At 43.2% G+C, this 144,179-nt stretch overlaps 2 protein-coding genes across 14 annotated transcripts in view; one reads left to right on the forward strand and one right to left on the reverse strand.

The window, feature by feature from the left end:
• The window catches only part of LOC109895563 (src substrate cortactin-like), a 21,183-nt gene extending 4,146 nt beyond the window's left edge, over positions 1-17,037 (forward strand). For 3 of the 12 annotated variants that reach the window (XM_031830551.1, XM_031830550.1, XM_031830552.1), the window contains exons 7-16: positions 305-415; positions 8,696-8,806; positions 10,159-10,269; positions 12,984-13,039; positions 13,129-13,198; positions 13,325-13,602; positions 13,887-13,901; positions 14,006-14,156; positions 14,954-15,022; positions 15,223-17,037. In XM_031830551.1, coding sequence (XP_031686411.1) covers positions 305-415; positions 8,696-8,806; positions 10,159-10,269; positions 12,984-13,039; positions 13,129-13,198; positions 13,325-13,602; positions 13,887-13,901; positions 14,006-14,156; positions 14,954-15,022; positions 15,223-15,359 — 1,109 coding nt within the window. In that variant the 3' untranslated portion in view covers positions 15,360-17,037. Of the gene's footprint in view, positions 1-304; positions 416-8,695; positions 8,807-10,158; positions 10,270-12,983; positions 13,040-13,128; positions 13,199-13,324; positions 13,603-13,886; positions 13,902-14,005; positions 14,180-14,953; positions 15,023-15,222 lie in introns of all 12 variants that reach the window. The other 9 variants (XM_020489345.2, XM_020489344.2, XM_031830553.1 and 6 more) reach the window with 5 other exon arrangements.
• Positions 17,038-38,939: 21,902 nt separating this feature from the next.
• LOC109895300 (SH3 and multiple ankyrin repeat domains protein 2) lies at positions 38,940-102,208 on the reverse strand. Of its 2 annotated transcripts, XM_031830559.1 has the most exons (9): positions 102,011-102,208; positions 96,097-96,221; positions 69,138-69,273; positions 68,868-68,948; positions 63,620-63,643; positions 60,789-60,895; positions 60,563-60,686; positions 57,483-60,045; positions 38,940-43,544 (listed from the first exon to the last, which is right to left on the reverse strand). In XM_031830559.1, exons 1-9 carry the CDS (start codon positions 102,180-102,182, stop codon positions 43,001-43,003), a joined length of 3,876 nt encoding a protein of 1,291 aa, XP_031686419.1. In that variant the 5' UTR covers positions 102,183-102,208; the 3' UTR covers positions 38,940-43,000. The 2 variants fall into 2 exon arrangements, with proteins under 2 accessions (XP_031686419.1, XP_031686420.1); XM_031830560.1 differs by lacking the exon at positions 63,620-63,643.
• Between the last annotated feature and the right edge of the window lie 41,971 nt (positions 102,209-144,179).

The raw sequence follows: 144,179 nt of genomic DNA on the forward strand, positions 1-144,179 counted from the left end.
GCTCTGTGTGCCCAATCCCGACTGAACCCCTAGCTCCTAAGGCACTTAAACTAAAATGACTACATTAAGCAAGATGACCACAGCTCCACCTTGCCCTCTGACAAACTAGGTGGAAATGTACCCGTATTGCTCACACCTATACTATTAAACAGTCAATCAGAATTTTACCCCAGACCTACTGTACATGAAGTGCCTAGATGGTATGGGCTAGGGGTTTATTTATTTTTTGTTGATTTGAGTATTCATCACTGCAGCCACCATTCCCTGCTTCAGTCTTGACCCCACCCCCTGCTTTGATGTGCAGACTACTCCACAGGGTTTGGGGGGAAATACGGGGTGCAGGCAGACCGCGTGGACAAGACTGCAATGGGCTTTGAATACCAGGGCAAAACGGAGAAACATGACTCCCAGAAAGGTTTGTGTAGCGAGTAATACACACACATAATTTGTACATGGACACACCCACACATACATTCGTGCACACATACATTCGTAGGGAAAATATGACGAAAGGTTTGTGTAGCATAACATGAGTACACACAGTCGTGTATATAGTACCAAAAGTTTGGACACCTACTCATTCAAGGGTTTTTCTTTATTTTTTAAACAATTTTCTACATTGTAGAACAATACTGAAGACATCAAAACTATGAAATAACACATGGAATCATGTAGTAACCAAAAAAGTGTTAAACAAATCAAAATATGAGATTCTTCAAAGTAGCTACCCTTTTCATCCGAAACCACCACAATTGGGTTGAGGTTGGATGATGCAGCACTCCACTCGCCTTCTTGGTGAAATAGCCCTTTCACAGCTTGGAGATGTGTTGGGTCATTGTTCTGTTGAAAAACAAATTATAGTCTCTCTAAGATTTGTCATAGACGCTTGCTAAAAACTTTAATGAGCATGCCTTCCTTCATGACCTGGCCTCTGTAAATTGGTATAGAATTAGCTTGATCCCCTCTGTCGAAGTTTGGACCTTCTTTTTTGAGATCTTTAGTGATATTGTTAACAAACACGCCCCCATAAAGAAAATGAGAATTAAAAACAGGTTCAGCCACTGGTTCGACCGTGATCTTGCAGTTACACTACCTCAAGAATTGCTTTTGGCTAAAGACTCGGCACATGCATACTCAGGCTGATTGGCTCTCATTCAGGTAAATTAGAAATAAGTGCACTCAGGCTATCCGGAAGGCCAAGGTTAGTTACTTTAAGGAGCAGTTCTCTCTCTGTGGGTCTAATCCCAAGAAGTTCTGGAAAACAGTTAAAGACCTGGAGAATAAACTAACACAGCTGCCCATGCCCCTTAAAGTTGATGATGTAGTTGTTACTGACAATAAGCACATGGCTGAGCTCTTTAATCACCTCTTCATTTAGTCAGGATTCCTATTTGACTCAGCCATGCCTCCTTACCTGTCCAACATTTCCTCATCTCCCACCCCTTCTAATGCGATAAGCCCCGATGCACCTCCCTCTTTTTCCCCTGCCTCGCTACAAAGTTTCTGAAGGAGCTCCTTAAACTTGACCCCCCAAAAACATATGGGGCATATGGTTTAGACCCTTTAAGTTTTCTGCCCTTATTGCCAAGCCTATCTCTGACCTTTTTAAACCTGTCTATCCTCACTGGGGAGGTTTCCATTGCTTGGAAGGCTGCCACGGTTTGTCCTTTATTTAAAAGGGGAGATCAAGCTGATCCTAACTGTTAGGCCTATTTGTATTTTTCCCTGTATCAAAAGTGTTGTAAAAACTTGTCAATAATCAACTGACTGGCTTTCAACTGACTGGCATTCTCTGTAGTATTCTCTCTGGTATGCAATCTGTTTTCCGCTTCGGTTATGGATGTTTTTTTATTTATTTATTTATTTTACCTTTATTTTACCTTTATTTAACCAGGTAGGCAAGTTGAGAACAAGTTCTCCATTTACAATTGCGACCTGGCCAAGATAAAGCAAAGCAGTTCGACAGATAAAACGACAGAGTCACTGTGACCTGCTATTTTTATTGACTTGGTCAAAGCTTTTGATACGGTAGGCCATTCCATTCTTGTGGGCTGGCTGAGGAGTATTGGTGTCTCTGAGGGGCTTTGGCCTGGTTTGCTAACTACCTCAAAGAGTGGAGTGTATAAAGTCAGAACATCTGCTATCTCAGCCACTGCCTGTCACCAAGGGTGTACGTCAAGTCTCAATCCTAGGCCCCACACTCTTATCAATTTACATCAACAACATAGCTCAGACAGTAGGAAGCTCTCATCCATTTATATGCAGATGATACAGTCTTACACTTAGCTGGCCCCTCCCCGGCTTTTGTGTTAAACGCTATACAACAAAGCTTTCTTGGTGTCCAACAAGCTTTTTCTGCCCTTAAACTTGTTCCGAACACCTCCGGAAAAAAGGTCATGTGGTTTGGTAAGATGCCCCTCTCCTCACAGTTGTGATTTCTACCTCTGAGGGTTTAGAGCTTTAGGTAGTCACCTCATACAAATACTTGGGAGTATGGCTAGACAGTACACTGTCCTTCTCTCAGCACATATCAAACCTGCAGGCTAAAGTTAAATCTAGACTTGGTTTCCTCAATTGCAGTGGTTCCCAAACTTTTTATAGTCCCGTACCCCTTCAAACATTCAACCTCCAGCTGCGTACCCCTTCAAATCAGGGTCAGCGCACTCTCAAATGTTGTTTTTGCCATCATTGTAATCCTGCCACACACACTATACATTTATTAAACATAAGATTGAGTTTTTTACACCTCGGCTCGTGGGAAGTGACAAAGAGCTCTTATAGGACCAGGGCACAAATAATAATAATCTAGCTATTTATTTAGCCATCTTACATATAAAACCTTAATTGTTCATCAGAAATTGTGAATAACTCACCACATGTTAATGAGAAAGGTGCATCCTTTCAAGCACACATAATGCTGCAATGATGGGTTGTATTGGAGAGTCTCAGTCTTAAATAATTTTCCACCAACAGTCTGTGCCTGTATTTAGTTTTCATGCTAGTGAGGGCTGAGAATCCACTCTCACATAGGTACCTGGTTGAAAAGTGTCTTAACCTCTTGAAACTAGGGGGCACGTTCCCAAAGTAAACGGGCTATTTTTCAGGACCAGATAATAGAATATGCATATAATTGACAGCTTAGGATAGAAAACACTCTAAAGTTTCCAAAACTGTAAAAATATTGTCTGTGTATAACAGAACTGATATTGCAGGTGAAAGCCTGAGAAAAATCCAATCAGGAAGTGACTCTTATTTAGAAACCTCTGCGTCACTATTGAGCAGTGAAAGGGATATCAACCAGATTCCTTTTTCTATGGCTTCCCTAATGTGTCTAGTGTCACAAGACACAGTTTCAGGCTTTTATTTTGAAAAATGAGCGTGAACGACAACATTGCGTCAGTGGTCAGCTGGTGGCTCTCAGAGTGATTTGTGCGTATTAGACAAATGTGGCCATTGTTTCTCTCGCTCCTACTAAGAAGCCAACTGTCCCGGTTGATATATTATCGAATAGATATTTGAAAAACACCTTGAGGATTGATTATAAAAAACGTTTGCCATGTTTCTGTCGATATTATGGATCTAATTTGGAATATTTTTTGGCGTTGTCTTGACCGCAGTTTCCGATGGATTTCTCAACCAAACGTGAAGAACAAACGGGGGTATTTTGGCTATAAAAATAATCTTTATGGAACAAAATGAACATTTGCTGTCTAACTGGGAGTCTCGTGAGTGATGAACTTCGGATGTTTTCAAAGGTAAACAATTTAATTTGATTGCTTTTCTGATTTTCGTGACAAAGTTGCCTGCTGCTAGCTGGACATAATGCTATGCTAGGTTATCAATAAACTTACACAAATGCTTGTCTTGCTTTGGCTGTAAAACATAATTTCAAAATCTGAGATGACAGGGTGATTTAACAAAAGGCTAAGCTGTGTTTCACTATATTTCACTTGTGATTTCATGAATATTAATATTTTCTAATAATATTTTTTGTCCGTTACGTTATGCTAATTAGTGTCAGTTGTTTACAATTCTCCCGGATCCGGGATGGGTAGTTCCAAGATTAACAGCACAATTTGCCAAGGCAGGACACTCTGGGCACAGTCCAATTACATTTTCACAGAACCACTTGTTGCAATTTCGATGAGGCTCTCTGGTTCAGATATCATAAGTGGACTGGAGGCAGGGCATGAAAGGGATAACGAATCCAGTTGTTTGTGTCATCCGATACGGGTACCTGCGTAATTGCGCACCCAACTAACTCAGGCACTTCGCTACATTACATTTGAAATTGTCCCTAATCTTGAGTCAATTTGTACTCAAAAAATCATAAACTGATGGAAAGATCTTGTTGTCCTTAGCCACGATTTTGTCCAGCACATTGAATATAGTTGCAGCGAGTCCCTGTAATCCTAGATTCAGATCATTCAGGCAAAAAAAATTATCGCCCAGGTAGGGCAGTCGTGTGAGAAAGTCGTCATGCAAGCGGTCAGACAAGTGAAAATGATGGTCAGTAAAGAACTTTAAGCTCGTCTCTCAATGAAAAAATAAATAAAAACGTCTCTACTTTTTCCCCATTATAACCAGCGCACTTCTGTATGTTGTAAAAGCGTTACATGGTCGCTGCCCATATCATTGCATAATCCGGAAAATGGACGAGAGTTCATGGGCCTTGCTTTAACATATTTTCACTATAGTGTCCAAAATGTCTTGCACGCTGTCATGCATTCCATTTGCAGCATCCACTGAGAGGCTCTTGCTGCCGTGTAGCAATGGGAGCAACTGCTTGCATGCGCATTACTACTCCACTATGTCTCACTGTCATGGCTTTTGCGCCATCAGTACAGATACCAACACATCCTGACCACCAAAGTCCATTTGATGTCACAAAGCTCTCCTGGTTTGCAGAAGATGTCTTCCTTCATTGACCCCCCCCCCCCCCCCCCATAAACTTAATGGACATATGCCAGGCCCACCACGTCTATTGGCCCATCCAGCTGTAACGCATAGAATTCACTGGCTTGTATGCAAAGCAGTAATTGTTTCAAAGCATCTCCTGCTATGTCATTGATGGTTTTTGATGAAGACATTGTCTGTAGTTTTTTGGGGTCTTTTCCCCCAGCATTGTCCCAGCCATATCTGCGGCAACAGGAATAATTAAGACAGCCACAATAGTATGGGGCTTGCCTGTCCTTGCCACTCCGTAACTCACCATATAAGACACGCCTTTCCCTTCTTATTAATGGTTTCTGTTGCTTTTAGACATGTCTTACTACTCGAAAGTTGTCTTAATTCTTGCTCAAATATCTCCCGTGGCTTATTCTTCAAATTGGCATGTTTTGTTTCAAATGTCTGAGCAATAGTGAAGGTTTTATTGAGTTGTGAGAGAGTACTTTTGCACATTATTTATTTGACCTTTATTTAACTAGGCAAGTCAGTTAAGAACAAATTCTTATTTTCAATGACGGCCTAGGAACAGTGGGTTAACTGCCTTTTCAGGGGCAGAACGACAGATTTGTACCTTGTCAGCTCGGGGATTTGAACTTGCAACCTTCAGGTTACTAGTCCAACGCTCTAACCACTAGGCTACCCAGCCGCCCCAATATAATAAACTGTGGCTCAGGAAAGGCACTACTCCCAATAGAGGTGAACCCCAAATCAATGTAGTTCTCATCATATTTGCATCTCTTCGATGGTCCAACGTCTATTCGGTGCTTTCCTGAGTAAGGGGGCAGTAGCTCTTCGGCTGCATCAGATTCACAACTCAGTGTCCATGCTAGCTGGGCTAACAACAAATGTAAAATGACTGATGCTAGCATTGGAAGTGCTCGTGGGAGCAGAACAACTTGTGTCGTCGACAGGTGCAGATGTAGTACTGCTGGTAGTAGCAGTACTACCAGTAGAGCTGGGACGCGGGCTTTACTTTTGAAAATTTTTCCCATTACTCAATTTGAGTGCAAACGGAATGAGCAGCAGCTACATACGCACTGTTAGTGGAATTCCCGCAGGAGAGTAACGGTTAATTTGATTGGATGTTAATTATTTGACGAGGCTACCTGTATTTGACATTGTGTTAAACACTAGATGGTTTAGTTTGATATTTGGAAGTGAAAAAAGGCTACTCAGGCAAGGAGAAAAAACCCTCACCCAAACGTACAGCCCCGTTGGAAAATCTAAATGAGTTTAAAATACATTTATTTATTTGTCATACCAGTATGGGAATACCTGCTCTATCATCACTTCTCTTTCACCCCAGCTGCCAAACTAACCCTGTTTCAGATGACCATCTTACCCATGCTACTGTAGATTATGGAGATGTAATTTATAGATCGGCAGGTAAGGGTGCTCTCGAGCGGATAGAGTTTTTAAAAAACTATTCGCCCATCAGATTTGCCACCAGTAATCCTTATAGGACATGTCACTGCACTCTACAGTATACTCTTCTGTAAACTGCTTATCTTTGAATACCCGTCGCAAGACCCACTAGTTGTTGCTTATTAATAAAACCTTCTTAGGTTTTAACTGAGATATCTACTCCAACCCTCATCATCCACATACATCACCTGTTCTGCCAGTCACATTCTGTTAATGGTCCCCAAAGCACACACATCCTTGGGTCACTTGTCTTTTTAGTTCGCTGCAGTTAGCGACTGGAACGAGCTGCAACAAACACTTAAACTGGACAGTTTTATCTCAATCTCTTCACTCAGACTCAATCATGGACAATCTTACTGACAGTTGTGGCTACTTTGCATGGTGTACTGTTGTCTCTACCTTCTTGCCATTTGTGCTGTTGTCTGTGGCCATCGGTGTTTGTACCCTGTTTTGTGCTGCTGCCATGCTGTGTTGTCATCTTAGGTCTCTCCCATATTTTTACTTTAATACGTTTATTTGTAATCCCAGCCAACATCACCGCAGGAGGCCATTTGCCTTTAGGTCGGCCGTCATTGTAAATAAGAATTTGTTCTTAACTAACTTGCCTAGTTAAAATAAAGCGCAAACCAGATGGGATGGTGTATTGCTGCAGAATCCTGTGGTAGCCATGCTGGTTAAGTGTGCCTTGAATTCTAAATAAATCACTGACAGTGTAACCAGCAAAGCACCATCATACCTCCTCCATGCTTCACTGTGGGAACCATACATGCAGAGATCATCCGTTCACTTACTCTGCGTCTTCCAAAGACTTGGTGGTTGGAACCAAAATCTCAAATTTGGACTTATCAGACCAAAGGACAGATTTACACTGGTCTAATGTCCATTGCTTGTGTTTCTTGGCCCAAGCAAGTCTCTTCTTATTGGTGTCCTTTTAGTAGTGTTTTATTTTTGTTGCAGCAATTTCACCATGAAGTTCCGGATTTCACACAGTCTCAGAACAGTTGCTGTTGATGTCTGTTACTTGAACTCTGTGAAGCATTTATTTGGGTTGCAACTTCTGAAGTAACTTTAATGAACTTATCCTCTGCAGCAGTGGTAACCCTGGGTCTTCCTTTCCTCTGGCGGTCCTCATGATTGCCAGTTTCATCATAGAGATTGATGGGGTTTTGCAACTTCACTTGAAAAAACATTCAAAGTTCTTGACATTTTCCGCATTGACTGACCTTCATGTTTTAAAGTAATGACGGACTGTCGTTTCTCTTTGCTTATTTGAGCTGTTCTTGCCATAATATGGTATTTTACCAAATAGAGATATATTCTGTATACCACCCCTACCTTGTCACAACACAATTGATTGGCTCAAACACATTTAAAAAGCAAAGGAATTCCATAAATTCACTTTTAATAAGGCACACCTGTTAATTGAAATGCATTCCCGGTGACTAGCTCATGAAGCTGGTTGAGGGAATGCTAAGAGTGTGCAAAGCTGTCAAGGCAAAGGGTGGCTACCTTTGAAGAATCTCAAATATAAGTTATATTTTGATTTAACGCTTTTTTGGGGTTACTACATGATTCCATATGTGGTATTTCATAGTTTTGATGTCTTCACTAATATTCTACAATGTAGAAAATAGTAAAACATTACGAACCCCTTTAATGAGTAAGTGTCCAAACGTTTTAACTGGTATGGTGCATTAATCAGAAATGATTAATATAAGGACAATGACTAGGACTTTACAGTGATGGTGAAACTTGGGTAAAAAATGTATTAAGTGGGTTGAAATCTTCATAGAAGGGTCACAGGGTTGACGGAACATCAAAATACTGAATTTGGCTCTTTAGCAAGTCTTTATTCATATAAACAAATGTATTAATTTAATTGTCCATGTGGTCTATTTTGAAGGGCACTTCATTTAATATAACAGCCTTTTTATTTTTTTTCCATTTTGTGGAACAACCCTACAGGATGTGCAGGTTTTACATCCTGCCCAGTTCTGACACCTGATTCGGCTTAAGGTTTTTGATGTTGTTTTAGTGCAGGGCTGTAACATATCTGCACATCCTTTAGCTCCACCGGTTTTCAATGTTCTTGCCAAATTCAGTGCTTCGTTGTGCTTTAGCTTGATCAGCTGCTGTGCAGTTCCTGTTTAACTTGGTTTTGGGGCTGTGTGTCAGTGACTAACACCTTGCCTGTGTATATAGAATATGTATCCAGATGGTGCCTTGACTGAATTCTCTGCCCAACCTATTTTTTTTACTATTTTTTTCTATGATGAACTATATCTGCTATTTTCCCAACCACTTTCCCGGGTATCACCAGATTACACCAAAGGTTTTGGCGGGAAGTTCGGAGTGGAGACGGACAAGGTGGACAAGAGCGCCTTGGGCTTTGAGTACCAGGGCAAAACCGAGAAGCACGAGTCTCAGAAAGGTGTGTCCCTCTTTGTCATGCACACACTAGGCTTGGGCGGAATCCAGAGTGTCATACTGACCTTGTGTGGAATACTGGGATATTCAGTAATACCAGCACTGAACACAAGGGGCCCTGTTTTCAAAACCCACTGATACTCTTATCCAAAAAGTTAAATGCTAACAAGTAAATGTAAAATCTCATAGCGAATGCTAACAATCGCATTGCGGACACTGTGTACAGTCTCCAAACTAAACTATACAAGTACTAAAAAAATGCTAATATTAGACAGCAAGGCTCTTGATCCAGGAGGTGATTCTCTGGTGTTACCAAGCAACTGCTTGATTTTGGAGGAAGCTAAACAGTTAGCCAGATAGCTAACTAGCTACTAAATGAGCACATTAAATGCACAACTGCCGAACATTTAGCATATTTTAGACAGTTAACGTAATAGTTATAAGATATCTAGCTGGCAAACATTTTAGTTATTCATTCCATACTGTCAATTGATCACCTGGCGCTTTCTGCACAACAGTGAGTGACTCAAGGCTCTGGTCTCGTTCTGTGCTTGTAAACAAACACCATGTGACTGGGGACTATTGGTAAGCTTCATAATGAAAAATTATGTGACCGGTGAAATTAAGAACTCAATCTTCTAACATATTGCACAAGTTGACTGCAGGCATTTACTTCTAAAGTAGGTTAAAATATTCATATTTATTAAAACACAGAAATAGATTAAATGGTATTGATGTTATTGAAAATCATCATCGTGTCTTTTTCCAAATACCCCGGTATATGGTGTACCGCGCAAGCCTTATGCATACACACTTGTTTTTCTATTGTGCCTGTGTAACAAGAGGGATGAGGCGAGACAGTGTGGGGCCGTCTATCTACAGAGTATGTACTAAACCTCCCTCTGCTCTAATCAGACTAACTCATTTTCTCTCTCCTACAGTGCCCCAAATATCCTACTAGCTAAATAGTTGTGCTTGTAGAATCTTGTTTTCAAACTCTCCTGAAGGCCTGGAAACATGTTGCCTTATCATTAGCTTTCCCTCCCTGATTACGCAATCCCAGGCTGAAGGTATCAGAGAGAGGGAAAGGTGACCTTCCATTGTTACCCATACTGCACCATGGCAGTGTTTACAGCCCAGGTGTTGGTCACACAATGGTTGAGATGGTGGCTCTGACACGTGTCCCAGAGGGTCTACACGGTAGCCATTTTTGTAGTACAGAATGTTATCAAATATGTTATCTGGTAATGTACTGTATGCTAATCAGCCATTGGAATTTTCCAGACTGAGTTATCTAATTTGGGCCTACCTACATTGCACTTTAGTATCCATTCTAATATTCTCTGCCCTTCACAGATTACGTGAAGGGCTTTGGTGGCAAGTTTGGTGTGCAGACGGACAGACAGGACAAGTCGGCCCTGGGATGGGACCACCAGGAGAAACTGCAGCTCCACGAGTCGCAGAAAGGTACCGGTGGTTTGACCTGTGTTTACATGGGTTTTATTCCACCTAACACACATCCTTAGTAGCAGGAAAACGCACACAGGATATGTGTTCACACACACTTTTTACTGATGTGGTCATTTTATGGTTTTACTATTGAGTTAATGAGGTTAAAGTACTTCCTTTGTCTGGTGGTGTGCCATCTGCCACAGGCTCATAGAGGAAGTGACAACAGATGGAGCTAGACAGACTAAGGACTGATCAGTCTATTTACTGGATGTGTATAGCACCTTGGTTCTTTTGGTTTAAGTTGTTAACAAAGTTTTCATTTGTGTGCTTTTTATATACTGTAAGGCAGGATCGGCGTGTGTTTGGTCTGAGTGCAGCTGACCCGTGTACTTGTTTATATCTGTATGTAAATGTGCTTGTGCCTATATATACTGTTGGTGCATGTTTGTGTATTGTGGGTTTGGGGTAGAGGTGCTTGGTCAGCCTCTCCTTGTGCTCATAACCCAGGGCACACTGGTCTTGCTACTCCACGAGTCTCAGCAAGGCACAGCATACTGTCCTTCCTTTTCTTTCCAAAGTTTATTCCCCTCTCTTTTTCCCCAGCACAGTTTTCAATGTCTAAAGTGCCTTTGCCCTTTACCCGTCCTAGTTCCCCTTCAAAACGTCACCCCTACTGTACAAACCTACCTCGAGGGTCGGACGATATTGACAAAATAGAAATTCATCACCAATAGCAAGTGTGTGTGTGTCCTTGTCAAAAGTTTGGACACCTACTCATTTCAGGGTTTTCCCTTATTTTTTTTACTATTTTCTACATTGTAGAATAATATTAAAGACTAACATCAAAACTATGAAATACCACACGGAATCATGTAGTAACCAAAAAAAGTGTTAAACAAGTCAAAATATATTTTAGATTCTTCAAAGTAGCCACCCTTTGCCTTGATGACAGCTTTGCACACTTGGCATTTTCTCAACCAGCTTCACCTGGAATGCTTTTCCAACAGGGTCGAAGTAGTTCCCACATATGCTTAGCACTTGTTGGCTGCTTTTCCTTCACTCTGCGGTCCAACTTATCCCAACCATCTCGACTGGGTTGAGGTCAGGTGATTGTGGAGCCCAGGTCATCTGATGCCGCACTCCATCACTCTCCTTCTTGGTCAAATCGCCCTTTCACAGCCAAGAGGTGTGTTTTGGGTCATTGTCCTGTTGAAAAACAAATGATAGTCTCACTAAGTGCAAACCAGATGGGATGGGGTATCGCTGCAGAATGCTGTGGTATCTATGCTAGTTAAGTGTGCCTTGAATTCTATAAATTCTATAAATCAGTCTCACCAGCAAAGCACTCCCATGCCACGCTTCACGGTGGGGATCATCCGTTCACTTACTCTGCGTCTCACAAAGACACGGCGGTTGCAACCAAACATCTCCAAATTGGACTTATCAGACCAATGGACAGATTTCCACCAGTCTAATGTCCATGTCTCGTGTTTCTTGACCCAAGTAAGTCTCTCCTCTGCAGCAGAGGTAACTCTGGGTCTTTCATTCCTGTGGCGGTCCTCATGAGAGCCAGGTTCATCATAGTGCTTGATGGTTTTTGCGACTGCACTTGAAGAATCTTTCAAAGTTCTTGAAAATTTCCGTATTGACTGACTTTCATGTCTTAAAGTAATGATGGCCTGTCATTTCTCTTTGCTTATTTGAGCTATTCTTGCCATAATATGGACTAATATGGTATTTTCCCAAATAGGGCTGTCATCTGTGTACCACCCCTACCTTGTCACAACACAACTGATTGGCTCAAACGCATTAAGAATTAAATAAATTCCACAAATTAACTTTTAACAAGTCACACCTGTTAATTGAAATGCATTCCAGGTGACTACCTCATGAAGCTGGTTGAGAGAATGCCAAGTGTGCAAAACTGTCAAGGCAAATGTTAGTTATTTGAGGAATCTCAAATATAAGATATTTTGATTTGTTTAATGCTGTTTTGGTTACTGCATGATTTCATTAGTTTTGATGTCTTCACTATTATTCTACAATGTAGAAAATAGTTTAAAAAAAATAGTAATAAAGAACCCTTGAATGTGTAGTTGTTCTAAATATTTAGACTGGTAGTGTAGTTGCTATTACAAATGCATATAAATACATTCATTTTGGACATTCCTATTGTATGGTAATGCAACCCTTATTCAGAAATATTAACATAAACACAAGTAGGCTACAATGGCTACAGATTATGGCTGAAGACAAAGGTAGTGTGAATATCGTGGAAACTGACAACTGGCTAAATGCTTATCAGTGCACATTTGTTTCGCGATACCAACAAATACACAAAGTATTGCCCAGCCCTACCCTTTCTCCATTGTCAGGGCGGCAGGTATCCTAGTGGTTAGAGCGTTGGGCCAGTAACCGAAAGGTTTCTGGATCGAATCCTCAAGCTGACAAGGTAAAAATCTGTCGTTCTGCCCCTGAACAAGGCCGTTAACCCACTGTTCCCAGGTAGGCCGTCATTGTAAATAAGAATTTGTTCTTAACTGAGTTGCCTAGTTAAATATAGATTACATTTCTATTTCTTTATACCATGAGCTTCATTCCTTTTATAAAAACTTTAACCCTTTCTTAAATTTATGCGATGGTTCCCTAAAATCACTTTACGGGTGAACTATCACTCGAATCTGTGAATTAAAGTCATTCTAACTCTCTTTATTCTCCGCTGTTTACAGACTACTCTCATGGGTTCGGAGGGAAGTTTGGCATCCAGAAGGACCGAATGGACAAGGTACAATGTCTCTATACCTAATATCTAAAGACTGGGGAATTCTCATCTATTGTCTGTAATTACTCTCCTCCACCTCGTTTGAATGGCAGAGTGCAGGTAACTTTGAGGATGTGGAGAAACCAAGCCCTGCCTACCAGAGGACCAAGCCTGTGGAAACTGGTAAGTAACCACAAAACCAGTGTGTGTATGTAAATGTGCAATATGTTTGTCAAGATCATTGCAAAATCCGAACTTGAACCACTGGTTTGATTATTATCTGCCCTCCCCTGTGTCATCCCTCCCTAGCCGGCAGCAGCACGGGCAGCATCAAGGCCCGCTTTGAGAACATCGCCAAGCAGAACGAGGAGGAGGACAAGAAGCGGGCGGAGGAGGAGAGAGCTCGCCGCCAGGCCAAGGAGAAGCAGGAGCAAGAGGAGGCGTGGCGCAAGATGGAGGAGACAGCTAAGGCCCAGCCTGCCTCCCCGTCTCCCGAGCCCAGCCTTACCGTTAGTCCCACCCCTCCTGTCCAGAAAGCCGCACCTTTGCCTGTACCTGCTCTTGCAGCTGCCGACCCAGTTTACCAGGTGAATGACAACCGATTCCACCAATCACTGCACTCCCACAAATGCCTGTTTGCTTAACATGCCTACATGCTCATCATTTTTTTTTGCCAGTAGTTAGTTTGCTGTGTAAAATATGGATGAGTACATCCTTAAAATGGTTGCATCAGTCCTTCTTGCAGTTTAGTGACATTGGCGTGAACAAGGATGGTCTGATTTTTATTCCAATGCCGCAGTCCTCTTCTCGCTTTTCCTTTGACACTTGACTTTCCTTCATTCTTACTATGCTTTCTGTGATGTTTTCATAGAGGAAGAAAAAGAAGGTAAAGTCCCAAAGATTGAAAATATTCATAGTTAAGGAGGAATTTGAATTGACCCAGGGGTTAGGAGCTGTTTTCTGACTGTCTCCCTCGGCTGGCTGTGTCAGGACTCTGGTGTGTACGAGGATCCTGCAGCAGAAGAGAATGGGGAGGAGCTGTACGAGGCGGAGCCCACCTCCCGATCCTCTGCTGAGCAGATGTATGAGGAGCCTCCCGTCCAGGAGGAGGCGCTCTACCAGAGTCCTGACGAGACAGGAGGTGAGAGAATGAGAGTGAACGAGGTGAGAGGGGAGGAGCAGGACATGCCATTTGCTGAGTCACTGTGAACCCCATTTCTAGCTTGGCTCTTTCTCATTAAAAAAATTCTGTCCTATCTATTGCACTGGTCTGAAAGAACTGACCAGGTGAAAGCCAGTCTAATGATGAGCTTCTACCTAATTGTTTTCACCTGTCAAGTCTTTTCCAATCAGTGCAAATTTAAGGAGGGAACATGTGTGAAAGACATTTTTAAGCGATTGAGCCATTGGGAGAATCTCGATTGGATTTGCTCAATTCCTTGCGTCCTCTCCTCGATTATGTGAGGAGGGAGAACTTGGATACAAATGCATTAAATTACTCCCTTTCTCCAGTAGCTTGTCATCAGGCAAATTGCCTTTACAGGGGAGGAATCCCAAAATGTGTAAAGTAGTAAAAACAGGAGAGCTAGTGCCAGACATTTTATTGATAAAAAGATTGCTAGAGTATTGTTTTTAATCGTGTGCATTTCATCCTACATGAAAACTACAGCTGATTCAAAGGGGGTGTGGTGGATTACAACACTTTTCCCCATAGGATATACACTTAAGTACCTCGGCCGGAGAAGAGTATCAAGGAGAGGCGCATGCTCCTCCGTTCAGCTATTAATGAATTGACATTCATATATGGTGACAATTTAGAGGTTTTCAGGTCACGAGGAGGATGGAGGAGTCAAGGAGAGGACTGTCTATTGGGCAAAATTCAATCTCCCTTTGTGTTCCTGTGTCTTCTGTGAATGACCTGTGACCTTTTCCCTGCAGACGCCCAGACATATGAGTACGGTGAGGACTTGGGGGTAACGGCAGTAGCCCTGTATGACTACCAAGCAGGTGAGTGGAGCCAAGCCCTCTATAATCTATACTTTAATCACATCTATCAAAATGTTATTTTTTAAGATCAAGAGCTCCTCATAATTACCCCCAAAATACAAGAACTCTGACACATTCATGATATACACAAAATACACATTATTTATAATATGAGGGCAATGGAATGCAAAGTCAACTGCTATGGAATGTCTGCCTTCCAGCTGGTGATGACGAAATCTCCTTCGACCCTGATGACATCATCACTAACATTGAGACTATTGACGAGGGCTGGTGGAGGGGTGTGTGCCGGGGTGCCTACGGCCTCTTCCCAGCCAATTACGTTGAGCTTCGGCAATGAGCCCGCCCACTACACCAAACAGTCTCTCCCCATCCCTCCATCTCTTCTAAATCCACTCTTGCGCTCTGTCATATTGTTGATCACGGTGCATCTTTCAAGTGTGCTCGACATTCTCAGGTCTTTCAGCTGTCCCAGTCTTTCTTCCTTTCTCTCTCTCCTCTCCTTGGGAAGAGGCTTCAGGCTGATCAAGGACTCAGAATAAAAGGAGAATCACGGACAACACTCACCCTGGCTCGGCTACGCAGTAGAGCGAGAGTAAGCGGGCCAGCCCAACTTTGACAGAAAGGCCTTTTTATTGTAAAGCAAGTCATCAGAAAAACACTACTCCCATTATAATATCTAGTTATATTCTTGGTTCTATATCATGCCAGGCACTCTTGCTGCTTTGCCCCACTGGCACCTGTTAGTTAATTTACTTATAAATTGAAATGTTCCCTCGTTGACATGTATTCAAACTTCCAAGGTATCGATTGAGACCTGGCGGCTACATTATCACGCACAGTATAGGTATTACGATCACCAAAGATCGAGATCAGAGGTGATGTAGAAATGAACACCAGGCTTTATGTGCATATAGTGAATTTGGGGTCCTCTTTTTTTTATGACGATATGAAGTAGCTTTTAGAACAAGCTTGGAACTAGTATGATGTCAAACACAACTGGACATTTTTTTATTATGTGTTGATTAAATAATGCCACTTCCGGAAGTTGATTGGGGAATTAGCACTTTGGATCAGTTTTGTAATAGTACAGATCAGTGGTGAATTGATTTGGTGTGTAGCTGGTTCGGAGAGAGGTCTGACATAGTGCATTGTCTGAGCTGCGGCGATTTCTTTCTCTTTGGAACTCTATTGTTTGCGGAGGTTGAGGAGGTGTTGTTGAAAACGGGATGTTTGCCTGCATTTGCTTAATCATGGGGCCAATACGATCACCGTAGATGGTGTGAATCTCTGTTGCGTCTCGTCTCCACCTCTTCTCATTGTCATGAAAGACACCAGAAAGCATTAGAAGAAAATAAACGGTATAATTGTCCTGCTTTTTATTCACCTGCCCATAGTCCTGCGGTAGATCGTATCAGATAGCATGCTGAAAGTAAATGATGTACAGAAAGGTGTTTTTATGATGCGCTGAGAAATATATTGGGTAGAGAAAGTACCAGATTTTCGAGTCGCTGCGTGTTCGATGTGGACAAGACCTGTCTACATCGGAATAGATCGGAGTCTATCACGTGTTCTGTGTCATGTCTGTTGCTTGTTCATGTACTGTATGTGGGACTTGGTATATTATTATGTCTGGGGCCACATTGACATCCTTATCATGACCAACATGTGTACTATTTGACTGAGTGACTGCAGAGTGATATTTATTTATAGGGGGCTATAAGTACTAAATAAAGCTCTGAATATTCAATATATAAGGGAATTTTGACTGGTTGTTTCTAAAAGGCCGAGTGATTTATTTTAACCGATGACACTCACCCCAATGTCACGGTGATCTAATGCAGTAGTGTAACATCAGTAGGTGTGTGGGGATGGGATCTCATCAAATCAATTATTTGAGGTTTTATAATAAAAAATGACCTTTTTATATTTGTTTATTTCTACTTGCTCAAGTCGCCACATTATCTTGCTTGTTCTTTTTTTGTAAGTCAATTGTTTGAATAAACGTATGGATAGTATTTTGGTTACTTCGATTCATCTTTACAACTACTATGTACATCATGAGGATTTGTTATACAGAAGCTGTTCATTTCAGGAAGGGGAGTTATTGGCTTTATTGGCATGGTTCCCTTGCGCGCTGAATAAATGTAATTCAACCACGGAAACCCCTCCCACTTCCTGGCCAACAAATTTTCTTGTGGAGTTGTCATTCAATAGGGGTTTAAGTACATTTATATTGAGCCATCCCTTTAAATACAGTGTACTTTTTAAAATATTTTTTTTTAGAATTTTGTCCACAGACTCGATAGAATATATAGCGAGAACGGGGTCAGAATATTAGGGGTCAATGAAAGAGCCATTTGATTATATGCAGATTTGTCTCTCTCAGCACTAATTGGTAGATTTCAAAATACTCTGATCTTGTAGATTATTTAGTGTTAGAAAAGTATTTATGAATCATAAACCGGTTTGGAGAGCCTTTATGCATGAAAGAGAAGTGGTTTGATTCTTTCTGAAAATTACCACATTCTGTTCTTTCACCCATGGTAATGTTGGAGATTGGTGTACATATATTTATAATGGGGAGAATAGTGTAGAATGGCAGTATTGCGCCATGCTTCGCCTTTTAAACTGTTACTGTTTGGTTTGCTCTCCACTCCTTTACCATTTAATTAGCCTATATGTATTTTATTCTATATCAACTGTTACTAATGATCCTCAGCAACAAACACCTGGCTGTGACCGCGTTTACAGAGGAAGCAAATGAAGGTAAAATGAAAAAATGTAATTAAATAGAATGTTAATACAGTAAATTGTCAGTTGAATATGTGTTATTGTTAACTGAAATTACACGACTAGGTTTCAGTTTAACGGCGTTTACTTCACCGTATGACCACAGTACATAGTCGCCATCACACTCGGGCCAGGTCCATCTCCAGTGAGACTCCTGCGCAGGCGCACTAATAACAGAAATGTAGGGATACTTAACATGATCATAAGTTATTAGGTCTACTTAATATTTAATGTGATAGAAATAGGCAGTGGTGGAAAAAGTACCCAATAGCCATACTTGAGTAAAAGTAAAGATCCCTTTCTAATAGAAAATGACTCAAGTGAAAGTCACCCAGTATAATACTCTAGTATAATACTACTAGAGTGAGTCTAAAATTATTTGGTTTTAAATATACTGAAGTATCAAAAGTTAAAGTATGAATAATACAAATTCCTTATATTTAAACAAACCAGATGGCACAATATATTACATTTACGATTAGCCTGGGTCACACCCCAACACTCGCATAATTTACAAATTAAGAATTTGTGTTTAGTGAGTCGGCCAGATCATATGTGGTACGGATGACCAGCGACGTTCTCTTGATAAGTGTGTTAATTGGACCACTTTGTCCTGCTAAGCATTCAAAATGTAATGAGTATTTTTGGTTGCCAGGGGAAATGTATGGAGTGAATTGTACTTTACCTCACTACATTCCTAAAGAAAATAAGTTGTCAAAAATACAAATGGTAAAGTACATTTACCAACAAAAAATATATATACTTTTTTAAAAGTATGTTTACTTAAGTACTTTACACCACTGAAAATAGGAAACAGAAAAGGTTGGTAGCCTATAATTAAGACATTCGAGAGTGCCCATCCCTGCAAGTTAAAAGGCCCTAGAATGTAAATGTTGCATAATGGCACAGCATTTCATAAACTTTACTGTGGGAATGTTATATTCATATGCTTCGGTTTACTTACATATGACTGGTTTCCCATTTGTCTTCTGCGATTACAAGGTATACGTGTGCATTTTTAGCATCTGGCAAACAAAAAAAGCATGCCAGCCAACCCACAACACTAAACAATACATTAATTGATCTACTTATCTCAAGGCCATCAGACTGTAAAATGGCCATCATCAACAAGCCATCAACATGGAGAGCATCCTGACTGGATGCATCACTCGCTGGTACGGCAATTGCTCGGCCTCTGACCGCAAGGCACTACAGAGGGTTGTGCGTACGGCCCAGTACATCACTGGGGCTAATTAAGCTGCCTGCCATCCAGGACCTCTACACCAGGCGGTGTCAGAGGAAGGCCTTAAAAATTGTCAAAGATCCCAGCTATCGACTGTTCTCTCTACCCCGCATGGCAAGAGGTACCGGAGTGCCAAGTCTAGGACAAAAAGGCTTCTCGACAGTTTTTACCCCCAAGCCATAAGACTCCTGAACAGGTAATCAAATGGCTACCCGGACTATTTGCATTGTGCCCCCCCCACCACCCCTTTTCTCCTCTGCTGCTCTGTTTACCATATATGCATAATACCTTTAACCATATCTACATGTACATACTACCTCAATCAGCCTGACTAACCGGTGTCTGTATGTAGCCTCGCTACTCTATATAGCCTGTCTTTTTACTGTTTTATTTCTTTACTTACATATTGTTCACCTAATACCTTTTTTTGCACTATTGGTTAGAGCCTGTAAGTAAGCATTTCCCTGTAAGGTTGTATTTGGCGCACGTGACACACTTTGATTTGATTTGTAAGATACTACTGCACTGCTGGAACTAGGGACACAAGCATTTCACTACACCAGCAATAACATCTGCTAAAAATGTGTATTTGACTAATAACATTTGACTTAATTGCACTATAACAGTGACAAACGGTGCTCACAAACTGTTAGGGCCTACATAAAGCTGTCCCAACAGCAGATCTTTCTTTTAAGCACCATGGAGTGAATCCTTAGCCAGGTGTAGCAGTGACGTCAGCGAAACATTATGCGGCACCAAAACTGTTAATTCAGTTTCATTTACTGCCTTTAAAAAAAACTTAGCTGATATGACTGACTTGCTTAAACAAATGTGGTTTCTACTGACAATTGAGATGTACAAACTATGGCATAAGGGAACGGGGAGAGAGGCAATCCATTCATCGTCAATATAACTATTTGTTCAGCACTTTTGAAATGTACAGTGGTTCCTCATAAAAGTTGTGTGGTACAGCATGTTAGTGCATGACGTCATAGTATTTTACTGTCAGCCATCGTCAGCCTTAATGCTGTTAATGGTCGTTGAATCCACCAGAAGATGCCTTTGAGGGGGACTTTATGAAGCTTGTTGGCGCTTGCTTAATTTCCCAAATAATCCTACAGAGGTTCATGCAGGCCAGACGTTTTAGTTGCTATACCTGAAATAGCATAAGTTAATAAAAAAATAATTTTATTTCACCTTTTATTTAACCAGGTAGGCCAGTTGAGAACAAGTTCTCATGTACAACTGCGACCTGGCCAAGATAAAGAAAAGCAGCGCGACAAACCGTTTTATTTATATGAGGCAACCATAGCCTCAGCTACGATAGCACAGAGAAATGCATCTTAAAACATGCTATTCTATTATTTTGTCTTAGTATCATGTTTTTCTATGACCTTCCTAAACACAATATTAATGGATTGATTTGTGCATAAATGCATTTATTAGACTGGCAGATATTGGTAGGCTACTTGTTGAGTCCCAGCTATTCTACTGTTAATATGCATATCGCACATCAGACCCCCATGGGTTTTAAGGATGAAATGCTCAGTATGTTTTTGTCTTTTTTATGATATTTATATATTATACTTAATGTAAGCATACTGCTAGAGTCTAAAATACAAATATTTGGTAAATTCAGGGAAGTGGGTTCAAGGTTTTCATTGAAATGACATGTAAGGGCTGTAGGACGAAGAGTCCTGTTTACTGTAGCTGTCTTAACTTACATATTGGCCTAAAGGACGACTTCAATATATATCAATCTATCATTCCATCATTACAGCACACATACATCTGGCCGGGCCGATGTAGTATGGAGAGCGTTTGCACATTGGCAAGATGTCGCCGAGACGTTTGCATTAGATCGCATTTGCTCGTCAGCCACTGTTTGGAAGATGCATGTCAAAACTGCTAGATGATACTTTAATAAGCAGGCAGAGCTTACTCCTTCTTGCTCTCCTTAATGTCATTATCATTAATAGGCAAACATCCATGAATACATTTCAAGTCCCTAAAAATAGAAATCTACTTTGCCGGAGTCTGTTCTCCTGCTAGCCCATCATGGGTGGCTGGCTGCTTTTGTATTCCAATATTTTGAATGAATGTATGAATTACAGGTCATTTATCATTCTCGGAGTGGGAAACGTTGTTTGCAGACCTGCTACACTTGTGAAATACAAGTGTTTGAAAACATGTTTTCAAAATGCCTCCAGCTCACATTGTAAAGCGTTGGGTGACGCTTTGATAGCCTGTTGCCTGCACTTGAATGGTGAATGTGAGGCGCTCTTCAATTACCAGTTGAGAAATAAAATAATGCTAATTATTCTATAAACGGATAAGCAGGACTTCAAATGTACTTTCAGCCAGAAATGTTTTGATTTTTTTTGTAGGGTGAATTATGTGGATTATAATAAATTGACATATTTGTAGGGGTTGTTGCATTTGTCTGGGTGGCCAGATACAAATGAGTTTCAATCACCCATTTGCTATTATAAGGATTTCGGCTGGCTATCGTCCAATTTAATGGCTCATCAGTGCGTGATCTGTGACCAATGTCCATCACTACTGTCAGCCGAGAACTGTATTCTAAAAATAATAACAGCATCGATAGTGGTAGAAATATATTATTGAATTAGATATGCATTTTTTAAGTTTTTTTAAATAAAAATGTATGTTTATGGGCTACTGTGCAGTGTGGCTAAAACCAACAGGACAATGAAATGTTTACTGTAGCCTATATACTGTATGCTTAATTCCTTAGCCTGCTTTCCCTTATCAATGTGCCTAGTGGTGGCACTACAGAACCTGGTTCGATCCCGGGCTGTATCACAACCACCCATGATCGGTAGTCCCATAGGGCGTCGCACAATTGGACCAGCGTCATCTGGGTTAGGGGAGGGTTTGGTTGTTTGGCCATCATTTAAAATAATAATTTGTTTTTAACTGACTTACCTAGTTAAATAAAATAAATGTCCAGACTTTCTCGGTGACCTCAAGTACTTATTAACTCTGTCTCAAATTATTTTTTGGGTTGCATCACTCATGGACAGAAACTTTGGAAACACAGTATTCATGATGAATACTCTGAGGTTCACTGGTAAGCCAAATTTGCCTCGGGATCCATCCCAGTTGGTGTTCTGTGTCCACTCGTGGTATCACTCGTGGTGAGCAGTTCGTCAAGTTCTGGTGTCAGAAGAGGAATGGAAATGTCAGGGTGAACCGACGACCTGACAAACCCGCCACAATTGTTGCCTCTGCCTGTCGGAGGCGGAGTTCCAGAGCTCACAGGTGTGTCTGTCATCCCTCACCCTCTTCAACATGTACCGGTAGCGCCATAGTTTTCAGCAAGCCAGCTTCTTTCTATGTCCACGAGTGGACACAGTCTGTTCTCTTTGGTCTCAATGAAAACATTGAGATAAACAAGCATTTTTAATGGTAATTTTTTAAGGGCAGAGTTTAGGGTGGGGTGAGGAGTACTGGAAAGTTGTGACTCCAGGATACAATAGGCCATAAGTATACAGCAGACTTCCCACTGTCCTCACTTTGATTATGCTGTAGCACATACTGTAGCTAAACTCAGCAGAAAAGAAACGTCCCTTTTTCAGGACCCTGTCTTTCAAAGATAATTCGTAACAATCCAAATACCTTCACAGATCTTCACTGTAAAGGGATGTTTCCCATGCTTGTTCAATGAACCATAAACAATTAATGAACATGCGCCTGTGGAAAGGTTGTTAATAAGACACTAACCGCTTACAGACGGTAGGCAATTAAGGTCACAGTTAAGAAAACTTAGGACACTAAAGAGGCCTTTTACTGACTCTAAAAAACACCAAAAGAAATATTCCCACGGTCCCTGTTCATCTGCGTGAACGTGCCTTAGGCATGCTGCAAGGAGGCATGAGGACTGCAGATGTGGCCAGGGCAATAAATTGCAATGTCTGTACTGTGAGACGCCTAAGACAGCACTACAGGGAGACAGGACAGACAGCTGATCATCCTCGCAGTGGCAGACCACGTGTAACAACACCTGCACAGGATCGGTACATCCGAACATCACACCTGCGGGAAAGGTACAGGATGGCAACAACAACTGCCCGAGTTACACCAGGGATGCACAATCCCTATATCAGTGCTCAGACTGTCCGCAATAGGCTGAGAGAGGCTGGACTTGTTGGCCTGTTGTAAGGCAGGTCATCACCAGCAACAACGTCGCCTATGGGCACAAACCCACTGTCACTGGACCAGACAGGACTGGCAAAAAGTGCTCTTCACTGAAGAGTCACGGTTTTGCCTCACCGGGGGGTATCGTCGAAGGAATGAGCGTTACACCAAGGCGTGATTGGTTTGGAGGTGGAGGGTCCGTCATCGTCTGGGGCGGTGTGTCACATCATCGGACTGAGCTTGTTGTCATTGCAGGCAATCGCAACGCTGTCCGTTACAGGGAAGACATCCTCCTCCCTCATGTGGTACCCTTCCTGCAGGCTAATCCTGACATGACCCTCCAGCATGACAATGCCACCAGCCATACTGCTTGTTCTGTGCGTGATTTCCTGCAAGACAGGAATGTCAGTGTTCTGCCATGGCCAGCAAAGAGCCCGGATCTCAATCCCATTGAACACATCTGGGATCGGAGGGTGAGGGCTAGGGCCATTCCCTCCCAGAAATGTCCGGGAACTTGCAGGTGCCTTGGTGGAAGAGTGGGGTAACATCTCACATCAAGAACTGGCAAATCTGATGCAGTCCATGAGGAGGAGATGCACTGCAGTACTTAGTATCAGGTGTGGCCACCAGCTGAATAGACTGTTACTTTTGATTTTGACCCCCCCCCCCTTTGTTCAGGGACACATTATTCTGTGGAACTTGTTCAGTTTATTTCTGTTGTTGAATCTTATGTTAAGTTTGCTGAAAATGAATGCAGTTGACAGTGAGAGAACGTTTTTTGTTGTTGCTGAGTTTATGATGACAATGACCCAAAACAGACTGCTGACCAGGTTTGCATTGCAAATGAGGGCATAAACTCTGTCAAGACACCAGCAGAGTAAGTAGACCTACAGTACAACACCTTTTCAAAGCACATTACTCAACACTAGTGTCTCACCATCTGTATTTTGAATGAGTTTTAAAAAAATCATTTTATTAACGAAAACATAAAGATGTTGAGGAACAAATACTTTATATGTGTCTTTCTTTTGGAAAAATATAAATCATGACCTATTGTATGGTTGACTTGATTATCATGTGGATTAAAATAAATTGACATATTTGTAGGGGGTTGATCCATTTTTCAGTAGGACAAATCTGCTCTGTGACATTGATACATTTCTAACTTTAGTCTTGTATCAGGTGAACTGTTGTGTTCTCACATTTGATCTGATAATTTCCCCATAATCTCAAATGTTTTCTTTCAACGATACTTCAATATACACTACTGTTCAAAAGTTTGGTGCCACTTAGAAATGTCCTTGTTTTTGAAAGAAAAGCACTTTTTTTTTTGTCCATTAATTAAAATAACAAAATTGATCAGAGCTAGAGTGTCGACATTGTTAATGTTGTAAATGATTATTGTAGCTGGAAACAACAGATATTTTCATGGAATATCTACATAGGTATACAGAGGCCCATTATCAGCAACCATCACTCCTGTGTTCCAATGGGTCGTTGGCTTTGTGTGTTCGATTACAGGCTCAAAATGGCAGAAACAAAGCACTTTCTTCTGAAACTCATCAGTCTATTCTTGTTCTCAGAAAGGAAGGCTATTCCATGCGAGAAATTGCTAAGAAACTGAAGATCTCTTACAAGGCTGTGTACTAATCCCTTCACAGAACAGTGCATACAGGCTCTAATAGAAAGACGAGTGGGAGGCCCCAGTGCACAACTGAGCAAGAGAACAAGTACATTAGAGTGTCTAGTTTGAGAACAAGTCCTCAACTGGCAGCTTCATTAATAGTACCCGCAAAACACCAGTCTCAATGTCAGCAGTGAAGAGGTGACTCCAGGATGCTGGCCTTCTAGGCAGAGTTGCAAAGAAAAAGAAAAGATTAAGATGGGCCAAAGGACACAGACACTGGAGAGAGGAACTTTTTTTAACATTGTTTGCAAACTAATATGTGACACGTATTAATGCCAAAATAACATGCAAAACTGTGTGAGAAAGACGCAAAAAATGTGGAATTAGTCAAGGTGTATGAATACTTTCTGAAAGCACTATATATCTAAAACAAGCGTCATTTGTATTTACAATTCCCTTATCCAAACGGATTACTCATTTACCTAGCTCTTTCTCAAGTTGCAAATTAAAGTGCATGGAGAATGGTGTTATTTTGTATTATAAAATATGATCTAGATTTAAAAAAATATATTTAAACATTTTATTTTACCTTTTCTCCCCAATTTCGTGGTATCCAATTGGTAGTTAGTCTTGTCTCATCGCAGAAACTCCTGTACGGGCTCGGGAGAGGCGAAGGTCGGGAGCAGAAAAACGATATTTTCCTGCAAAAGAAAATACAGTGGTATAGAGCACAGGAATGCAGGTAGGCTGCAAAAGGACTAATAATTCTTAGCAGTTCTTCTGGAGAAAGATCAACATATTCCCTTCTCTGGCAGAATTTGGGACCTCTGGTGTCCCATTGCTGTGGCCTCATGCAGGGAGGCCTGAATGTCCTCATCCTGATAGCTCTCTGAGAGGTTCTCCTACCACTTCTCTTTGATGGTTGCCACAAACATATCGTCATGCTTCACAGTGAAGTGCTCTTCCAATTATTGGAGAATGGGTATGATCTGTCCACAGGTGGCATTCTTGTCACATGACACACACAGTGTGGATGTATAGAGGAGTCTCATGAGCTGGACAAACTCCTCAGCCTTATGGAAGTACTCGTCCTTCAGACGGTTCAGGTTGTCTTTGGTCATTGCTTTTCGCAGTCGTGGGTCCAAGGCTGCTGCTTGGGTGCTGGATACTGCTCCATGAATCTCTCTATCATTAGATAGAGCGACTTGCATCTGGTCTTGGCATCAAGGATGAGTGAGTGTTGCGGAAGGCCTGAAACAACAACAAAAAACAACATACATTTAATTACCGCACACTTGGATATTGAATTAAATTGTTAAATGTAGGATTTTCAAAATAATACTTCAAGATGATCCAAGATGGCGTAGCAGTAAGTCGCAGTAAGTCGTCCTGTCGTGTCGTGTCCCTGTATATTTTGTTTATATTTTGTTTATTTTTCGTTTTTTACATATTTTTCGTTTTTTACATAGCTATCCCTTTAAAAACATTTTGCTAAACCTAAGCTTCCAAATACGCTGGATCTTCACAACTAGCTATCTAGCTAAACCGCAACCCCGGATGATTACCCCTGGCTAGCGTCTCCACCCACTTAGCTTGAAGCTAGCCCGGCCTGCGCTACCACCGTAGCATACTCCTGAGCTACAATACCCGGGCCCACGACCGGTCTATCGATGTCACCGCATGAAGAGGAATAAACAGACTCACCCCATCGCGACGTCCCCCAAAGGCTAACTCTCTAGCCCTCGCTATCTCCCTGCTTGCTAATTCGGCCTGCTAACTGCTAGCTTGTCCAGCTCCGGTCCGCTAACTGCTACCTTGTCTAGCCCGGGCCTACAAACTGTTAGCTTGTTAGCACAGGCCTGCTAACCGCCTGAATCGCCGCGTCCCAAACGCCCACCGGACCCATATTTACTTTCTATCTCTTTTGACTTTTAATTTGTTTATACCTTCCGGAAACCTGCCTCACCCAATGTGATACGGAATCGCTATTATTTTTTATTTATTTTTAGAACACACTCAAGAACCTCCAGCAGCTAACTAGCTACAAGCTATTTAGTCATTGTTCGTTTTTTTTTTTTTTTTTTTTACCTGGATAACACTCCAACACAACAGTCCAGCTTCCCTTCCCCATCCACCGCTGCCCCCTGGACACTGATCTCTTGGCTACATAGCTGATGCACGCTGGACTGTCCATAAATCACGGTACTCCATTCTGCTTGTTTGTTTTATCTGTTGGCCCCGTTGCCTAGTCTACGCCATTTTACCTGCTGTTGTTGTGCTAGCTGATTAGCTGTTGTCTCACCTACTGTTTTAGCTAGCTTTCCCAATTCAACACCTGTGATTACTGTATGCCTCGCTGTATGTCTCTCTCAAATGTCAATATGCCTTGTATACTGTTGTTCAGGTTAGTTATCATTGTTTTAGTTCACAATGGAGCCCCTAGTTCCACTCTTCATACCCCTGATAACTCCTTTGTCCCACCTCCCACACATGCGGTGACCTCACCCATTACTACCAGCATGTCCAGAGATACAACCTCTCTCATCATCACCCAGTGCCTGGGCTTACCTCCGCTGTACCCGCACCCCACCATACCCCTGTCTGCGCATTATGCCCTGAATATATTCTACCATGCCCAGAAACCTGCTCCTCTTATTCTCTGTCCCCAACGCTCTAGGCGACCAGTTTTGATAGCCTTTAGCCGCACCCTCATACTACTCCTTCTCTGTTCCGTGGGTGATGTGGAGGTAAACCCAGGCCCTGCATGTCCCCAGGCACCCTCATTTGTTGACTTCTGTGTTCGAAAAAGCCTTGGTTTCATGCATGTCAACATCAGAAGCCTCCTCCCTAAGTTTGTCTTACTCACTGCTTTAGCACACTCTGCTAACCCTGATGTCCTTGCTGTGTCTGAATCCTGGCTCAGGAAGGCCACCAAAAATTCAGAGATTTCCATACCCAACTATAACATCTTCCGTCAAGATAGAACTGCCAAAGGGGGAGGAGTTAGCCTGCAAAGTAATGTCATACTTTCCAGGTCCATACCCAAACAGTTCGAACTACTAATTTTGAAAATTACTCTCTCCAGAAATAAGTCTCTCACGGTTGCCGCCTGCTACCGACCCCCCTCAGCTCCCAGCTGTGCCCTGGACACCATTTGTGAATTGATCGCCCCCCATCTAGCTTCAGAGTTTGTTCTGTTAGGTGACCTAAACTGGGATATGCTTAACACCCCGCCAGTCCTACAATCTAAGCTAGATGCCCTCAATCTCACACAAATCATCAAGGAACCCACCAGGTACAACCCTAACTCTGTAAACAAGGGCACCCTCATAGACGTCATCCTGACCAACTGGCCCTCCAAATACACCTCCGCTGTCTTCAACCAGGATCTCAGCGATCACTGCCTCATTGCCTGTATCCGCTACGGAGCCGCAGTCAAACGACCACCCCTCATCACTGTCAAACGCTCCCTAAAACACTTCTGTGAGCAGGCCTTTCTAATCGACCTGGCCCGGGTATCCTGGAAGGACATTGACCTCATCCCGTCAGTTGAGGATGCCTGGTCATTCTTTAAAAGTAACTTCCTCACCATTTTAGATAAGCATGCTCCGTTCAAAAAATGCAGAACTAAGAACAGATACAGCCCTTGGTTCACCCCAGACCTGACTGCCCTCGACCAGCACAAAAACATCCTGTGGCGGACTGCAATAGCATCGAATAGTCCCCGTGATATGCAACTGTTCAGGGAAGTCCGGAACCAATACACGCAGTCAGTCAGGAAAGCTAAGGCCAGCTTCTTCAGGCAGAAGTTTGCATCCTGTAGCTCCAACTCCAAAAAGTTCTGGGACACTGTGAAGTCCATGGAGAACAAGAGCACCTCCTCCCAGCTGCCCACTGCACTGAGGCTAGGTAACACGGTCACCACTGATAAATCCATGATTATCGAAAACTTCAATAAGCATTTCTCAACGGCTGGCCATGCCTTCCGCCTGGCTACTTCAACCTCGGCCAACAGCTCCGCCCCCCCCGCAGCTCCTCGCCCAAGCCTCTCCAGGTTCTCCTTTACCCAAATCCAGATAGCAGATGTTCTGAAAGAGCTGCAAAACCTGGACCTGTACAAATCAGCTGGGCTTGACAATCTGGACCCTCTATTTCTGAAACTATCTGCCACCATTGTCGCAACCCCTATTACCAGCCTGTTCAACCTCTCTTTCATCTCGTCTGAGATCCCCAAGGATTGGAAAGCTGCCGCAGTCATCCCCCTCTTCAAAGGGGGAGACACCCTGGACCCAAACTGTTACAGACCTATATCCATCCTGCCCTGCCTATCTAAGGTCTTCGAAAGCCAAGTCAACAAACAGGTCACTGACCATCTCGAATCCCACCGTACCTTCTCCGCTGTGCAATCTGGTTTCCGAGCCGGTCATGGGTGCACCTCAGCCACACTCAAGGTACTAAACGACATCATAACCGCCATCGATAAAAGACAGTACTGTGCAGCCGTCTTCATCGACCTTGCCAAGGCTTTCGACTCTGTCAATCACCATATTCTTATCGGCAGACTCAGTAGCCTCGGTTTTTCGGATGACTGCCTTGCCTGGTTCACCAATTACTTTGCAGACAGAGTTCAGTGTGTCAAATCGGAGGGCATGCTGTCCGGTCCTCTGGCAGTCTCTATGGGGGTGCCACAGGGTTCAATTCTCGGGCCGACTCTTTTCTCTGTGTATATCAATGATGTTGCTCTTGCTGCGGGCGATTCCCTGATCCACCTCTACGCAGACGACACCATTCTATATACCTTCGGCCCGTCTTTGAACACTGTGCTATCTAACCTCCAAACAAGCTTCAATGCCATACAACACTCCTTCCGTGGCCTCCAACTGCTCTTAAACGCTAGTAAAACCAAATGCATGCTTTTCAACCGGTCGCTGCCTGCACCTGCATGCCCGACTAGCATCACCACCCTGGATGGTTCCGACCTAGAATATGTGGACGTCTATAAGTACCTAGGTGTCTGGCTAGACTGCAAACTCTCCTTCCAGACTCATATCAAACATCTCCAATCGAAAATCAAATCAAGAGTCGGCTTTCTATTCCGCAACAAAGCCTCCTTCACTCAAGCCGCCAAGCTTACCCTAGTAAAACTGACTATCCTACCGATCCTCGACTTCGGCGATGTCATCTACAAAATGGCTTCCAACACTCTACTCAGCAAACTGGATGCAGTCTATCACAGTGCCATCCGTTTTGTCACTAAAGCACCTTATACCACCCACCACTGCGACTTGTATGCTCTAGTCGGCTGGCCCTCGCTACATATTCGTCGCCAGACCCACTGGCTCCAGGTCATCTACAAGTCTATGCTAGGTAAAGCTCCGCCTTATCTCAGCTCACTGGTCACGATGGCAACACCCATCCGTAGCACGCGCTCCAGCAGGTGTATCTCACTGATCATCCCTAAAGCCAACACCTCATTTGGCCGCCTTTCGTTCCAGTACTCTGCTGCCTGTGACTGGAACGAATTGCAAAAATCGCTGAAGTTAGAGACTTTTATCTCCCTCACCAACTTCAAACATCAGCTATCTGAGCAGCTAACCGATCGCTGCAGCTGTACATAGTCTATTGGTAAATAGCCCACCCTTTTCACCTACCTCATCCCCATACTGTTTTTATTTATTTACTTTTCTGCTCTTCTGCACACCAATATCTCTACCTGTACATGACCATCTGATCTTTTATCACTCCAGTGTTAATCTGCAAAATTGTAATTATTTGCCTACCTCCTCATGCCTTTTGCACACATTGTATATAGACCCCCCCTTTGTTTTCTACTGTGTTATTGACTTGTTAATTGTTTACTCCATGTGTAACTCTTTGTTGTATGCTCACACTGCTATGCTTTATCTTGGCCAGGTCGCAGTTGCAAATGAGAACTTGTTCTCAACTAGCCTACCTGGTTAAATAAAGGTGAAATAAAAAAAAATAAAAAAAAATAAAAAATAAAAAAAAATAGATTGAACTGGCTTCTTTCCAAGGAGCTGCTGCTTTTCCTTCAATACTGTTTTGAGCATTGAGGATCTCTTGAACCACACGACCACTGCTCTGTTTCGGGCTGCCCATTTATCAATGGAAGTAATTTTGTAGATTTTGTGGAGGACCTTCTGTTTTACACTACCGTGGCTTGTGTAGTGCACTGTAACAGTGAGATAGTAGTCCTGACAGAGGCTGGTCCACCCATCTGATGTGATGGCCAGCTTTGGCACGTCCTTCAGCTCAGTGATCACGTTGGCCTTTTCTACACCATACCAGGTTGGAATTAATGTGTCACTGAGGTAACTCCTGGAGGGAGTTTTCATGTGTTGAATTATCATTATTGAATTGTTGTGTATTGTGGAGTGATGGGACTAACATACAACTGTTCTATACTACTATATCCTAAAAATGAATACAACTCAATATATACTGACAGACTGTTACCTAAAGCCCTTGGACTCCACTGTTGCAAACGGGTGTAGGCCTTTCACTATGAATTTGGTCACGGCTAGGTGGCACTCATTCACCCTCTCCTCAGTCATCCTCCCACTAGCTGCCAGCATGAAGGGGCTTTGGGCTTGTCTTTGGCTTGGACCAGTGTTATTAGAGGGAGGAGTGGGTTGGTTCAACTCTGAAGCTGTCAGAGTGACCATCGGGTTCTTGTTCACCTCCCTGACCAAGGCTCTTCTCAATGCTGCATAAAATATTTTGGTACCCTTCGCCAGATCTGTGCCTCGACATAATTCTGTGAGATGATCGATGGGTAGATATGCACATACTTTTGGTCATGCAGTGTATATATAGTCGAAAGTTTGGACACCTACTCATTCAAGGGTTTATCTTTACTTGTACTGTTTTCTACATTGTAGAATAATAGTGAAGACATAAACTATGAAATAACACATATTTAATCATGTAGTAACAAAAATATTGTTAAGCAAATCAAAATATATTTTATATTTGAGATTCTTCAAAGTAGCCACCCTTTGTCTTCATGACAGCTCTGCACACTCTTGGTATTTTCTAAATCAGCTTTGTGAGGGAGGAACTGGAATGCATTTCAATTAATAGTGGTGCCTTGTTAATTTGTGGAATTTCTTTATTTAATGCGTTTGAGTCAATCAGTTATGTTGTGACACAGTAGGGTTGGTATACAGAAGATAGCTGACGACACCATTCTGTATACACCTGGCCCTTCTTTGGACATTGTGTTAACAAACCTCCAAACAAGTTTCAATGCCATACAACACTCCTTCCGTGGCCTCCAACTGCTCTTAAATGCTAGTAAAACTAAATGCATGCTCTTCAAACGATTGCTACCCGCACCCGCCTGCCCGACTAGTATCACTACTCTGGACGGTTCTGACTTAGAATATGTGGACAACTACAAATACCTAGGTGTCTGATTAGACTGTAAACTCTCATTCCAGACTCACATTAAGCATCTCCAATCCAAAATTAAATCTAGAATCGGCATCCTATTTCGCAACAAAGCCTCCTTCACTCATGCTGCCAAACACCCTCGTAAAACGAGCTATCCAATCGATCCTTGACTTCATTTACAAAATAGCCTCCAACACTCTACTCAGCAAATTGGATGTAGTCTACCACAGTGCCATCCGTTTTTTGTAACCCAAATTCCATAAACTACCCACCAATGCGAGCTGTATGCTCTCGTTGGCTGGCCCTCGCTACATATTTGTTGCCAAACCCACTGGCTCCAGGTCATCTATAAGTCTTTGCTAGGTAAAGCCCCGCCTTATATCAGCTCACTCGTCACCATAGCAACACCCACCCGTAGCATGTGCTCCAGCGGGTATATTCACTGGTCATCCCCAAAGCCAACACCTCCTTTGGCTGCCTTTCCTTCCAGTTCTCTGCTGCCAATGACTGTAACGAATTGCAAAAATCCCTGAAGCTGGAGACTTAAGCATCAGCTGTCAGAGCAGCTTACCGATCACTGCATCTGCACACAACCCATCTATAAATAGCCCACCCAACTACCTCATCCCCATATTGTTATTTTTTGTTGTTGCTCTTTTGCACCCTAGTATCTCTACTTGCACATCATCATCTGCACATCTATCACTCTAGTGTTAATGCTAAATTGTAATTATTTTGCCACTATGGCCTATTTATGGCCTTACCTTCCTAATCTTACTACATTTGCACACACTGTATATAGATTTTTATATTGTGTTATTGACTGTACGTTTGTTTATCCCATGTGTAACTTTGTGTTGTTGTTTTGTCACACTGCTTTGTTTTATCTTGGCCAGGTCGCAGTTTTAAATGAGGACGTGCTCTCAACTGGCCTACCTGGTTAAATAAAGGTGAAAAAAGCCCTATTTGGTGAAAGACAGAGTCCATATTATGGCAAGAACAGCTCAATTAAGTACTCTTTGAAATCAAACTGTCCACTTAGGAAGCAACACTGATTGACAATACATTTCACATGCTGTTGTGCAAATGGAATAGACAACAGGTGGAAATTATAGGCAATTAGCAAGACACCCCCAATAAAGGAGTGGTTCTGCAAGTGGTGACCACAGACCACTTCTCAGTTTCTATGCTTCCTGGCTGATGTTTTGGTCACTTTTGAATGCTGGCGGTGCTTTCACTCTAGTGTAGGTTGTAGACTCCGTCTCATGCTACCACAAATGGCTCAGGATGGCACATCAATGCGAGCTGTGGCAAAAGGTTTGCTTGTGTCCGTCAGTGTAGTGTCCAGAGCATGGAGGCGCTACCAGGAGACAGGCCAGTATATCAGGAGACGTGGAGGAGGCCGCAGGAGGGAAACAACCCAGCAGCAGGACCGCTACCTCCGCCTTTGTGCAAGGAGGAGCAGGAGGAGCACTGCCAGAGCCCTGCAAAATGACCTCCAGCAGGCCACAAATGTGCATGTGTCTGCTCAAACTGAGCACGTGACAGAGTCTGGAGACGCCGTGGAGAACGTTCTGCTGCCTGCAACATCCTCCAGCATGACCGGTTTGGCGGTGGGTCAGTCATGGTGTGGGGTGGCATTTCTTTGGGGGGCCGCACAGCCCTCCATGTGCTCGTCAGAGGTAGCCTGACTGCCATTAGGTACCGAGATGAGATCCTCAGACCCCTTGTGAGACCATATGCAGGTGCGGTTGGCCCTGGGTTCCTCCTAATGCAAGACAATGCTAGACCTCATGTGGCTGGAGTGTGTCAGCAGTTCCTGCAAGAGGAAGGCATTGATGCTATGGACTGGCCCGCCCATTCCCCAGACCTGAATCCAATTGAGCACATCTGAGACATCATGTCTCGCTCCATCCACCAACGCCACGTTGCACCACAGACTGTCCAGGAGTTGGCGGATGCTTTAGTCCAGGTCTGGGAGGAGATCCCTCAGGAGACCATCCGCCACCTCTTCAGGAGCATGCCCAGATGTTGTAGGGAGGTCATACAGGCACGTGGAGGCCACACACACTACTGAGCCTCATTTTGACTTGTTTTAAGGACATTACATCAAAGTTGGATCAGCCTGTAGTGTGGTTTTCCACTTTAATTTTGAGTGTGACTCCAAATCCAGACCTCCATGGGTTGATACATTTGATTTCCATTGATAATTTTTGTGATTTTGTTGTCAGCACATTCAACTATGTAGAGAAAAAATTATTTAATAAGAATATTTCATTCATTCAGATCTAGGATGTGTTATTTTAGTGTTCCCTTTATTTTTTTGAGCAGTGTATATACAGTGGGGCAAAAAAGTATTTAGTCAGCCACCAATTGTGCAAGTTCTTCCACTTAAAAAGATGAGAGGCCTGTAATTTTCATCATAGGTACACTTCAACTATGACAGACAAAATGAGAAGGAAAAAAAATCCAGAAAATCACATTGTAGGATTTTTAATGAATTTATTTGCAAATTATGGTGGAAAATAAGTATTTGGTCAATAACAAAAGTTATCTCTCTACATTGTTATATACCTTTGTTGGCAATGACAGAGGTCAAACGTTTTCTGTAAGTCTTCACAAGGTTTTCACACACTGTGGCTGGTATTTTGGCCCATTCCTCTATGCAGATCTCCTCTGGAGCAGTGATGTTTTGGGGCTGTTCCTGGGCAACACAGACTTTCAACTCTCTCCAAAGATCTTCTTTGGGGTTGAGATCTTTAAACTGGCTAGGCCACTCCAGGACCTTGAAATTCTTCTTACGAAGCCACTCCTTCGTTGCCCGGGCGGTGTGTTTGGGATCATTGTCATGCTGAAAGACCCAGCCACGTTTCATCTTCAATGCCCTTGCTGATGGAAGGAGGTTTTCACTCAAAATCTCACGATACATGGCCCCATTCATTCTTTCCTTTACACGGATCAGTCGTCCTGGTCCCTTTCCAGAAAAACAGCCCCAAAGCATGATGTTTCCACTCCCATGCTTCACAGTAGGTATGGTGTTCTTTGGATGCAATTCAGCATTCTTTGTCCTCCAAACCCGATGAGTTGAGTTTTTACCAAAATGTTATTTTGGTTGTCATATGGTCAGATGAATTCTCCCAATCTTCTTCTGGATCATCCAAATGCTCTCTAGCAAACTTCATGCGGGCCTGGACATGTACTGGCTTAAGCAGGGGGACACGTCTGGCACTGCAGGATTTGAGTCCCTGGCGGCGTAGTGTGTTACTGATGGTAGGCTTTGTTACTTAGGTCCCAGCCCTCTGCAGGTCATTCACTAGGTCCCCCCGTGTGGTTCTGGGATTTTTGCTCACCGTTCTTGGGATCATTTTGACCCCATGGGGTGAGATCTTGCATGGAGCCCCAGATCGAGGGAGATTATCAGTGGTCTTGTATGTCTTCCATTTCCTAATAATTGCTCCCACAGTTGATTTCTTCAAACCAAGCTGCTTACCTATTGCAGATGTAGTCTTCCCAGCCTGGTGCAGGTCTACAATTTTGTTTCTGGTGTCCTTTGACAGATCTTTGGTCTTGGCCATAGTGGAGTTTGGAGTGTGACTGTTTGAGGTTGTGGACAGGTGTCTTTTATACTGATAACAAGTTCAAACAGGTGCCATTAATACAGGTAACGAGTGGAGGACAGAGGAGCCTCTTAAAGAAGAAGTTACAGGTCTGTGAGAGCCAGAAATGTTGCTTGTTTGTAGGTGACCAAATACGTATTTTCCACCATAATTTGCAAATAAATTCATAAAAAATCCTACAATGTGATTTTCAGGACTTTTTCCCCCTCATTTTGTCTTTCATAGTTGAAGTGTACCTATGATGATAATTACAGGCCTCTCTCATCTTTTTAAGTGGGAGAACTTTCACAATTGGTGGCTGACTAAACACTTTTTTGCCCCACTGTATATATACAGCACCAGTCAAGTTTGGACACACTTAAACATTCAAGGGTTTTTCCTTATTTGAACTATTTTATATATTGTAGAATAATAGTCAATATATCAAAACTATGAAATATCACACATGGAATCATGTAGTAACCAAAAAGTGTTAAACAAATCAAAATATATTTTATATTTGAGATTCTTCAAAGTAGCCACAGCTTTGCTCACTCTTGGCATTCTTTCAACCAGCTTCATGAGGTAGTCAATTAACAGGTGTGCCTTATTAAAAGTTAATTGGTGGAATTTCTTTCCTTAATGCGTTTGAGCCATCAGTTGTGTTGTTACAAGGTAGGGGTGGTATACAGAAGATGGCTCTATTTGGTAAAATACAAAGTCCATATTATGTCAAGAACAGCTCAAATAAGCAAAGAGAAACGACAGTCCATCATTACTTTAAGACATGAAGGTCAGTCAATCCGGAAATTTTGAAGAACTTTGAAAGTTTCGTCAAGAGCAGTCGCAAAAACCATCAAGCGCTATGATGAAAGTTCATTAGTTACCAGCCTCCGATATTGCAATCCAAATAAATGCTTCACAGAGTTCAAGTAACAGACACATCTCAACATCAACTGTTCAGAGGAGACTTCGTGAATCAGGCCTTCATGGTCGAATTGCTGCAAAGAAACCAACTAAAGGACACCAATAATAATACGAGACTTGCTTGTGCCAAGAAACATGAGCAATGGACATTAGAATGGTGGAAATCTGTCCTTTCGTCTGAGTCCAAATTTGAGCTTTTTGGTGCCCAACCGCTACGTCTTTGTGAGATGCAGAGTAGGTGAACGGATGATCTTCGCATGTGTGGTTCCCACCATGAAGCATGGAGGAGGAGGTATGATGGTGTGGCGGTGCTTTGCTGGTGACACCATCTGTGATTTATTTAAAATTCAAGTCACACTTAACCAGCATGCCTACCACAGCATTCTGCAGTGATTTGCAATCCCATCTTACTGGGACTATCATTTGTTTTTAAACTAGACAATGACCCAAAACACATCTCTCGGCTGTGTAAGAGCTATTTGACCAAGGAGAGTGAAGGAGTGCCTGTATCAGATGACCTGGCCTCCACAATCACCTGACCTCAACCCAATCGAGATGTTTGGGATGAGTTGTTCGCAGAGTGAAGGAAAAGCAGCCAACAAGTGCTCAGCATATATGTGAGAAGACTGTTGGAAAAACATTCCTCATGAAGCAAGTTGAGAGAATGCCAAGAGTGTGCAAAGCTGTCATCAAGGCAAAGGGTGGCTACTTTGAAGAATCTAAAATATAAAAAATGTTTTAGTTACTACATGATTACATATGTGTTATTTCATAGTGTAGATGTCTACACAATTATTCTACAATGTAGAAAATAGTAAAAAATAAAGAAAAACCCTTGAATGAGTAGGTCTGTCCAAACCTTTGGCTGGTGCTGTATATACAGTGACTTCGGATAGTATTCAGACCCATTGACCTTTTCCACATTTTGTTATGTTAGACTTATTCTAAAATTTATTAAATAACAAAAAATCCTCAGCAATTTACACACAATACCCCACGACGACAAAGCGAAAACAGGTTTAAAAACATTTTTTGAAATTTTGAAAAAAATCAAAAAAAGAAATACCTTATTTACAAAAGTATTCAGACCCTTTCTATGACGCTCGAAATTGAGCTCACGTCATCCTGTTTGCATTGGTCATTCATGAAATGTCTCTACAACTTGGAGTCCACTTGTGATAAATTAAATTGATTGGACATGATTTGGAAAGGCACACACCTGTCTATATAAGGTCCCACAGTTGACAGTGTATATCAGAGAAAATACCAAGCCACGAGGTCCGAGACAGGAGTCTGTCGAGGCACAGATCTGGAGATCTGTGCTTCAGATTTCTGAAGCATTGGGGTATTGTGTGTAGACTGATCTATAAATCTATTTAATCAATTTTAGAATAAGTCTGTAACGTAACAAAATGTGGAAAAAGTAAACGAGTCTGACACTCTGGACCACAAATTGCTCTTTCTAATATTTCTATGTTTCTTAATTCCATGATTATTTGCTTTTGTTGATTTGTGTGTGTATTGTTAAGATATTACTGCACTGTTGGAGCTAAGGGACACAAGCATTTCACCACACCCGCTATAACATCTGCTAAATATGTATATGCAACCAATACAATTTGATTGTGATTTAAAGGTGGTGGAATTATTAAGGATTTAAATCAAGGTCAGAATATGGATTATCTACTGTATAGACATACCTCCGCCACACCTTTAATTCCATCTCCACCCACAATGAATAGCAGGTGTATAGCACCCGATTCCCATGCTTAAGTTCAAGAGAGAAAAGCACATAAAAAAAGGAATTAAAAAAAGGACATCCAATATCAGTCTATTGGACGTCCAGTTTGCCAACGACTATAGAAAAACAGTGCTAGCTGAGTTGAATTGGTTAACCTCGCTCCACAGCTTGCAATGTCACCACCCGTGCCATCAAATTGTGTAGTGAGAGGGTGTTCACATGTAGTAGTAAGGGCTCGTGAGGAAGGAAGCTATACTGTTGAGCGGCAGCGTGACCCTCATTACAGTGGGGTCATGACTGGGATACCTTGTAGTGGACTCGGGAGGTGCAGCTCTTTTTCATGGTCCTTCGAGACGGATCCAAAGAAGCACAAACACAAAAATAGGCACATCAGGAATTAAATTAATACAACCATAGTGCAATATTATATTTATTTCTTACAGTAACTTTTGGTTGCCATACAAGAAGTATTGAGGATTTTGGGGGAAGGAAGAGTGCAGTTACAAGGAACTTCTCTTTCTTTTTCATTTTTGATAATTTGATAGTCGAATTACAACATAGAAAACATGAACACAAATATACACAAAAGAGACGGAAACGTCTTGGTATTTATGTAGAATGAAAAATAAAAGTAGAGAAGAGAAAATAGGAAAAGTATCCAAATAGTTGCCGAGGGGTAAGTGAAGGACTGTGTTGTGATGGTAGGGGGGATAGTGAGCCATGCCAGTCCTTATGTAGCATAGCCTTATAGTCACACAGTGATGATTTGTATAGCATCTTAATACTACTACTATTCCACATATAAATTAGCTTAGTGATATGTTTTTTTTTTTCTCTCCATGAAATCAACAGTCACAACTAATCTTTTTTTGTACATTTCTATATATGTTGAGCATAAAAGTGTCATCAGGACAATTTTCAATCCAGTGGACTGTGAGGATATGTATAAATGTAAAGCGTTTCAGTCATTTATACACACATTTTATACAGACTAAACGATTTGGAATTGTCAAAAATGACAATATTCAAGATAGGCAGGTGATGGCCAGAGGATAGTATATAAAATATATTTTGATTGGACAAATGTCTTCTGTCCACTTCATCTATCAGTGTTCATAATATCAACAGGTGATAATATATAACGATAGTTCATCTTAAAACTGGGAAAAAAACACAACCAAGGATATCCATTCAGTATAAATATTGCTTCTTAGTTTCCTCATAAATCTGATATTAATTTCTATTAATATATATTTATATATAATATAGTTGTTTTCTTCTTCACTTTTTGGCAAACCACACTTCAGAGTTGAATATTTTTCTCCAAATGTCTTTTTATAAAATTCCATAGAATTCTATATAAATCATAAAAAATACTGTGCTTTTTTTTCTATGTCACTTCTGTTGATTCGTTTTAAAATAATGAATGGATTATAGCAGTGTTATAACTCCTGCAAGTCTTCTCTTTCTGTCGGCCTGGTATTCCCATTTTTTCCCCCTCATCCCTTTGTCTTCCCTTCATCACCATACAGTTGCACACAGGGACCGGAAGACAGATAAAGGAATCTCACCAAGGTAGCTTCTTTTTTTTTTTTTTGCCCTACAGGAGACCCTAAATTGCACACAATCCAAAACAATCATGGTTACGTTCATAGAACATCACTGTGAACTGATCGAATCATGGGATATGTCCTCGAATGGCCACCAAAATACGGTTTACTTTTTAGTGATATGTTCTAATATATAGGTCATTGGGGTACAGTGGCATACATGGCTTCCACACTTCTCGTTGCAGTCCATTCTGGGGTAGTTCTAATCTAGTTCAGAGGCAGAGAGGCCAGAAATGGGGCACTATGTAGAGAATAATGAGCCATTTGAGGCACTACCCAAACACAAAACAGGGATTGAGTGGAAATAAGAAAATAAGTTCTGAGGGTGGATGCAATGGCCATAGTCTTTCATAGAAATTCTCTCTGAACCGTTTAGAAATATTATACATCTAATTATTCTGTAGATGTACTCTTTTCTTTAAATCATTCCTTTATACACATTCAAAAACAATAAATATATTCAATTTACTTCAAATCAATGCCACCAAACACTTCCTGGGTACATTGATATAACGGTGTTTCATGAAAAAGGATGGAGACAATTGATTGGCGGTCAGATGGGAGCTTTGATTGGAAGATAATCTTGTTCTACTTTTCTCAACACATCCCTGGTGTTGAGAAAAGGACTCTGTAACACTTTACTTGAAGCCTGTAGTAATAATACTTTATAACTTCTGATAAGCAAGCCTTCTCCCTGCAGGCTTAAGTAAAGTGTTACGGAGGACTCTCCCTCTCATTCTCAAATGAACAGGGACCAAATGCATAATCGAAAGCCTTTATTGGCTGGATCAAACCATACCCCTCTAATAGCTGCTCAGTTGGTGCTGCTGTGTCACACCTCTTTTCTTCCCTCTGGAAACACCAGGTAGGACCAACACCTCTTCTTGTCAATAAATACATTTTGTGATTCATTGGCAATGCAAACACTGATTATACACAAACTTTGTAAATGTTCCTTTACATAAAAAATAAAATAAATCCTCTTCGGAGATTGTGTGAATGTCTGGGTAGCAGATTTGAGTGAATTTCTAGTATTTCTAGTATTCTTGGCCCCTGCAATGCACAGTATAAGTTAGCTGTCTAAAAACAAGCACACAGTCAACCACAGTGTCCTATGTTAACACAGATCACAAAGTAACACCCACTTTGCACTCATCCTTTAAATGGTTGTCTTCAAATACTCGCCGAGAATCATTATGTCAACAAATTGTTTTTAACCTTCACCTATAACACAACAGCACACACTGGTATTAATATAAAAACAATGTTTGATCTGTGAAAGGAATCACTCAGTGATTAGACATGATTAAAGATGGCTGAATAGAGAGGAGAGAGATGGTGATATTATGGCAGGAGAATTGTTGTTGTGATAGGTGGATTATTTCTGTCATAGGCCTGAAGGGAGGCTGGTTGATTCGGGGGGTAGGGAGTAAGGGGTCTGGCATTCCACTCCTGTCCGGGTCACTGTCAAGTGTGTGGAAGACGATGAAAACACACATGACGCTAACACTTAGGGCTAGATTATATCAGATCTGCGCCAGCCAACACCAGCGTAGGGTTGTTTTGGCAGTGTCGGAGGTGGAACTGTGTTAGAGCTGTCAAATCCACAAGCGGCTCCTGGCATTATACCTAAAACAGACATTGCCATTGGCTGCACAGAATCGCATGAAGATAAATCCCACGCAGCCCTGTTTACAAGTTCGAACACCGGAATGTGAGATGCAGTCTACACCTTGATTAGGTTGATAGAAATCCTCATTATTTTGTTTCATGGTTTTCAATTTGAGCGTATTATTGTGTGCTATATGATTTCTATATAGCATACACTTTCTCTTTTTGAACTTCTAACAATAAATAAATGGGTGAGTCTTCGTGACAATGATCACCGATTTGACAGCTCCAACACAGTTACACCTCCGACACCGCCAAAACATCAGCTATGCGGGTGTCGGCTAGCACTGCTTAACGCTTGGTTTGATTGAATCTAGGCCTTACACTCTCACTCATGTCTTTCTGAAAACCCATTTAGCAAACCTCCCACAGCGTGCGCACACACACCTCACAAACATGTCTCTGACAAAACGCAAATACACACACCTTCCACAGTGAACAGGGATGTGAAGGGGACAGTGGTGCCTGCTACAGTAGAGCCCCTCCAGCCATGCATTAGAAAAGACTAACACATCATTATGTTTCTCTCAGGAGAAGGCCATCGCCGGATATCTGTGTGTGTGTGTGTGTGTGTGTGTGTGCGTGTGTGTATTTGCTCGCAGTGAGTGATATGGTTTAGGATTAAGCTAAACATTTCTGCAAAGGTTCTCGTTTCTAATGTTTTTCAAATGTCTCTACAACGTCAGATGCATCCATAAACATAACCCACGGTTTGACTCTAGTGAAGAAATATTCTCTGAAGAAACTCTAGCAAAGATAGAAAAGGAGCGCCGACCAGCTCAGCTGGTTTCAAACACCCGCACTGTGGGAGCTTGAAAAAAGTATTGAGTATTCCAAAGCAAATTGGGAGTTGTAGTCTTTAGTATTCCAAAAATGTCCTGGTTGGATTTCTATCAGTCTTTCAAAGTGTTTGAGGGCTACGTTTCAAGAATATTCCCAAGTGTGGTGACAAGAGCATCCCTAAAAAGGATACAGGGTTTTCCCCACTTTTTCTCCATTCTGGATTGATGCAGTTCCTTCAGGGTTCCGACATCCCCCTGATACTCGGGAAGCAGAATGGGAATGATCAAACACAAACACGCCACAGAGTCGAGGCAGGAAGGGAGGAGTCAGAGGCCGATTCCTAAATCGTCCCAGACAGAAAAGGAGAACAGGTAGGACAGAGAGTGTTTCAGATAAATCCACACCCCCTGGCTTTATCTGTCCTGCAGCATTTTGAGGGCCCTCTCGATGTTCATGCGGTGGCCCACCCGCGTCACCCCCAGGTCAATCAGATCCTCTTTCTGCAGCGAGGGCAGGTGGGCGCCCTCGATCTCGTTGTCCAGGAAGGCGTCTTTATGCTCCGACAAATTCAGACTGTCCAGCCAGTCGGCCACGTCCAGCTTGCTCCACAGCTCCACGGGCTTGGAGGCAAAGGGCTTGCCCGAGGTGGCTACGGCCTGCATTAGGGTCAGTGGCGAGGGGGAGCGCGAGCCACCGCACGAGGACCCTCCACCAAGGCTACCGCCCATGCTGCCGAAGCCACTCGTACTCCCCATGGGTGGGGTGGGCAGGCCGAAGAGGTCGCTGAGGCTGGGCGAGGCAGAGTGGGGTAAAGAGGAGGGGCAGGGGGGCGAGGAGAGGGACGAGGTGTCCGGGGGGCTGCAGAGGTGAGGGGGCAGGCTGGAAGGAGGAGTGCAGGAGGAGGGGGGCAGGCTGAAGGACACGCTGGAGTTCCGTTGGCTTCCTGAGGCTGGAGAGCTGGAGAGAGAGAGAGAGAGAGAGGGGGAGAGACAGAGAGAAAGAGACAGAGAGAGACAGAGACAGAGACAGAGAGAGAGAGAGAGAAAATAGAGAGGGAGAAAAGAGAGAATGAGAACCTAACATACATATGGCACAGTGATGAACTATGGTATAGAGTGGCTGTACCAAACTAATCCAGACCATAATGATCAGAACATGGCAACCAAAGAAGACCATGGCAACCTAGAGAAACTTGGCCAGATAAAAACCTCAAGCAAGAAGCAAACTCCTCCCCCTCCACATGTGACTCACAACCAACCCCCCACTACAGGATATGTGTGTGCGCGTTCAGACCTGGCTGGTGTAAAACAGATGTAGTATTTGCTGACCTTGACATGTGGTAAACCTGCTGAGGCTTGGTGTGGAAGTGGGGATCGCCGAGCACTTTCAAAATATACACGAAGTTCATGAACATAAAGTATCTTACTGCTAAGTACTGAATTCTACTGAAATACTTGAAAAAGCCACTAGGGTGCAGTGTTGTCAGTGGTTTTATACCTAAACCATACTTTACTTCACTGGTATTTTACAGTCTACTACTTGCCAATTAGGCGGTCCATATTTAGCATTTTTCAAACACCTGAAAAAGTTTGTTCCTGCAATCCAGAGCTATAATCATTATGATACATTTTGTGTAAAAAATATGTTATATTTAAGCATACCATTTGAGCTGTCTGAATCCTCCTGACTGGTGGTTATTTTGTAAAAGAAACTAAATATGCTTCTTTGCATCTCTGCTAAAATCTGGGTAAAGATTTAAAGGAATGTGAGTCTTATTCAGTATATTTAGTAATTGCTTGCTTTTCTAAAGTCTGTCAACCTTGTCAGCAGGCATAACAGCTAAGAAAGACAAGCTAGGTACTCTGACTTGATCGACAGCCTGAAATGGCTTCTTGGTAGCTAGTTACAGTTCATTCGGAAAGTATTCAGACCACTTGACTTTTTCTACATTTTGTTATGTTACAGACTTATTCTAAAATGTATTACATCGTTTTCCTCCCTCATCAATCTACACACAATACACCATAATGACAAAGCAAAAACAGGTTTTTAGAAGTGTATAAAAAAATCCCCTGAAATATCACATTTACATAAGTATTCAGACCCTTTACTCAGTACTTTGTTGAAGCACCTTTGGCAGCGATTACAGCCTTGAGTCTTCCTGTGTATGACGCTACAAGCTTGGCACACCTGTATTTGGGGAGTTTCTCCCATTCTTATCTACAGATGCTCTCAAGCTCTGTCAGGTTGGATGGGGAGCGTCGCTGAACGCTATTTTCAGGTCTCTCCAGAGATGTTTGATCTGGTTCAAGTCCGGGCTGGGCCACTCAAGGACAAATTGATCCCGAAGCCACTCCTGCGTTGTCTTGGCTGTGTGCTTAGGGTTGCTGTCCTGTTGGAAGGTGAACCTTCACCCCAGGTCTTGAGCGCTGTGGAGCAGGTTTTCATCAAGGATCTCTCTGTACTTGGCTTCATTCATCTTTCCCTCGATCCTGACTAGTCTCCCAGTCCCTGATGCTGAAAACAACAGCATGATGCTGCAGGGATGATGATGGGTCCATGCTTCACCGTAGGGATGGTGCCAGGTTTCCTCCAGAAGTGACGCTTGGCATTCAGGCCAAAGAGTTCAATCTTGGTTTCATGAGACCAGAGAATCTTGTTTCTCATGGTCTGAGAGTCCTTCAGGTGGCTTTTCGCAAACTCCAAATGGGCTGTCATGTGCCTTTTTACTGAGGAGTGGCTTCCGCCTGGCCACTCTACCAGGCCTGATTGGTGGAGTGCTGCAGAGGTGGTTGTCCTTCTGGAAAGTTTTCCTATTTTCACAGAGGAACTCTGGAGCTCTATTAGAGTTACCATTTGGTTCTTGGTCACCTCCCTGACCAAGGCCCTTCTCCCCCGATGGCTCATTTTGGCCAGGCAGCCAGCTGTAGGAAGAGTCTTTGTGGTTTCAAACTTATTCCATTTAAGAATGATGGAGGACAGGTTCTTGGGGACCTTCAATGCTGCAGAAATGTTTTGGTACCTGTCCCCCAATCCTGTCTTAGAGCTCTACGGACAGTTCCTTCGACCTCATGGCTTGGTGTTTGCTTTGACATGCACCGTGGGACATTACATAGACAGGTGTGTGCCTTTCCCAATTGTGTCCAATCAATTGAATTTACAACAGGTGGACTCCAATGAAGTTGTAGAAACACCTCAAGGATGATCAATGGAAACAGCATGCACCGGAGCTCATTTTCGAGTTTCATAGCAAAGGGTCTGAATACTTATTTACATAAAGTATTTATTTAAAAAAAATATACATTTGTAAAAATGTCTAAAAACCTGTTTATGGGGTATTGTGTGTAGAATAATGATGATTTTGTTATATTTAATCAATATTAGAATAAGGCAGTAAGGTAACAAAATGTGGAAAAAGTCAAGGGGTCTGAATACTTCCCGAATGCACTGTACACTAGATGACTGTAGGAGGCGCTGTGTTCAAGCCACCGTGACTACATCTTGGCACTCCCTCACCATTTAAAAAAATATTTTCGAAGCTATAGAAATGCATTTATTAATGCCTACATTAGTTTTGGCCACATGTATTATATTATGTGAGCTAAACACAGTAAAAAATTGAGGAATATAATTACAAAAAAATTCTTAAAGTATACTTTTTTGAGATTGTTAATACAAAGAATAAAACAGTACATCATTAAACATTATTACACCACCACATATCTACAATATAAAATCTATAATACCACCATACAACAATTTTACAATGTACTGTGTGTGGTGTGTGTGTGTGTGTAGTGCGTGTGCGTGTGTCTGTGCCTGTGTGTGTGAATCATCACAGTACTCACTGTTCCATAAGGTGTATTTTTATCTGTTAATTAAATCTGATTCTACTGCTTGCATCAGTTACCTGATGTGGAATAGAGTTCCATTGTAGTCATGGCTCCATGTAGTACTGTGTGCCTCCCATAGTCTGTTCTGGACTTGGTGGCATGTCTTGTGGGGTATGCAAGGGTGTCCAAGCTGTGTGCTAGTAGTTTAATCCGACAGCTCGGTGCATTCAGCTTGTCAACACTTCTTACAAAAACAAGTAGTGATGAAGTCAATCTCTCCTCCACTTTGAGCCATGAGAGATTGACATGCATATTATTAATGATAGCTCTCTGCACACATTTAAGGGTCAGCCGTGCTGCACTGTTCTGAGCCAATTGTTATTTTCCTAAGTCCCTCTTTGTGGCATCTGACCTATAGCAGGGGGTGTAAAAGGCATACGTTTCCGTAGCAGCAGACTATGATCGATAATGTCAAAAGCTGCACTGAAGTCTAACAAAACAGTAACAATAACTCTGTTTAAGAGAAGAACGCAGATAACCAGGAACACACACACACAACAGAGCATGTAGAAAAAAAAACTCAAGACTGCACGGAGGCCAGAGGGAAGCTTGCAGCACTAAGTCCACAGAGCATGTCCTAATGTGATTCACTCTCTATCTCGGAATGTGTGTGTGTGTGTGTGTGTGTGTGTGTGTTTAGAGAGTACATCTATGTGCATGCGTTCATACAAGCATGCCTTTTGGTAGTTGAACTGTACATAGAACAACAATGCAACATATCGAGGACGAGGATTATACAGTATTTGAGGTCAGCTCAGCTGGGAATAATCATTATGAAGTGATTATTACTCTCATATACAGCAGTTCATTCCAGAAGAATACCACTTGACCATCTGGCATCAGTATCACAGTATCCTCGACTCAGCACAAGAGGGACAGAAGAGAGAACCTAGATCTGGTTTGCAATCTAATGTCAATCTAATATGTTTTTGGAACAGTGTAGTCGTGTGTAGTGTACGTATCAGTCCCCTACAGACCACAGAGATTTGTGCAGCACCAGATTGAGTGATGTGATGGATCGATGGGGAGATGGATGAAGAGGCGGATGAAATGAGAGCAGGGACACACAGGGCAAACCCATCACTTCCCCCCCAAAAACACACACAACTATGCCCCATTCAATTCAGATTAACACCCTCATTCAATTCCCCCTCTAAACTTCCTTCTGTGGTTCCATACTGATCGGGCTCTGAAGGGCTGCAATGCCTGCTAATTCGTTGACTAATATATGTGTAGAAGTAATTTAATATACTGTAATTACACTCCTAAGTCTGGACAAAACCAGAAGACACAGCAGCCCTTGATGACCAGGTTGGTTGTCCCCTCTTTCCCCTCGTACTATATGGATAACCCTGAGGGAAGTTAGGGAGGGGAAGTGGATGGATTGGGCCAAAGTGAAAGCACCAGTCCCCCCCTCTGGACCTGTAGCACTTTGCACCACGGGTGAAACTTACAGCTTGTTTTTTCAGCACCAGCTTTTCCACATGAAGTCATCGTGATGGAGTAAGGAGAATGGAGTGAAACAGAGGACACATGAAAAGATGAGACAACAACAAAACACATGGAGAGACACAAACACTATCACGCGCACACACACACACACACACACACACACACACACACACACAAAAAGGGGAAAAAAGTGAATGCAGGGAACAAACATATGTCCTTCTAAACTGACAACTCACTCCAACGTGATAACCTTCTTGTGAAGATGGGACTCTAAAAATTCACTTCACAGCTCAGAGGTCAAATCTCGTAATTTCCTCTAGTAGTCATAGTCCGGTCTATTTCACATATACTGTGCATGCCCCTGTACTGTGCATGCCCCTGTACTGTGCATGCCCCTGTACTGTGCATGACCCATGAATACACTTGAGCAGCTTTGCATAATAAAAGTTGATGCTTCGTTATCTGACACACTGATCCATTTCTAACTGAACAATGTTAGACCTGTGATCACAATCAATACCACCAGGCTGACGAGGTGGGAGAGGGATGAGGGTATCAATACCCAACTGTGACAGAGCAAAACATACCCTGGACCACACATCGCACACATACACACCAAACATTGTCCAGCAATGGAAGCAGAAATGATACCTTCTGACTTGCTTATCGAGTTTAATGACCAAGCTATCGCTCCAAGCTTCCATAGTAGATATAACAGCCCAGAAGCTGAATGGTTTTACTGTATATAAATGGGTCGGCTTTGACTGTGTCATTAGAGATCATACACAACATCATCTGAGCCATTTTCTACAGAGTTAGTACTGGATGCTTCAACTTAGTGCAGTGAATTGAACCATTGTAGATATACTGTACTGTACACACGCATATACACACGAATGCACACACAAAAACAGTCATGAGACTCTTTCTCCATCTCACCACACACCCTCACACATGCACGCATGCCTGCATGCACTCACACACACAATCACACACACAATCACCCACTCTGAAATGTTATGTAACCGTGGCCTAGCAAAGGATGTTGCACATGATGTGGATGTGCACACTGTGATGACACTGAACTCTACTGAGGGTTAGCCCCACCCACCCCCCACACTATAATCGGACTGACATCACTCCAGCGGGCCTCAAGGCTGCTCTCATCAACTCGTTGCTAGGCAACCCCATTCGTGCGCTGGCGCACTAATCTGTGAACCTAAAAGACGGGGATAAAGTGAAGGGGAAAATGTAAGAATGATAAAAAGGAGAAAGAGAAAATCCTTTATGTAGTGGCGTTCATCTGGGCTGATTCTGCTGTGCTGAGTGCTTAAGACGGAGAGAGACTGTTTCTTATGAACCTGTCTAAGTCAGAGAGGGGGGGGGGGGGGGGGAGAGAGAGAAACTGAGACAAAAAGAAACAGACAGAGAGAGAAAGCTACAGAGACATAAAGAGAGATGGAAGGCCAGAGACTGAGACAGAGAGGGACTGATAATATAGGCCACCCTCTCTTTCATATCCATCTGCTCCATGTGCTCAGCTACAGGGCACCTTGCCCCTTCTGCTACCTAATCCCTCACACGCTTCCTCACTTCAAGTGTTCTATATGATCTATCTCCTTCCCTCAGTGCCATCTTTCCCTTTAACCTACACTATGTAATGAATCTGTTTTCCATAAAACAAGTTCTATGGAAAACTCGGTCAATATCATTGGTCCAATTTATTCAAATTAGCTTGAAATGGATAGAATACGCCAGTCCCATACACCTGACTCTTCCTTCACCTCCAACCTTTCCTTAGCCTTTATCTCTTCTGTGTTTGCAGATATGTGGCGAACCAGCTGTAAGAAATATAGTGGAAGGAAGCTCTGGTCAGTCCATTGGAGGGATAGGCCTAGTTAACAAACAGATCTGCAAACACTGGAGAAGTATTTATATCCTGAAATAAATAGATAATCTCACTAAAATACATTTTAATAAAAAGTTAGCAAAAATAGATAAAATATTGCTACCATGGAAAGGACAATACCTGACTGTGGAAAGATCACCCTGATTAACTCTTTAGTCATATCCCAGTTTACCTATTTACATGTGGCCTTGCCTACACCTAATGACTTGGTTTTTATTTTATTATATGAGCAAAATATATTACACTTTAATTGGAACAGCATGCCAGACAAAAGTAAACAGGCATATTTATATAATGAATATGAACTCGGAGGGCAGAAATGATAAAATATTAGAGTATTTGACCTTTCACTAAATGCTTCAGTTATACAAAAGCTATACTTAATTCCAAACTGGTTCTCTAGCAGATTAGTAAGAATGGCCTTTTTCCCTTTATTCAGATTACAACCTCTCACTTTCCATTATTTGAAGAATAAATCATCTCCAAAATACCGCTATTTAAAAACAAGCCATAGAAAGCTGGTTGGAATTTCACTTTAATCAACCAGAAACGACAGAACAAATATTAAAACAAATATTATGGTTAAACTCAAATATACTAATTGATAAAAAAAATATAAAATTGAATGAAAAAAGACAACTGTATAATCTAAATTATATCATAAATAGGACTGGTGGAGTTATGTCACACATGCAGTTAGCAAAAATATATGGATATGTCTGCTCTATCCATAATTACAACCAACTGATTGCAGCATTACCGCAAATATGGAGGAGGCAAGTGGAAGGGGGAGAAGGTAAGGAACTTGTTTGTCGAAATGGCAATAAAGACCAAAATTGGTTAAAGAAATGTGTGACAAATAAAAAAGTATACCAGTTTAATTTAATGGTGGGTCCCCTGCGGGACAGTTGAGCTAATGTAGGCTAATGTGATTAGCATGAGGTTGTAAGTAAACAAGACAATTTCCCAGGACATGGACATATCTGATATTGGCAGAAAGCTTAAATTCTTGTAAATCCAACTGTACTGCCCAATTTACAGTAGCTATTACAGTGAAATAATATCATGCTATTGTTTGAGGAAAGTGCACAGTTTTGAAAATGAAAAGTTATTAATAAACAAATTAGGCACATTTGGGCAGTCTTGATTCAACATTTTGAACAGAAATGCAATGGATCATTCTAAAACTTTGCACATACACTGCTGCCATCTAGTGGCCAGAATCTAAATTGCACCTGGACTGGCATAATACATTATGGCCTTTCTCATGCATTTGAAAGATGGTACAAAAAAATTGTTTTTTCTTCTTCTTGGTATTATCTTTTACCAGATCTAATGTGTTATATTCTCCTACATTGCTTTAACATTTCCACAAACTTCAAAGTGTTTCCTTTCAAATGGTACCAATAATATGCATATCCTTGCTTCAGGGCCTGAGCTACAGGCTACAGTATATATATATACATTCAAGGATTTTCTTTATTTTCACTATTTTCTACATTGCCATAAAACACTCCTTCCGAGGCCTCCAACTGCTTTTAAATGCAAGTAAAACTAAGTGCATGCTCTTCAACTGATTGCTGCCACAACCTTCCGCTCGAATATGTGGACAACTACAAATACATAGGTGTCTGGTTAGACTGTAAACTCTCCTTCCAGGCGCACATTAAGCATCTCCAATCCAAAATTAAATCTAGAACTGGCTTCCTATTTCACAACAAAGCCTCCTTCACTCATGCTGCCAAACATACCCTCGTAAAACTGAATACCCTACCGATCCTTGACTTTGGCGATGTCATTTACGAAATAGCCTACAACACTCTACTCAGCAAACTGGATGTAGTCTATCACAGTGCTATCTGTTTTGTCACCAAAGCCCCATATACTACCCACCACTGCGACCTGTATGCTCTCGTTGTCTGCCTCTCACTACATATTCGTCGCCAAACCCACTGGCTCCAGGTCATCTATAAGTCTATGCTTGGTAAAGTCCTACCTTATCTCAGCTCACTGGTCACCATAACAACACCCACCCGTAGCACGCGCTCCAGCAGACCAATAAAATTTGATTTGATATTTCACTGGTTACCCAGTGAAGCCAACACTTCCTTCGGCCGCCTTTCCTGTCCAGTTCTCTGCTGCCAGTGACTGGAACGAATTGCAAAAATCACTGAAGCTTGAGTATTTTATCTCCCTCTCTAACTTTAAGCATCAGCTGTCAGCGCAGCTTACCGATCACTGTACTTGTACACAGCCAATCTGTAAATAGCACACCCAACTACCTCATCCCCATATTGTTACTTATCCTCTTGCTCCATTGCACCCCAGTATCTCTACTTGCACATCATCATCTGCACATCTGTCACGCCAGTGTTAATGCTAAATTGCAATTATTTTGCCTACATGGCCTATTTAGAAACATACTTCCCTACTCTTCTACATTTGCACACACTGTACATATATTTTTCTATTGTGTTATTGACTGTACATCTGTTTATGTGTAACTCTGTGTTGTTTTTGTTGCACTGCTTTGCTTTATCTTGGCCAGGTCGCAGTTGTAAATGAGAATTTGTTCTCAACTGGCCCACTTGGTTAAATAAAGGTGAAATATTTTTTTTAAATAATAATAGTGAAGACATCAAAACTATGAAATAACACATATGGAATCATGTAGTTACCAAGAAAGTGTTAAACAAATCAAAATATATTTTACATTTTAGATTCTTCAAAGTAGCCACCCTTTGCCTTGCACACTCTTGGTATTCTCTCAACCAGCTTCATGAGGAATGCTTTTCCAACAATCTTGAAGGAGTTCCCACATATGCTGAGAACTTGTTGGCTGCTTTTCCTTCACTCCATGGTCCAACTTATCCCAAACCATCTCAATTGGGTTGAGGTCGGGTAATTGTGGAGGCCAAGTCATCTGATGCAGCACCCCATCACTTTGCTTGGTCAAATAGCCCTTACACAGCCTGGAGGTGTGTTTTGGATCATTGTCCTGTTGAAAAACAAACGATAGTCCCACTAAGCGCAAACCTTATGCGATGGCATATGCTGGTTAATCCTGCCTTGAACTCTAAATAAATCACAGACAGTGCCACCAGCAAAGCACCCCACACCATCACACCTCCTCTATGCTTTATGGTGGGAAATACACATGTGGAGATCATCCGTTCACCTACTCTGCGTCTCACAAAGACACGGCAGTTGGAACCAAAAATCTCAAATTTGGAATCATCAGACGAAAGGAAAGATTTCCACCGGTCTAATGTCCATTGCTCGTGTTTCTTGGCCCAAGCAATATTCTTGACTGACCTTCATGTCTTAAAGTAATGATGGACTGTCATTTCTGTTTGCTTATTTGAGCTGTTCTTCCCATAATATGGACTTGGTCTTTTACCAAATAGGGCTATCTTCTGAAAACCACACCTTGTGTCACAACACAACTGATTGGCTCAAACACATTAAGAAGGAAATAAATTCCACAAATTAACTTTTAACAAGGCACACCTGTCAATTGAAATGCATTCCAGGTAACTACCTTATGAAGCTAGTTGAGAGAATGCCAAGAGTGTGCAAAGCTGTCATCAAAGCAACTTTGAAGAATATAAAATATATCTTGATTTTTTTTTTGGTTACTACATGATTCCATACTTGTTATTTCATAGTTTATGTTTTCACTATTATTCTACAATGTAGAAAATAGTACAAATAAAGAAAAACCCTTGAATGAGTAGGTGTGTCCAAACCTTTGACTGGTACTGTATATACACAAAAAAAATATATATGGGCGATTGGAAATTATGCAGACAATTACATTGGTAAAAGCCACAGTATATCTGCAATATTAAAGCTGATCTAAAAAAACAAAAAATACAAACACTGGAGAAGTAACTCACTAGGCTGATGGATCGTCCCCTCCCCCCAACCAGGTAGCTATATAGGCCACTCTCTCCCTTCTGGCTCTAACACATTCCATAGTCAAACACTGAGGACTCATTAATCTATTAGACCCAACAGTTCCCAGAAAGACCTCAAAGCTACATGGAACCCTCTTGTATTATCTGTCAAAATAAAAACCTAACACACGCCAATATATAAATACAGCTTCTTGAATTGAAATGTATTTTAATGACATTCTCAGAGGTAACAGAAAAATATCTTGTCTCTCTCTAGGCGATTGTGCAGTCAACCTTCAAATGTTCTTGATTAATGTGGATACTATTTATCAAAGTGCAGCTGCCTCTACTCTTAAACCTCTGGATGCCGTTTTTCATAGTGCCCTTCATTTTATCACAGGAGACAGTTTTATTACTCATCACTATATTCTTTACCAAAAAGTTGTCTGGACCTCTTAAGTCACGTGGACAAGAAAATGCTCATCCATACATAGGCTGCGCTCCTAGTGGCCTGGGACTTTAACGCAGGGAAACTTAAATCTGTAATTTGAACAAGCATGTTACATATGCAACCAGAGGGGAAAAAACTCTAGACCACCTTTACTCCACACACAGAGACGCATACAAAGCTCTCCCTCGACCTCCATTTGGCAAATCTGACCATATCTCTATCCTCCTGATTCCTGCTTACAAACAAAAACTAAAGCCGGAAGTACCAGTGACTCACTCAATGCGGAAGTGGTCAGATGATGGAGATGTTAAGCTACAGGACTGTTTTGCTAGCACAGACTGGAATATGTTCTGGGATTCTATTACATAAACTATTACAGACTACAAAGGGAAGCACAGCCGCGAGCTGCCCAGTAACGCAAGCCTACCAGATGAGCTAAATTATTTCTATGCGCGCTTCGAGGCAAGCAACACTGAAGCATACATGAGAGCACCAGCTGTTCCGGACGACTGTGTGATCACGCTCTCCTTAGCCATTGTAAGTAATACCTTTACACAGTTTAACATTCACAAGGTCGCAGGGCCAGACGGATTAGCAAGATGTGTACTCCGAGCATGCACTGACCAACTGGCAAGTGTCTTCACTGACATTTTCAACCTGTCCTTGACCGAGTCTGCAGACCAGCATAGTCACTGTGCCCAAGAACACCAAGGTAACCTGCACTCACATCTGTAGCCATGAAGTGCTTTGAAAGGCTGATCATGGCTCACATAAACTTCGTTATCCCAGAAACCCTAGACCCACTCCAATTTGCATACCACCCCAAAGATCCACAGATGACGCAATCTCTATTGCACTCCATACTGCCCTTTCCCACCTGACAGGCCGCTCCCAGGTGGTAAAGGTCCATCCATCCTCTGTACTCCCTGTTCACCCATGACTGCATGGCCAAGCACGACTCCAACACCATCATTACGTTTGCTGACAACACAACAGTGTTGATGAAATAGGCCTGATAGTTGATGAAATAGGCCTGATCACCAACAACGATGAGACAGCTTATAGGGAGGCGGTCAGAGACCTGGCAGTGTGGTGCCATGATAACAACCTCTCCCTCAACATTATCAAGACAAAGGATATTTGATTTGACGGGAAATCCCTTTGTGACAGGGGGAAGGGGAGCTTGATATGTGCAACAGGAAGGGGCAATTCAATGCAAGAAATTAAATTGTGAACACATTTCTAGCATTCAGTTTTCTACCACAAAACAAAAAATGTCTGGGTTAAGTGGGTTAAAATCTTCCTAGAAGTCGGAAAAACATGACGGTGGACAATGCTGATTTATATTATAAATAAAAATTATTTTTGTTGTGCACTGTTATAGATGGTTTCAGCTGCAATACTAGCTAAGTCCTCTGAATTGTGCATTTAACGTTAGCTACAATGCCACACTAGCTATGTGCTAACTACAATGATAGCTTTGGCTAACTATAGCCACAATGCTAGCTAAGTCTCTGACATTATATATATGCTATAGGTCATGTGTGTATGTTATGTTGGACCTCCATAAAGGGGCACTAGCTAAGTTGTCAAATGGGCAGAAATACTGAGTTTTCAATGGTCTTATTGAGTAGGAAGCATGAACATGCTGTGCCATCAGGAGCTCTGGCCATTGCCAATAAGGTTGATGACATAGTTGATGTAATGGTGGCAGAAGGCTTAGTATAAAATAAAATACAATTGTATTTGTGACATGTGCTGAATACAACATGTACAACACCTTATCGTGAAATGCTTACTTAAAAACCCTTAACCAACAATGCAGTTCAAGAAAGAGTTAAGAAAATATTTACTAAATAAACTAAAGTGAAAAATAATAATGACAATTTTTAGGTCCTTTCCTCTGACACCGCCTGGTAAACAGGTCCTGGATGACAGGAAGCTTGGCCCCAGTGATGTACTGGGCCGTACGCACTACCCTCTGTAGTGCCTTGGGGTCGTTTGCCAAGCAGTTGTCTTGGTGTGCTTGGACCATGATAGTTTGTTGGAGATGTGGACACCAAGGAACTTGAAGCTCTCAACCTGCTCGACAGCCCCGTCGATGAGAATGGGGGCGTGCTCGGTCCTCCTTTTCCTGTAGTCCACAATCATCTCCTTCGTCTTGTTTACGTTGAGGGAGAGGTTGTTGTCCTGGCACCACACCTCCCTATAGGATGTCTCATTGTTGTCGGTGATCAGGCCTACCACTGTTGTGTCATCGGCAAACTTAATGATGGTGTTGGAGTCGTACCTGGCCATGCAGTCATGAGCGAACAGGGAGTACAGGAGGGGACTGAGCACGCACCCCTGAGGGGCCCCAGTGTTGAGGATCAGCGTGGCGGATGTGCTGTTGCCTACCTTTACCACCTGGGGTGGCACATCAGGACGTCTAGGATGCAGTTGCAGAGGGAGGTGTTTAGTCCCAGGGTCCTTAGCTTAGTGATGAGCTTTGAGGGCACTATGGTGTTGAATGCTGAGCTGTAGTCAATTAATAGCATTCTCACATAGAATTTATAGCTGATTTAAGATTAAATATTTAACCCAGATACAGTCAACCATGTTACTTTAACTGGCACTTACTCTAGTAAAATTGTTTTATTGAGATGGGAACACCTTTTTTATGAAGTTGAACATGTACTCCTTATGACAGAATGTTAAAATTAGAAATACAAATTTTATTAAAAAGTTATTTCCTTTTTACCAAATTACAGTACCCAAAAGGCACTCTATTGGTGGAATGTAGCAGGTGTCTTGAGTATCCCCTAACTGCATCATTATGGCTAACTGAGGAAATATACCAGAAAGTAGAATTACTAACGAGAGGATGGGCTAGAGCAAACTTGGTCCTGTCCATTCCCCCGCAGCACTACACAGCTGATTCAAATAATCAAAGCTTGATGATGAGTTGGTTATTTCAATCAGCTGAGTAGTAACATCGAAGACATCGAAGACCGATTTGGGAAATCCTTGGGCTAGAGTAGCACTTTAAAGAGATGACAGTAGCTAGCTAGGCTTATGTTCCCAAATGACTATTGGTTGGTCTTAGCAACACATCAGCTCATTCTCTAGCTGTTTTAGAGGGAATAATTGATCAGCAAATGGTTATATAAAAAGAGAAGATTATGACCATCTAATATTCTTAATGCCCACAGCTTGGCTCTTTGGAGATGGAGGGTAGGAGGGTTGTTTAAAGGTCAAAGGGGAGATGTGTCAGCGTAAGTGTTAAAGGTCAAAGGTAGATTTATGTGTTACCTAGTTCCAAAGCTGCCCCTGGCCCCTGTGGTGGGTGAGTCGAAGGAGTCCCCCGGTTTGGGTCGGTACATCTGTGATAAGATGGAGCTCAACTCGTTGATAACCGTGGCCTTGGGGTCGGACGTGGGTGGGCTCCTTAGCTCCGGGGGCTCGCCCCACAGCTTGGACGACCGATGGGTGGGAGTCCTGGGGAGATTCTGGGGGGACATGGACCCGGGTGGAGGAGGAGGGACAGGAGGGGGCGCCCCGAAGGAGTCCAGGGATTCCTCCATGAGGACGTCGTGGTAAAGTGCAGTGTTCTTGTTGATGATGGGCTTGTTTTTGGGCTTGGGGGGAACGGGGGGTCGGTCATCGAGGTAAGCCTGGCCATCAGTATAGACCATAGAAGAGTTCTCCAGGGCGCTGTTGTACCCGCCCTCCGACGACAGTATAGAGATGCTGGAAACTGTGGAAATTGTGCTGGTAGTCTCCATACGGGGGTCTCCACTGCTGCGACTGTCTACCTCCTCGATGCCTGAGTCAGTGACACCTTGCTCAAAGCCACCGTTGGGGGGCGGAGGGGGATAGGAGGGTGGGGGCACGCAATTGGACATCCCGCTTCCCCGTCGGAACTGGCCAACAGGGGACGGGGCGTGGGTGAAGTATGGGGGTGGATTTGGCCCCCTGTCCCCCATAACGTTGTGTCTCTCTTGGTCTCGTTGCTTGAGCAACTCAGCGATGGCCGTTGCCTGGTCCTCAGGGATGTCGATGCTGTTGGCGAACTCCAACGGTGGCGGCAAGGGCTCGGAGAAGACAAACTCCTCCACCTCCTCGATGTCCACCGAGGCCAGTGGGGGAGGGGGCATGCGGAAGGGAAGCTTGATTGGCTCGTCCACCGACCCCCCAGCCGTGATGCTCTTCCCCCGTGGCACAGGGGGCAGGGGCATGGAACTGTGGCTGTTGGTGGGGGGTTTTGGCTGGTTGGGGTCTCTCAGTTCACTGGGGATGCTGTTGTCCTGGGCTGGTGTATTCTCCTGCCCCCTGTCTTCCTCCTCTGGGCTGTTTTTGGTGTGCACCATCAGCAGCCCGGCAGCTTTCTGCGGTTGTGACGTGTTCACAACGTCGATCTGTATGCTCTTCCCATCCTGCTCCGCCTGCTGCCTCTCCTCCCTCGCTCCATCCGACTCGTACTTCTGTTCCGTCATCTGTCTCCTCAGCCCTACCACTCTGCCTCGCCCCAGAGTTGTCGTGGAGGTAGCGAAGCTTGCCTCGGTGTTGGAGCGGAGTTTGGTATCGATGAAGAGGGGCTGATTGAGGCTAGGTTTGTGGGAGTTGGGAGGGAGGGACTGGGGGGCATCGCTCTTGGGGAGCGGTTGAGGTTGAGAAGGGGGTGGGGCTTGCGTCGCCATGGTTGTTTGTGTCTGCTCCTTCATGGCTCTTTCCCGGGCCGCCAGCGCCAGGGCGAGGGGCGAGTTAGGGTCCAGGGCCTTACCTGTGACGGGGTGAAGGTAGTCCCTTCCTCCGTTGGAGCTGTAGGTCTTGGGTGGAGTGGCCGGGAGACTGACGGGGCTGTCCAGGTTGGGGTACTGGCCGGTACGCGCGGTCAGGGGCTCCCTCACCACCTGGGTGGGCTCAGGGGTGTTGAAGTCTGTCACGTTACCCCCACGGTCACCCCCTTCTTGTGACCGCAGCAGGGTGGAGGCCGGCGGGGGAGCCATTATCCTCTGCAGGTGCTCGTCATTACTGAACGTCCCCTCGTCGATAGACTTGGACTGGAGTAGGCACGGGGCCTGGTCTCCCAAGTCCTCATCCCCCATGTCGGTGGAGAGGAAGCCGGGCGAGTTCCTCCGCGCCTCCAGCCTCTTCTCCCGGTCCCTCACTGCCCCTGCGATGGCAGCCGCGAAGGGGTTGTTGACAATGGGGTCTTCAGGCCTCAGTCCCCTGCACCCTGCCCCGGGCGTTAAGGGTGGGTGTTCGGGCGTGGTGGGCTCGATCTCAATACTGCTGCCTTGGCTGCTCTTTCCACTGCTACTGGTGGACGGCTCCTTGACGATGATGGTGGGGATGGGAATGGACGAGAAGGTCCTCTCAGTTGGTGTGGTCGGCATGGAAATGGCGTCTGAGGGCAGGGCACAACAGGTCTTTTCTGGGCTGTCCTCCACATTGGGCTGCTTGACCAGCATGCCCTTCCTCCTCGCCGGCTTGGCAGGCACGTACAGCGCCTTGTTGCCCACCTCCGAGTATGGGTTCTCGGGCACGGGTGCCCGTCCTCTGCTTCTACTATCGTACTGTTCTGAGCTCTGGCGGTGATAACCTCGCCTTAGCGTCCCTACATCTACTGTGCGGTTGCCAAGGATAGTGGTGTTGGAACATTTTCCAGCGGAGTTGAGGGTGAGGCCCGGTCGGTTGGTGCCTAAGCCCCGTGGCGTGGGGGAGACGGATGGAGAGTTGAAGGAGGAGGGGGGAGACGGGGGGGAGATGGCCGGGGGAGGGGGAATGTCCTCGGACGTGTCGGGCATGGAGAGGCTGCGGGTGAACTTGAGTGGGGGAGGGGTGAGGAGCGTCTTCTCCTCTTCTGTTATACCTGAGAGGGAGAAATAAAGTGAGAGAATGAGAGATGGCGAGAAAGAGAGATCTGTCAATTGTACATGTGTGATTCTATTCCTTTTCATCTTTCTTATCGAGATACATTTTTTGGAGAGTTCACTTAACTTTTTAAATTCTGTAATCAGTTTTAGAAAGTTGTCTATGGGTCAGGTGTGAGGATTGCCTTCTATGTTCCAAATATTACAAAGTATGCTCAAGCTACTGCATATACTGAAGTTACTAGCTACTGAAGCTAGCGCAGTCATAACACACAGACCTGCCTTTGGGCTATTATTGGCTCTGAGTGGCGTGATGAATTGGATGGAATTAGTTTCTATGAAATACTATTGCTTCATCATAGACTGTGGTTTCAGCGTATGGGTAATAATACTGTCGCCTCAGAGCACAATTTGGCAAGTGGATCACTCTAATTTGTTCACATCACACTTAATGAAGCCAGTTACTCTCTGGAAACGGTAATCATGGTAAAGTGGGGCCATACATTAGACACACACCTATGGACTTCTGTCTCCTCATGGTGCCACCCTTGGCAAGTATGCCCAGGAATGCTCCCCCTCTAGGACTGCCTGGCATGGTGGATGGTACCACTGCCACACCCCCCTGGCGGTCGTACATGGACTGTAAACCAGAGTTGGGTAGGGTTAGAGTATTGATCAATACTATGCTTTAGATAGAAACGTCTGCTAAATGGCATATATTATACTGTGTGGAGTAACTCACATTCATGTCAGTAGGCGTGACCAAACAGCGGCTGGAGGGGCGTGGCTTAATGGTGGCCACCTTCGTGTCCACGGCATTCTGGGAAGGTGACACCTCGTCCACTTTATCTGCAAAACAAACCCCACCCCCTATGAGTGACAGGGTAAATAGGGCGGGACTTCTTTAATCCTAAAAATGTCACGGGCCAAATGCGGTTGCAAGCCAGTCATTTTCATGATCCCTTCCTCAGTTTCCAAACTAAATTGAGGCTGAAACAGAGAAAGAATAAACACAATAAAATAAAATAAAAAACATGTAATTTTGGTAAGAGGCCAGCCTTGGAAGCCGTGCAAGCCTTTAAACTTATATTATGTAATATTTAGTTGTATTTGTTTTTGGAAAGCCTCCATGCATTTGGGGATGTTACTGTACTTAGAGTGACTTGAAAACATATCCTCTTCTTCTGACCATCTACACACAGAGGGAAGAGAGTGGAATCAGCCTTAACCTGGAATTAGATTACTAACAACCTCTAACACACGCACACACACACAGAATCATACAGACATACACATATATTCTGAAACTATGGGTGACTTCTTCTATCTGGCTATTTTCTGAGGCATGATGTGTATAGATTCAGTTACTGATGCCACTTCATTAAAAACCACTCCAATTTCATCCTTATCCCATGCAATCTGTTATGCTGTGTAGATCCTGCTATATAACATTATTGCCAATCTGTTGCCAACTTTTCTAATCATATAGGATTGAAGCCTACAGATGTATTATAATTCATGTTGCAGGATGAACAAAACAGATGGCATGAACTCCAGTTTTTACAGACCAGTTTTGAGATGTGAAAACCTCTGACAAACTTTGGTTTTGGGGTGAACTATCCATTTAGTAGTTCATGAGTTACCTGAATAAACCAAAGTTCAACATTTCACCTATGTGACGATGCGTCTGACATAAGCAATGTTTGAAATTCAATACCATGATGTCACATTATTGAGTCTGATGTCCATTCAGTATGCACAGAGATTAGACTGGAATAAAATCATGCATTCTCATTGGTGCAAACAATTACATTCAATGACAAATCAACTTACTACTTACTGTAAGTTACAGTACTTGTTGTCAGGGTTGGGGTCAATTCCATTTCATTTCCAGTCAATTCCGGAAGTGCACTGATATTCCGAATTGGAATTTCGTTTACTTTTTGAACAGTCACAGTCGGTATTCACGTAACAATAAGGAATTCCCCTCGACCACGGCCACAAATGGGGGAAAACCAAAAATTATTTCCCATTGACCCCCATTGTAAAAGAGGCAACTTCAATGTTGATTTTTTGTTAAACAGAAATAACAGAACATGCTGAAAAGCTGCTGTGTTGTTCAATGTACAGTACATGTAGCCAGGTCGAAAATCCCGACCTACAGTTCGCAATGCTCCCACATAGAGAAGAGCCCTGTGGCTTCAGGCTATTCGGTGTGGGAGAGCGGGAAATGTGGAGACGCGGTGTCCAAGTAGGCTACGTGTGAAAAACATTGAATCACAGGTAAGACATTTAACTTGTTTAGTACAGTCTGTTTGTAACTCCACCCACTACTTGTAGCTGTATAGTCCGTTTGTTTGTGTGGTTGATCTTGGCTAGCTTAATGATCCGGTTGGCAGCTAGCAGCATCGTCATGAAAAGGTGCATGATGGAAGTTTTTCTAACATGCTGACCACACCGCTCGTGTCGCGTGCTGGCCACACCGCTCATGTCGAGTTGAAAAATAAATGTACACATACATGTTACTCAATCATTGCACCCACACTGCTCGCATGCGCTAAAATAGAAGTCAGTTCTATTTGTGTTGCAAGTCCTGGTTCTCCCGTCTCCTCATTGGTTTATGGAAGCATATATACCCACGTGCCATCTCCTCATTGGTTGTACCCACGTGGGTGATTGAAAGATGAACTGAGGTCGGTCGGTCGCTTGTGGTAATATACCTTATTATGAAAGTTAGATGCGAACCGTGATATTAAGTCCAAAGAAGAAAAAGCCTGGAAGGAGGAGAGATGACTAGAAATGACGGTTGACCGTTTTATGTGCGGATTAATTTTCGGAGTAGAGGAACTTGTGCATTTCAGGTAAAATAACAACTCAACGTTTATATCCCAGGACAAATTAGCAAGCAACAGCAAGCTAGCTAAATAGGACAAATTAGCTAGAAACTGCAAGCTAGCGAGCTAAATTGCCATAAATGTTTAATGCTTTTAGACCTGTCCCCAAATTAATATAATTGGTTCAGAGTTGGTTTTGATATTTCAACCTGCGTGTCGTGATCGCGTTTGGGTGCATGCGGACGTTTGGGGGCATGGTGTAAGTAGTGAGAACGCTAGAGAGCAGGCAATGTTGAAAAATAATCTTCAGACATGTCGTACTTTTCTTAAATGTAGTTTTGGAATGAACTAAAACAAGCAGACAACAACTAAATTGGTTTGAAATGGGGTAACCTAGGTATCCACAGGTTGTTTTCCCCACAGTCGGACAGGATCGCTACGTTCTATTTAATACCGACTGGGTCTATTGACCGGAATTTGAACGGAACTGACCCCAACCCTGCTTGTTGTACTGACATTATCATGCAAATATTACCAGACAATGACATACTGAGTAGGTATCTTTCTCAGGGGGAAAACACATTTGTAAATGAAACAAACCACTTTGTAAATATAATAAAAAAAGATTGTTAATACAGTCAATAAAACCAAGCTATACAAGTCAGTGATTTGTGGGTTAGTGCTCAAGTCATCCATCCAACATACTGTACTTTGTGTGAAACATGCCTACGTAACTTACCACCTTTCTTTTTCCTTAGTGTGGCTTGGGAGGGATAGAGAAAGAGTGTTCTGTATTTGATATGTGTATTTGACCCGGGTCTGATGAAAAGTACACGACATGGCAAAAAGTATGTGGACACATCTTCAAATGAGTGGATTCGGCTATTTCAGCCAAACCCGTTGCTGACAGGTGTATAAAATCGAGCACATAAACATTTGCAGTAGAATGCCATCTTTCCAACAAGTCCGTTTGTCAAATTTCTGCCTTGCTAGAGCTACCCAAGTCAACTGTAAGTGCTGTTATTGTGACGTGGAAACGTCTAGGAGCAACAACGGCTCAGCCACTAAGTGGTAGGCCATACAAGCTCACAGAACAGGACCACTGATTGCTGAAGAGCGTAGCGTGTAAAAATTGACTGTCCTCTGTTGGGGGTTACCCTGGAGGTCGGGTGTGGGGCTACACCAATGCCATGATTACTGTATATATGTGATGACCTTTGTATACTTGCAATGCGCAATGATGGAAAAGTACTGGGTAATGGAGATGTAGTGCTTTAGTTCTCAGGCTGAGAACTGCCTGCACCTGCTGAGTCACGCAGCCTCAAGGCCGAGATAGTAGAGTGAGAAACCACAGTCTAGACATGTTTTTCTCATCTTAGATACTTTGTATCTAATCCAATGCAACAATGTTAAGGTATGATTGAGGTAGGTTGTCCACACCAACTAGTATAAGGAGGGATGTCTCCTGTTTCGCCACACAGATCTTTACTATAGACTACTGAGGTATTCTGTATGTGAATCTCTGTCTGCAATTGCATTTTGTTACTAGAGTTTTATACTAAGTTTCCTGTGTCTGTGTCATCTATCTGGAAGACTGAAACCTACATCACCCCATGCAAAGGACCACCCAACACCTCGCTTGCAACACTCACTACCGAGTTTCAAACTGCCTCTGGAAGCAACGTCAGCACAATAACTGTTCATCGGGCACTTCATGAAATGGGTTTCCATGGCCAAGCAGCCACACACAAGCCTAAAATCACCATGCGCAATGCCAAGCGTCAGTTGGAGTGGTGTAAAGCCCGCCGCCATTGGACTGGAGTGTTGAATCACACTTCACCATCTGGCAGTCCAATGGATGAAACTGGGTTTGGTGGATACCAGGAGAACGCTATCTACCCGAATGCATAGTGCAAACTGTAAAGTTTGGTGGAGGAGGAATAATGGTCTGGAGCTGTTTCATGGTTCGGGGTAGGCCCCTTAGTTCCAGTATAGGGGAATCTTAACGCTACTGCATACAATGACATTCTAGACGATTCTGTGCTTCCAACTTTGTGGCAACAGTTTAGGGAAGACCCTTTCCTGTTTCAGCATGACAATGCCCCTGTGCACAAAGCGAGGTCCATAGAGAAATGGTTTGTTGAGATCGGTGTGAAAGAACTTGACTGGCCTGCACAGAGCCTGCACTCCATCTAACACCTTGGGGATGAATTGGAACGCCGACTGCGAGACATGCCTAATCGACCAACATCAGTGACCGACCTCACTAATGCTCTTGTGGCTGAATGGAAGCATGTCCCCGCAGCAATGTTCCAACATCTAGAGGAAGGCCTTCCCAGAAGAATGGAGGCTGTTATAGCAGCAAAGGGGGGACCAACTCCATATTAATGCCCATGATTTTGGAATGAGATGTTTGACGAGCAGGAGTTCACATACTTTTTGTAAATGTATAAGCATGAAAAGCAAAATACCGAATTTGTAATGAGCAGCCATAGAGATAGAACTTTATGACATTTTCTATCCGATACAGCAAAGAAAAGACGGTATTAAAATAGCAATGAATAGCAAAATTAGTAGTAGAATTCATGCATGTGTCAACTGAGATCAGGGACGTACTGTACAAGTGAAACTGGCCTGACACTTTCAGTTCAGAAAAATCTCCCTCTTTCTCTTCACGTCTCCTCTTCTCTCTATTCCCAGCCTTTCCCCTCTCCCTTCATTTATCTGCTCCCTCTATCTCAATCTCTCTTTTCCTTTCCTCCCACTGTGGTCGTTCAGTAGTGTTATTGATTTATTAAGTGTTTCTCCTGTTTCCTACCTTGCACACAGTGCTAATTTCGTCAACAATAACTATGATGAAAAACACTTGTCAACTACCTATTTTTCCTGACAAAAACTATGACAATAAACAAGACAAGAGGCCCTGGAAAAAAACTACAAGTTACTTTTCATTTTAGCCGATGAAAATGTGACGAAACCAGAATTCCACATGAGAGTAATGGACATTTAATTTGACATGAAGTTAATTTTTATCTGTTTTGTCCAATCCTAAGCATGCATGCATCCATAATATTTCATCCAATCCTCTCATTGACAGAATTGACATCTTTCAGTTGGCAGGTCCGATTGAGCTGATCTGCCTGGCTCTCCCAGTCAATCTTATGAACTGATGAGAAGCCAGGACACTTGACTTGTAACTACCCTCAACTAGAAACAATGTTTACTCTCTCTCTTATTTTCATGTAGGCTATTTTTGCTTTGATCACATCAAAAGCTCTATTTTCCCATGTGCACTGTTATTCATTCATCTGTGCTGCAGCTCTTACGCCACGTTCCCCAAATGTGAGTCATGGTTGCTTTTTTCCTAAGGGAAAAACTAATGCTATATGTTGAATATTAGGAGTACAGTAATACTTCTGGTATTTTTGTAAATGCTCAAATTCTAGCCCCTTCAAGGAAACTGCTGTTATTTACCCCCTGGGGAATAAATCTGAGATGTAAATTGTTTAACCTGTAGCCAAGGCTTTATGGTCTATATCAAGGGGGGGCAAACTACTGCCTGCTGGGCGCTTCAATCTGGCCCACGAGACATAATATATATATTTAAAAAAATATATATACAGTATATATATTTATATATACATCTATATATATATATTCTTTTTTTTGTTGCCTTTTTTTCTCCCCAATTTCATGGTATCCAATTGGTCGTTACAGTCTTGTACCATCGCTGTAACTCCCGTACGGACTCGGGAGAGGTGAAGGTCAAGAGCCACGCGTCCTCCGAAACACAACCCAGCCAAGCCGCACTGCTTCTTGACACAATGCCCGCTTAACCTGGAAGCCAACTGCACCACCTGGCAAATGTGTCAGTATCCATGTGCCCGGCCAGCCACAGGAGTCGCTAGAGCGCGATGGGACAAGGAAATCTCAGCCTGACAAAACCCTCTCCTAACTCAGACGACACTGGGCCAATTGTGCACCGCCTCATGGGTCTCCCAGTCACGGCCAGCTGTGACACAGCCTGGGATCGAACCCGGGTCTGTAGTGACACCTCAAGCACTTTTGATGCAGTGCCTTAGACCGCTGCGCCACTCGGGAGGCCCCCGCAAATTGATTTTAACAAACAATGGCCCTCGAGCTCACCCCTGGTCTATATGGTTAATTATGAATGGCAATCTGCCACAATATCAATGTTGCCAGCTAAGGTATACAAGTGGATAGTAGATCTAGTTGGACGAGACGATCTGAAAGTACACATGATGGAAGTCAACCCCAGGCTAGGGTGGGGGGTTATAAATGACATCCTGTTTCTTTGTTCTACCTCCTAGCAGAACATCTATGATTTGTCCTTTTCAAATAAATCTATTCCTCTTGCTTTGGAGTTTGTGTATTGAATAATAACATCAACTGCTAACAGTACCATCTAAAATTCAGCAAAATATATTTTTCATAACAAAAAAGATGGTATTTTCAGCTATTTGAAGCTGGTGCGCAAAACCGAAAGTAAAAGACGCAAAAACTAAACTTAGGAACAGGAAGCATAGAAATAGCCAACTTATTACATATCTACTGCTTCTTAGACTTGCTTTCAAAGCGAATGACAGATCTATAACTCACATTTCTATATGAATTTGGTCCGGTAACCCAAAAAGTTACATATTGCAGCTTTAATAGAAAAAAAGTATTATGTGACTAAAATGGCTGTGTCTAAAACCACACCGAAATTGTCCCGAATTTAATTCAAACTAACGAAGGATGACATGACTAAATTGTGACTAAGACTAAAACTACATCTTAAAATAGCGGCCAAAATTAACACCACAAGTTTCATTGACCCTCTCTCTGTTTCTCTCTATCTCTCTCTCTCTCTCTCTCTCTCTCTCTCTCTCTCTCTCTCTTTTCTCTCTCCCTGGTTCCCTCCCATTTTCCCTCTCAGTTTCTCAGTTTCTCCCAATTCCTTGTATTTGAGCTCTCTCTTCTCTCTCCCTCTCTCCTCCTCCTCCTCTTCTTTCTCTGTTTCCCTTTCCCCTAGCTGAGTTAGCAGGGTGGTGCTATAGCGTAGCGTGCGTCCCTAGCTGCCCACCAGTTCCTCCTCCTCTCACCAGTATTCTAAAGCAACCCGTCTCAGAAGCGCTGACTGTTCCCTCTGTCAGAACACATTACCATCACACTGCGCTCCCATTCAACACAAGGGCCCTCAAATGAGATCTTAGCCCACCACACATGCACCCATACACACCTGCATACACACACTCACAAACGCAGACACACACCCACACACGCAGATATACGCTCTCACACAGACACACGCACACAGACACACGCACACACACACACACACACACACACACACACACACACACACACACACACACACACACACACACACACACACACACACACACACACACACACACACACACACACACACACACACACACACACACACACACACACACAAACGTGTTTGTCTTTCTAACTCGAAGACGCTAATGCAACTCTAATGCCATCTTTACAACTAGCCAGATACTCGTTTCCATGGTAGTTAAGCAAAGAAAATGATCTGTGGAGGTATTTTCACAAACGACCGCTCCTCATGCAATGACGCAGCAAATCACTGTGAGAAATCTGTAATAAATAATAGCAAAAAATATGACAATCTAAAACAATACATGGTTAACATAATTAACAGGATGTTTTGGTTTGAACCAATGGGCTTGACACTACAGCTTAGCTTCAGGTTCAAAAGATGAATAAAATGTCAATGAATCAGCATGTTGAATATGTTGAATATTAGATGCCCTTCCCACACCAGTATGCTACATACTGTATGTTCAGCTCCACTCCTTACCTTTACTGACTTCCACTAATGGCAGATAAATAACAAACCAATAGGGACAGAAGGGAAAGATCAAAAAGAGGGCGTGGTTAAAGAGGCTCGTCTCAGTGACTCCTTTGTGAGAGCCTATCAGCTTGCTCCTTACCTAGTTCTTCCAGTTCAGAGGTCATAGACTTGGAGCGCATAGACAGGGCGGTTGTGGGGGCTCTCTTTGGCGGTGGGGGGGCTAAGAGAAAGAGAGAGATGGAGAGAGATAAAGAGAGAGAGAGGCAGAGACAGAAAAATTAATTCGGAATTTTATTGGCACATTTCAACACACAACATCCATTTAGCGTTTTTGGTTGTTGGGGCAGCATTGTGCTGCTACTGAGGTGGCGCGTACCTTTTTCTAGCATAGCATAAAGTGGTGTAGTACCTTTTTTGCGTGCGGTGTCCTCAGGGTCCATATTCCTGCTGACCGTTACCACTTTGATGATGAGGCTGTTCCCTGCATGACGGATCATGTTGACCACCTGCCTGTGGCCCACCTTCACCACATTCTCCTGGTTGACCTAACAACACACACAACACACACTCTTACAATACACATATTTATACATCTGTGCTCTAACACACACACACACACATGCACACACACACACACACACACAAACACACATATACAACAGTATAAAACAAAACAGATATGACAGTGTGAATTTGGTCCAGTAACCATGGAAACCTAATCCATTCAGACATTCCAGATCAGAATGTGTGTGAGTGAACCCATGGCAACAGTAATCACAGGCACCACGTTCACTTGTAATGCCAGAGCACAGACCCCATGTGATACTAACAGACAGAGAGAGAGAGAGAGAGAGTGAGAAAAAGAGATATTTAGGGAATTTGATACATTGTATCAGAAAGACAACCAAGTTGTTCCTTACATATATTTTTTACAAAAGAAACTGTTGAACTATTCAACATTTTAACAAATGGGGATCACACAATACTAAAACTGGAATGACATTCTCAGTAACGGCTGCACAAAAAGAACTGTGTGCAAACCACGCCCTCCAAACATTCGAATGAGCATCTGCCTCTAACTGGGCTTGGTGTGGGCTGGCTTGTGTAGGGCTGATAAGGGATAGCCTGTGTTTGGCTATTCTAGGCTAACCCGTGTCAAGCTGGTGTGAGCTTGGTGCGGGCTAACCCACATTGGGCTTGGTGTGGGCTAGCCTGTGGTGGGTTGGTGTAGGCTATTCCGTGTTGTGCTGGCCTGTGTTGGGTTTATGTGGGCTAGCCTGTGTTGGACTTACATGGGATTGGTGTGGGCTAGCCTGTGTAGGAATTTGTTGTGGGCTAGCAGGTGTTGAGTTGGTGTGGGCTAGCCTGTGTAGGAATTTGTTGTGGGCTAGCAGGTGTTGAGTTGGTGTGGGCTAGCCTGTGTAGGAATTGTTGTGGGCTAGCAGGTGTTGGCTTGGTGTGGGCTTTGTGTGTGCTACTGTGCTTTTTTTTTAACCTTGTTAGCTCAGGGATTCAACCAGCAACCTTTCGGTTACTGGCCCAACGCTCTAACCACTAGGCTACCTGCCGCCTCTTGCAACAGCTGCATAGTGCAGATCCCTGCCTATAACAAGTTTGAGGGAGTTCGTCCCTTCTAACCTCCCCGTGGTATTGTGCTATATTCTGTCGAAAACCAGTTAAATTTAAGAAGACCACGAATGGGGATTTTAGTGCTCAATCTAATTAATGCTGAATATGATTTTTTTATAGGCCTAATCCACCGACGTCAGTTCAACATCTAGTTTTCATTTATATTTGGTTAAATTGTCAACTAACGTGAATTCAATGTCAAATCAACCAAATAATTCACCATGCCATTGGATTTAGGTTAAAAGTCGGGTGAAAAAAGGACTAAATCCCCTTAAGTTCTTGCCTTTTTGCAAATTCAATAAATTTCCAATGTTGATTCAATATCATCACGTTGAATTGTTTGGTTGGAATGACATGTAAATAATGCTGATTCAACCAGTTTTTGCCCAGTGGGAATGGACACATGCTCTAACTCGCACACCTTTGATAGACTTAACACCTGCAAATTATTGCGATATTATAGTGACACCAACAAAAATGTAAACAATATATAGGCCTGTAGCAAATGCAGCATACAACATACATTTTTCACATGCAAATACAATAGCACTTTCGGTAGTACTCGGTAGCATGCCATTCCGAGAGCAGCATTTATTTTTCAACTCGAAGAAATGAGTCCAATCAAGTGCTTAATGACAACAAAATCATGAACAACAGAATAGTCTAATAAGTCCTCCGTTGTGGGGTTATGCTCAGGTAAAACAATTTGGCTAATCTATATTTTCATATTTCCAAGTCATCTTCTTGAATATCAAGGGGGTATTATTATTGGAATGACTGAAAATCTAACAGACTCGGTTTCTTTATGTAAAGATATAACCTAATCGTATTATTGTCTGTAGTAGAAAACAATGGGTTAGAAGATGCCAACATAACCAACCCATAAGGTGAAATGCAACAGCATTTATGGCCAGCTATGTAAACTCTAACATTGATTTATCCCTCAACAGATGTACTTCAATTGGTAATGTTCATTATTGTCTTCTTCTAATGCCTCTTAAGCAGGTTGACATTTATTGGGGTGAGTCTTGTCCTTGCGGCAGAACTGAGCGATTTCCACTAGATGGGCCAGCTGCAAAGTAAAAATGGGCTATAATTGTAACAATTAATGATAACAAAAATGTGTTTTTTTTGTCTTCATTTTAAGGTTAGCGTTAGGCTTAGAAGTGTGGTTAAGGTTAGGATTAAGGTTAAAAATGAGATTTTATGACATTGTGGATGTGCCAGCTAGTGACCACTCTCCAGAACAAGATTCAAGACGAAAAACGCGAACCTGCGCCTCTTAGGTGGAAGAGGTATAAAAGTAACTGGAAGTAATTTGATTACGTTACTGAGCTTTGGTAATTCAAAAGTTATGTTACTGACTACATTTTTGGACAGGCAACTAGTAACTGTAATGGATTACATTTAGAAACAAATCTACCCAACCCTGGGTACCAATTTGAGTTTGAGTTTTTCCAACCACATCTTAACTAGCGTTGAATGGCGGGAACCCGGTTACTAGCTATGGTCACTAGCTGGCACATCCACAATGTCATCAAATCTGATTTTTACCTAACCGTAACACTAACTTTAACCACACTTCTAAGCCACTTCATCTCATATGTATATATTTTATTCTATTCTGCTGTATCTTAGTCTATGCCGCTCCGACATTGCTCATCCAAATATTTACATATTCTTAATTCCTTTCCTTTACTTTGGATTTGTGTGCATTGTGTGTATTGTTGTGAAATTGTTAGATATTATTTGTTAGATATTACTGCACTGTTGGAGCTAGAAACACAAGCATTTCGCTACACCCTCAATAACATCTGCGAAACACGTTTATAGTGACCAATAAAGCCACTCCCTTTTCCTGGGATAACTGTGAGTACTGGTACATTTATAATAACTTATTCATATGAACAGCATGGTGTGAAATGGAACTGTTAAATTAGGCTATATGTGATGTCTAAATCTGGTTTCTGCATGATGAATCAACACTCAAGGTGGGGACAGACAGCCCATCTCAGTATGGAGCGTAGTTCACAATGCATGCAGACTTAGAGTATTCATATCATCCGGTAGGCCTACACTTGATGTAGCATAGCATATGCTACAGTAATATAAAGACAGATTGCGTGTCTAATTTCACCATCTCCATCTGGCTTTCGGGGGTCACCTTGTTTTTTAATGGAAAAGATGATGCTTTTTTAAATTGTAGCTGCAGAGTTTTAAAACAGCCTATCACTCGAATATCCTTGCACTCTCGCAGTCCTTCTCTCTCTCCATCAACTCCATTCAAATTGCATCCAAAATACATAATCCTGTTCTAGATTGATATATAGCCCTATCTATAAATGTCCTACCCTACCTCCTTTCAGTTAATACATTCTATGCTGTATTAGCCTTATATTTAGCTAATTATTGATGGGTTATGCATAATATGCTTCTAATCTATAGCCTCTGTATCTTGCGCAATACGCAAGCACCTGTGCTCCTCTGGCCTCTCCTTAAATGTTTTTTTCCTTAGCTCTTGGGAGTCCCATGCAGTAAAAGCTAGACTAGAATTGCTTACTGGACATTATTTTTTTTTGAGCATTTCTTATTCTAATAGACTATTCAAAAAGGGGCGTAACCTCTTTTTTTGCGGAATGTTAAATACAGCAGCCAATAGAAATCACGGGTAGTTTGAAAGAGGAGCAAAAAGGCGATGGCGGTAGGCTATAGCAGTTATTTATTCAGACCCCCATAACCATTCAATCTTCGTGTCGAGAAGTGAAAGTATTCTGCATATAATTCTAGTCATATATTATTCAAGAATGTCATTAGAATTAAGAAGATAAAGGACAGAACTTACTGGAGGTAGGCTAATAACATTAGGGGAAACATTATGAAAGGTATATACAGTGGTTCTTCCTTTAGAAGTTTTGAGCTTATGCCATGGCCGTTAGTGGTAGATGGTGGCATTCTGTCATTGCACCACACTATCACAAGGGGGAGTTAGAGCGCTTTTTTATCTGTAGTCTAAACTGTGGCACAAATTGACTGTTCGTAAAATTCACAGCTGTCCCATATAGATTGCAAAATATTTGGGAAGAGATTTTCGATGTACCGATTCCATGGCACATGGTTTATGAATTGACACGCAATTTTCCGTTCCTCTTGACAGCCCTAATATTAAAAACAGTCAAATGCATTCTCTCCGTCGCCCACACACACTTTAAACATTTGGATAATAAATAATTTAAAGCATATTGAAGATAGAAGCCGCCTCTAAATGAGTTCCGAGAGGTAACGATTATTATTATTATTAACCCTGCATTATAATTATATAAAAGCCCCTTAGATATTCTCACAGACCAGAAATAAATCCTATTCATAATGAATAATCAGATGTGTGTTGAAAGCTTGATTTGATTTTACTTACACAAGATGAAGTCGGAAGTTTACATGCACCTTAGCCAAATACATTTAAACTCAGATTTTCACAATTGCTGACATTTAATCCTAGTAAAAATTACCGGTTCTTTGGTCAGTTACAGTGCCTTGCGAAAGTATTCGGCCCTCTTGAACTTTGCGACCTTTTGCCACATTTCAGGCTTCAAACATAAAGATATAAAACTGTATTTTTTTGTGAAGAATCAACAACAAGTGGGACACAATCATGAAGTGGAACGACATTTATTGGATATTTCAAACTTTTTGACAAATCAAAAACTGAAAAATTATTCAGCCCCCTTAAGTTAATACTTTGTAGCGCCACCTTTCGCTGCGATTACAGCTGTAAGTCGCTTGGGGTATGTCTCTATCAGTTTTGCACATCGAGAGACTGAAATATTTCCCATTCCTCCTTGCAAAACAGCTCGAGCTCAGTGAGGTTGGATGGAGAGCATTTGTGAACAGCAGTTTTCAGTTCTTTCCACAGATTCTCGATTGGATTCAGGTCTGGACTTTGACTTGGCCATTCTAACACCTGGATATGTTTATTTTTGCACCATTCCATTGTAGATTTTGCTTTATGTTTTGGATCATTGTCTTGTTGGAAGACAAATCTCCGTCCCAGTCTCAGGTCTTTTGCAGACTCCATCAGGTTTTCTTCCAGAATGGTCCTGTATTTGGCTCCATCCATCTTCCCATCAATTTTAACCATCTTCCCTGTCCCTGCTGAAGAAAAGCAGACCCAAACCATGATGCTGCCACCACCATGTTTGACAGTGGGGATGGTGTGTTCAGGGTGATGTGCTGTGTTGCTTTTACGCCAAACATAACGTTTTGCATTGTTGCCAAAAAGTTCAATTTTGGTTTCATCTGACCAGAGCACCTTCTTCCACATGTTTGGTGTGTCTCCCAGGTGGCTTGTGGCAAACTTTAAACAACACTTTTTATGGATATCTTTAAGAAATGGCTTTCTTCTTTCCACTCTTCCATAAAGGCCCGATTTGTGCAATACATGACTGATTGTTGTCCTATGGACAGAGTCTCCCACCTCAGCTGTAGATCTCTGCAGTTCATCCAGAGTGATCATGGGCCTCTTGGCTGCATCTCTGATCAGTCTTCTCCTTGTATGAGCTGAAAGTTTAGAGGGACGGCCAGGTCTTGGTAGATTTGCAGTGGTCTGATACTCCTTCCATTTCAATATTATCGCTTGCACAGTGCTCCTTGGGATGTTTAAAGCTTGGGAAATCTTTTTGTATCCAAATCCGGCTTTAAACTTCTTCACAACAGTATCTCGGACCTGCCTGGTGTGTTCCTTGTTCTTCATGATGCTCTCTGCGCTTTTAACGGACCTCTGAGACTATCACAGTGCAGGTGCATTTATACGGAGACTTGATTACACACAGGTGGATTGTATTTATCATCATTAGTCATTTAGGTCAACATTGGATCATTCAGAGATCCTCACTGAACTTCTGGAGAGAGTTTGCTGCACTGAAAGTAAAGGGGCTGAATAATTTTGCACGCCCAATTTTTCAGTTTTTGATTTGTTAAAAAAGTTTGAAATATCCAATAAATGTCGTTCCACTTCATGATTGTGTCCCACTTGTTGTTGATTCTTCACAAAAAAATACAGTTTTATATCTTTATGTTTGAAGCCTGAAATGTGGCAAAAGGTCGCAAAGTTCAAGGGGGCCGAATACTTTCGCAAGGCACTGTAGGATCACAACTTTATTTTAAGAATAATAGTAGAGAGAAAGATTTATTTCAGGTTTTATTTCTTTCATCACATTCCCAGTGGATCAGAAGTTTACATACACTCAATTAATATTTGATAGCATTGCCTTTAAATTGTTTAACTTCGGTCAAATGTTTCGGGTAGCATTCCACAAGCTTCCCACAATAAGGTGGGTGAATTTTGGCCCATTCCTCCTGACAGAGCTGGTGTAACTGAGTCAGGTTTGTCGGCATCCTTGCTCACACATGCTTTTTCAGTTCTGCCCACAAATGTTCTATAGGATTGAGGTCAGGGCTTTGTGATGGCCACTCCATTACCTTAACTTTGCTGTCCTTAAGCCATTTTGCCACAACTTTGGAAGTATGCTTGGGGTCACTGTGCATTTGGAAGACCCATTTGCGACCAAGCTTTAACTTCCTGACTGATGTATTGAGATGTTACTTCAATATATCCACCCAATTTTCCTCCTCATGATGCCATCTATTTTGTGACGTGCACCAATCCCTCTTGCAGCAAAGCACCCCCACAACATGATGCTGCCACCCCCGTGCTTCACGGTTGGGATGGTGTTCTACGGCTTGCAAGCATCCCCCTTTTTTCCTCCAAACATAACGATGGTCATTACAACCACCTGAGGCACACGCTCCAGCAGGTGTATCTCACTGATCATCCCTAAAGCCAACACCTAATTTGGCCGCCTTTCGTTCCAGTTCTCTGCTGCCTGTGACTGGAACGAATTGCAAAAATCGCTGAAGTTGGAGACTTTTATCTCCCTCACCAACTTCAAACATCTGCTATCTGAGCAGCTAACCGATCGCTGCAGCTGTACATAGGCTATCGGTAAAAAGCCCACCCAATTTACCTACCTCATCCCCATACTGTTTATATTTATTTACTTTTCTGCTCTTTTGCACACCAGTATCTCTACCTGTACATGACCATGTGATAATTTATCACTCCAGTGTTAATCTGCAAAATTTTAATTATTCGCCTACCTCCTCATGCCATTTGCACACAATGTATATAGAATCTCTTTTTTTTCTACTGTGTTATTGACTTGTTAATTGTTTACTCCATGTGTAACTCTGTGTTGTCTGTTCACACTGCTATGCTTTATCTTGGCCAGGTCGCAGTTGTAAATGAGAACTTGTTCTCAACTAGCCTACCTGGTTAAATAAAGGTGAAAAAAATCAAATAAAATAAAACAATTCCCTGATCCCCCCCCCTCTACGCAGATGACACTATTCTGTATACATCTGGCCCTTCTTTGGACACTGTGTTAACAAACCTCCAAACGAGATTCAATGCCATGCAACACTCCTTCCATGGCCTCCAACTAGTAAACACTAGTAAAACTAAATGCATGTTTTTCAACCAATCGCTGTCCGCACTCGCCCGCCCAACTATTATCACTACTCTGGGCGGTTATGACTTAGAATATTTGGACAACTACAAATACCTAGGTGTCTGGCTACACTGTAAACATATTAAACATCTCCAATCCAAAATTAAATCTAGAATCGGCTTCCTATTTCGCAACAAAGCCTCCTTCACTCACGCTGCCAAACATACCCTCGTAAAATCGACTTCGGCGATGTCATTTACAAAATAGCCTCCAACTCTACTCAGCAAACTGGATGCAGTCTATCACAGTGCCATCCGTTTTGTCACCAAAGCCCAATATACTACCCACTACTGCGACCTGTATGCTCTCGTCGGCTGGTCCTCGCTACATATTCGTCGCCAGACCCACTGGCTCCAGGTCATCTATAAGTCTTTGCTAGGTAAAAGCTCTGCCTTATCTCAGCTCACTGGTCACCATAACAACACCCACCCGTAGCACGCGCTCCATTGCTGAAGTTGGAGACTTATATCTCCCTCACTAACTTTAAGCATCCGCTATCTGAGCAGCTTATCGATCGCTGCAGCTGTACACAGCCCATCTGTAAATAGCCCATCCAATCTTCCTACCTCATCCCCATATTGTTTTTATGGACGCTTTTGCTCTTTTGCACACCAGTATTTCTACTTGCACATCATCATCTGCACATATATCACTCCAGTGTGAATTTGCTAAATTGTAATTACATCGCTACTATGGCATATTTATTGCCTTACCTCCTCACACCATTTGCACACACTGTATATATACTCTTTCTTTTCTATTGTGTTATTGACTGTACGTTTGTTTATTCCATCTGTAACTCTGTGTTGTTGTTTGTGTCGCGCTGATTTGCTTTATCTTGGCCAGGTCGCAGTTGTAAATGAGAACTTGTTCTCAACTGGCCTACCTGGTTACATAATGGTGAAAAAAAAAAAAAATAATAATAATAATAATCTCAAAATGGTAGGTACCCTGTATCAGTCCACAGATTTCAAGCAGTCTTATCAGTCTAATCTGGCCTATTTGGAGTACACAGCGAGAGCATGCATAATTTACAATAGCAAAAAGACCAAGACGAATGGGTGCCCATGCTGCACCTTGTAAAGAAAATCTGAATGAAACCGACTCAGATGGTGGGGAAGAAATTAATCATGACATCTCTGATGATGATTTTTCTGATTCTGAGCCTCAGCCTAAACCTACACTTCTGAGGCTTAAGCACAAAAAAGCCATAACGGTGCGTACTGAGCCAGTGCCCGCACCACCACCAAATGAAACAGTGAGAGGGGAAGGGACGGCACCGTTTGGATGGAACAAGCTGGTGACAATGCTACAGGCCAATTATCAGCACAACATGTCATCACTGAGAGAGTAGACCCTACATCTCAAGAAAAAAACTACATCAGCATTTATGTTACATTAATTAGAATTTTTGCAATTCTTCTCATTTTTGGACATTCACAAACACAACCAAATTATTCTTTTTGGGATAGCATATATGACATTTATTAATTACACTGTTAGATCTTCCAGTCAGAATGACTGCTCATTAGCTTGAAGGGGGGTACCTTGAAGCACAGTCATTCAAGTGTTAAAGAAAACTGAACCATAACAGTTTATCTTGGCCCATAGACTACTTTCAGAGTGAGGAACCATCTAACATTAAGTTGTAAAATCCTGAACTTTGCCTTTAAGTGATCATTATGAGGAAGTTGGTTGTCCTGCAGCGAAGAAAGGTCATGCCCGTTCAAAGATGAACCAAACACAAAGTCTATTCACACTTGTGTTAGCTCCCTTATTACAGGACCACAGGCATGAGAGCGTACAGAAAAGCATACACACTACAGAACTGTCTTTGGATAACAAGTGTGGGAGCAGTGTGTGTTTGTGTGTGTATGTGGTGTGAGTGAGTGAGTGAGTGAGTGAGTGAGTGAGTGAGTGAGTGAGTGAGTGAGTGAGTGAGTGAGTGAGTGAGAGATCGGGGAGATCCAGAGATGTCATTAAAGGTATTCTTTTAAAGAGAGAGAGAGAGTGTGTGAATATATGAGTGTGTTGTGTAAGAGGGGCTTTTATGTTGAATGCAGGCAGGTTACTTGTTAAACCCATAATGGAGGGGCTGTACATTTGTGGAAGATTAGAAGGACAGCCTCTTATCTTATGGTGTGTGTTTGTGTGTATTCCCTTGATGAAAGCGGGAACAGGGAGACTTCAAAGTAAGGCTCATTAAACGCTACCTGCTTTCCAGAGTGTGTGAGTGCATCATTGTGTGTTTGACTGTGTGTGTTTGTGTGCCTAAGGGAGAGAAATGATGTGTGTGTAAATGTTTAGTGAGTATGCATCGTGGTGTATTTGTTTGTGTATTTATGGTGAATCTTTCTGTGTCTGAATGAGTGTGCTTGTAGTGATGACGCACAACTCCAGCTAGAAGAATCTGGATTCTGATGAATCATGCTGCTGAGCACGGAACTATCAAAGGATGAGTACACACACACACACACACACACACACACACACACACACACACACACACACACACACACACACACACACACACACACACACACACACACACACACACACACACACACACACATACACACACACACACACACTGGATGATTTCGAATATACTTGAGAAAGGAACATCATGATAAGGGTGATGAGGGTGAATCATTGTAGTTGCATTTACACTACACATCAATATGCCGTTAATATAATGGATTTGAATCCATGCTTTATAACTCTTACAGATTCATTCAAATGCATCATATCAGGTACCAAAGCAAAGGCCATAGGTTCTGTAATGATATTAAGTTAATGAACTATCAGCCAACAATTAAATGATCTATAATAAAAGCACAGGTGGCTGCTGAGGGGAGAATGGCCCATAATAATGGCCAGAATGGAGCAAATGGAATGGCATCAAACACCTGGAAATCATTTGATGTATTTGGTACTATTCCACTCATTCCGCTCCAGCATTAACACAAGCCCGTTCTCCCCAATTAAGGTGCCCACAACCTCCTCTGAATAAAAGGTGTAGTGATACACAACAAACAAGGTTTGGAATGATGTGAAATAACATCAGTGTCTACTCCGACCTTTATTTCCTTCCTCTGAGCCCAGGATTTCAGACCTGACCGATAAGGTTCGATTCCCGCGCTCTGTGCCGATGACCGAGTGTCTCTCTGACGCACATGCTCAGAAGGCTTCTCCCTCTTGCGTGCATCATTATCATCGGCATTATGCATGCGGGCACAATGCGCCGACCGTTGCCAGATGACCGTTGCCCTGCGTAACCTTTCTAAGTGGGAGTGCGGTGTTGCTGTATGGAAAAAAGGCAAGTATCATTTATTATTAAAGGGGTTGGGTTGACATTCTGTGTTTTTCATCTATGGTGTTTTCACAAATGTAACCCATTTAATCTCTCGCAATATGACAGCAGTCCTAACAGTTTATTATTTCTCCAGGTTTTGACAGTGTGTGTTTCTGTGCCTTTTTGAAGAAGATGAAAGGAGTTCCCACAACAGCAATGTGTTCCTGCGGGATCTTGATTGTGTCTGTGTGACTCAATTATTTATGTGATACGATCGTATCCACTCCCGATGCTATTTTAAGACTGTGTGTGTGTGTGTGTGTACTGTGTGTGTGAGTGTGTGCGCACGTGCATGCATGCAAGCGTGTGTGTGACTCTCAGCTGTCTGATATTCCCCGAGAGCTACAGTATTGATCTGTGTAATGGAAGGGTAGTGTAACTCACCACATTAAAACCACATCCCGCAACAACTAACAGTTACCCCGGGAGAGGTTAGTGGGCCAGAAGACTCTAGACCAGGAATGAGTTTCACAGAGATCAATACATTAGCCGGCTAACACTAATTTGAATATTAGTGAGGGTGTAACAAGTCTGGAATACCTGTACCATGCCCATTATAAGTTAATAGCCATGTAGGGAGGGGATGAAACACATCCAAACACAACCCTTTTCATGTCTGGCAATAAACAACACAACATTTTTGTCAACATTAACGCAACTATGCCATTCCCACAACCCAGGTTCAAATACTTTAGCTGAACCTCAGCTTGTGTCTATCAATGTTGTTGTCAAAACAACCAAGATGTGACCCAATGCTAAGAGCTAAATACTAGATTCACCTGATTATTTTCTTAATCTCTCTGAAGAGAACCTGTGTTCATTTTACACCCCTGTGCTTCAGCAGGGAAGCTACAAGCCCGCCTGATTGGCCCTCTAAATGGCGAGCGCAGACACACATCCTGTGTCTCTTCGGACCATCTGTCTTGAGCTGGGACAGGCAGGAATTTTAAATGCTTTCTCCTGTTGATACTGTTTAAGTCATATTGTTTCAGTTTTTTTATTACAGCATCTCCAACAGAATTTGCGCTTTAACAGAACTCTTGTCTAAAGAGTCCAATATGACCTAATGTAGCAAATACATTTCCTGGAGTGTGCGTGTCATTTAAGTCCTCAAACCTTACCACTAGGTTGGTAAAAAAATAAAAAAGTACATTGTGTTGCAACTAAAACCCCATTTACATGGGCCTTGTATTACTATAGAACGTCAGTTATGTAATTATTGCGCAAGTGTGTTTGTTTTTCCAGTGGATAATTCAGTTGGGATTAGTTTTACCTTATTCAAAATTGTGACTCATTTTTAGGAAACTAGGCGTATGTCGCGCATCACTACTTCACAGGAGAGCGATGTGAACGTAACAAAATAATTGTAAATATTTATTTATTTATTTTGGGCAGAAATGCCAATATGGAACATATGAACTTTCATGAGCCTTAATAACAAACTTGTATGCAATCTGTAAATATGAACAAAATTGTTAAATTACATGCCTAGTTGGTTTAGCCACGGAAGAAGTCAGGAACCTTCCTGCTAGCCATTATTGGCTGAGATAATGGATGGGCTGGACATGCCAAGAGATGAGTTTGAATTGGTCTGCCATGTAGCAGGCTTCTGTCTATAATAGGCTACTCAGTATGTGTAGGTAATCCTTTCTAATGCAGATTCTTTTCAAAGATAGCTCTCCACTTTCTGAAGGACAGAGTTTCGAAATCAGTGGAATGCTCGGTGAAAGCAGAGTATGATAGCTTGTGTAATTGAGAAAATTCAGGCGTTTGATTGCAAATGCGGAGGGAGTCGAAAAGAGAACACAGAAGGCTGTTGTATAAAACATCTGTCTCCGGATTACATCTTCAAACTAAGGGCAACCATGGCACCCTTGACAGAGGGAGAAGCGTTCATCCATGTATACGGATAAGAGAGCCTAGCTAGCTACATTTTCAGATATTATCCATTTATAATTTTGTCAGAAAGTTGTTTTCATTGCAAGATACAGTGTACTGTTAGCTAGCTAGCTAAGGTTAGCTGGCTGGCTGGCCCACTAGCTGGCTGGCTAACGTTACGTGTATGATCTGTGTAGTAATACTATTTGTATCTCAGAGCCATTTGCATTGCTAGTTATAGCCTAATATTACATAGATAGCAAACATTGAACCTAGTTGTTTAGCTTTAGCTACCTGTAGATTCATGAAGGGTAGTAACGTTATGAGTTGGGATTATGGTTCATTGTTTAGATAGCTAGCTACATGTCTAAACAAAAGACTCCACTATGCAAGTAACCATTTCACAGTACCGTTTACACCTCCTGTATCCTGTGCATGTGACAAATAAACATTTGATTTCATTTGATATGGTGTGTGTTTACCAGAGACAGTAATGTGAAGAACAACATGATCTGCACCAAAGTCAAATATGGATGCAATGTTAGGCAAATGAGACAGTTCTAAAATTCTCTGGTAGAATGCCCTGCTTTTATTTCTTCACAATCTATTTTCTGTAATTAGCTAGCCATTAACCTGTAAGTAATAATGAATGACAACTGCATACAGACATGTTGATAGACGCAGTATAAACCAGCCTTTGGTCTTGAAATCTTTGGTTGTTTAGTACATGACTGTATTCACTGTTTAACACATGGCCTAGTGAATACTTAAAGAGATGGGCGGGGCTAAGGCTTAAGAGGGTGTGAACGATGCTGAATGGGTGTAGACAAAGAGGAGCTCTCTTGGCGGTGTACCAAAAAAGGGACATTTTCTCAAAAGTGGGGTTACAAGTTGATCAACTTCCAAAGCTTCCTATTGTTCCTCAGCGTGTAGTGTATGATATACCATTTTCTAGCTCTGAGTCTCTACTTTTATCCATTGTAAAAAACACAATTTCAAATGTAGCTACATAAGACTGAATCGAGCTGGTCGGTCATAATTGACCATTATAACGGAAGCATGGAGGTTGTTCTAGGCGTGGAGATTTTTCAACTTGTCTAGGGATAACTTAATATTGTCTTTCAGTTTGGGGAAAGTGTAAATAATATCAATAATAACTATGAACTGCATGCAGACATTTAATTAATTGACATATGTGCCAGTTTATAAATACATTGGCTCATTAACATTGGATTCATCTTTTAAAAGAGAAATAGGCACTGGAAAAGTTAATATATGACAAAGTGTCATATTGCCCCATGAATGAGGCAATGGGCAAAAAAACATAGCACTTAGATTTAAGCATCAATTTGTTCAATTTGTTCCTATGTTATTATCCAAACTAGGTGCACTTGTTAAACTCTGTATTTGCCCCCCCCCCCGTGTGGCACGGGCCAGAAGGTAAAGGGTTCGTTGACCACAACAGACGAGCTCACTCTCCCTGCCTGTGTCATTACACTACAATCAGAGCTGGCTGCAGATAATGATCAGCTAGGGGGAAATCAGATTCTCAACATTTTTATGCTATATTTCTAATTATATAAAATATATGCAATTAATTTTCCACCAACATGTTCCTGTGCCAATGCTCCACACAATCAATAAGCAAAACATAACTGCATACTGATTAGCGACTTCAGGCACTTCAACATCATGATTTGCGTTTTCAACATCACAATCAAAGAGTATGAAATTCTTGACAAACAGAAAGTACATCCCTACTTACCTTGTACACATTATCGAAGACTTGGCTTGACATTCTCTGAATGTCATTCATCTTTTTGATGTTTTGTAACAGAATGCCTCTTTCCATTCATCAAATGCACAATTTGGATGCAGGAATTAGTGGAGTGGACGAACGTGCGCAGGTAGCCTACAGAAGACTTTGAAGTAGCCTAATCAGATTAAAACATTGTGACGGGTTGTGTTTATGCCACACATAAAACTAAAAAGGTAATAAATACTTTTGCGAAACAACTCGAGGCGAAAGAATGGCCGAACCTCCTCAGCCATTGCACCAGCTGTCGTCATCTCGAGTTCTATGGTAAGAAACACAATGGTTCCCGGGGCAAAAAAACCCTGTGATATCCTGGAGCATGAGTACAGGACATTAAATGGCTGATTCCGACCGCTCTACGACAGCGTCAACTCCCGGCAGCTCGGATGGTCGGAAGCAGCCTGTGGTGTCAAACGACATTAGGAGGGCTAGCTCGGAACTTCTGAAAATGAGTTTTTAAGAGCTGATTCTAGCACTGAAAGATTCCAAAGAAGCGGGCAATTATATTAGGTCTGCTACCATCGTTAGGCCGCCAGTGTGAATGATTCAGGCTACTGGCATTACAAGCATGGCTAAAAGATTGCAGTAGCTCTGTTGGAATCACTTTTTACAGATAACTTTGACACTTTCTGGAAACAGAAGAAGCTCTACAGGAATGATGGAGTCCAGCTGAATCCTCTTGACTCCTGGACTTATCAATGAGCCAAGCACAACTCAGTTAATCCCTACCATTGTGTTGCTGAGGTGTCATAATGCTGCAGCAACTGTACATTATCCCTGGGGCGTTGGCAGACACACCGTAAGCTAATGTATGTCCCGCTAACTGCCCTGAATGCCTCTGTTGATCCTACAGCTATTGTATTCAGTAATCATGTGCCTATGAACCAGAGTTATACTGTTAGCACTGAGGCGGTGTGCCCTAGTAGAAAGTCCAATGTGTGCAGCTCAGCCTGCACTATCAACTAAAACAAAAATAACATGAGCATGTCTACTTCTGCTAAGCTTCCCAGTAAAGCAATAAAAACAATCAAGCATTCCAGAAAAGTGCTAAAAACAGCAAACATTAGCATATGTACCCTAAGAAACAAGATTCAAGAAATGTATATATGAATCATGAAACTTTTTCTTGAATGGGAAGCTTGATGAAAGCCAGTCAATATTTAAATCACCAAGAAAACATACCTCTCTCTTGATATCACATACATTATCAAGCACTTCACACATGTTATCCAGATACTGACTGTTAGCACTTGGTGTTCTAAAGCAGCTTCCCACCAGAATGGGCTTTAAGTAAGGCAGATGAACCTGTAGCCATATTACTTCATCAGTACTGATCACGAGTTCCTCTCTAAGCTTACAGGAATGTGGTTCTAAATATAAATGGTCACACCTCCACCATTTCTGTATTTTCTGTAGATCTTATAACCATATATTGCTACCACTGTCTCCTCAAAGGTTTCAGAGATGTCAGAATATGAATGTCATCTGTAAATAGCAAATTATTGATTTCATGAACCTTGTTTTGTAAGCTACATATGTTAATGTGGGCAAAAAAATGTTAGCCCATTTTTCTCCCCAATTTCATGGTGTCCAATTGTTATAGTAGCTACTATCTTGTCTCATCGCTACAACTCCCGTACGGGCTTGGGAGAGACGAAGGTTGAAAGTCATGCGTCCTCCGATACACAACCCAACCTAGGCGCACTGCTTCTTAAACACAGCGTGCATCCAACCCGGAAGCCACCCGCAACAATGTGTCAGAGGAAACACCGTGCACTTGGCAACCTTGGTTAGCGCGCACTGCGCGCGGCCCACCACAGGAGTCGCTGGTGCGCAATGAGACAAGGACATCCCTACCGACCAAGCCCTCCCTAACCCGGACGACGCTAGGCCAATTGTGCGTCGCCCCATGGACCTCCCGGTCACGGCTGGTTACGACAGAGCCTGGGTGCGAACCCAGAGTCTCTGATGGCACAGCCGGCGCTGCAGTACAGCGCCCTTAACCACTGCGCCACCCGGGAGGCAATGTGGGCTATTTTTAACACTTTTCTGTAATGCTTGACTGTTTTCATTGCTTTACTGAGAAGCTGAGCAGAAGTACACATGCTTGTATTATTTATGTTAGTGCAGGGAGAGCTGCACACACTTCCTACTAGGGCACACCACCTCAGTGTTAACAATATAACTTTGGTTCATAGGCACATGATTACTGCATAGAGTTAGGGGAACATAAATTAGGTGATCCCATCCTCTAAATGATTTGGGTGGATCCCATCCTCCTTATAAAATGAGCTTTGTTTCCAGAAGGTATCAAAATTGTCAATAAATGTCACAACCACAGAGCTGCAATAGTCCCGTAGCCATGGAGGGCTAATAGTCTTCTTAAACATTCAAGGCAGTAATTTAGGGAGGGCACATGGCCAGATATTATGGGGTGTTTGGTGGTGCCAAGCAGAGACCCAATCAGTTCTTTAAAATCCATCTTCAGCTGTTCTGAGCTGCCCTTCATAATGTAATTGAATCCCACATGAACTATCATAGACTAAATTTCCTGAAGCTCGTTTAAAATGTTCGGGAGCAGCTTATTGATGTCCTGTATTTGTGGTCTTGTGTAAGCACAACGTTTTTGTTTTCTCACCACCACTGACCACTGATCTGCTCAATACAATGGAGAAATCCGCCAATTCCTACATCACACACAATTCGTTAAACCTTTCACAGTCCCGCGAAAAGCAGCAAAGCACATGCCCGCTGCTCCGGGCGATAGGTTCCACAGCAGGCAGTGGTCCGTCAGATCCAGAGAGAGGGAAAGGAGCCGAATTCGGCGATGAAGCCGCTGCTGGAGTCAGCACAGCCGCCAAAGACACAGGCAATCCCAGCGATGAAGACGCAGAAAGATCAGGTACCAGTGTGGTGAAGCTATCCCCTATGTCAAGCTGCTCCGAACCTCTCGCAGACACTTCAGTCCCCTCAGAAGAATGCCGCTGCCTTCGGTTTCCACGACTTGTGACATGGGACCAGCACTGATTGGAACAATCCTCTTGCTGTTCTTTGTCGGAAAAGCAGATGGAGACGACTACCTCGGCAGGCAAGTTCCAGGTAGCACAGGCCATTCGGATAGGGACAGATGACAAGGCGGGGAAACATCCATCAGGCCCGAGCGGCATCCAGCCACAGGAGTTGAGAAGGAGAAAGTTCCAATTTGCATTTTCCCCAAAAGTTCGCAAAGCATTGAAATTTGCTTGCTAAGGATAGCTACCTCGTTCCTGTAATCCTCCGCAAAATTGCTGCATTGGAACTACGGATTGTCAATATTGTCCTGGATAAGAGAGTAATAAACACAGCATCTACAGCGCTGGAAATGTTAGTTAGCTATTCCAGGCGAAGTGGGCTCCATTGCAATCTAGCTAGCTGGCTGGCTAGTTGGTAGCAGGTGTTGACACAAACACTTATGAACAAACTAAAAATAAACAAAATAAAACTTCAGAAAACAACAGGCCAAAACAATAGGTCGAGCCACGGGAGATATCTGAGTTTGTGACAGGAGTTAAAAACGATTTAATGAAAACGATTTCATAAAAACAGCAGACGGAGCGTAAACAGTAAACTGATTTATGTGGAATAATGTGGAAATTGAGCAAGTTGAAGTGACTAAACTTCTTGGAGTAACCCTGGATTGTAAATTGTCATGGTCAATACATGTTGATACAACAACAGCTAAGATGGGGAAAAGTCTGTCCATAATAAAGCGCTGCTCTGCCTTCTTAACAACACCATCAACATTGACAAGGCAGGTCCTACATGCCCTAGTTTTGTCGCACCGGGACTACTGTTCAGTCGTGTGGTCAGATACCACAAAGAGGAACCTTGGAATATTACAATTTGCTCAGAACAGGGCAGCACGGTTGGCCCTTAAATGTACACAGAGAGCTAACATTAATAATATGAATGTCAAACTCTCATGGCTCAAAATGGAGGAGAGATCGACTTCATCACTACTTGTTTTTGTAAGAAGTGTTGACATGCTGAATGCACCGAGCTGTCTGTTTAAACTAGCAGCACACAGCTCGGACACCCACGCATACGCCACAAGACACGCCACCAGAGGTCTCTTCAGAATCCCCATGACTATATGGAACTCTATTCCACATCAGGTAACTGATGGAAGCAGTAGAATCAAAAATTATAATACACCTTATGGATCAGCGGTGACCGTGAAGAGACACACACACAGGTACAGACACACGCATACGCACACATGTGCCAGCACACGCACTCTACGCACATCTACATTGTAATATTGTTGTATGGTGGTATTATACATGTTCTATTGAAGATGTGTAGTGCTGTAATAATGTTATATGATGTAGTGTTTTATCTTTTGATTTATGTGTGATGTAAGTGCCTTAATGTGTTTGGACCCCAGGAAGAGTAGCTGCTGCCTAATAAATACAAAATACAAAATCATATTCACAAAGTTGGTGTGTCGATGGGAAGGGGTATGTCTGTTATAAAAAGATGTCCTGCGTTTTTGACAAAAAAACTGTACTAATTGTTCAGGTTCTGGTCTTGTCCCATCTTGACTACTGTCTGTAATATGGTCAATTGCAGCAAAGAAAGACCTAGCAAAGCTGCAGCTGGCTCAGAACAGAGCACACCATGTCCGTACCTGCACATACAGAACCAACATCAACAACATGCATGCCCGTCTTGAGGGTCGATGAGAGATGAACTGCTTCTCTTCTAGTTTGTATGAGAAATATTACTGCGAGGAAAATTCCAGATTGTTTGCATAATAAATAACATACAGCTCAGACATCCATACATACCCCACAAGACATGCCACCAGGGGTCTCTTCACAGTCCCCAAGTCCAAAACAAATGTATATATACAGAGCCATGATCGAATGGAACTCCCTTCCATTTCTAATTATTCACGCAAAAAGCAAAATTCCCTAATTATTTTTTTTATAAAACAACGTCTCATTGCACAATAGGGACTGTGAAATGACACACACAAACACTCTAACGCACACAAACTACACACACATTACTCTCTAGTTGCATTGTTTGTATAATCGTTGCATTTGAAATTTGTGTTACTGTCCTAGTCCACCAGTGTTTTGTTACTTGTCGCATTTTATATTTTTGTGTGGACCCCAGGAAGAACAGCTGCTGCTTTCGGCAGAAGCTAATGGGAATCTGAATAAACAAATAAACTCTCCCACCATGTGAAAATTGCTGACATGGCAGATTGAGAAGGGACTACAATTACGGTTGCTGTGTTTTGTGCCTGTGCTTGTGCATGTAATACATTATTACCTGACCTCCCACAGTAAAACGAATCCCGACCGAATAGGGCTATAGTGCCTCCGTCTAGCATTCTAAATCTCAAACATAGTCTGCTGAACACTGCATATCCATAGCTCTAAGTGGATGCAGGTTACAAGTTAACAGGTTCCAGCGCTGGCTATTCCAGACCCTCTAGCTATCATCACAATACTGCTTGTCAGAGAGAAAATTGGCCACTCACTCAGGCATAATTGGGTCAAGGGCAATGGTTGTAATCTCATTCATATCACTGAGCACGGACCTGGGGTCTGTTGGGAACGCATGGTCGACTGCTATATTAGCAGGGAACTGAGCTAGCTGGCAAACGTAGCACCTTCACAGTGCAAGAACGTCACACAGCAAAGTGTTAAATGACGTAGACTAGCTTTACTGGTTTGTTGTAACTAAGTTGGGATAGAGATAGTGTCATTAGTCCACTGGTAGAATTATGGTATGGTAAGAGACGTTGTACTTGTGCCAGCTGTGTTTGTGTGGCACTAGAGGAGGTCCGAGTTGACAGTAAGATGCTCAGAATATGCAGCAGTGGGGAAGAGATCTGACTGACGCACGCACGCACACACACACACACACACACACGCACACACACACACACCTGGGGGTTGAGGGTAGCAGCTGCCCTTGCATACATACAGTGGTCACACACAGCACTCTCCTGACCCGGGAGAGAGGAGCGTTATATTACAGTCTTCCTCCCCATCTCTCTATCTCTATTCAAACACACACAGGCAGAGAGATACAGTTAGAACATCTGTGTACAGTACTGTACCATATTCAGTGTCCTGGACTGCTATGGGAGAATTAGAGTGGAAGAGAGAGAGAACGAGAGAGAACGAGAGAGAGAGAGAGAGAGAGAGAGAGAGAGAGGGGGGAGCTGCTACATTTGAGAAATGACATTGTAGTGTAGCAATCTGCTAACAATCTTTATCTGGACTAACCACCACCATCTTACTTAGCCCTGTCAGCACCACTGCTGTGGCAGCCACTTTCAGTACAGTATACCCAAAATGCTTGTATGGAGCGATTTCAGTGCCAACATAAATTGTATTTTAATTCCATAATTTAGAATTTGTATTACATCTAACCCTAACCACACTGCTAACCTATTGCCTAACCCTAACCTTAAATTAAAACCAAAAAGCAATGTTGACTTTGTGGCTGTGGTAACTAGTGGACACTGCTGCGCCTGTTGTTCACACATGTATATATCTATCCTCTCATTGGCTAGAATGGTCCCCCCTGATCTTGCCTCCGCTCGACTGCCTTTCATTTTTTTATGAAGTGTATTTTCATTGTTCGAGCAGCCACTAGAGTATCTGGTCAGTATAATGGCTAATCTCTGTCCAGATTCAAAATCAAAGACAACATCCTGGTACTTTGCCAGCCAGGAAAGCTAGTGGAGAACAGATGGAATCAAACGCTCTCTGTGGTTAACCGCTTCTGGCGGTTTCTGAAGCCAATGTATTTTCTTTCTATGAATTTGGCTCTAGCGTTTGAACTGTTTTGGCTATAAGTTATTATGACCCCACTCCTAAAAGCGACGATTCAGGACATGGACGTCCTTTCTATTCCCCTCTATTATGATCACAGACCACATAGGACACGTGGGAAGGGAGTATGATACAAAAATAAAACGCAATTTGGCCCCGATAAGAATATACAAAATGAATAGCCCTGTCATAGCCTTTCCGCTCCCTATTTAATCTTGCTTTTGTGACCTCCTGGGTTTGAACTAGGTCTCCTGTATGTCCGAGGACTGTGTTAGCCAACTTAACTGAAGCCTATATGGAGGTTAATGTAAGGGAAGACACACTGCTTGCTTAACGAGTAGCGCTTCCCCCTGATTCAGTTCATAGTTGATCATAGTCTGCTGCTGGGAAAACACATGTGTAATGGCTTTACTCCCCCTGTTATATTGGGGATAAAGAGTTACCTGTCGAACAGAAAACAGAGGGTGTTCTTTAATGGAAGCCTCTCTGACAATTGGCTCACAACAGGGCAACGCTGGCCCTTACATGTGCACGGAGAAGTAACATCAATGATATGCATGTCAATCTCTCACGGCTCAAATTGTTGACAAGTGTTGACAAACTGAATGCACCGAGCTGTCTGTCGGACACCCATACATACCCCACAAAACATGCCACCAGAGGTCTCTTAACAATTCCCAAGTCCAGAACACACTTTCAGAGGCGCACAGTACCACATAGAGCCATGACAACATGGAACTCTATTCCACATCAGGTAACTGATGCAAGCAGTAGAATCAAATTGAAAAAAAACATGGAACAGGGGGTACTGTGAAGAGAGACACACACAGACACACACACACAAACTCTAGCACACGCACTCTACACACACGTACATTGTAATATTGTTGTATGGTGGTGTTATACATTTTGTATTGTAGATATGTAGTGGTGTAATAATGCTATATGATGTACTGTTCTATCTTTTGTTTTAAGTGTGATGCAAGTGCTAATGGGGATCCCTAATAAATAGAAATACAAAAACACAGGCTCAAACTCATGACCTCTGCCTCACAAACACACATGGTCACCTTTCTAAAGCATTCCAACCCACCATGCTATTGAAAAATACCTTCTTCATATTGTGCGGGAAGGTGACTCTTTAGGCTGAGTGAGTTTCAAAGATCCACACCTGTTAGACTAATACAAATATTCAATGTCCAGCAAGTGTCACGGATGCCTCCGGAACTTTCATTACGCACACTTGGCCCCTATTCCCAGTGATTAGTAATTGCATAAGGGTGCCCTTGGTTTACCAGTGTCCTGTCGGTTATTGTTACAATGTCCGTTGGTGCGTGTGTGTACCTGTGCTGTGTGTCTTGGCTTTCGTGCCATTGTGGATTGCGTAGATGATTACGGGTCTCGTCCCGTGTGTTAATCATTGTGCGCTTATGTTATTTATTTGAGGTACTCCTCTCTCTTTTGTTTGTGTTTCAACCCTGTGTTTTGTATGGTGTTTGTTTGGTCTTCGTCCCCGTGACTTTATACGGCACGCCGTAATTTGGCTGTCTCCCGACCCTTTATACCAACGTGACAACAAGGTTACTCAATAAAAGAGTGTGGTTTGGTGATCTATGCTTATGTCATGAGAACCTTGCCTGAGAGTGGAAGATGTGTTAGTTTGACATCGTTTGAGTTAGAAATGTGTTACTGTTAGTTTCAAGTCTCCAGCAAGGGTACATTGGCTTCAGAAACCACCAGGAGTTTCTGTTTACCACAGACAGCATTTGATTCTTCTATCTGTTCTCCCCTACCGTTCCTGGCTGGCAAAGTAGCAGGATGTTGTCTCTGGTTTTGAATTTGAATTTGGAGAACTGCATTTAAAAACTGAATCTGAATACATCTGAGAAGTTGAATATTTGAAACTTTGATAAACATTAAATTATATTTTGTAAACTTGATTCACAGTCACTGAATACAATATCTACCATATCGAAAATGAATATATAAATATTGAATTTGAATACTTAATAATAAAAAACGAATCCAATATTCATTCAAATTAGCTTCAAATCATGAAATACAAGTTACATTTATGAATTCAATGATTCAATTTGTGCATTACAAATTCTAAAAAATAAAATTCAAATTCAGCATTATGGAATTGAAATACAATTTCTGTTGGCACTGAAATCACTCCATACTTTGGGCCATACACTTAACATTAGTAAGCCACTAGAGACGGAAGTTGGAAGTTTAATGACAAATATGTTTTGGCATTAACTGCGAAATAATTTTGGGGATAGAAAGTGTGTTTTGGTATATGGTGCATACTGTTCAAGATATTATACGGCCATTTAAGATGCCGTCCAGCCCATCAGCTAAGGGCACAGTAATGCAGCGCAGCCCACTCCATATAGAATCTCGATTTTGGGAGAGATTTGCCAAAAACTGCAGTGTCTGAGGAACAAGAGGTCAGACATAAACAGTGTTCTAACCGCAAGGAGTCTCGCCATTACAGACAGTCTAACAGGAGAGGAGAGGAGACGAGGAGACGAGAGGAGATGAGAGGTGAGGAGATGGGATGAGATGAGATGAGAGGAGATGAGATGAGATGAGAGGAGATCCCTCATCTCCAAAAACAGCTTGACGAACTCTGCAGCCTGCAGTAAAACTGTCACCTTTATCCTTTGACCCTGACAACGAAAGGGGCAAAGGCCACCTCAACAGAGACAAACAGTACAGACCAGAGACAAGTCATCCTACACTCTAACCCATCAGAAACAAAGTGCAATAGTGTCTCAGCCTCCAGTATTTATGCTGCAGTAGTTTATGTGTCGGGGGGCTAGGGTCAGTTTGTTATATCTGGAATACTTCTCCTGTCCTATTCGGTGTCCTGTGTGAATCTAAGTGTGCGTTCTCTAATTCTCTCCTTCTCTCTTTTTTTCTCTCTCTCGGAGGACCTGAGCCCTAGGACCATGCCCCAGGACTACCTGACATGATGACTCCTTGCTGTCCACAGTCCATCTGACCGTGCTGCTGCTCCAGTTTCAACTGTTCTGCCTTATTATTATACGACCATGCTGGTCATTTATGAACATTTGAACTTCTTGGCCATGTTCTGTTATAATCTCCACCCGGCACAGCCAGAAGAGGACTGGCCACCCCACATAGCCTGGTTCCTCTCTAGGTTTCTTCCTAGGTTTTGGCCTTTCTAGGGAGTTTTTCCTAGCCACTGTGCTTCTACACCTGCATTGCTTGCTGTTTGGGGTTTTAGGCTGGGTTTCTGTACAGCACTTTGAGATATCAGCTGATGTACGAAGGGCTATATAAATAAATGTGATTTGATTTGATTTGCAATAACATTGGCAGAACACTTAGACAGATTTCACTCTTTATCACGTCCAACAGTCACAGCCTGAGTGATTGATCCCTCCCACTCTGTCTCATCTCAATACAATTGAATCAACTTTATTGGTACGACAAGTGAAGAAAGGGTTACCGGAACATACATGACCAAAAAGCACATGATGAGAACAATTAAAACAGCAGAGACAACAACATTAGTAATCATTGACAACAGTAAAAAAATATGAGAAGAACCTGAAAAACGGTTGTCAAATTCATCTCCCTCTCTTTCGCTCTCTTTTAATACAACTCAGTAAGCAGTAAAGTCTTGAAATGAGTCCTTCTCCCTCCAACTATAGGATATTTCTGTACAACACCAGGGTTGCTAAGTCTTGATCTTCTATTTCCTCCATGGCCTGAAAAGGAGGCCCCTCAATACCAACTTTGCAGAATCATGACTAGTTAAACCATGACTAGTTCCTCTCACATCAAGTAAGACCAAGGATGCTGTACCCATTGGGCACAGACGTCAGTCGAACGTCTAGTTTGATTTACATTTGGTTGAGTTGTCAACTAAAGTGAATTCAACGTCTAAAAATAATAATAATAAAACATCACCATGTCATTGGATTTAGGTTCAAAGTTGGGTGGAAAAAACACAACATCTATTTATTTAACTAGGCAAGTCAGTTAAGAACAAATTCTTATTTTCAATGACTGCCTATTCCAGGGCAGAAAGACAAATTTGTACCTTGTCAGCTCGGAGATTTGAACTTGCAACCTTCTGGTTACAAGTCCAATGCTCTAACCACTAGGCTAACCTGCCGCCCTCACATTGATGACTTTTTGCAAATCCCATCAGTTTTCCATGTTGTCGCAACATTATCACATTGATTGTTGGGTTTGAAATTATGTGGAAATAACATTGATTCAACCAGTTTTTGCCCAGTGGGTAAACGGTGTTTAAGATGCTGTAATAGAGAGATGAGGGGAAAGATAGGGGCAGTGTGTGTAACAGCTCATGAGAGAGGAGTGAGGGAGAGAGAGGAGATAGAGATGGAGGCAGAGAGAGAGGGAGAGATGCTCTATTTAGCAAGAGCCAAGACAAACCCCAACCACAGCACTTGCACTGATTACAATTGCACTGTTTGCACTCGTTACACACACATACAGTATGCAACGCAGCCCAACAGGGATTCACAACCATGTTCATAACAATTCTCAAACAGCACCATCATAACCAATATCCCAAAAAAACAGAACACACAAACATAACACAAAAAGTACCCACAAAAAGCAGTACTTCAGGTCTCAGGAAGGCCATGTTATTGTATGATGCTAGCCTAAGCTGGCTATCACTACCTGGATGTAGCTTAAAGCCTTTCACCACAAATAAACAAACCATTGCAACTGGACACAATCACATGTTCATCTGCCACCAGACAGGGGACTACCCTTGACTTAGTGGTGGATCCTGACCCAGAGTTTGGGAATCACTGGTCTGATCCAAAAGCCCTCTGAAACTCAAAGCATTGGGCAGAAACAGGACAAGTGGTAACTACCTGGTATCAAAAGCTGCAAAATGGGGCTATGTTGTAATAATCCCAAAGACACATTTAATTGTAACATTATTATTACATAATGATCATACTAGCGTGTGCTTTTTAAATAAATACCAGGTAAATAGCAGTCTGTAAATTAAAGAATGACCTAAGATCAAGATGAACCAAAAACTCAAGCGCCAACAGATATCATCACCAGTCAGCTCTCACTCATCCCAAAATGGATCTCTACAACCAATCTCATTGCTTCTAGCAGCAGGAAGAAAGAACTCTGTTAGGGACAGGAAGTGAATAGTAGTATGATACACACAATCAAACACAATCGCACAATAACACACACACAGACACACAATGCACTCACTCTCACATAAAACTGCATACATGCACACACACACTTACCTCAATGAGGAAGTCCCCGGTCCTAAGCCCTGCCTGCCAGGCCACTCCTCCCTCATCCACCGACTCCAAGTATTGGAGGGCTGGGAAGGCAGGGGTGGGAGTAAACTCCTCGATGGGCGTGTCCGCTATGGGAGAGAAAGAGAGAGAGAGAGAGAAGGTAAGTGGGTCACCTTATCCTGAACACCACACCCCTCCTCAACCCGGTGTCTATGGAGATCTAGCCCCATTCCAAATCTATACACAAACACACACACACACACACACACACACACACACACACACACACACACACACACACACACACACACACACACACACACACACACACACACACACACACACACACACACACACACACAGCTTTATTTTAAACAGGGTTTAGCATTGACTTTGTGGTCAGCAGACAAACAAACAACCGACAGACGAGCAGGGATAATCCATTAATCACCAATAAAACCACAAAGGTCATTGCCAATTCAATAAGGTGGAAGGCTGCAGACACGGTGCTGTCATCAAGATTAGTTTGACTGCTGTCCTAATGTCTGTGTGTGTGTGACACAAGGTTTGCTCTGGTGGTAGGGGCAGTAAGATCTCTTTCTTCCATCTCCTATACTGCTGTCTATTTCATCTCCCCCATCTCCCTCTCTTCACCCTTATCCCCTGTCACCCTCTCTCTCTTTCCCCTCTCCCACCTCTTCTCTTCCACCGGCCAGTGATATTCACATTGTGTCCTCGTGGCAGCCAGAAACCAATGGTGACAAGTGACACTTCTAATACATCATCCTTTTACTGTATGAGAGATGCTAGGCATTGTGTGTGTGCGCGCACATGCGTGTGCGTGTATGCGCCTGCATGTATGCGCAAGCATTCATTTGTGATTTTATGTGAGAGTCGGTGCATTGTTTCTGTGTGTGTGTTTTCGTGCGATTGTGAGTGTTTCCGTTGTGTGTGTTTGTGAGCATTAGAGAGTGTGTGTGAAGTACACAGTGCCAGAGGATAAAGAGGGCTGGCTCAGTTCCCTTGGGTGATGGCAGTGTCAGAACAACTCTAGTACATTCGGCTTGTTGTTTTTTAGGCTAAATTGTTCTCCTCCTCTCTCTGTCACTTTCTTCTTCTATCCCTGTCTGCCCCCCCCCCCCCCCTAAAAAACAAGGATGTCCAGACAGTAGAAAATGTACCTCAAAAGTGCAGACCAATAAGAAAATGCCATCTCACAGCGTTTGACAGTGTGGATTAGGACATGGCTGTAATCATCATAGAAACCAAAACAGCCGCTCAGTGGGCTATTTTTAGACAGCATCAAATGGGTGGTGTAATATCAAATGATGTGTGGACAATCGCACTAATGTCCTGACAACATGTCCTACACGCAGGTTGATATTGATGTGTGAGTGTGTGTGCATTTGCAAGTGTGTGCACTAGAGTAGCAGTCTTCACAGATCCACCTGTACCCAAATACCCGATATCCAGATTTCTAAATAATGTCAAGGGTCTGGGTAGGATCTGATATGATTGTTATGGGTATCGGGTATGTGTCATTTTGACTGACTTGTCCAGAAGGATTCATATAGATCCGAACGTGACTGCTGCAGTAGAGAGAGAGAGAACATTTTTATAATTTATCCTTCTTGCTCTTTGCTTTTCACAAGAGTGGCGTGTGTAGCAATTGTTTGACAATCATAAGTCTTCAAAGTGGCAATAAGAGGCCTCTGTAAATTGGTATAGAATCAGCTTGATCCCCTCTGTCGAAGACGCCTGTACCGTCATTTTTTCCCCCAGTGATATTGTTAACAAACACGCCCACATAAAGAAATTTAGAATTTATAACAGGTTCAACCCCTAGTTCGACCGTGATCTTGCAGAGTTACTCCACCTCAAGAATTGCATTTGACGAAAGGCTTGGCACGCGCATACTCATACTCGCATACTGGCTCTCGTTCAGGGAAATGAGAAATAAGTGCACTCAGGCTATCCGGAAGGCCAAAGTTAGTTACTTTAAGGAGCAGTTCTCTCTCTGTGGGTCAAACCCCAAGAAGTTCTGGAAAATGATTAAAGACCTGGAGAATAAACCCTCCTCCTCACCGTTGCCCATGTCCCTTCAAGTTGATGTGGTTGTTACTAACAAGAAGCACATGGCTGAGCTTTTTTGAATTGTTTACCCCCTTTTTCTCCCCAATTTTGTGGTATCCAATTGTTAGTAGTCACTGTCTTGTCTCATTGCTGCAAATCCCGTACGGACTCGGGAGAGGCGAAGGTCGAGAGCCATGCGTCCTCTGAAACACAACCCAACCACTGCTTCTTAACACAGTGCGCATCCAACCCGGAAGACAGCCACACCAATGTGTCGGAGGAAACACCGTACACCTAGTCAGCGTGCACCACGCCTGACCCGCCACAGGAGTTGCTAGTGCACAATGAGACAGGGATATCCCTGCCAGGCAAACCCTCCCTAACCCGGACGACACTGGGCCAATAATGCGCCGCCGGCTGCGACAGAGCCTGGGCTCGAACCCAGAGTCTTTTTAATCAACAAGTAAGCCATGACTCCTTGCCTGTCCAACATTTCCTCATCTCCCAACCCTTCAAATGCGACAAGCCCCGATGCTCTTCCCTCTTTTCCTCCTGCCCCGCTACATAGTTTCTCCCTGCAGGCAGTCACTAAGTCCGAGGTGCTAAAGGAGCTCCTTAAACTTGACCACAAAAAACACCTGGGTCAGATGGTTAAGACCCAGTCCTCTTTAAGGTTGCTGCCCCTATAATCGCCAAGCCTATCTCTGACCTTTTTAACCTGTCTCTCCTCTCTGGGGAGGTTCCCATTGCTTGGAAGGCAGCCACGGTTTGTCCTTTATTTATTTATTATTTATTGAATAAATAATTATAATTATTTATTTAATAATAATAATGTATTTATTTAAAGGGGGAGATCCAGCTGATCCTAACTGTTGTATTTGCCCGGTTTATCAAAAGTGTTGGAAAAACTCTTGATGTCAATAGTATTCTCTCTAGTATGCAATCTGGTTTTTGCTCAGGTTATGGATGTATCACTGCAACCTTAAAATGTCCTCAATGATGTCACCATTGTCCTTGATTGTAAGCAATGTTGTGCTGCTATTTTTATTGACTTGGCCAAAGCTTTTGATACGGTAGACCATTCCATTCTTGTGGGCCGGCTACGGAGTATTGGTGTCTCTGAGGAGCTTTGGCCTGGTTTGCTTACTACCTCTCTCAAGGAGTGCAGTGTATAAAGTCAGACCATCTGCTGTCTCAGCCACTGCCTGTCACCAAGGCTGTACACCAAGGCTCGATCCTAGGCCCCACACTCTTATCAATTTACATCAACATCATAGCTCAGGCAGTAGGAAGCTCTTACACTTAGCTGGCCCCTCCCTGGATGTTGTGTTAAACGCTCTACAACAAAGCTTTCTTAGTGTCCAACAAGCTTTCTCTGCCCTTAAACTTGTTCTAAACACTTCCAAAACAAAGGTCATGTGGTTTGGTAAGAAGCCCCTCTCCCCACAGGTGTGATTACTACCTCTGAGGGTTTAGAGCTTTAGGTAGTCACCTCATACAAGTACTTGGGAGTATTGCTAGATGGTACACTGTCCTTCTTTCAGCACATATCAAAGTTTCAGGCTAAATTCAAATCTGACTTTGGTTTCCTCTATCGTAATCGCTACTTTTTCACCCCAGCTGCCAAACTAACCCTGATTCAGATGACTATCCTACCCATGCTAGATTACGGAGACTTCATTTATAAATCGGCAGGTAAGGGTGCTCTCAAGCGGCTAGATGTTCTTTGCCATTTGGCCATTAGATTGGCCACCAATGCTCCTTATAGGACACATCACTGCACTCTATACTCTTCTGTAAACTGGTCATCTCTGTATACCCTTCGTAAAACACAGTGGTTGATGCTTATTTATAAAACCCTATTAGGCCTCACACCCCCCTATCTGAGATACCTACTGCAGCCCTCATCCTCCACATACAACACCCTTTCTGCCAGTCACATTCTGTTAAAGGTCCCCAAAGCCCACACATCCCTGGGTTGCTCCTCTTTTCAGTTCGCTGCAGCTAGCGACTGGAACGACCTGCAACAAACACTCAAACTGGACAGTTTCATCTCAATCTCTTAATTCAAAGACTCAATCATGGACACTTTTACTGACAGTTGTGGCTGCTTTGCATGATGTATTGTTGTCTCTACCTTCTTGCCTTTTGTGCTATTGTCTGTGCCCAATAATGTTTGTACCCTGTTTTGTCCTGCTACCATGTTGTGCTGCTACCATGTTGTGTTGCTGCCATGTTGTGGTCATGTTGTGTTGCTACCATGCTGTGTTGTCATGTGTTGCTATCTTGCTATGTTGTTGTCTTAGGTATCTCTTTATGTAGTGTTGTGTTGTTTCTCTTGCCATGATGTGTGTTTTGTCCTATATTTTTTATTACATTTATTTTTAAATGAAATAAAAAGGCCTCCGTCCCCCGCAAGAGGCCTTTTGCCTTTTGGTAGGCCGTCATTGTAAATAAGAATTTGTTCTTAACTGACTTGCCTAGTTAAATAAAGGTTAAATGAAAAATAACTAAATAAAAAATAGGCTACAGTCATAGAGCCTCCGTATGGCAAAAGTTAGGAGATATGAATCAATGAAAGATGCAATTAAAGTGATGGAATTAAAAGTTAAAGGAGAAGAATAGGCTACAATTACCAAGAGCCAACAGGTAGGTTGCTGCTTTATATTCTGAATGGAGTTGTTGTTGTTTGTAACTGTGTAAGATGAGAAAGCGCTTACTTCCTCAATTAGCCAGTGCTAGCTAGCTAGCAAGCTTAACTAGATTCAGTCAAGACAGGTACTCAGAATCATAATGGATGATAAATAACTTAGCTATGGCAGCTATTAGTTTAATATAGCGCATCGGCTTGCTTGGTTGCTGTCTCTCCCTCCCTCCTCCCTTGTCACTCACTCACACTCAAAGTAGCCTACACACACACAGCACGGCCCCTACACACACACAGCACGGCCCCTGCTATAGCCTCACCTCTCTCTACCCCCTCTTCCTTACACTTGATCAACTCTAGATAATAAAGAAGTTTAAAAATGGACTCTTCTACCGCTTCTCTCACTCGGATCGGGTCTGGATCCGACCAGGTCTATACGGAACAGATCTAGTTGTCCTCGGGTCCGTTCGGAACAGGTCTCTATATTTAAAAAATGAATTGATGCAAATCATGTCCAGATGGGAAAGCCCCAGGTCCATTTCGGAACAGGTCCAACTATTTGGACCCATGAGGGCCTCTGTTCTAGAGAGGTGGACAGAGGTGCAGTTAGTCTTTGTGTGTGTGTGTGTGTGTGTGTAAGTGTGATTATGTTTTGAGTGTTAAGTGTTTGCAACATTCTATCCCTCTGTGTGTGTGTGTGTGTGTGTGTGTGTGTGTGTGTGTGTGTGTGTGTGTGTGTGTGTGTGTGTGTGTGTGTGTGTGTGTGTGTGTGTGTTTCTGCTTCAGTTATGATGGTGTCTGGCTGGATAGACATTAACGCTCACAGACAGACAGACAGACAGACAGACAGACAGACAGACAGACAGAAAGACAGACAGACAGACAGACAGACAGACAGACAGACAGACAGACAGACAGACAGACAGACAGACAGACAGACAGACAGACAGACTCATATATACTCATAAGTCGTTTACATTATACAGTAGGCTACAGGCGACTGACATACAGAGTGGAGGGGTTCCTGTGGTTACTTCAGGTGGGAAATACAATGTCAGTCTCTTTAAAGTTGTATCATATAGAGACATATAAGATACATAGGCTGTTATTATCGTGTTTAATGTGCAGTGCCTACATATACCGTAACCATGAGAAAGGGATATGGAGAAGGGGGGAGAGACCAGGGTAGCATCTTACCTTTGGCCCCTCGCAGCACGAAGCCGAAGCCTTCATTCTCCTTCTTGGTCAAGACCACCGTCTTCTCCTCGACCACGCAGTCGCTGTGGAGAAAATGCCGCGCAAAGCGCCCGTTATTACAGCCCATCATCCGCATCACGGCCACAGCCGCCCGCCCTGAGTGCAGGTTCATCGCCGTAAGCTACTCTGGGCAGCCCCCGAAGGAGGGGCTCCTTGCTTCGGCCCCTTTTAGCTCAAATGAAGTGCATGACAACGCTGGCAGTGGCAGTCCGGCGCCCGCATCTCCAGAAAAGCCGCCGCTCCTCTCCTCTGCGGCCGAAAACCACTCCGGGGAGCGACAAGCGGAGGCCGGAGATGGCGACGAAGTCGAAGCGTGACGTCGGATAGAAGCAGCATTACCGACTAAATAAATGATGATGAAAGCGTGGCTTGGCGCGGAGGAGGGGGGGAGAAAAGGAACGGATGGTGGCAGGCAGTTAGGAGTCCTGGGCGAGGAGTGCGCGCAACGAATGAGATAAGAGAAAGAGAGAAGGGAGAGCGTGACCAGCATGGCAGTGCGCGGGCACGAAAACAGGAGGCCATGCATGAGTGATTGACCCTTTCACTCGAGTCGAGAGGTGGGTGTCCTCCCACTCAATGGCGTGGGGTGGCGGTGGGTGACACAGAGAGGGACGCAGCCCGCATGCGCTTGCATTACATTTTTCATTAATGTAATGCAAGGCGACAGATGCGCCCAAGCAACGTGACGAGAGAAACGGAGAGGGAAGGAAATATATTCAGGTAATTATGTTGCTTTCAGTTTCATTGCCTTGTTTAAAAAAAAATAATGGTTGGGGCTTTGATACAGTTTTTATAGATTTTTTTTTTTTTGTTGTTGAATCCTCTTTCCCCAGCCTGACTCCAAATGCGATTGGGCACAAAGGTGATAACTCAAACCTGTATGCTCATACTCCAAAAACAGAAGGCCACCACGTCAGTCACAGCCACATTCAATCAAGCTATTCAATTCTCAGATACCTTTTCACCTCTATAACATCCAGAAGAAGAGAAATAACCCATCTACAAGCAGCAATGATGTGGTCCAAGCAATACAGCCCCATCAACACCACAGTAGGCCTACCAGGCTACCAGTAATACTGCTATATTATATACCCTTTACCTGCCACATCTGCAGCTTGAACCTTTCAGTCGATATACTTAAGGCACACAGACAGTGTGACTAGCGTGGCAGGCTCATTTGCTCAAGTTTATCTGCCACGAGAGCTGGGATTAGTGGGGAATGAAAGGCACCTATTGAACTTTGACTTGGCAATAAACACTTCTCACAACCTCCCTCATCTTATCCTTCTTTCACCCCATGGCCACCTAATGTGTGTGTGTGGGTGTGTTTGTGCACTCTACCATAGCAAATGAGGGGGGGGGGGGGGCAGTCAAATCCACCCAGACAGTGGATGAGATATGAGACACAATAAACAGGGATGGTGAGGGATGAGAGGAGAGATAGAGAGCTGCAACTGCCTTCCTAGCAACAGAGCAGAAAATGCAGAGTTGCCTTAGCAACACCATTTTTTTTTAAAGGACAACATCCTGGTTATATTATTATTGTTATTATTATTATTGTTATAATAACACCACGTTTTTATTTAAAAACGTTTATTCAAAACACCCAGTCACTTTAGCTTGTCAGGATAATCAGCAAAAACAACAAGACAATAAGATCACACATTGAAACAGCACACGAGGCTATCGCCCATGACCTGTCAAGACATGGAGTCAGGTGGTCAATGACATTACATCGCACCGTTATCACCTGAAGCATCGCCGCTTTTTTTATTTAACCACTTCCCATGGTTTGACAGGGGAGAGTTTGCATGTTATCGATAGAGTCATCTTTATCCATCCACCAGAGTGACAATAACAGATGCAAGTGTCAAAGCGTGGACAATGTGGGGCCAGAGGATAAACACACAATAGACTTCTGTGGGATATCAATGCATGGTAGTCTTGGTGATGTGACCACTGCACTAATTCAAATGCCGAACCACATGACCGGTATTGATTTGTAGGCTATGTTTTTTAAATGGATTTTTTAATTGATTGTGGTTCTGTCTTTGAGCTGTTCTTGTTTAGTAATGTTCTGTATTATGTCATGTTTCATGTTTTGTGTGGACCCCAGGAAGAGTATCTCCTGTTTTTGCAACAGCTAATGGGGATCCTAATAAAATAAATACCAAAATACCTGAATTGCCCTTTCCTGTTACAGGCAGAGACATTTATGTGTAGGCTAGATATGTGTACATATGGATATACACTGAGTGTACCAAACATTACGGACACCTGCTCATTCCATGACATAGACTGACCAGGTGAATCCAGGTGAAAGCTATGATCCCTTATTGATGATACTTGTTCAATCCACTTTAATCAGTGTAGATGACTCAATATAAGGAAGGTGTTCCTAATGTTTGGTTTACTCAGTGTATACAGCTATTTTTGGTTCCTTTTGTTTTTCCTCTTTCCTGTCCCTGATGTTGACATTGTCAACAAATCTCAGAAAGATTCCTTCCTCTGCCGGTCGACATTTGGCGCCTTTTTCTCCCCCTGTGCCCGCCGGCCAGGAAATTTCTTGGCTCATGTAAAATTAAATCTCCTTCTGTCTGTTAAAAATCTATTATGAATCTTTAACGAGCAAAAAGGGCCTTGGTGTCTCTGCCTAAAGAAAATAGAATTAGAAGCATTTTTTTTTAAAGTCCTACTTCAACTTGGGATACAGATAATATTAGCTTAGTTGTCAGGTTTGGATGTAATGACATGTTATTATAGGCTATTCAATGATGGCCACTTGCCACATTCAGTTGTTCACCTTGACCTACTGTATGTATATTTACAGTGCATTCGGAAATTATTCAGACCCCTTGACTTTTTCCAAATTTTGTTACGTTACAGCCTTATTCTAAAATATTGAATACTAAAAGGTTGCAAGTTCAAACCCCCGAGCTGACAAGGTACAAATCTGTCGTTCGGCCCCTGAACAGGCAGTTAACCCACTGTTCCTAGGCCGTCATTGGAAATAAGAATTTGTTCTTAACTGACTTGCCTAGTTAAATAAAGGCTAAAAAATGTTTTAAATTGCCTGACGTGAACCATGCCGCGAACAAAAGAGATCTCAGAAGACCTAAGATTAAGAATTGTTGACTTGCATAAAGCTGGAAAAGCTTTATCAGTCTTGATGTTCATCTGTACAAGGTAAGACAAATTGTCCATAAATGGAGAAAGTTCAGCACTGTTGCTACTCTCCCTAGGAGTGGCCGTCCTGCAAAGATGACTGCAAGAGCACAGCGCAGAATGCTCAATGAGGTTAAGAAGAATCCTAGAGTGTCAGCTAAAGACTTAAAGAAATCTCTGGAACATGCCAACATCTCTGTTGACGAGTCTACGATACGTAAAACACTCAGGAAGAATGGTGTTCATGGGAGGATATCATGAAAGAACCCACTGCTGCACGTCTGAAGTTTACAAAAGTGCACCTGGATGTTCCAGTAGCGCTGGAAAAATATTATGTGGACAGATGAAACTAAAGTTCAGTTGTTTGGAAGGAACACACAACACTATGTGTGGAGAAAAAAAGTCGCAGCACACCAACATCAAAACCTCATCCCAACTCTAAAGTATGGTGGAGGGAGCATTAATGTTTGTGGGTGCTTTGCTGCCTCAGGGCCTGTACAGCTTGCTATCATCGACGAAAACATGAATTCCCATGTTTATCAAGACATTTTGCAGTAGAATGTTAGACTATCTGTCCGCCAATTGAAGCTCAACAGAATTTGTGTGATGCAACAGGACAACGACCCAAAACACAGAAGTAAATCAACAACAGAATGGCTTCAACAGAAGAATATACGCCTTCTGGAGTGGCCCAGTCAGAGTCCTGACCTCAACCCGATTGAGATGCTGTGGCATGACCTCAAGAGAGCAGTTCACACCAGACATCCCAAGAATATTTCTGAACTGAAACAGTTTTGTAAAGAGGAATGGTCCAAAATTCCTCCTGACCGTTGTGCAGGTCTGATCCGCAACTACAGAAAACATTTGGTTGAGGTTATTGCTGCCAAAGGATGTTCAACCAGATATTAAATCCAAGGGTTCACATACTTTTCCCACCCTGCACTGTGAATGTTTACACGGTGTGTTCAATAAAGACATGAAAACATATTGTTAGTGTGTTATTAGTTTAAGCAGACTGTGTGTGTCTATTGTTGTGACCTAGATGAAGATCATATCAAATTTTATGACCAATTCATGCAGAAATCCAGGTTCACATACTTTTTCTTGCCACTGTATATTCTGTATAGTCGATGCCTCTCCTTGTTCGGGCGGTGCTCGGCGGTCGACGTCGCCGGTCTTCTAGCCATCGCCGATCCATTTTTCATTTTCCATTTGTCTTGTCTTGTTTTCTCAGACACCTGGTTCTCATTCCCCTCATTATGTGTTGTGTATTTAACCCTCTGTTTCCCCCATGTCTTTGTGTGGTATTGTTTATTCTGTTTTATTGTATGCGCATGTTAGTCTGTTGCGCTGGGTTATGTTAACCCGTGTTGTTATTTCGTGTTCATTGTGCCGTGTGCTTTTGGTTCGCCTAAATAAAAGGCTCCGTTTTCTACCCAATATCTGCTCTCCTGCACCTGACTCCCTTACAGCTATTTACGCATACCTGACACACTGTATATTCTAAAAAAAAACATTTGTCAGCAACTCATTGCCTTCCTGAAGACAAACAATGTATACGAAATGCTTCAGTCTGGTTTTAGACCACATCATAGCACTGAGACTGCACTTGTGAAGGTGGTAAATGACCTTTTAATGGCGTCAGACCGAGGCTCTACATCTGTCCTCGTGCTCCTAGAACTTAGTGCTGCTTTTGATACCATCGTTCACCACATTCTTTTGGAGAGATTGGAAACCCAAATTGGTCTACACGGATAAGTTTTGGCCGGGTTTAGATCTTATCTGTCGGAAAGATATCAGTTTTTCTCTGTGGATGGTTTGTCCTGTGACAAATCAACTGTCAATTATCGTGTTCCTCAAGGCTCCGTTTTAGGACCACTATTGTTTTCACTATATATTTTACCTCTTGGTGATGTCATTCGGAAACATAATGCTAACTTTCACTGCTATGAGGATGACACACAGCTGTAATTTTCCATGAAACATAGTGAAGCCCCAAAATGGCCCTCCCTGGAAGCCTGTGTTTCAGACATAAGGAAGTGGATGGCTGCAAATGTTCTCATTTAAACTCGGACAAAGCAGAGATGATTGTTCTAGGTCCCAAGAAACAAAGAGATCTTCTGTTGAATTTGACAATTATTCTTGATGGTTGTATAGTCATCTCAAATAAAACTGTGAATGATCTCGGCATTACTCTGTACCCTGATCTCTCTTTTGACGAACATATCAAGACTGTTTCAAGGACAGCTTTTTTCCATCTACGTAACATTGCAAAAATCAGAAACTTTATGCCAAAAATTATGCTGAAAAATGAATCAATGCTTTTGTCACTTCTAGATTAGACTACTGCAGTGCTCTACTTTCCGGCTACTCGGATAAAGCACTAAATAAAGTTCAGTTAGTGCTCAACACGGCTGCTAGAATCTTGACTAGAACCAAAAAATGTGATCATATTAGTCCAGTGCTAACCTCTCTACACTGGCTTCCTGTTAAGCCAAGGGCTGATTTCAAGGTTTTACTGCTAACCTACAATGCATTACATGGGCTTACTCCTACCTATCTTTCTGATCTGCCCTACATGTACGCTATGGTCACAAGACGCAGGCCTCCTTACTGTCCCTAGAATTTCTAAGCAAACAGCTGGAGGCAGGGCTTTCTCCTATAGAGCTCAATTTTTATGGAATGGTCTGCCTGTCAATGTGAGAGACGCAGACTCTGTCTCAATCTTTAAGTCTTTATTGATGACTCATCTCTTCACTAGGTCCTATGATTGAGTGTAGTCTGGCCCAGGAGTGTGAAGGTGGACGGAAACGCTCTGGAGCAACGAACCTCCCTTGCTGTCTCTGCCTGGCCGGTTCCCCTCTTTCCACTGGGATTCTCTGACTCTAACCCTATTACAGGGGCTGAGTCACTGGCTTACTGGTGCTCTTCCATGCCATCCCTAGGAGGGGTGCATCACTTGAGTGGGTTGAGTCACTGACGTGATCTTCCTGTCCAGATTGGCGCCCCCCTTGGGTTGGGCCGTGGGTGAGATCTTTGTGGGCTATATTCTTCCTTGTTTCAGGAGTTGGTGGTTGAAGATATCCCTCTAATTGTCTCTCTTTTTCTCTCTTTCTTTCTCTCTTTCTCTCTCTCAGAGGACCTGAGCCCTAGGACCATGCCTCAGGACTTCCTGGCCTGATGAATCCTTGCTGTCCCCAGTCCACCTGGCCATGCTGCTGCGGTTTAAACTATTTTGCCTGCGGCTATGGAACCCTGACCTGTCCACCAGACATGCTACCTGTCCCAGACCTGCTGTTTTCAACTCTCTAGAGACAGCAGAAGTGGTAGAGATACTCTGAATGATCGGCTATGAAAAGCCAACGGACACATACTCCTGAGGGGCTGACCCGTTGCACCCTCGACAACTACTGTGATTATTATTATTTGACCCTGCTGGTCATCTATGAACATTTGAACATCTTGGCCATGTTCTGTTATAATCTCCACCCAGCACAGTCAGAAGAAGACTGGCCACCCCTCATAGCCTGGTTCCTCTCTAGGTTTCTTCCTAGGTTCTGGCCTTTCTAGTGAGTTTTTCTTAGCCACCGTGCTTCTACACCTGCATTGCTTGCTGTTTGGAGTTTGAGACTGGGTTTCTGTACAGCACTTTGTGACATCAGCTGATGTAAGAAGGGCTTTATAAATACATTTGATTGATTGATCGTCTTGACATACCGACATTTTTGTTTTGCTCATTTCAGTTATAGACTATCGATCATGCCTCCTCTTTTATTAAAGAGACGGAGTCCAGACATAACTACACTACTTTAGGAAACTTTCTGAACTCATACACACACCCATCAAAATGACCCATCAATCAAAGCTACCAGCTCATCTCAAACACAAGAGCAAATCACATTTCTCCTTTCCTGAAAATGTATCCTATTAAACCCCAGGCCTACCTTTAAATCCTGGCTGTAGGTTATCAGATAGTAGACTACATTAGGATAATGCTAAAAAAATTTACCTATCAAATGAATTAAATTCATTGACATGGCATGTTTAAAGGGGATTGGGAGAGAGACATCTATGCAATAGTAGTCGGTGAAGATTAAATTGACAACCATAAAAAAATTGAAACAACATGCAACCTTTCCATATCTACATTTTTGTGAAGCAATTTGTGCTTAAATTGACACCACATTTACATTTGAATGAGTGTAGGCTTATATGATATCTAAGTATGTGTACCCACTTATCGATATGCTCAAACTTTTTTGTTGTTGTCTGTCTTGCATATTCACTGTGATAGTTTACCAAGGCCGAATATACAGGCTAGAATACACATTATGCATTAATAGGCATATATAAATTAGCCTAACTTCTAATTTAGTCTATATATCCTTCTGACTGTCACGCCTTGGTCTTAGTATTTTGTGTTTTCTTTAATTATTTGTTCAGGCCAGGGTGTGACATGGGCTTATTGTGTTGTCGTATTGGGGTTTTTGTAGGCATTGGGATTGTGGCTGATTAGGGGTGTGTCTAGCGTAGGCTTGGCTGCCTGAAGCGGTTCTCGATCAGAGTCAGGTGATTCTCGTTGTCTCGGATTGGGAACCGTATTTAGGTAGCCTGAGTTTCACTTTGTATTTCGTGGGTGATTGTTCCTGTCTCTGTGTAGTGTTCACCAGATAGGCTGTAATAAGTTTCACGTTCCGTTTGTTGTTTTCGTATTTGTATAGTTATTTCATGTGTCACTATTTTCATTAAAGTCATGAGTAACCGCCACGCTGCATTTCGGTCCTCTCTTTCTACAAACGAAGAACGCCGTTACAGAATCACCCACCACACACGGACCGAGCGGCGTGGTAACAGGCAGCGACCGCAGGAAAAGCGAAAGGAGGAATGGACATGGGATGACGTGTTGGATGGCAAAGGTTGTTACACTTGGGAGGAGATACTGGCCGGAAGAGATCGCCTCCCGTGGAAACAGGTGGAGGCACTTAGGAGAGCAGAAGCAGCCGGAGATAAGAGCCGACGATACGAGGGAACACGGTTGGCAAGGAAGCCCGAAAAGCAGCCCCAGAAATTTATTGGGGGGGGGCTCAGAGGGAGAGTGGATGAGTCAGGTGTCAGACCTGAGCCAACTCTCCCTGTTAATCGTGAAGAGCAGTTGCAGTGGGAGAGGCTGCATCACTTGGAGAATTGGACATGGGAGGAGGAACTGGACGGAAAAGGACCCTGGGCTCAGCCTGGAGAATATCGCCGTCCCAAGGAAGAACTAGAGGCGGCTAAAGCGGAGAGGCGCTGGTATGAAGAGGCAGCACGGCGACGCGGATGGAAGCCTGAGAGTCGGCCCCAAAAATGTATTGGTTGGGGCTTACAGGGAGTATGGCTATGCCAGGTAGGAGACCTGCGCAAACTCCCTGTGCTTACCGGGGGGCTAAAGAGACCGGGCAGGCATCGTGTTATGCTAGTGAGCGCACGGTGTCTCCAGTGCGGGAGAATAGCCCGGTACGGTACATACCAGCTCTTCGTATTAGCCGGGCTAGAGTGGGCATCGAGCCAAGTAAGGTTGGGCAGGCTCGGTGCTCAAGAGCTCCAGTACGCCTGCACAGTCCGGTCTATCTAGTGCCACCTCCACACACCAGTCCTCCGGTAGCAGCTCCCCGCACCAGGCTTCCTGTGTGTGTCCTCGCTCCAGTATCACCAGTGCCAGCACCACGCATCAGGCCTACAGTACGCCTCGCCTCTCCAGCGCTGTCGGAGCCTTTCTCCTCTCCTGCGCTACCGGAGTCTCCTGTCTGTTCAGCGCTATCAGATCCTTCCTTCCCTCCTGCCCTGTCAGAGTCTCCCGCCTGTTTAGCGCAGCCAGAGCCTTTCTCCTCTCCTGCGCTGCTGGAGTCTCCCGCCTGTTTAGCGCAGCCAGCGTTTTCCTCCTCTCCTGCGCTGTCGGAGTCTCCCGCCTGTTCAGCGCTTCCAGAGCCTTCCTCCTCTACAGCGCTGCCGGAGCCTCCTGCCTGCATGAAGCAGCCTGAGCTGCCAGTCTGCAGGGAGCTGTCAGTATGCATGAAGCAGCCAGAGCTGTCAGTCTGCAAAGAGCTGTCAGTCTGCAAGGAGCTGTCAGTCTGCAAGGAGCTGCCAGTCTGCAGGGTGCTGTCAGCCTGCATGGAGCAGTCAGAGCTGTCAGTCTGCAAAGAGCTGCCAGTCTGCAAGGAGCTGTCAGTCTGCAAGGAGCTGTCAGCCTGCATGGAGCAGTCAGAGCTGTCAGTCTGCAAAGAGCTGCCAGTCTGCAAGGAGCTGTCAGTCTGCAAGGAGCTGTCAGCCTGCATGGAGCAGTCAGAGCTGTCAGTCTGCAAGGAGCTGCCAGTCTGCAGGGAGCTGTCAGTCTGCAAGGAGCTGTCAGTCTGCAAGGAGCTGCCAGTCTGCAGGGTGCTGTCAGCCTGCATGGAGCAGTCAGAGCTGTCAGTCTGCATGAAGCAGCCAGAGCTACCAGTCTGCAAAGAGCTGCCAGTCTGCAAGGAGCTGTCAGCCTGCATGGAGCAGTCAGAGCTGTCAGTCTGCATAGAGCAGCTAGATCCGCCAGTCAGCCATGATCTTCTAGATCTGCCAGTCAACCAGATTCTTCCAGATCAGCCAGTCAACCAGTCTCTTCCAGATCTGCTAGTCAACCAGTCTCTTCCAGATCTGCTAGTCAACCAGAATCTTCCAGATCTGCTAGTCAACCAGAATCTTCCAGATCTGCTAGTCAACCTGAATCTTCCAGATCCGCCAGCCAGCCAGGATCTACCGGAGCCTACTACCTACCTGAGCTTCATCTCAGTACTGGGCTTCCTCTCAGTACTGGGCTTCCTCTCAGTACTGGGCTGCCCCTCAGTACTGGGCTGCCCCTCAGTTCCGGGCTGCCCCTCAGTCCCGGGCTGCCCCTCAGTTCCGGGCTGCCCCTCAGTCCCGAGCTGCCCCTCAGCCACGAGCTGCCCCTCAGTCCAGTGGGGTTCTGGGTGAGGACTATTAGGCCATGGTCGGCGGCGAGGGTGGATTATCCCAGGACGCAAAGGGGAGGAACTATGACATTAATGGAGTGGGGTCCACGTCCCGAGCCGGAGCCGCCACCATGGACAGACGCCCACCCGGACCCTCCCTATGGTTTTGAGGTGCGTCCGGGAGTCCGCACCTTGGGGGGGGGGGGGGGGTTCTGTCACGCCATGGTCTTAGTATTTTGTGTTTTCTTTAATTATTTGTTCAAGCCAGGGTGTGACATGGGTTTATTGTGTTGTCGTATTGGGGTTTTTGTAGGCATTGGGATTGTGGCTGATTAGGGGTGTGTCTAGCGTAGGCTTGGCTGCCTGAGGCGGTTCTCGATCAGAGTCAGGTGATTCTCGTTGTCTCGGTTTGGGAACCGTATTTAGGTAGCCTGAGTTTCACTTTGTATTTCGTGGGTGATTGTTCCTGTGTCTGTGTAGTGTTCACCAGATAGGCTGTAATAAGTTTCACGTTCCGTTTGCTGTTTTCGTATTTGTATAGTTATTTCATGTGTCACTATTTTCATTAAAGTCATGAGTAACCACCACGCTGCATTTCGGTCCTCTCTTTCTACAAACGAAGAACGCCGTTACACTGACTTCACTGTTCCCTCCTTGTGCAATTCTCCACTGGCATCTCCACAGACTCACTGGCCTGAGTGGCCTCTCTCACATTCACCTCTCTCTATTCCTTATTGCTCTAGAATGACTAGGCCAATAATGGACTTAAGGAGCCCAACATTACTTCTTATAGGACCTTACACGTTTTGTTTATTGGCAAATTGGCTCTGGCAGCCAAAACAGCCAAATACTCCATCTAAATGTGAATCGATTCTCAATCGGTGTTTCCTTGGCTCATCGCGTTCTAGCGCCTCCTTGTGGTGGGCCGGGCACCTGCAAGCTGACCCCGGTCGTCAGTTGAACAGTGTTTCCTCTGACACATTGTTGCAGCTGGCTTCCGGGTTAAGCAGGCGGGTGATAAGAAGTAGTTTGGCGGGACATGTCCATGATAGCTTGCTATCTAGGGTGACACCCAGCAGTTTATTATCTTCAACTTGCTCAATGAGGTTCAGGGTTGAGTGAGTGATTTGTCCCAAAAATGATGCTTTTAGTTTGAGATATTTAGCAACAGGTAGTTACCAACATCTTAACGTTTAGAGCGTTGAGGGATCTTAACAAAACTCCCCCGGCCAGAAGTTACTATCATCTATAGGCGCTTAAGGTAGTTAGCGTCTATGAATGGGCTATTCAACGACTAGCCTAGCCCAACCCAATGCGAGTCCAAGGATAACAATACAGGCCTACAGTTTAGTCCATAATAATTTTTTAAATAAAAATATATACTTATTTAGAGCATGTATACTCTAAATAACTTTTTTTTGTTGAGGAGAAGAAGCCCTCTTGCTTGCTGAATATAAAACGGCAACAAAATTGGCAATGAACTAGCGGGGAAGATTGAATGACGAGAGCGTAGGCGACATGTAGCTCTGGTGGAATGTGATCTGGTGGTGATAAATTGATACATTGCAGCACATTATAAACGTAGCCTAAACAGAACAAAGGGAAATCCTTTCATTCATTCACACAACAAACCTGTGTCTTGCAGCGCACAGCCTGTCAGTGGCATAACAGGTATCCCATAGAACACTTTACAATGGTTGAACCACAGGTTCGATAAGGGAGGCATATGTCAGTAGATGGGAAAGTTAGCTAGGATGGAACATAGGAAACATGCCAAAATGGTGAATGTAAATCGGGGGGGAAATGCACTATACTCTCCACTGTATTGTAGTGTGCCCAATAAAAAACAAAACAACCCTCCCCAAAGCAAAGAAAAAAGTTGCATCCCCCTCCCCTATTTTGGTCCCCCACAGTAATTTCGAACGGTCTCTTATGGGAGATATGCCTATATCACAATACATGCTGTGGGTAGTGGTCTAAAATGGACTGTAATGGTCTAGCTATAAAGGTCTATAACACCCTGTAGTGGTGTAATGGTCCATAATGGTCTGTGGTATACATAGTGGTCGGGCACCACGCCGTGTAGCTGTCTGCTTTGGTTTGACACCCAGCTAGCGTATATTTTTATATATTTTTTTTATTGAACCTTTATTTAACTAGGCAAGCAGTAGTTGCTCTCTGCTCTGGTCTGTGATTTGTTTGGACGGGTGCCTAATGAATACAAGCTCGCCTGATCAAACACAGCTTAATAGCGTCCAGCAGCTTTCATATTCATGTATTGACAAGGACATTTGTCTCAGCCCGCTGGGTTGCTGCAGCTAAATGAGATTTGAACACAATGAGGAACACACCCGAGTGACACGCTTGGCCCGGTGTGTTGTGTGTGTGTGCGCCTATTGAAACTGAGGGGTCATGTGCCATCAGTGCTCCCTGAAGATTAGCTGCATGATGCTTCTATGTGTGTGTGTGTGTGTGTGTGTGCACAGTAGTATAAAGTACATAAGTAAAAATACTTTAAAGTACTACTTAAGTAGTTTTCTTGGGGTATCTATACTTTACTTTTTTAGGAATGAAGTGAAGTAAAAGTAAAAGTTGTAAAAAATATAAATAGTAAAGTCATGTACTTTTTCTCCATACATTTTCCCTTGACACCAAAAAATACTTGTTATATTATAAATGCTTAGCATCACAGGAAAATGGTCCAATTCACCCCACACACAGAGAACATTCCTAGTCACCCCTACTGCCACTGATCTGGTGGACTCACCAAACACCCATGCTTCGTTTATAAATGATGTCTGAGTGTTGGAGTGTGCCCCTGGCTATCCGTAAATGTTCAAAACAAGAAAATGGTGTCATCTAGTTTGCTTAATATAAGGAATTAGAAATGATCTCTACTTTAACTTTTAATACTTAAGTATATTTTAGCAATTACATTTACTTTTGATGCTTAAGTATATTTAAAACCAAATACTTTTAGACTTTTACTTTTACTCAAGTATTATTTTACTGGGTGACTTTCACTTTTACTTGAGTCACTTTCTATGAAGGTATCTTTACTTTGACTCTTTTACTCAATAATACTCTTTTATTGAGTAATTGTTCCACCACTGTGTGTACTGGCTTTCATGCTTGTGTGTGTGTGGACTGTGGAGGAATTACCTAGTGGTCAAATCCAACACCTTGGAAATTAAGCCTGTGACTGGGAGTGGATAAGACAACGAGAGAGAAGAAGTAGAGGAGAAAAATTGAAGGATAACTTCAACTGAAAACGAAAGAAAAAACAAACCTCAAAACACTGCTCTGAGACACGCTACGACTTCACATAAACCTCCACTTAGCTTATCACCCTGTGTGTTTGTTTGTGTATGTGTGTCTTAGGACAGGCATCTGAGTAACCTTACCTGGAGGCGTCAAAGCTATCGTAGGACCCCACAGTGTAGTGTCGGAAGAGTTTCCTCCTGTCCGAGCGGTCAGCTCTTGTGTCTGTGGAAGAACAGAAGGACCAACAGTCATTGACCACATCAGTCACCGACCACATGCATTGCTACAGAAATCAATTCATCAACAGTAATAGAAAGAAAGAAAACAAACAGCAACAAAATGCAAACTGTGAAACTCCTGTACAAGAAAGTGCAGCTCTGCAATCCAATCAAATGTGCAAACAAACACAGACATATGGACACACATGATTTACAAGTTAGAAATCAACCCCCAACCCCTACCACCCTATAGGCACTTCAAGTATATAGATCTGAAAGGATTGGATAAAGTGACAGTGGCAACAACAAGCTGCAGAAGTGTGCACCACTGAAACACAAATAACTATCTCCTTTGGTAAAAAACAACAACAACCCTTAAGCAATAAATCAACTCAAGCGACCAACAAGTGCGTGTACACACATGCACACACTCGCTCGCACACTCACACACACACACACACACACACACACACACACACACACACACACACACACACACACACACACACACACACACACACACACACACACACACACACACACACACACACACACACACTCACACACACACACACACACACACATGCACACACACACACACACACACACACATGCACACACACACACACACACACACACACACACACACACACACACACACACACACACACACACACACACACACACACATGCACACACACACACACACACACATGCACACACACACACACACACACACACACACACACACACACACACACACACATGCACACACTCGCTCGCACACTCACACACACACACACACACACACACACACACACACACACACACACACACACACACACACACACACACACACACACTTACCTCCAAAACGAACTTTCCTCCTGATAGAGGCAGTTTTTTCCATTTGCACTCCTAAATGTCTCTTCCCTCTTTCTCTCCCTCACTTTATGTCTTTCACATACACCTTCTCTATCACTCTCATTCTTTCAGACACTCTTTCTCTGTCTCTCCCTCGCTCTTCATATTTCTCTCTATCCCTCTCTCTCAGATGCAATCAGTGACAGGGACATGCCTTGAAAGCTCAGAAATGCCCAAATCCACAGTGTCTAGAGAAAAGCCGGAAAACCAGACAGGCAGTCCCACTAAGCGTTAAGGATTGAATCCAGGTTGAGCTCTGTGGTTACTGCTGAGAGGAGAACATAATGTAAAGGAGAAGAGAGATAATGAAGAGAGGAGGGAGGAGAAAGAGATAAATACTACATCACAACAGGCCCACTCCATAGCAACCACTGGTGTACTGTAGGAAGTTTGTTTCCATGACCACCGATCAATGGAGAAGGTACATGACGTACATGTCTGGTCGCTGTGAAGGTTTCCTTAGTGTGTGTGTGTGTGTCTACATATCTGAATGTGTGGGTGTGCAGGGGGAGTGGTGGAGTAATTGAAGGGTGTGCATGCGTGTGTGGAAGAGGGGGGATGGTTACGGTTTTGCTTACAGTTCAACGTGAAGGGGGGTCTTCGTTGACCTCCATTTCCCTATTTTCTACTTGTCCTCCCCCATCCCTCCCTCCTTTGTTCCCTCCCTCCTACTGACACTAATCTCACACAGTTTGGGGGAGTGGAAAGGACACCAAATGAGCAAGAGAAATTAAAGATTATTTATGAGTAATAAATCATCTTTGCAGGGCTTAAAGTATTTGAGGGATTACACAGCACAGGCAAGCCAACTATATGATTGAAGTTCTGAAACAAACAGAAACACAGACATGCCAATACAATATTTAATTGTCTCGCAAATGGAGGAGAAAATGACAATACCCCACCCCAAAAATGTAAATACAAAATAGAGAATAAGGACCTGTGTCTGTGTGGCATTCTCTTTCTCAAAGAAACACCTGTGTGTGTGTGTGTGTGTGTGTTTTTCCCTCTGTTCTCTTCTCTTTCCACCCACGATGGCCAAGGGCGGACTTAGGGATTTGGATACCCCCAGGCAGTCTGAGTGCCTGTCTTTTTACTAAAGAAATTGTGTTAACCTAAGTAATTATTTTGTTAAAATTAAATCTTCTTTCTTCCTTTTTCGTTTCTCTGCCCTGCTCTGAAATTGTCACATGCTTCGCAAACAACAGGTGTTGACTAACAGTGACACGGTTACTTACGGGCCCAACCCAACAATGTAGAGATAGAGAAAATAGATAAATAATAGAAAAGCAATTAAACATAATAATAAAAGTCATAATAAATACACAATGAGTAACGAAAACGTGGCTATATACACAGGCTACCAGTACCGGGTCGATGTGCAGGGGTACAAGGTAATTGAGGTAGAAATGTACATACTGTATAACTAGGAATAAAGTGACGAGCCAACAAGATAGATAATAAACAGTAGCAGCAGCGTATGTGATGACTCAAAAAAGGTAGTGCAAAGAGGGTCAATGCAGATAGTCCGTGTAGCTATTTGGTTAACTTTATAATATTATTAACTAACAATGTAACTAACACATGCCGTGAGGTAGCAGAGAAAACAGTCTATGACTTGGGTGGCTGGAGTCTTTCACAATTTTTAGGGCCTTTCTCTGACACCGCCTGGTATAGAGGTCCTAGATTGCAGGGAGCTCAGCCCCAGTGATGTACTGGGCCATACACACTACCCTATGAAGCACACCTTGCGGTTGGATGCCAAGGAGTTGCCATAACAAGCGGAGATGCAGCCAGTCAAGATCCTCTCAATGGTGCAGCTGTTCAACTTTTTGAGGATCTGAGGGCCCATGCCAAATCTTTTCAGCCAACTGAGGGGGAAGAGGCTTCGTTGTGCACTCTTCACGACTGTGTTGGTGTATGTGGACCATGATAGATCCTTAGTGATGTGGACACCAAAGAACTTGAAGCTCTCAACCTGCTCCACTACAGCTCCATAAATGTGAATGGGGCCATGCTCGGCCGTCCATTTCCTGTAGTCCACGTTCAGCTCCTTTGCATTGCTGACGTTGAGGGAGATGTTGTTGTCCTGGCACCACACAGCCAGGTCTCTAACCTCCTCCCTATAGGCTGTCTCATCGTCATCTGTGATCAGGCCTACCATTGTCGGTGTCATCAGCAAACTTAATGATTGTGTTGGAGTTGTGCACCGCCACGCAGTCGAGAGTGAACAGGCAATACAGGAAGGAGCTAAGCATGCACCCCTGAGGGGCCCACGTGTTGAGGGTCAGCTTGGCGTATGTGTTGTTGCCTAACCTCACCACCTGGGGAGCGGCCCGTCAGGAAGTCCAGGCTCCAGTTGCAGAGGGAGGTGCTCAGTCCCAGGGTCCTTAACTTAGTGATGAGCTTGGAGGGCACTATGGTGTTGAACGGTGAGCTGTAGTCAATAAACAGCATTCTCACATAGGTGTTCCTCTTGTCCAGGTGAGAGAAAGCAGTGTGAAATGCAATATAAATTCTGTGGATTTGTTTGGGTGGTATGTGATTTGGAGTGGGTCCAGGGTGTCTGGGCTGATGGTGTTGATGTGAGCCATGACCAGCCATTCAAAGCCTTTCATGGCTACAGATGTCATTTAGAAAGGTTACCTTGGCGTTCTTGGGAACAGGGACTTACAACATGTAGGCTTTACAGGCTGCGTCAGGTAGAGTTTGAAAATGTAAGTGATGGTCTGAGTACGGTCTGAGTTTGCGCATGGTCTGAATATGCGTCCTGATAATCCGTCTGGCCCTGCGGCCTTGTGAATGTTAACCTGTTTAAAGGTGTAGCTCGGACACGGAGAGCATGGTCACACAGTCCTCCGGGACAGCTGGTGCTCTCATGCATGTTTCAGTGTTGCTTGCCTCGAAGCAGTAGCTGACACTATAGATGTCAGCTACTACAGTGACTGAAATGAGTTTCAGAGTGGGTGGAAAGGAATAAGTTAGTCCTAAATATTTCTAAAACGAAAAGCATGGTATTTGGGACAAATCATTCACTAAATCCTAAACCTCAACTAAATCTTGCAATAAATAATGTGGAAATTGAGCGAAGTTGAGGTGACTAAACTGCTTGGAGTAACCCTGGATTGTAAACTGTCATGCTCAAAACAAAAGCTAAGATGGGGAGAAGTATGTCCATAACAAATCGCTGCCCTACCTTCTTAACAGCACTATCACTATCAATTGGAAGTGATGCAGACAATTACATTGATGGAAGCTACTCTCTATCTGCAATATTAAAGCTGATCTACCCCCTACAAAAAAACAGCACTATCAACAAGGCAGGTCCTACAGGCCCTAGTTTTATCTCACGTGGACTACTGTTCAGTCGTGTGGTCAGGTGCCACAAAAAGGGACTTAGGAAAATTGCAATTGGCTCAGAACAGGGCAGCACGACTAGCCCTTGGATGTACACAGAGAGCGAATACTAATAATATGCATGTCAATCTCTCCTGGCTGAAAGTGGAGGAAAGATTGACTTCATCACCACTTGTATTTATAAGAGGTATTGGCATGTTGAATGCACCGAGCTGTCTGTTTGAACTACTAGCTAACTAACTACACAGCTCAGACACCCATGCATACCCCCACAAGACATGCCACCAGAGGTCTCTTCACAGTCCCCAAGTACAGAACAGACTATGGGAAGCACACAGTACTACATAGAGCCATGACTACATGGAACTCTATTCCACATCAAGTAACTAATGCAAACAGTAAAATTAGATTAAAAAACAGATAGAAATACACTTTATGGAACAGTGGGGACTGTAAAGCAACACAAACAAAAAGGCACAGTAACATGCATACACACACACACACGATAACATATGCACTATACACACACACGTACACATGGATTTTGTACTGTAGATATGTGGTAGTGGTGGAGTAGGGCCTGAAGGCACACAGTGTGTTGTGAAGTCTGAATATATTGTAATGTTTTAAAAATTGTATAAACTGCCTTAATTTTGCTGGACCACAGGAAGAGTAGCTGCTGCCTTGGGGATCCATAAGAAATACAAATACAAATTAATGTTATTGCAACGTTTCCATGAAACGTGTCTAGAACATAAATATCTTATGTTCTGAGAATATGTCAACCATATTAGCCAGCCTGCCAGCTTAGTGGAGCCTGCCATTAGCACTGTCAGTGTAGTCAGCTCAGCTATCCCCATTGAGACTGTGTCTGTGCCTTGATCTAGGTTGGGCAAAACTAAACATGGTGGTGTTCGCCAGCAATCTCACTGGAATAAAGACCTCCTCCATTCCTGCCATTTTTGAAAGAGATTGTGATATCTCACATCTCAAAATAGGGCTACTTAATGTTAGATCCTTCACTTCCAAGGCAGTTATAGTCAATTAACTAATCACTGATCATAATCTTGATGTGATTGGCCTGATTGAAACATGGCTTAAGCCTGATGAATTTACTGTGTTAAATGAGGCCTCACCTCCTGGTTACACTAGTGACCATATCCCCCACGCATCCTGTAAAGGCGGAGGTGTTGCTGACATTTACGAGAGCAAATTTCAATTTACAAAACAAAAATGACGTTTTCATGTTTTGAGCTTCTCGTCATGAAATCTATGCAGCCTACTGAATCACTTTTTATAGCTACTGTTTACAGGCCTCCTGGGCCATATACAGCGTTCCTCACTGAGTTCCCTGAATTCCTATCGGACCTTGTAGTCATAGCAAGGCTAACTAAAAAGCAACATTCCCACTTCAGCAGTGATAAAATCAGGAACTTCATTGAGGAAAAGATCATGATCAATGGAAAGTAAATTACGGACTCCTCTTTAATTCTGCATATTCCTCCAAAGCTGTCCTGAGTTGTTCTGAGTCTACACAACTCTGCCAGGACCTAGGATCAAGGGAGAGACTCAAGTTTTTTAATACTATACCTCTTGACACATTGATGAAAATAATCATGGCCACTTAACCTTCAAGCTGAATACTGGACCCTATTCCAACTAAACTACTGAAAGAGCTGCTTCCTGTGCTTGGCTGCTTCCTATGTTGAACAAAATAAACGGCTCTCTATCCACCTCATGTGTACCAAACTCTCTAAAAGTGGCAGTAATAAAGCCTCTCTTGGAAAAGACAAACCTTGACCCAGAAAATATTTAAAAAACAAATTGGCCTATATCGAATCTCCCATTCCTCTCAATTTTTATTTGAAAAAGCTGTTGCACTGCAACTCACTGCCTTCATGAAGACAATCAATGTATACGAAAGAGAGATTGGAAACCCAAATTAGTCTACACGGACAAGTTCTGGCCTGGTTTAGATCTTATCTGTCGGAAAGATATCAGTTTGTCTCTGTGGATGGTTTGTCCTCTGACAAATCAACTGTCAATTTTCGTGTTCCTCAAGGCTCCGTTTTAGGACCACTATTGTTTATTGTTTTCACTATATATTTTACCTCTTGGTGATGTAATTCGGAAACATAATGCTAACTTTCACTGCTATGCGGACGACACACAGCTGTACATTTCAATGAAACAATGGTGAAGCCCCAAAGTTGCCCTCCCTGGAAGCCTGTGTTTCAGACATAAGGAAATGGATGGCTGCAAATGTTCTAATTTTAAACAGAGATGCTTGTTCTAGGTCCCAAGAAACAGTGTCTTCTGTTGATTCTGACAATTAATCTTGATGGTTATATAGTCGTCTCAAATAAAACTGGAAAAGACCTCGGCATTACTCTGGACCCTGATCTCTCTTTTGACAAATATATCAAGACTGTTTCAAGGACAGCTTTTTTCCATCCAGGTAACATTGCAAAAATCAGAAACTTTCTGTCCAAAAATGATGCAGAAAAATGTATCCATGCTTTTGTCACTTTTAGGTTAGTCTACTGCAATGCTCTACTTTCTAGCTACTCGGATAAAGCACTAAATAAACTTCAGTTAGTGCTAAACACGGCTGCTAGAATCTTGACTAGAACCAAAAAATGTGATCATATTATTCTAGTGCTTGCATCTCTACACCTGCTTCCTGTTATGGTAAGGGCTGATTTCAAGGTTTTACTGCTAACCTACAAAGCATTACATGGGCTTGCACCTACCTATCTTTCTGATTTGGTCCTGCCGTACATACCTACACATACGCTATGGGCACAAGACGCAGGCCTCCTTACTGTCCATAGAATTTCTAAGCAAACAGCTGGAGGCAGGGCTTTCTCCTATAGAGCTCAATTTTTATGGAATGGTCTGCCCATCCATGTGAGAGACGCAGACTCCGTCTCAACCTTTAAGTTTATTGAAGACTCATCTCTTCATTAGGTCCTATGATTGAGTGTAGTCTGGCCCAGGAGTGTGAAGGTGAACGGAAAGGCACTGGAGCAACGAATTGCCCTTGCTGTCTCTGCCTGGCCAGTTTCCCTCTTTCAACTAGGATTCTCTGCCTCAAATCTTATTACAGGGGCTGGGTCACTGGATTACTGGTGCTCTTCCATGCCATCCCTAGAAGGGGTGCGTCACTTGAGTGGGTTGAGTCACTGACGTGATCTTCCTGTTTGGGTTGGCGCCCCACCTTGGGTTTGCTGTGTGGGAGATCTTCGTGGGCTATACTCGGCCTTGTCTCAGGATGGTAAGTTGGTGGTTGAAGATATCCCTCTAGTGGTGTGGGGGCAGTGCTTTGGCAAAGTAGGTGGGGTTATATCATGCCTGTTTGGCCCTGTCCGAGTGTATCGTCGGATGGGGTCACAGTGTCTCTCGACCCCTCCTGTCTCAGCCTCCAGTATTTATAGAGCAGTAGTTTATGTGTCGGGGGGCTAGGGTCAGTCTGTTATATCTGGAGTATTTATCCTGTCTTATCCGGTGTCCTGTGTGAATTTAAGTATGCTTTCTCTAATTCTCTCTCTTTCTTTCTTTGTTTCTGTCTTTCTTTCTTTCGGAGGAGGACCTGAGCCCTAAGACCATGCCTCAGGACTGCCTGGCCCGATGACTCTTTACTGTCCTCAATCCACCTGGTTGTACTGCTGCTCCAGTTTGAACCGTTCTGCCTGCGGCTATGGAACACTGACCTGTTCACCAGACGTGCTACCTTTCCCAGACCTGCTGTTTTCAACTCTCTAGAGACAGCAGGAGCGGTAGAGATACTCTGAATGATCGGCTATGAAAAGCCAACTGACATTTACTCTTGAGGTGCTGACCTGTTGCACCCAGGACAACCACTGTGATTATTATTATCTTTGAACATTTGAATATCTTGGCCATGTTCTGTCATAATCTCCACCTGGCACAGCCAGAAGAGGACTGGTTACCACTCATAGCCTGGTTCCTCTCTAGGTTTCTTCCTAGGTTCTGGCCTTTCTAGGGAGCTTTTCCTAGCCACTGTACTTCTACACCTGCATTGCTTGCTGTTTGGGGTTTTAGGCTGAGTACAGCACTTTCTGACATCAGCTGTTGTGAGAAGGGCTTTATAAATACATTTGATTGATTGATGTTCTGTGTATGTATGGTGGGACATTTTTGGAATATTCTCCTAACCATCAGCAAACTGGACATATGAATGTTCTTGCAACATTCCCATGAAATGCATCTAGAACATTAATATCTTATGTTGTGTGAACATGGCAACCATGTTCTGTGTAGGTTTGGTGGGACGTCGATGAGATATTCTCCTAACACACAGAAAACTGTACACATGAATACTCTTGCAACATCCCATAAAACATGTCTAGAACATTGTTGTATATTCTGAGAACCTTGTAACCACGTTCTAGATCATTTATGCTTGACATAAAGGGAATGTTCTCCTAACTTTAACACCAAAACATGCTAAAAAGATTCTTAGAAGGTTTTTGCTAACATAGATTGAATTTTCCTCTAACTAATGGAAAAAGTTAGGGAACATTAAGAGCAACATTACAAAAAGATTCTCTCTCCCTAGAATTTTAAGCTGGGCACTTACTGATTTGCCAATATAAAAACTGTCCCCTTTAAAAATACTACTAAGTAAGTACATGTAGTACATGTAGGTAAGGTAGACAATCAGACTCAATCTTCACACTTTCAAGTCCTGCTATCCATGCATTCGCAATGAATGATGAGACTGCCCCTGCGAGGGTTTGTACTAGCTAGCTATTTCCATACTGTGTTCCCCTTTTCTGACAGGCATTTTGGGGGCAGCCCTAAGGTACTTCTGATCTGGCAATGTGTGAAACGAGTTCTCTCTGCCAAGAGCTCCAGGGCTGGTTCAAAAGGGGTGTCGCAGGGAAGGGGTGAGAACAGCCAGACAGGAAAAAGGGGGCATGCTGCGCCCCATCTGCCAAAATATATACAGTAACAGTCAAAAGTTTGGACACACCTACTCTATATTGTAGAATAATATCACATATTTAGAATCATGTAGTAACCAAAAAAGTGCAATTTAAATATATTTTGGCTGCAATTTCTGAGGTGCAGTTAACTCTATTGAACTTACTCTCTGCAGCAGAGGTAACTCTGGGTCTTCCTTTCCTGTGGCGTCCTCATGAGAGCCAGTTTCATCATAGCACTTGGCTGACCTATATTTATTTATTTTATTTTACCTTTATTTAACCAGGTAGGCAAGTTGAGAACAAGTTCTCATTTACAATTGCGACCTGGCCAAGATAGTGTCTTAAAGTAATGATGGGCTGTCGTTTCTCTTTGCTTATTTGAGCTGCTTTTGCCATAATATAATTCTGTATACCACCCTTACAACACAACACAACTGATTGGCTCAAACACATTAAGAAGGAAAGAAATTCCAGAAATGTACTTTTAACAAGGCACACCTGTTAATTGTGAATTCCAAATGTCTACCTCATTTTTATTTATTTATTTTACCTTTATTTAACCAGGCAAGTCAGTTAAGAACACATTGTTATTTTCAATGACGGCCTGGGAACAGTGGGTTAACTGCCTGTTCAGGGGCAGAACGACAGATTTGTACCTTGTCAGCTCGGGGGTTTGAACTCGCAGTTCCGGTTACTAGTCCAACACTCTAACCACTAGGCTACGCTGCCACCCCTCATGAATCTGGTTGTGAGAATGCCAAGAGTGTGCAAAGCTGTCATCAAGGTAATGGGTGAATACTTTGAAGCATCTCAAATATAAAATATATTTCAATTTTTAAAACACTTTTTTGTTTACTAAATGATTCCATATTTGTTATTTCATAGTTTTGATGTCTTCACTATTATTTTACAATGTAGAAAATAGTAAAAAATAAAGAAAAACCCTTGAATGAGTAGGTGTGTCCAAACTTTTGACTGGTACAATATACAGTGCCTTCGGTAACTATTCAGACCCCTTGAATTTTTCCACATTTTCTTACGTTACAGCCTTATTCTAAAATTGATTAAATCTACACACAATACCCCATAACAACAAAGCAAAAATAGCTTTTTAGAAATGTTTCCAAATTTATTACAAGTAAAAAAATATTGGAAATATCACATTTACATAAGTATTCAGGCGCTTTACTCAATACTTTGTTGAAACACCTTCGGCAGCGATTACAGCCTCAAGTCTTCTTGGGTATGACCCTACAAGCTTGGCACACCTGTATTTGTGGAGTTTATTCCATTCTTCTCTGCAGATCCTATCAAGCTCTGTCAGGTTGGATGGTGAGCGTTGCTGCACAGCTATTTTTCCAGAGATGTTTGATCTAGTTCAAGTTCGAGCTCTGGCTGGGCCACTCAAGGAAATTCAGAAGCCACTCCTGCGTTTTCTTGGCTGTGTGCTTAGGGTCGTTGTTCTGTTGGAAGGTGAACCTTCATTTGAGGTCCTGAGTGATCTGGAGCAGGTTTTCATCAAGGATCACTTTGTACTTTGCTCTGTTCATTAAGATGTGCAAAAGAACACAGACTCTGGACAGAGGAAGTCTGCCTAGAAGGCCAGCATCCCGGAGTCGCCTCTTCACTGTTGACGTTGAGACTGATGTTTTGCTTTTTTAGTCAGTAAAACAGTTTTCAGCTGTGCTAACATAATTGCAAAAGGGTTTTCTAATGATCAACAAGCCTTTTAAATGATAAACTTGGATTAGCTAACACAACATGCCATTGGAACACAGGAGTGATGGTTGCTGGTAATGGGCCTCTGTACGCCTATGTAGATATTCCATAAAAGAATCTGCCATTTCCAGCTACAATAGTCACTTACAACATTAACAATGTCTACACTGGATTTCTGATCAATTTTATGTTATTTTAATGGAGAGAGACAGAGAGAAGGAGCTAGGAAGGGTAAGACATAATGCATTTTCTATTATGCAATTATGCCAACAAAGCATAATTTAATAGAATTTAATTGAGAGAGAGACAGAACAAATAAAAGAAAACAGAGGAATATTGACATCGACAGAGAGCGAGTGAGATGACAGAAAGTGAGGGAGAGTGGGCATAGAGAGAATAAATGGGCCAGTTGAAAGAGAAGGGGTTGGAGCGTGATGTGTTAATTCCCCTGCAGCCCAGAGGACATCAGAACACACCTGATTTATCAGCGCAGGGCTTAGCCTACCAGAGAGAAGAGAGAGACCGGGCCCGTTCACATGTACCAGAGACGGAGGCTAACACAACTCACTGCCTGCCTTGACATCACTTCACCTAGTACATTTAAACCAACACTGAATTATTTTTTATTTGAACCTTTATTTAACTAGGCAAGTCAGTTGAGAACAAATTCTTATTTACAATGACAGCCTACCCCAGGCAACACTGGGCCTATTGCACGCCACATTATGGGACTCCCAAACACAGCCAGATGTGATACAGCCTGGATTTGAACCAGGGACTGCCTCTTGCACTAAGATGCAGTGCCTTAGACCCCTGTGCCACTCGGGAGCCCCTGAAAATTGGAATTGGACTTTTAGTGATCCTTTGCTATGGCTAACAGTAGTGAATTGCAGGTTAGCTCTTGCTAAGACCATTCCAGTCCTATGGGTAGCACAAAACAGAGCAATGATTTCTGTTATGTTTACCGAACTATGGTTAGCAACACAATAACTGATCTATCACAGAGATTGATGGCTAATGTGGTTATTGACCAAACGCATGGGAATGGGAAGGAACCCAAGCTTCCAGAAATGATTATGGTTATCAGCAATAGGATGACAACCATAACATACAAGAGTGATGTCACACTTGTGCCAGCGTATAATACCCAGAAGACCCCTTGCTTTAAAGGTCATGAGGCAGATCATACTGTACAAAGATATCCAAGGGCCTTTGATGACACAGCAGTGAACACGCACACAGTAACATACTAGCTCAAAGCCCAGTAGCAGTGCATGGGTAAAATCCCTGGGGAAGACAAGTCAGGGAAAAAAAGCCATATTACAACCTGTTTGTCATGTTAATTGCACTATTTGCTCTATAAATTGTTTGTTTATACCAGTGGAGGCTGCTGCAGGGAGGACGGCTCATAATAATGGCTGGAATGGAGTCAATCGAATGGTATTAAACACATCAAACATGTGGTTTCCATGAGGTTGATACCATTCCATTGACTCCATTCCAGCCATTATTATGAGCCGTACTCCCTGCAGCAGCCTCCACTGGTTCATATGCCTTGCTACCGTGGTATATAGGCCTAAGGCCGAGACAATAAGAAGACAGTGGCAGAATAAATCCAATCGCACCTTTGTTTCATCACAAAATCGGAGAGCAACATAGCATATTACATACTTGACCACTTGTTCAGACCACTAAACAACCATTGATTTAGAACCACAGAGAGTTACCACAGCAAGTCGAAAAGTAAACAGGAGCTGCCTTGACTATTCCAACACCATTTCAACTTCCTCATCAAATCACATGTGCTTAGTCTAACAAAGTGATAACTAAAAGATACCAAAAACAATTTAGTCCAATCAACGTACGCTAAATATGATGTGGCTGTCCATGATTTGTGTGTGTGTCCGTGCGTGCAAGTACAAAAAACATGTTGACTCATCCTACTTGTAGAGAAACGCCAAGGACATCTTCCGCTCTGTCATACAGCACACACTTACATTTTTTGTTGTCCTAGGCTACCTGGCTAAAATGCTCGCTTGCAATCCTAACTTCCTTTCATGGGCAATGCGGTGCCCCCACACATTGACTCTGTACCGGTACCCCCCTGTATATAGCCTCGCTATGGTTATTTTATATTTTACTGCCGCTCCTTAATTATTTGTTACTTTTATTTATTTACATTTTTGAGGTATTTTTTGTCTTAAAACTGCATTGTTGGTTAAGCACTTGTAAATAAGTATTCGGCGCATGTGACAAACACAATTTGATTTGATTTTGATGCGCTAGGCTAGCAAGTTAACGCTAGCCTATTACATCTAGCTAGCTACATTGAGCTTCCCTCCTCTCAGGCCAGCGCCACACTGTATGCATATACTGTTGGATCAGAATTGCCGTTATAATCATTGACCAGTACGGAGAATCAAGTAAAACCACAAGTCCAAATTCCTATCTTCCTCCATGGTTAATTTAAGAAAGGGATGATTATAGCTAGCTAGCTAGCCACCGGAGGACAAAAACACAATGAGATACAACAATTCCATTTAAAAAAATAAAAAATACGTATTGCTTTTGATGTGATGTAGTTGGTGTGAAGCCACATCCAAACTGGTTTCCCTTGACACTTTGTTTTGGTGCACCAGGACCATTCCCAGTTGAGCTCACTCAGTTTAGCTCAACGCTGATTGGCTATTGTTATATTTTAAAAAATATATAAAAGGAGGCCAAATGCTCGCTAGCTTCCCTTGCATTCAATGCTACGGACGGCCACAATGTCATAGTCTTTTTGACCGGACAGAGGGATGCTGTTTAGCTCGGATGCTTTCTCCAGTGAGATACAGAGAGAGATAAATTATGCACATTTTTATTTTGGGGAAGCCTGGGTTCCCTTTGCATCCATGAATACACACCACCGTTAAAGCCCCACATGTCTGACATCTGACACTGTGGCTTGAGAGGAGAGGAGGGGGAGGAGAGGTGAGAGAAGGAATGTGGGGGATCAGGCCTTACTACCCTCCATTGAACTCCCTCCCTCCTCTGTCTCTCTCTCTCTCTCTACCTCTTTCTCTCTTGTCAGGTCTGGAAAGATCCCCTAGCCTCTACACACCTTTGGTAGGCAGTCAAATGCTGACAGCTCCACCTAGTGTGTTAATTGGGCTTAGGGGACTTGCCTCCATATTCTTCCACATCACACCAATCCAATTATTTTGGATCTGTACACACTAAACAGTCCCAGTGCTGAGCCCATCTCCTGGGTGGAAAAGTGAGTCTCAGTGCCCTAGGATGCCACCAGTGGGATCCATAGAGCAGAAATCTTCCCTCCTCCTCCTCAGAGATACCCAACCACTCTCCTATTCCCAAATATCTGGGTCAGCATGCTTAATGACTTACGCATCCTCTCCTCGCTGGGCTTGGCAGGAATCTCCTCCACGCACTCCGCAGGAAACCAGCCCACCTGGCCCCGGGCACTGCCTTCCCAGAAGCCCCCCTCTCCGATGCTCAGAACTGGAGCGAGGGGAGGGGGAGTGTGGTGAGAGAGAGAGAGCGAATCATTATACACAGCACATGTACTGTAGTAAATGTCACTTGCGGATCGCATGGTGCCTGTGTTTATAGAGCTCGCCAGCTTATAGTCCTAAAAAACAGAAATTAATTACCTCTGGTTCGTTCAGCCATTCCTATGAATGGGGAAAGAATGGGGTTTTGGGATAATCGCCGAAAATAAGGTATGAGGTTGACACAGGCTTAGGAGATCTTATACGTTTTGTTGTATGAGCCAGTTAACATTACCTTTAAGAATTACGAAGGCTTTCTGTGGTTTATGTGCTTGTTTTAAATACATAGATACTTCTGCAGATGAAGATGATCTCATAGAACACAACGAATAAGATCTGCTAAGCCTGTGTTTACCATAAACTTATTTTCTGTGCTTATCCAGAAAACCCTCTAAACCCCCCATAAACTTTGGCCAACAAGCCATGGTGGAGTTGTTGCTTACAAAAAGCCGCCATTAGTATTGCTCTCTATTTATTTCTCAGGGACGACATGCTCAACAAATGATGCACCAGATGTAGCTATATACACAGCCAATTTCCACCTGTGTCACAAAAGTTTCCAGCGGTAGAGCAGTGTGAAGCGTAATACAATTATATCTGTATGTTCTCTCCTTAACACTCCCTAATGTCTCACCTTTGACCCTGTCGTTCTTGTAGAGGGGGATCTCTCCCTCGGCCTGTGGCCGGTAGGCGTGGACCACCACAAAGTGCCTCCCTGGCACAGCACTGTACAGCTTCCTCCGCTGCACCACCACCTCCACATTACCACTGGGGCTGAGGATGGGACAGAGAGGTGGGAAGGAGGGAAGAGAGGAGGGGATATGGGAGAGAGGGTGAGAGAGAAGAGGAGATAGGACAGACAGAGGAGGTGGACGGAGGAGGAGTGCATGTTAGCACATGCCACATTTGGCAGAGTATTACAGTATACACAGTATATATTGTAAACTCTTAAGTTACACCGCTGTCCTTCACAGAACCAAGAGGGGAGCGAGGGGTAACGGAAGTGCCTGATTTATGGAGCTTGTAAATGGGGCAGGATGGAAGCTGGCCCACATAAAGTATGGCTGATCCCTGCAGTGTCCTCTGGGTAGGGAAAAGAGGACACTGGGTTCACCCACAACACAAACAGACAGACATCCCAACACAGGGGAGAGAGAAAGAGTCCGTCCTTACCTTTCTGAAATACATTTGCTTGAGTCCAACTACAGATGAAATCACAAGTTTACTACACTACTGAGATGGACCTAATGTTGTGTATTCACTGGTGTCTGGGTTGATCTGTTGTAGTATTGTATTGGAGCTCCACTTGGTGGTAATCCCCAGCAACAGCACCGTGGTAAGTATTCAAGCACAGCCATACAGAGAGAAAGTGGGATAGAATAAGAGTGATTGTCAGAGAGAGAGAGAGAGAGAGAGAGAGAGAGAGAGAGAGAGAAAGAGAAAGAGAGAGAGAGGAAGAGAGAGAGAGGAAGAGAGAGAGAGAGAGAGAGAGAGAGAGAGAGAGAGAGAGAGAGAGAGAGAGAGAAAAGGTAAGTGGGTCGCCTTATCCTGAACACCACTCCCCTCCTCAACCCGGTGTCTATGGAGATCTAGCCCCATTCCAGATCTACTCGCACACACGCACACACACATACAGAATTTAATTATCATGGTATTTCATGACTTTTTGGGGAGTAAACATGTTTGACCATTTAAAATCATATGTTCCCTAACCCATAACATAACGCTAACTTTAACCCTAACCCTAAACCTAACCCTTAAGCTTAAAATAGCATTTGAACAAATTCAGGACATGAAAAAAGTCCTGACTTTTCAAAAAAGTTATTGTTTTTCTACCTTGTCAGAACATAAAGGTTAGGAAATTCGTGTGCTGATAAGGTAGAAAAAGAAGTACACACAACACACACACACACACACACACACTTACTTAGGGGAATACCAGGGTTGTATAAAGTAAAATAGGGGGCATGACTTTCCAAACCATAAATAGAAAGAAAGAATGTACCGATCAAATGCAAGACTTCCAAATGGCATCAGTTCTAAACGCTACATAGCTCAACCCCTTTTGGGAAATATGGGCCAAGAGGAGTCCATCCTATTGCTTTGACCAATTCCATTGATCTCTCTTGATCAGTGACAACAATGGGGAAGGACGGGGAAAAGAGGAAAAAACGAAGGAGTGTTTCTTCCAGATGATTGGCCACATACCCTGCTGTGTCTTGGCAATTAGTGGAGTGGCATTGAAAATATGTTAATTAGACAATACCCAGTGTTGACTAAAACCTCCTGTGTAAGTTCACTCTGTTAATCAATGATGCCCTCGGAGAGAGAGAGAGAGAGAGACTTGCCTTGACACGTCCTCTCTCAGACGATGCTCAGGCTGATTTTCAGTATAAAGGGATCGTCCACTCAAAATACAATCTAACCTGATTAAATCATTGTTGGTTATGTTCAACAGAGTTGGCTGCTTCTTTTTTGTCCCAATTGATTGTAGAAACGAATCTGGGTCATTTCGGTGGCTGAAGACTACCTTAGCCTTCCAAGCCCAAGCTATAGCCCAAGACATTAGCTTCGGCAGCTAATAATGCATCTTCAGGTTTCAGGTAAGGTTAAAACACTCACTATACTAAGCAAGACTTCCAGAGTCAAATACTGATCTTATTTTATCTTTTAGTCCACATTGTATTTCTGTATTGGAAAGTCGTGGGTAAGAATATCCTTGCAGGAGAGAGGGAATCTGATTAGATTTGTCTAGACTCTCTGGAGAGTATGTGAATTAGGCACAACTCAGGCTATAGGACGAGGATCCGTCGCCATAGTTTCTGATTCAGCTATGCCTTGAGTCTTCTTTCTAGAGCAAAAAAGTCAGAGGAGAGAGGGAAAGGGGAAAAAAATAGAGCTGAGAGGATGGATGGACGGAAAGATAGAGAAGGGTTAACAAAAGGAGAGAGGAGAGGGAGAAGAGAAGCGAGGGAGGAAGTTGCTGAAAAAAATGGGATGGGAGGGAGTGGGCAGAGGACAGAAGAAAGACGTCCGCATGCTTCCCACCTGAAACAGTTTGGTAGAGTTCGGAACGGTATACTTGCTACGGCATCTCAAAATTGACAAACAGTACTATTGACGCTTTTATCTTGTTTTTTGATCTAAGGCCTTTTAGAGATAGGGGGCAGCATTTTCACTTTGGATGAATTGCGTGCCCAAACCTAACTGCCTCCTACTCTGTCCCAGATGGGAATATATGCATATTATTATTACTGGTGGATAGAAAACACTCTGAAGTTTCTAAAACTGTTTGAATTATGTCTGTGAGTATAACAGAACTCATATGGCAGACAAAAACCTGAGAAGAAATCCAAACAGGAAGTGAGAACTCGATTTTCAAAACAGTGCCATTTGAAGTCCATGTTAGATATGGATGTACATGCACTTCCTAGGGCTTCCACAAGATGTCACCGTCTTTAGATTCTGGTTGTATGATTCTACTATTAAAGGAGGGGCTCATAGGAGCTCTTTTACTAAGTGGTGAAGATATTCTTTCTGATGAAGATATTCAAAGGTGGGTGAATATTTATAGTGTTTTTATAGCTTCTGTTGACGCCAAAATGGTGCCTATTTCTTTGGCTAATTTGGGTTCTGAGCGTTTTTCCGTAAAGTTTTTTTGAAATCTGACACAGCGGTTGCATCTTTTATCAATGTTTATTGTGAGTATTTCGGCAAAATCACCGGATGTTTTGGAATCAAAACATTACTGCACGTAACGCGCCAATGTAAACTGAGATTTGTTTTATATATATATATATGCACATTATCAAACAAAACACACAATACATGTATAACATGATGTCCTATGAGTGCCATCTGATGGAGATAATCAAAGGTTAGTGATTCATTTTATCTATATTTCTGCTTTTGTGACTATCTTTGGCTGTGAAAAATGGCTGTGTGTGTTTTTGGATTTGGTGGTGATCTAACATAAATATATGTTGTGTTTTCGCTGTAAAACATTAAAAAAATCGGACACGAAGGGTAGATTAACAAGATGTTTAACTTTCATTTGCTGTATTGGACTTGTTAATGTGTGAAAGTTAAATATTTAACTTTCCTTTTGAGGGACTCCTAGCCATAACAAGTTTTAAGAGAGTACTTGAGCACAGTCGTTGAGTTCGGCTAGGCGTCAGCTGAACTGAAACATGTTGACGCCTTAAGGGGGAAATGGAGGTAGAGGATGGACTGAGAGCGGAGAGGAGAGTATGGTGGAATAAGCGGTAAGAGGGAATTAATAAAGAGGGAAAGGCTGATGGATGGAAGGAGAAGGGATTGAAGGAGATGAAGAAGTGGAGAGGACCAGAGGCAAGATGGACATGGGATTGGGAAGGATTTGGAGGGGAGGATGGAGATAAAGTGAAACTCCAATATCCAATCCATCCTGGGTTGCAGTGTTAAACATCCGAAATAAGAAAATGACATGGCTGTCATCATGTCAGGGCAAAAGACACACTTATCCCCTCATTCCCTTTTCGCTTTCCCTTGTTTTCCATCACTCAGCATGTCTTCTCTCCTCCCGATCTTGGGCTCCCCGAGTTGCGCAGTGGTCTAAGGCACTGCATCTCGGTGCTAGAGGCGTCACTACAGACTCTGGTTCGATTCCAGGCTGTATCACAAACGGCCGTGATTGGGAGCCCGATATGCTGGCGCACAATTTGCCCAGTGTCGTCCGGGTTTTGGCCGCGGTAGGCTGTCATTGTAAATAATATAATAATATTTGTGCTTAACTGACTTGCCTAGTTAAAATAATTAAATAAATATTCCCCCCTCTCGCCCGTTGTTTCTCTTTGTCAAGCTCTTAACTGTTCTCTCCTTCTTTCCCTCCTCGCTCTCTCTCTCTCTCCCTTGTTCCCAGACAGAAGGAATGTGATGGACAGTGTCCGAATGTGTGGACGAAAGACAGTGCCATTTGTCTGTATTAATCTGTCAAGGAGGACTGTGCAGATCCAATGTTAAGTCACCAGCAATATAAAGCCTTCAGCGTCTAATCCGCAGTGCAAACACACACACAAACATACAGCCACACACATGTGCATACGCATACGTGTGTGTTTCTGCTGCTTCTCCTCCTACTGACCTGGGCTGTCTGTGCTGCATCTGCTGTGTCTGTACATGTGTCTGCGGGTGCGGCCTGCGGGCCTCCTCTCCCAGCCGGTTGAGGGACGGGGACTGACTCCGGGGGTCCACCCCCACGCTGGTACTGCGGGACCCCTGGCCCATGGTGCTCACAGTGCCATTGGGGTTCCCCTGCATCTGCTGGAGCAGCTGTGAAGACAGGATATGGTGGGAGGTGGGGGGTCCGACCCCTCCGTGTTGGGGTCTGTGGTGCTGGAGGGGTCCCTGGGGCTGGGACCAGTCCTGGGGGGCCCCTTGGCTCACCGTGAGGTTGTTGTCACTGTTGGAGCGCAGCAGGACCCGGGGGGTCGCCAGGGAGCTACCGCTGCTGCTGGTAGGGGGAAGTGCCCGACGCCGCTTGGAGTATTCCGGGACCTCGTGGAAAGGCACTGGGTATGAGAGAGAGAAAGAAAGAGCAAGAGATAGGGACACTCATTGATTATCTAATAAACCATTTCTACCTGACCCTTGCAAGTAGTTGTCTGTGTCTTACGAGCCATTTCACTCTCTGTTCATGATCATGTCTTAGAGAGCTAGACTTTGTGGTGGAGAGACACGTGAGGAACAGAGTGGCGCTCCTACTTTTCCTTCACATCTACTGATATGGGACTAGCCTACCTGATAGGTAGGTAGAGAATGAAATGGAGAGCTCTCCAAGAGATAACCTTGAATAATTAATTTATTGCCCTGCAATTTTACTCACACACGCAAGCATGTTCGTACTTACGCACTTACTTGCTTACTAACAGGCACAAACACAGAATATCAATCACTACTTGTACGGCGATGTGTCTGATTGATTTTCTTGATGGGAATCAGTCAAGATCAATTTTTTTTCCAAAGGCATCCATCTTTCCCTTATTGTAAAACAGTTGAAACACACACACTTGCATGCACGTACACACACACACACACACACACACACACATACACACACACACACACACACACACACACACACACACACACACACACACACACACACACACACACACACACACACACACACACAGACACACACACACACACACACACACACACACACACACACACACACACACACACACACACACACACACACACACACACACACACACACACAGATGTCTGCTCTGCATTATTCAATAGTCCTGTCTGGCCCTCTCATAAACATCCATTATGATCTCAGTATGATGATTATTATTATTGCACTGAGTACAGCTGAGCTCCTCTGCCCCACCAGCAATGGTGTGATTGAACCATAATGGAGGGCCATGCTTATTTCCCAGTGGATTTTCAGCATTATATCACACTGACAAGTGTGCAACTGCGGCACTCTCGTCTCCATTCGCAATTAAAGCAGTGGAGGAAGGAGCAGGAAGGAGCCTGCTGCAGTTGCACCAAAGACCCAACAACGCTTTCAATGTGAGAAGGTGATCAACAATAGAGCTAGCATTAGCATTTGTTGTTAAACATAGAATTACAGTAGTAGATTGGATGCTAGGATTTTGATCACGGTGGCTAAGTGTCTTACAGGGATTAAATGCTAGTAGCTACAGTACAGCTAGACACAGGTTAGCCTAGCCTATAGTGCTAAAAGCCCTCCCTTAGCCCTAGCCTCATCTAAGAGGGGTTCAATACACCATTGTCGAGACCGTTTTGCCATCACATCACTTTCTCTCTCCTTCACCAGGGCGTAGAGATGAAGAGAGACACTAATGGTTAATGAGCTAACATGCTAAGGTGCTGGCAGCTCTTCTGCCCATTAGAGGCTGGTGTGTGTGTATGTGTGTGTGTGTGTGTGTGTGTGTGTGTGTGTGTGTGTGTGTGTGTGTGTGTGTGTGTGTGTGTGTGTGTGTGTGTGTGTGTGTGTGTGTGTGTGTGTGTGTGTGTGTGTGTGTGTGTGTGTGTGTGTGTTTATATAGGAGATACGAAGCAGACTTTGATTGAGTGCACTGGACTAGAACCACATGCATTTCACACACCTGAGGAAGTGTGTGTGTTTGAGAGAGAGAGAGAGAGAGAGAGAGAGAGAGAGAGAGAGACAGAGAGAGAGACAGAGAGAGAGAGAATGTGCCAGCCAAGCTTTTGGCTTTAGCAGAGACTGGAGCCATCTTAACCTGATCAATTCTAACTCAACCTCAACCAGGCCCACACTGCGTTACAAACCACATCCTGTTTAATCACTAACACATACTCTGACCACAACCACACTTGAAGTAACACTTCACCACAAGAGTATATACCCTGACCACAACCACAATCTTTGACCACAACCTGGACCACATTGCTATCTTACCACCCCCCCAACATTAGCGAACCACATTCCAGACACTTACAGTAAACCATAAGAGTGCACAGCTTTTGTGTGGGGAATGAAGACAGTATCCTCATGTGTGGGAGGATGCTGAACATGCTTGGCGTCACTGACGTGACTAGGTTACACACAAAGGCTATGAATATACCTAAATCAAGACAAATTGTAAGGACAGATGCCGGAGATGAGAAGCAGGTACGGGGAGTCAACATTTAATGCGGAACAGACAGGGAACAAGACAGGAACAGCATCAGCACACAGGTATACAACGACAAATGACAATTAATGCAGCGGTGGAGGATATGGGAAATGGGGAACTGCCAAAGATATAGGGGAGGTAATAAAAAGGTGATTGAGTCCAGGTGAGGTCCAATAATACGCTGATGCGCGTGACGGGGAAAGGCAGGTGTGTGTACTGATGGTGGAAGGAGTGCGTAATGCGTGAGAGCAGGAGCAGGCATGACAGAACCCCCACTAGGGGTGCCACCCGGCATCCCACCTGGGCGAGCCTGACGGGATGACCGAGGCACGGATAATGGACAAACTGGCTGGGCGTAGAGTCCCGACGAACCGGCAGGGGCGTGGGAGTCTGGCGAACTGGCTGAGGCGTGGGTGCCTGGCAAACCGGCTGAGGCATGGGAGCCTGGCAAACCGGCTGAGACATGGGAGCCTGGCAAACCGGCTGAGGCATGGGAGCCTGGCTAACCGGCTGAGGCGTGGGTGCCTGGCGAACCGCCTGAGGCCTGGGAGCCTGGCAAACCGGATGCGGTGTGGAGCCTGGCTAACCGGCAGGGGAGTGGGAGACTGGCGAACCGGCAGGGGCGTGGGAGCCTGGCGAACCGGCAGGGGCGTGGGAGCCTGGCGAACCGGCAGGGGCGTGGGAGCCTGGCGAACCGGCAGGGGCGTGGGAGCCTGGCGAACCGGCTGAAGCGTGGGAGCCTGGCTAACCGGCAGGGGCGTGGGAGCCTGGCAAACCGGCTGAGGCGTGGGAGCCTGGCTAACCGGCAGGGGCGTGGGAGCCTGGCGAACCGGCTGAAGCGTGGGAGTCTGATGACCCGATTGAGGTGTGACAGCCTGGCGATCCGGCTGAGGCCTGACGTGGGATGGGCGACTTCCGAGCCAACCGGGGCAAGAAGCCTCTCGAGCCAGCTAGGGAGTGTCAGCCTGGCGAGCTGGCTTAGGCACCCCCGGTTCCATCGGTGTCGGCCCTGGACCCTGGACCCATTCTGTAAGGACTGGCACCGGAGATGAGAAGCAGGTACAGGGAGTCAACATTTAAGACGGAACAGAAAGGGAACAAGACAGGAGCAGCGTCAGCACACGGGTATACAACGACAAATGTCAATTAACACAGCAGCGGGGAACAGAGATGGGGAACTGACAAATATAGGGGAGGTAATAAACAGGTGATTGTGTCCATGTGAATCCAATAATACACTGATGCGCATGATGGGGGAAGGCAGGTGTGCTTAATGATGGTGGCAGGAGTATGTAATGCTGGGGAGCCTGGTGCCTTTGAGCACCGGGGAGGGGGAGCGGGAGCAGGCATGACACAAATAAAACACTACATTTTCTAAAAGAGATATTCAAATAGTTAAAAAAATAAAATAAATAACAGTGGATATGAGAGACTAATGCATTAAAATAAATAGGATATATAAAATGGGATAAAATAAAATAAAAATATATTATGACTAAAAGCACCTTAAGCAAGGCTACAAATGTGTCTTAAGATCTTTTTAAAAAATGATACAGTTTCTGAGGCCCTCAGATCCTTCGGCAGGCTGTTCCAAAGGCCAGAACCATGGTGGCTGAAGGTATCCTCACCAAACGTTTTGATTGTGACCTTTGGAACAACTAAAAGGCCGATGCCTAGCACAACTGAGGTGCACTGGATGTAAGGAAAGGAAAGGAAAGGGGGATACCTAGTCAGTTGTAAAACTGAATACATTCGACTGAAATGTGTCATCAGCGCCCGGGGAACAGTGGGTTAACTGCCTTGCTTAGGGGCAGAACGACAGATTATTTACCTTGTCAGCTCGGGGATTCAATCAAGCAACCTTTCGGTTACTGGCCCAACGCTCCCTACTTGCCAGGCAGCATGGAGTTCAAACTTCCCCCATCCTTTGATTGGTTCTATTGTACTGGGCAAACTAAATAAAGTACTTGCAAGTATTTGCCATAGTTGCCAGAACTGACAGTCAGACATACATGCAAGTATGCAGTCATGTGCATGCACACACACACACACACACACACACACACACACACACACACACACACACACACACACACACACACACACACACACACACACACACACACACACACACACACACACACACACACACACACACACACACACTCAGCTCTCAATTGTGGAATGTAAAAAGCACACATTCCCTCTGAAGGAATAGAGAACCAATGAAAAGAGGATGACAAAACCTCCAGAGATGTCTTATATAAGAGAGGAAAGCAATCAGTGTGATCTATATCATTTACTGCTGCTCCATAATACTAAGAGAACAAAGGTCAAAGGGCGATGAGTGACCAGCTCTGGCCAGTGTCTTGCAACCAAGGGATTTGACATAATGTAGTGAAACCAATGAAACTATACCAAGCTTTGAAAGAAAACAAAACAAATGCAGTTCTCATAGATCCAGTTTGAGCATATCTCATTGAGAAATAGCATGTCAGGTGGAAGTAAAGGGTTAAGGAACCAACTGTTTTCACACACAGGCAGATGGATCCATAAAACACCCGGCAGAGCCGTTTTGGTGACGTGTATCATCCACTCACTTTGGTGGGTGTGTTTTCTCCCCCGTGGACCAGGAGAACGATAGATACACTATGTGTCTTCTCGCTGGCTATAATCTACATACAGTAGTTGATTGGTGAAGGAGACTATAAATACCTTTTGCAGAAGACTGAATCATAACACATTTATTTGGAAACCACTCAAATGCGTGCCAACGTTAAATCTATGACATAACCTGTAATCTATCATACATGTTAAATAACCTCTAGCCTAAAAAGAACGACACATGTAAAAAAAAAAAAAATGGTATAGGTGCTGCTAGTTTAAATCAGGACGACAACGCAAATACTAAGCTATATTCGTCCCATTCAAAAATGTAGAATATGTAGAATAACTTACTGGAGCAGATGAAATTATTGAAAGTGTGCCACGCAGGGATAAATAAATATCGCCTGAGAAAGTTGAAAGTGAACGCGCAGCAGCGAAGGAAGAGAATCCCATCTAATTATGAGACAAAAGCAAATAAAACGTGCACCCAGACTCGTAAAGGTGATAGACCTACCTTCCTTTTTTAAGGCATTGAGAAAAGACTTCATTTTCACCCCTTCTTACGCTACTCCAATATTCAGAATACCTGCATAATCAGTGCACTTTTTTAAAACAGCCAAGGAAAAAAATCAAGAAATAAAATCTCAGAATTCCACGGTGGTCACTGAAGAATGTAGCAGCAGGTACCGTGGACAGCGACTGATGGAGTTTAGCGCCGGGGAAATCTGACGCCCGAGCGCAGCGCACAGGAACCGGCCTGGCAGAGGCGCGAAAGCACACTCACTGCCGCACCGCCAGTTCTCTCTCTCTCTCTCTCTCTCTCTCTCTCTCTCTCTCTCTCTCTCTCTCTCTCTCTGTGGAATTTTAAGGCGAACTTGACATGCTTCATTGACAAATGTTGTTAATTCATTAACATGTGATTTCAATCATTTTCTGACTGCACTCCTTTTGATTTGAAACAAACCGTTCATACATATTTGCCCTTGGTGGAAGTGGCCAGAAAGTTGACACATTTTTGAGCTGAAAAAAAAAAGACAAGCGGTTGAGCTTGATATAATTTGAAAGCTTACCAACTATTCTATTATTTTAGTTAAACAACTATGTAATTTTTAAAAGCTTGTTGTAGCTTAGACTCTATTTTATATAATCTGAAGTGTTTGTGCTGTGCCAGTCATGGTTGAGACACAGTATCCTCTTGAACACATGGTGGGTGTCATTTCAATCATAGAATATAATTCATAGAATGCACCTACACCTTCAGACCCCTGCAATTTAGCTGGTACACATTAACATTTAAATTGAATTGAAACTTTAACTTCCAATTACTACCAGAAAGATGGCCGACGGTCCACCCACTGTCGAATGTCAACTTGAATGGGAATGTCTGAAGTATACCTTTAAAACATCCTATAACTGGATTCAAACATGCAACCTTTGGAACCAGTGACAGATGCTTACTGGAAGTCTATGAGTATAGCAGGCTTGTGCATACTAGACACAGAGCCATCAACATGGTATTCATGAGTTTACCTGACTCTGGGGAAGTAGAAAAGTGCCTCATTGACAAAATCCTGAAGAATCACTTTAAAACAAAAATATCAACGTTGTCTATCCAGCAATAGAAAATTGTTTGTGATATTTTTGTTTTAAAGGGATACATCCGGATATTGGCAATGATGCCCATTATCTACATCCCAGTCAGAAAAGCTCCATGATACGATTTGTATGTCTCTGTGTCCAGTATGAAGGAAATTGGAGGAAGTTGCACAAACATGCTAGCAGACACCTATAGACTTCTAGCCACTTCCAGCTATTAAGGGGAAGGAATGATACAGAGAAGTAACCAAACACTTCAAAATTTGACGTTTGGAACAACTTTGAAATTTGACGTTTGAGAAACATGGACGCATGTTTAATTCTTGCGTGAGACCGTGAGAGCTTTTTGGGTGACGTGATGGTAAGGTGGGGTATGCAAATTGGGTCAACTTTGACCACCCCTATCTCCTGAATATTTTGGCATTCAAGTCCAAAATGTCCCTTACCGACCACTTCTACCATGGGTAAACATGTATGGAAGATTTTGTTGAAATAAAAAGGGGTGCAGCCAGAAAGTGATTAAAATCACATGGAACAACCATAAACACAACGTATCTGTTAATTGAATGTTTATCAATTAATATACTGTTAATTGCTCAACTTATTCACCCTCTCGACCCCAACCATGTGAAAAAAAAATTAACAGCCAATATTTACTTTTTTAAATATTTGGGGCTATGGCAGTCAATTGCAAATTAGTCTGACATAATGGCTCACAGACATGGATGAGATGGGTGTGCTTGATACATGTGGCGTTGGAGCTTTTCAAAGTCAGGGGTTGTGGTCAACAGTGCTCCTCTGCTGTCACATCCAACATGGATCAATTTGAGGTTTTAATGCAGACAAGAGCACTGTATCTGGCTTCACACAGATATGAGCTGAAGAAGGGTAGCCTGCCATGAGTTTTATAGCACTTTCAAGACAACCGGGAACACGGAAAAATACGAGGTCACTGATCTTTATGTTCGAAAGTTGTAGATCTAGGGTGTGTTTGTAAATTCAAATCTGGAGTGCAAGAGTGCGCTCAGAGTGCGCTCAGGGAGTTCGTAAATTCAAAGCGTTGTCAGATTGTCTGTTTGTAAATTCAGAGTGTTTCGCTCTCGGAGCGTTCAGAGCGCACACTGGATGTTGTGACCGAGGAATAGGGTTGACCCGAGCGTTCTGACCTTACAACGGCAGTCAAGCACCCAAGCTAACTGGCTAACGTTGGTTAGCTTGCAAGCTACAGTGCCTTGCGAAAGTATTCGGCCCCCTTGAACTTTGCGACCTTTTGCCACATTTCAGGCTTCAAACATAAAGATATAAAACTGTATTTTTTTTGTGAAGAATCAACAACAAGTGGGACACAATCATGGAGTGGAACAACATTTATTGGATATTTCAAACTTTTTTAATAAATCAAAAACTGAAAAATTGGGCGTGCAAAATTATTCAGCCCCCTTAAGTTAATACTTTGTAGCGCCACCATACCCCAAGTCGCTTGGGGTATGTCTTTATCAGTTTTGCACATCGAGAGACTGATATTTTTTCCCATTCCTCCTTGCAAAACAGCTCGAGCTCAGTGAGGTTGGATGGAGAGCATTTGTGAACAGCAGTTTTCAGTTCTTTCCACAGATTCTCGATTGGATTCAGGTCTGGACTTTGACTTGGCCATTCTAACACCTGGATATGTTTATTTTTGAACCATTCCATTGTAGATTTTGCTTTATGTTTCGGATCATTGTCTTGTTGGAAGACAAATCTCCGTCCCAGTCTCAGGTCTTTTGCAGACTCCATCAGGTTTTCTTCCAGAATGGTCCTGTATTTGGCTCCATCCATCTTCCCATCAATTTTAACCATCTTCCCTGTCCCTGCTGAAGAAAAGCAGGCCCAAACCATGATGCTGCCACCACCATGTTTGACAGTGGGGATGGTGTGTTCAGGGTGATGAGCTGTGTTGCTTTTACGCCAAACGTTTTGCATTGTTGCCAAAAAGTTCAATTTTGGTTTCATCTGACCAGAGCACCTTCTTCCACATGTTTGGTGTGTCTCCCAGGTGGCTTGTGGCAAACCTTGGGAAATCTTTTTGTATCCAAATCCGGCTTTAAACTTCTTCGCAACAGTATCTCGGACCTGCCTGGTGTGTTCCTTGTTCTTCAT

Source organism: Oncorhynchus kisutch, linkage group LG8 (assembly GCF_002021735.2).
Source record: "Oncorhynchus kisutch isolate 150728-3 linkage group LG8, Okis_V2, whole genome shotgun sequence".
In the NCBI taxonomy this organism is placed as follows: Eukaryota; Metazoa; Chordata; class Actinopteri; order Salmoniformes; family Salmonidae; genus Oncorhynchus; species Oncorhynchus kisutch.

Excerpts from the sequence above, each read along its gene's own strand:
- LOC109895300 (XM_031830559.1), bottom strand. The coding sequence starts at position 102,182 with ATGAACCTGCACTCAGGGCGGGCGGCTGTGGCCGTGATGCGGATGATG. Across the intron at positions 96,222-102,010 it reads CGTGCTGCGAGGGGCCAAAG|CGGACACGCCCATCGAGGAG; the intron begins GTAAGATGCTAC and ends TCTCTCCCATAG. Across the intron at positions 60,687-60,788 it reads TCACGCCTACTGACATGAAT|TCCATGTACGACCGCCAGGG; the intron begins GTGAGTTACTCC and ends TCTGGTTTACAG.